General features: G+C 32.8%; 4 protein-coding genes across 5 annotated transcripts; 1 reads left to right on the top strand and 3 right to left on the bottom strand.

The window, feature by feature from the left end:
* Nucleotides 1–2,574: 2,574 nt before the first annotated feature.
* On the top strand, nt 2,575–24,524 carry LOC132736435 (methenyltetrahydrofolate synthase domain-containing protein-like). Of its 2 annotated transcripts, none has more exons than XM_060723563.1 (12): nt 2,575–2,699; nt 10,150–10,210; nt 10,824–10,930; nt 11,266–11,379; nt 13,140–13,253; nt 13,620–13,710; nt 15,545–15,657; nt 17,768–17,908; nt 18,535–18,713; nt 19,820–19,999; nt 20,615–20,758; nt 21,222–24,524. In XM_060723563.1, exons 2-12 carry the CDS (start codon nt 10,165–10,167, stop codon nt 21,541–21,543), a joined length of 1,551 nt encoding a protein of 516 aa, XP_060579546.1. In that variant the 5' UTR covers nt 2,575–2,699; nt 10,150–10,164; the 3' UTR covers nt 21,544–24,524. The 2 variants fall into 2 exon arrangements, with proteins under 2 accessions (XP_060579546.1, XP_060579545.1); XM_060723562.1 differs by lacking the exon at nt 2,575–2,699 and adding an exon at nt 2,877–2,955.
* Nucleotides 24,525–26,185: 1,661 nt separating this feature from the next.
* Nucleotides 26,186–98,889, bottom strand: LOC132736433 (glutamate-rich protein 3-like). The gene is made up of 24 exons (XM_060723561.1): nt 98,735–98,889; nt 94,414–94,507; nt 94,021–94,218; nt 86,595–86,780; nt 86,306–86,338; nt 82,897–83,019; nt 80,084–80,281; nt 79,116–79,160; nt 75,859–75,885; nt 73,106–73,310; nt 72,440–72,626; nt 71,542–71,699; nt 69,671–70,423; nt 66,668–66,706; nt 43,874–44,046; nt 43,026–43,116; nt 42,156–42,295; nt 39,682–40,077; nt 37,128–38,331; nt 36,683–36,805; nt 33,542–33,586; nt 32,510–32,670; nt 31,808–32,026; nt 26,186–31,402 (listed from the first exon to the last, which is right to left on the bottom strand). Exons 1-24 carry the CDS (start codon nt 98,758–98,760, stop codon nt 30,908–30,910), a joined length of 5,319 nt encoding a protein of 1,772 aa, XP_060579544.1. The 5' UTR covers nt 98,761–98,889; the 3' UTR covers nt 26,186–30,907.
* Nucleotides 45,271–55,491, bottom strand: LOC132736436 (trichohyalin-like). The gene is made up of 3 exons (XM_060723565.1): nt 55,164–55,491; nt 48,082–51,672; nt 45,271–47,831 (listed from the first exon to the last, which is right to left on the bottom strand). Exons 2-3 carry the CDS (start codon nt 51,545–51,547, stop codon nt 47,014–47,016), a joined length of 4,284 nt encoding a protein of 1,427 aa, XP_060579548.1. The 5' UTR covers nt 51,548–51,672; nt 55,164–55,491; the 3' UTR covers nt 45,271–47,013.
* Nucleotides 98,890–111,618: 12,729 nt separating the features above from the next.
* Nucleotides 111,619–119,497, bottom strand: LOC132736430 (uncharacterized). Its single transcript, XM_060723558.1, has 2 exons — nt 119,409–119,497; nt 111,619–113,337 (listed from the first exon to the last, which is right to left on the bottom strand). Exons 1-2 carry the CDS (start codon nt 119,455–119,457, stop codon nt 112,688–112,690), a joined length of 699 nt encoding a protein of 232 aa, XP_060579541.1. The 5' UTR covers nt 119,458–119,497; the 3' UTR covers nt 111,619–112,687.
* Nucleotides 119,498–122,393: the final 2,896 nt, after the last annotated feature.

Genomic DNA, 122,393 nt, shown 5'->3' on the forward strand with positions numbered 1-122,393 from the left:
AACATGATGGGACGTTGATCATCTACACAAAGATCACCCAAGAATAAGTCATTGACATTAATGTAATCATATTGCACTTTAAAACAAAGGTGAGTCGGATTCTTCGGTCTCATTCTCACGCATTGACGGTTGGCTGTTCTCTGGAGGCTGTTTGCTTAGGTAGTGTTTGAACGCTGACCTTTGTAACTCATACCTGCAAGTATGTCATGTGGTGAAGGTAAGATGTCAACATGATTGTGTTGCCTGGTATCTGACTTCACCTAATGGCGACAAGCTAGTTTATTAGGCTTATATTAGTCTCAGGTGCAATATGAAAAACCCTGTACGTCAATGCTCCAGAGTGGGTTATGTACAGTATTGGAAGAAGAAGAAGAAGATGAAAAAGATATAATAAAGAAATATGCTCAGAATTAAATTGAACGTCAATATTTATGTCATTGGTCTTTGTTAAATACTTTATACCTCGTACTTGTACATATTTCACGCCCATACCCCTATTTTCTTTAATTTATTTATTCATTACATTATTCAATCACGTACTTGTTACTGTACTTATCACGTAATCATTTTATCTGTAACACATTAACGGCCTAATTCACTTCATATTTGAATTCTGTCACGAGAAAAGAGAATCTTAGCGAGAGCTGCGTTTGAAATCTTCTCTGAATCCTTTTTTTTCAATAAGTGTGTTCAAATCATATTATTACATGTTCCTCTCCGAACGCCCAATCATTCTTAGAGGAAATTCACTTATATATCCATGACATTTTGTATGATGATTTCTAAAACTAATTATTCTGGAAAACCGAGGTGGGCGAATAATCTGAAATTTGCACACAAGTTATAAATGCTATATACCTTCATTAAATGGTATAAAAATCTCGAAAAATATCTATATTCCGATCATGACAAAAAACTTAGAGGAAATTTAAGTTGGAGTTCTAAGTGGGGGGTTAAACTTGCATTCCCTACGTGGATTAGTAGTCGTAAGGTCTATAATAATAATAATAATAAACTCTTTATTTAACGAGAGTAGTTTCTTCAGAAAATAGAGCTATATCATTTAAGCATCAAAGGTAATTCAGAAAATAGAGCTATATCATTTAAGCATCAAAGGTAATTGAAGGGGTCAGTGCAAGATGGTACCTAACGTTATTTAACATTATCTTGAGAAAAAGGTCATTTTATGAATTTTTAGTTTTAATTGAAATATATTAAAATTAATTCACTAATAAGTAATATGTTATTAATAAAAAACATTTGAAGATAAAGTTATATGTTTTACACAATTTTTAACCATTTTATTTAAAGAAAAGTTATATTTAGCAATTGTGCTTATACAAAAACGGTTCGAAATCCTATGGAGTTAGGACCTTTGTAACTTTTAAAACAATTGCATAAAGTATTTGAGCTTAAAGTTTACATATCTTTCAACTTTTCAATCAACTAAAATGATACCATATAACCCCTAATGTATTTGCAGATTAATATTAAGCTTAAAAAACTTAAGGCGTATCAAACAAATCATCAATTGTATAGTTTGTATTTGTTACACATTCTTCAGTTGATAAATTGATGAATATCTGATTGATAGATTAATTAATTAATTAATTAATTGATTAATTGACTGACTACAGGAAACAAAAACAAATGAGTTTAAAACATATATATTCTTTATAGAAAGAAACAAAACTTTAACATTCAAGCCAGTTCAAATATAAAGAAACCTACCTGACGAATAAATGTTTTGTTTTCAATAATTCAGAATATATATTTCAAAAAAATTGCGTAAAGGAACTGTCACAAACGTATTTTCACTAGACGACTGCATTAAAATAACCAAAGTTACAAATATTATAAAATACATCAGCTTTAGCTGTACTGAGTATAGTTTCAATATCTCGAAAAATCAAACAAAATGTACCAGAACATGCCTTTGTCGCTAAAATGTAAAATATTTATACAATTAACACAAACTACATATTAAAGCATCCTAAATGCTCAAATTTAAACATTTCCTCTTAAACAATGAATTTTATGGTGATATACATGTATAGAAAATATCTAAACAATATCTTTAAGACTTAAATGTCTTCATGCAAAATTTTAAAAAGGGATAAATATGGTATATGTGCAACAAAGGTTCTATCTCCATGAACACAAAATTCACATAATAATATTTGTAATAATTTTCACACAAATGAACATTTCTGCAAATTATTTTGACAAGACATAGAAAAAACATTGTTGTTGTAAATTTTCATGCACATATTGACATAAAATCAAAATATAATCACATTTTCATATAATTTCTTCGCCTCAAAACAAGAAAACATGGATAGAATTAATGTAACAAAGGTACCAACTCCACCTCTGGAGTTAGGACCTTTGTTAAGTTCCTCCAAGAACCATTTTCACCTTAAAAACAAAGATGTGAGTAACAAAGGGAGGTTATTCTAATTCCAAATAACGTTCTTTAAATCACAAAGGTCCTAACTCAATTTTACCCTAAATTGGAGTTAGGTACCTTGTTGCACTGACCCCTTTTCGTTGCTTCCTTTTCCAAATTTAACATTGGCCGTGTTGATAGCCGAAGTAGTGGTACTCTACCTTTATAGATACTCTCCTCAAAATAAAACACAAAGAGTCAAGACTGACACCTCGCCTTGCGCTAGCGATTTTCTAAAAACTTTAACTCAGTAAGTAAACTTTGTTGCACGATATATGTTATAAAAGAACAGCTATTTCTCTCTATAGATCATTTTCTTCTTATATTACGTTTGTTTTGTTTCGCATTTCTTCTTATATGTTATGAATTTTGACGTGACAAAAGTTCGAACGATGCCACGCGTTTCCATGCTTTCAGCCGTTGTGCAAACGGTGCAAGAGTTCGTTAGAGCATTTGGCATTTGTTTACAGTACAGACTTGTTTGATTCTCTTGTTGTCTACAAATGGTATTATTTTATAATGAGTTCAGGAGGACTTTAGTAATTTAGATGACATCCTATTAGAAAGTATTTCTAAGAAAGTGATGCATGTGACAAGTCCTGAATTTGGATGAAGTTTATTTCTTAGAAATTTGTTTGTTAAAGATTGTTTGCAATCCGTTCATTTGATTCGTGGGTTATAAGATAAGATTGGCTCATTAAGATTATTTTACATTGGCACCTACCATGCTAAATAATATGAAAAAGGCAAAGCCTCAAAGCGAGCTCGATGTACTTTTAACGTGAAATAGTATGAAATAATCGCTCATTTTTTATTTCAAATGCAGTGACGAGTGCGTGTGACGTCACACGTACATTGTTAAATATGGCTCCGCCCCTGTCGTTAAATGAATAACGAGTTTTGAAAACGTTGATAAAACTTTGTTTGTTTATTTTATTTTACTCTATAATTTTTCAAGCGAACTAAAGATTATTAAAAGTGAAATAAATGTAAAACTTAAATCGTTTGCGACATTTAAATAGCGTACTTGATTTGATTGTTTTGCACGTGCTGCTTGGCGCTACATTGTGACGTCCCGTAAACAATACTTTAAACGTCTGTACAGCATTAACGACTGAATAAAAGATAATGGTGTTCGGATTCATTTTCTTAGTTAGACCATTTTCTTTCATTCTAGATAGTTTTCACAACAAAATTCGACCAAAAAATGTTTTTATTTATCAGATTTTTCAAACAAAATGGCGCCTTCAATTTTCATTTTACATTTTCCGTTTTAAAACTGTCATTCGATATTTTATACACAGCTTCCGTTATTCTGGTTCCCTGTCCAATTATGGTTACCATAGACGTGAGCGGGTGACCAGTCTACACATCCGTTTTCAGTCAGAATTCCTCAGTTTTTATCCTTATCTTTAAATTCGAAAAGTTGCGATGTGTCCAATTCGGTACTTCGGACGAAAGTTTTCAAAACCATCACTTAGCAGGTACTCGTGTTACCGTAAAGCTCGCTTTGCGAGCAGGCCCTTCGGGCCAGCTCGTCGAGCTCGCTAATAAATGATTAATTAGGGTATCTTCACTGCTTTTTAAATGGGTCTAATATTTCGTGATTTTTATAGACCTGGCATCCATAAAAGTTGAGATTTTTTTTGAGAGATTTTTAATACTTAGGGATATAAAAGCGGATAGGGTATAATTTTGTTGTTGGTCAGGTCTAGGATTTCATGATATTTACGGACTGTCCGTAAATTCATAGATTGTCAAGAAATTTAAAGATTTTTCAATCCATAAATTTAAAGATATTCAATGTGAAATTTGCTGTTTTTAGTTTTAAACTAAAATCCGCAGCTTAAGACAAGTTGTTTTATTGATTGTTTATATTTACAAAGGTAATGGGGTGAGTTTCATCTTTGTATGATGATTTTGAAATTTTTGTTAAAAGTGAAAATTGAAAGTCATCAAATTGTTCTGAATCTTACCATACTGTTACATTTATTCATATATAATAAGTAACCTTATCCATTTTTACCTGCGGTTTTGAATTTTAATGCAACTTCTACTATTTTCTTATTTCATGTCTGTAAATGTACAGATTAAAAAATCTGTAAAATTATGGATCGTCCAAAAAATTACAGACTGTCCATAAATATCATGAAATCCTAGACCTGTTGGTAGCAGTGTAGATAAGAGAAATAAATCCTGCAGCTTAAAATAAGAATTGAACTGTCTTAAATGATGAATTTGTGGCTTCAGCTCAAATGACTTTAATAATAAATAATAAATGTCTGGTATAAATATCCTTGCAAGGACTCTACACAAGTTTTAACTGAAGCTCGATTGAAAAATTTTATTCAATCAAAAATGCGTAAATGAACAGGTGTAAATTTTCTTACCTACAATCCATTTGATGATAAAATTACTTTTTAATATTAAATGTTGATGTAATAAATTTATCAAACACTTACAATCAAGCAAAAAATATTCTTATTATGATGTATGACTTTACTCAAGATTTTGAAACATATGCCGATAAGATAGGACAGAAAATAACCATGGTAACATTTAGTGGTGTGAACACCGTCATATGATGAATTGAATTTCACAAATTGATGTGTTTACGTCCAGCTGAGAAAGACGGTCATGGTTGACATGTTCTGTTCAGATGCTCAGTTCTTTGAATGGTCGTTTTAAGAAGTAATTGAAAGTTTTTGAACTTTCAAATATTAAATTTATGAAACAAATGCTCAAATTGTATGTCCGAGATTATTTTTTGGCTTATTTCAGTGTTTTATCTAGAATTTCAAAATTATGGGGGATTGTCCCCCCACTCAACTGAAAAATGTGGGGGATTTGAAAAAAATGTGGGGGACTATTACCTTACAATATGATTTACCGAAAAGAATTCATTTAATTTACGCTCCGTCATTTTTAATAGCTATAGCCTGCTCAAAAACGGAAATACAAAAATAAAATATTGACGAATACTACAAAACACACGCGAGATGACCCAGTCAGCTGCTACACGCGATTTAGTACGTATTTTGGTCATAACCACTAGTGAAAACAAACATGTTCAAGATGCAAATTACAATGAAAATAAAATGAATTAAGTTGAAAAGATCGTCAGATGGGCGACTTGGCGCGCATTGACTTCATTATAATGCATGTTCTGCATAAAATATGCGCAAATAGCACAATCACGCGGCCTAGATGCAACACTATTATTTTATAACAGATATTCAGTCATATTCCCAATTGAAAATAGTATATTATTTTCCCAATCCACAGGAAAAGATTCCCTAAAGAAAGTTTCAAAATAAAAAAATATTGAATAAAAAATTCTGAAGTCAATGAGAATAAGGGCTTCTTCACTATTATAGCTTAGATGTTTGAAGATGCCATCCTAGACAGTGATTGCATTCATTTAATCACTGCAAAATTTCAGTATTGCATTTTTCCAAATTTTTAACAAAGCTTCACTGAAATTCCCAATTCATTGGGTATGGGTCATTTTCCCAAAACCCTGGGAAGAATCCTGTATGTGTGTTTGAGCAATATTTCAAAATAATAGTTAAGAATCAACAAGAATAAAAGTATTTATAACTGTTTTCAGCACTTATCTATATAAAAAAAGTCAAATCTGTTAAGTTTTCCAGAGATGTAGATAACGGAGATAAGTAGCTCCTGTATACTCCATTGAAATATCCTTCATGCCTATCAAAAAATGAAAAATTAGGCATTTTTGTAGCAAGTAAAACTTAATGGATGTACATTTTATCCCTTTATAATAAAGTATACGCCATTTTAGAGTTAAATCTTCTATCTATTGCTGCATGTTAAAATATTGGTAACTTTCTATGCCTTTCACTTAAAATTTTTTTAGCAGAGCATACCTAGTAACCTTCTGTCCTGAGCCAGTTTTTTCATCATATGCATAGTTATGTAACAAACGTTAAGTAGTTCTTTTCAAAAATTGATTAATCATTTAAATAAAAACTGTAAATGTTTTTACCTGCAGCCATAGACAAATGTATAAGCTTTCAAAAAATGTATTATTTTACTGATCAATAAGTTTTACTTGCTTTAGAAAGCATGCATGATATCTTTACTGGTTAGGAAGTTGCCTAGCTCTGTTATCTATGTCTCAGGGTTTTCACATATTGAAAAAAGTTTGATCTTTCTGGCAGCTATAGTATTCATAATTGGTAATTTTTTTGTGCCCCCACCTTAGTGGCAGGCATTTAGATTTACCCATGTCCGTCCTTCCGTTCGTCCGTTCTCTTTTGTGTCGCAAGTAACTGAAGAAGTATTTGACCTAGAGTCATGAAACTTACCAGGAATGTTGATCAGCATGTGTAGTTGTGCACCTGGGTATTTTCGCCTGGATTTATTTAGTATTCTTAGAGTTATTGCCCTTGACTTAGAAATATTTTGCAATTTTCAACTTGTGTCGCATGTAACTCAAAAAGGATTTGACATAGAGTCATTAAACCTTACGGGAAGGTTGCTCAGCATATGTAGTTGTGCACCTGGGGTTTCGCTTGTGGATTTATCGAGTATTTGTAGAGTTATTTTCCTTGACTTAGTAAAAACCGTTTCATTTCCTTGAGTGCTTGTGTTAGAATCACCAACTTTACAGGAATAATGATCAACATCACTGTGAAGCTAATTAGCTATGCACCTGGGACTTTGCATGTGGATTTTTTTAGTTTTGTTAGAGTTATTGCCCTTGACTTACAGTAGTATAAATTTGCAATTTCCAACTTGTTCATGCATATCTCTAAAAGTATTTGACTTGTAGGCCTGAAAGTTTACAAGAATGTTGGTCAGCATGTGTACTTATGCACCTTGGGGTTTGCTTGTGGATTTATTCAGTATTTGCAAAGTTCTTGCCCTTTACTTAGTAAAATTTTTAGTTTTCAACTTGTGGCACACATAGTCCAAAAAATATTTGACCTAGAGTCATAAGATTGACAGAACAGTGGCGTGTGGGGGCACCCGTGTCCTATGGACACATTTCTAGTTAAAAATGAGGTTATTTTGTATGGGAATTCAGTGTTTTTTTTTTTAAATTTTCAAAACAACCTGTGGCTTTCTGAAGGGGAAAATATAGCCCGATAAATCAGAAAAGGAAGAAATCAAATTATGGAATTTACCCACACATTTTTGTAAAATTTTCAATTTCAATTCAATTTAACATGCATCAGGACTCGAGCTAGTGGGCGATTCGGGCGAAATAGTCGCCGAATTCCGTCTGACTTCGCCGACATCCTACATGAAAGCGAAGATGAAGTCGCCTGATTTTATTGATCCATTATTGAAAATTACCAACAATAACAATAACTGTGAATAACATGTTGTGTGTGTTTGCTTTGTTTACCCTCGCCGCCGGAAAAAGGGACTGTCATGCATCTCAATCAACGCGAAATGTCATTAATCCGTTTGTTTACCAACATGTCATAAAAGTCTAATTAACAGACACTCGAAGAACAATTAGACTTCGCCCACGGCGAGATTACTGATACGTGCGAGAAACCAATCGTAATTCACGTTTTAATCGAGGCGACATTATTAAACCAATCGTTAAATCGCTAACATACAACTACCCGTAACAATTATTTATGATGGACGGATCAAACGTCAATTAAATTTTCATTATCGAATGATTGTCAGAATTAAGATGACCGCTCGACATATAACTGTAATGGTAATTTTAAATGAAAGTTATGATAACCTTTTTTGTCGACTAGTTAAATTTGATAAAATTGACGGCATATTACACTGTATTTATTACAAATGAAGTTAAATTAAAGATCGTTTCTTTCGTTATCTACTTTCATTTTCTTTACAACATAAGTGAATATGAATATAATGTCCGGCGCAAGCTTTTTAATAGTAAATCAGAAGGGAATAACTGTTAATCCACCCATGATATGATCCATGATAGGAATCAACTATGGCTTTTTTATCTTCATTTAATGCAATGATTGCATTACATGATACTCATTCTTATTACTTGTTTCAAACTACTTTTAAATTAAAATTGAATATTCTGTTGTAACACAAATCCAATTCATTTAACAAGATATGTACAGTGAGTCAACATAATTGCGATAACATACAACAAACATCGATAAATGAATCTCCTCACTTCTCCCTAAAGCAGCTGGAGGGAGAAGTGACTTCTCCCTAAATTTTGAACCTAGCTTGAGCCCTGTGCATTGTACATAGCCGAGGCTATCTATAGGGACAGCATTCTGTCTTTTAGCTGCTGTTAAAGTTGTTCTGGTGAAGAATGTGCACAAGGCATTTAAGGGGAAGATATTAGCATTTTTAGGGGGAAATATACCTATTTTAGGCTAGGGGAAACAGCCTTTATTCGGCTGTAAAATTAAGGAAAAAAAATCACTGGAATTAGGGTCTTATATCAACCCCATGTGATACTGAGAAAATGCCTTGGTTAATTATTATTGACAAGTTTTGTTTGAGTACTTCTCTAACTCAAGATCTAAGTATAGGTTAGAGTGCATATTGGGTGTTCTTCGTAAATAAGAAAGCTAAAAAGGAGCGGAGCTTGCGAAGCGACTGTAGCTTTCTTATTTACGAAGAACATCCAATATGCACTCTAACCGGCTTAGTGCTCCGCCCATTTTTTCCGCCCAACACACTGCGCGACGTCACACGATAGCCTAAATGTGTATAACCAAATTTGGAAGAGGTAGCGGTACACATGTTTTGCATAGCTTATTCCCGCATTCTGTCTAGGTAAATCAGACAATATCAAGGTGCATATCCATATCAGTACCCTCTTTGCTAAATATTCTCAAACGGTACCCTCTTTGAACATACACAGGTCATTCTCTGCTAAAAACAAACCAGCGATGGATAACAATGCAGTAAAAATTCATTGTACATTGTAATAAGGAAAGGAGGTATGACACGTAGAAAAGATGTATACCACGGAACACTAGAATGTTTTATTTATGTGCTGATTTGTCATGTGCCCGATTTTCATGTACTGCAACTTCACAATAAGCTACAACAATAAGCTACAAAAAGTCGACATGTCTTGCCTCGCTCGTCACCTAGACATATTTTTCGGGCTGAAATGATCCTGTAGCTTGATTATATATGCAGCATACATATTTATTATGTTTATATACACATCATCTTCGGACAAATGGCAGTATATTGTCAAAAATAAATGTAAAATTAATAAAAACACCCTTCTTTCGGTTTTGCAGCGGCACGGGCTGTAATATTTACATAAAAAGTAAGAAATATAACATACATACTTTGTTGGAATAAGTGAACTTTTTATTTGGAAATTATAAAATGATACTGGTTCGTAAGTAATAAAACATTTTAACTGTTATTTTGCCTGTTTTCATTTCAATGAACCTCTTTTTTTAATTCTATGCCGTAGTGACGATATACATGTGCGTGTACGGAAAAAACATGATGCATAAATATTGATTAGTAGGAGTAAACTTCAAGATCTCTGCACATGCGTATATTTCACTTTAGCGCTCTTCGAAACTTAGCTCCGCCCACTTGCGTTTTATAATATAAAACGTCCAGTTTATATAAAATCTGTTCTATTAAGATTTGAAACCTGAAAATTTGAAAAATCCTCGTCGGTGATTGGCTTAAAAAAATTGGCGAGCACTAATGTTCCTTTTCATCTTTTATTGTCATTTTAGGACAGAAATCCCACCATGTCACAGAAGTTGCCTGCAGATTCTGTGAAAGAAATGGGACCAGGTAAATATAAATATGCACCTTTAAAACCTTGGCAGCAATTATTAAATGAATAAGTATTGTTGGTAAACATTAAGATTTTAAAACCATGTAATCTATTGTTAATGATAAACAAGTCTAGCTTTACATTAAAAAAATTTCTTTATTTTATTCAGTTATGACGAATGGCAGTTCTATTTAGTGGTTTTAAGTTCAGATTTAAATAGGGTCTGCTCTTATTAAGCAAGGCAGGATAATCATTGCATTTAAACAACTAGCTATTAGTGGCCAGGTAAAATCTACAGTAACATCAGAGACATAGATAACGTTATGTTATCTATGTCTCTGGTAACATGTTATGACTCGCATCACTTTTTTGGTAAATTTCAATTACCTCAATTTCTTGTTAGTATTTATTTACCTGCCAATTTTAAGAATTAACCTAGCTGCTTTCAAGTACAAAAAACAACAAAAAACAAAACAAAAACGCCTGCCAATCAAAATAATTTGACAGTGTATTCACACTGGGGTTTGTGTTATGCCTAACATGTTTTCTTAGATTGCATAAAAAAATTACAATAATTTCTTTGAAGGAAACGGTTTATTTGCACTAAAAACATAAATTTTATCGTAACAGATGATGTCACCAAACCAGCCATCCGCAATGCGGTTTGGAAGTACATCGAAGAATGCGACCTAGCCGACTTTCCTCGGCCGGTCAATAGGAGGATACCCAATGTTAAGGTGAGTTATCTTTCCTGTTTCGATGTGAGTTGTCTGTACTGGTCTAAAGAGTTCTCGGACCTGTTTTTAGTAGAATTTAATGAAAATGCTAATCTTGTTTTCTGATTTGAGTGATCTTTCCTTTAATTTTTAGAGTTGTCTATCTTAGTTTACCTATAGCTACTGGTATGCTTGTCTGATAAAAGGTGTCTATCCTAAATTGGCTGACTTTCAATTTTCATATTTACCCCCAAAGTTAATAAGTTGATTCCAAAAATGGAAGCTGGACAAGTTTGTTTATTTAACAAGTGCAACAGGCTTTTAGCTAAATAGGAAGTGTTATATTATTGTTTCAGGGTGCTGCCACTGCGGCAGAACTTATACCTACAATGCAGGAATTCAAGAAAGCCCAGGTGATCAAGATTAATCCAGATAAGCCCCAGGAACAGGCTCGATTCTTGACCCTCGATGTAAGTAACATTTTTAGCTCGACTTTTCTATGAAAAGGGGAGCTATCCTACTCGCCCCGGCGTCGGCGTCACACCTTGGTTAAGTTTTTCGTACCACCCCACTTTATTTCAGAAGTATTACAAGTATGGCTTTGAAACTTACCATACTTGTTCACCATCATAACCTCCATCTACAGACAAGAGTACATAACTCTGTCAAGGTTTTTGACAGAATTATGGCCCTTTTTTGACTTAGAAAGTGTATTGAGCTTGGTTAAGTTTTTTGTACCACCTCACTTTATTTCAAAACCATTGGAGGTATTGCTTTGAAACTGACCATACTTGTTTACCATCACGACCTTCATCAACAGACAAGAGGACATAACTCTGTCAAGGTTTTTGACAGAATTATGCCCCTTTTTGACTTAGAAAATACATTGAATATGGGTAAAATCCACTTATTGCCTTAACCCTTTGAGATATTGCTTTGAAACTTTTAATGCTATTTCACATCATTACCCCCATCTGTACGCAAGAGAAGGTAACTCTGTCAAGGATTTGTTTTAAAATTAAGGCCTTTTATCGACTTAGAATCTTGGTTAAGTTTTTAGTACCAGTCCACTTTTTGACTGAACTGTTTGAGATATTAATTTGAAAGTTGGAATACTTGTTTACAATCATGATTCCCAAACATGTCCAGGAGAAGGTAATTCTGTCAAAGATTTTATTTGAATTATGGCCCTTAACTGTCAATGTTTTGTATTATAGGCAAGCACTAAAAAACTTAAAAAATCTATCAAATCTATATATTATGCTGATTGTACAAAAATATACTGCTTCCTTGGCATAGATTTCTTGAAAAATTATGTTATTATGTCATTTACCAAGGTGTTCTGAGTGACGTAAAAATACCTTATTCTCTCAAAGTGGGTTTAATACTATTAAATTTATTTAAGGCTCAACTCAGTTTTTTTTTTCTTTCTTACCAGCCCTCTTTTGACTTAAACATTTCAAACTTTGCTGCAGTGTTCAAGGGTATCACACAATTCAGTAAAATAATTCTTCACTAAATATCTTAATGCTCATGGCCATTGTTCACTTTAAAAATACAGAGATTCTTGTATTGCCTTTTACTGCAAAAACTTTTTTTATTGGCAAGCAATAAAAAAGTCGAGCGCGCTGTCTTACGGACAGCTCTTGTAAACCTGCTTCTAGTTTATAGTGCAAGTGGTAGGTGGTAGATTGTGCACTGATGGTAAATTTATACCAAAGGTTGTGTTGTGAATTGAAATATTGTAAACATGAAACTCTGAGACATGATTGTTAATTAACTTTAAGTTGTCTGGTGGCATCAACTGAATGAATCTATTCCACGAGTGCAGACCAAGATCAGCTGGTATATCTGTACAGTCTGATTATGACCCGCACTATTGGCTGTACTTATTTTGAAATTTTCCCTTTTTCCTAAAAATGATAAATGATTTTGTCCAGATTAAAAGATTGGCAAGTCCATTTAAAATATCTAGCATAGTAAGGATTCAGGAGGGATTTGTTTTATTGTAGCATACATTGAAATATTAAATAGTAACACAGTGTTTGTTTCTGTTTAAAGTCTCCTTTTTTTTGCCTCTGGGCATATAGTAATTTCTCCTATCTTTACTTTAAACCGACAGTGATTTTCCATAAAATCTGAGCATAGTGTGAATGTCTTGTAATAGATGAATAGATGAAACCAAACTAAATGATGTATATATGTTAACATAACCTCTGACCTTTTACAGGCTGGTAAGACCTTATTGGTTCCAACACCACGTCTCAGATCTGGGCTATTCAACAAGATTACCCCACCCACTGGGGCTACAAAGGACATCTTGAGGATATGCTCGACTTCTCAGGTATATATGTCTAATGTGTTTCTTATATGTTACAGATAACAGAATGTTCTATATTATATATATACAGGTGAAAAGCATTACATGTCACTGAAAATTTTATGGTCTCTTTGGTATATATTGTGTGTATGTTGAATAATTAAAAAAGGATTTCTAATCTGTGTGAAATGAATTCCAGGTTCATGATTGAAAATAAAGTAAATTTTCTGTATGTTTTTCTGCTAATTGATGGGGGATAAAAGGAAGCTTTAAAAATGTTCTTCCCTAGCTTGCTACTTGCCTAATAATATCACTTTGATATAGAATACTACAAAATACTATAATACTACATATGGTAACCATGGTAACGGTATAGCAATATATTAACAGGGTGTACGAGAGTACAGCTCTACCTTGAGTCTCGATGATAAAATGCAAGTGGATTTGGTCATCATAGGATCTGTTGCTGTCTCCAAGACAGGTATTCATTGTCATTTATGCACTAGTCACTTGTAACCCTAGAAACCCTCTCCCCATCTTAGGGAAGTGCAGTGAATAGTGGTGAAAATGAGCAGCGTTTTAAACATCGATTGTACACTATTTAGTTAGTGTGATGTTTTTTCAGGGCAAAAAAGTAGCCAGGAGATTTTATAACTGAAATTTTACAATTTGACAACATTGTAGGGAGGAACCTTTACCAAGGGTTGGAAACTTCAAACCTTGGGGCCAGCATTATTCCTCAAGGGATAGGGAGTGGGTGTCACATTTCAATTGACTAGTGTATAGTCTGTTTGACAATCACAACTGCAGCTTTACTTTCTATGCTTATAACTAGCTTGAAACTTCTCCTCGAGTGATACCAGAATTTATAGGGAACATTATTTGAATATATAGGGAATACTTAGGGGAAATTTCAAGCTGTTTTTCCTTTAATACACCTTTACAGGTTCAGCGGTATCTTTGCATAGCAAACCAGCCATTTTCATTTTTTCTTATGGAAAATCTGTGTAAATTGTGTACAATTTTTGTCATTCGCTCTTAGATAAGTTTAGATACGCTCCTAGAGAGTTTAGTGTACTGTATATAAACAGCAAAATTGAATGCTGATATATTTAATAGTATGAAAAAAGGAAAAGTTATGGTTTGAAATGCAAAGAACCCTGATACACGGTATACATGAGCAGTGTGTGATAAGTTATGATATAAAAACAGCTGGGTGTGATATGTTAACAGGGAGTTGGAGAGTATGGCCGACCAGTTGGTTTAGATGACAAACTTCATGTTGATATGGTGGTTGTTGGGTCTGTGGCTATGTCAAGATCAGGTACATAGATCCATCATGATTACTTTGCCGTTTTAATTCTGCCTATTATGGGGTAAAAGGTATGCCAGAAATATTTTGCGTGGCAAAATTTGTCGACTTACTGTTAAAGGTCACAGATAAAACAGATTTCGTGGAAACAGTTGTCTTGATATTTATTGGTGAAACTGTGAATGAAATATAGCTTTATGATACTTAATATTGGTGCTAGGGAAAATAAACAAGACATTTTGAAAGGTTACCTTTGCAATACATAATAGAAACATATAACCAGTTTCTAGCTTGTTTTAAAGAAAAGTGTGCAACTTTTCTGCTATAGATTTGTTAGTTTTTACTTTGTTTAGCAGAAAAATTATGGTAGGATTCTTTCATGTGAAGAATGCATAAATCTTTCTGTAACAGTATTGCTAGAAAGTCGCTGTTTGACCTTTACAACGTTCCAGTGCCTGAAAAATCAACAAAACAAATTTTAACTTGCAGTCCAGTATAAGGGTTTTTGTAAAGGCTCTTGTTAGCACCCTTGGCAGGCTAAGTGTTGGATTATTTTGCTAAAATGCTTTTCTGAAATGTTCCATATACTAATATGCTTTACTCACCTTCTTTGTAATCTTTTATTTTTGTTCTTTTTCCTTTGCTTCTTCATCATTTATATCTCTATAGTATCTTAAGTTCTTAACATTTGATTTTCATTATACTGAGTTTATTAAACAGGAAAAACATTGTTTTAGAAAAAAACAAAAAAAAACATTCATGAAGGATATTTTTATTCTACAATTGCTGCCTTTTCATTTTGATATTGGCATGTTTGCCTTCTACCTTTTATTTGGCTTGAAAATTATTATAAACTGTTTTAAGATGATCAAGTATTAAATGAAAATTTAGGTTGATAATTTTACTAGCATTTTTTTTTTAATGAAAAACTTTTACAACTTTTATGTCATGAAATGTTAAGATATTTATATAAAAGGGGTTTTCATAAGGTTTATTATTACAGGACTTCGTATTGGTAAGGGTGAAGGATTTGCCGACCTAGAGTGGGCTATGATGTCATCAATGGGAGCAGTTACCCAGGATACTGTCGTCATAACAACTGTGCATGAATGTCAGGTCAGTTATACATAGCATGAATGTCAGAAAAGTCTTATTTGAATGTAGTGTTAGACAGATCTTTCTATTTAAATGTCAGGAAAGTTATGCTATTGGGATGTAATGGAAACTTTTCTATTTAAATAACATGAAATTTTGTAATTTCAGGAAAGTCTTGCTTTATGAATGTCAGGAAAGTCTTGCTTTATGAATGTCAGGAAAGTCTTGCTAAAGTCTTGCTATTAAAATGTCATAAAAATCTTGCTATTAAAATGTCAGGAAAGCCCTGCATTTTGAATGTCAAGAAAGTTATATACTTATGAAAAGGAAGTCGTGCTACTAGAATGTCAGGAACTTCTTTAATTTGGAAAATTAAAAACGAAATTTTCTTGCAAGGCCATTTTTTCCAGTTTTGTGAAAGCAACACAGGGAACATCCATTAATATTACCAATATTGCCACAAGAAGCAGTAAAGATTTTTATGCCCCCGCCATGTAATGGCCGGGGCATATAGTGTTACCCTGTTCCGTCATTCCGTCCTTCTGTCCTTCCGTCCTTCCATCCTTCCGTCCTTCCGTCATTCTGTCATTCCGTCATCATCAGTTTCCGTTCATTATCTTAAGAACGGTTGCACACATTCAACTCAAATTTGACGTATGGATATGTCATGAGAAAATACAGGTCAAGTTCGAATTTGGTCATGGTTCGATGATTTTTGGCAGAGTTATGTCCCTTTTACTTTGAAAATAATATGAAATTTCAGTTTCCGTTCATTATCTCCCCAACGGTACAACACATTCAACTCAAACTTGACATATGGATATGTCATGAGAAAATACAGGTCAAGTTCGAATTTGGTCATGGTTCGATGATTTTTGGCAGAGTTATGCCCCTTTTACTTTGAAAATAATATAAAATTTTCAGTTTCTGTTCATTATCTCCCCAACCGTACAACACATTCAACTCAAACTTGACATATGGATATGTCATGAGAAAATACAGGTCAAGTTCGAATTTGGTCATGGTTCGATGATTTTTGGCAGAGTTATGCCCCTTTTACTTTGAAAATAATATGAAATTTTCAGTTTCCGTTCATTATCTCCCCAAAGGTACAACACATTCAACTCAAACTTGACATATGGATACGTCAAAGGAATGCGCAGGTTAGTTTAAATTTGGTCATGGTTCAATGATTTTTGGCAGAGTTATGCCCCTTTTACTTTGAAAATAATATAAAATTTTCAGTTTCTGTTCATTATCTCCCCAACCGTACAACACATTCAACTCAAACTTGACATATGGATATGTCATGAGAAAATACAGGTCAAGTTCCAATTTAGTCATGGTTCAATGATTTTTGGCAGAGTTATGCCCCTTTCACTTTGAAAATAATATGAAATTTTCAGTTTCCGTTCATTATCTCCCCAATGGTACAACACATTCAACTCAAATTTGACATATGGATATGTTTTTGGAATGCCCAGGCCAAGTTTGAGTTTGGTCATGGTTCAATGGTTTTTGGCAGAGTAATGCCCCTTTCACTTTGAAAATAATATGAAATTTACAGTTTCTGTTCATTACCTACCCAACAGTGTTACATATTCAACTTAAATTTGACATATGGATATGTCAAAGGAATGGGCAGGTCAAGTTGGAATATGGTCATGGTTTGATGATTTTTTGGCAGAGTTATGTCCCTTTCACTTTGAAAATAATATAGATACATCTTACGAATAAGCAGTTTAAGTTTGAATTTGGTTGTAGTTCAATGATTTAAGACAAACTTATCATTCCTGAATGTTGGAAAAATTTTGAACTTTCAGTTTCAGCACTCTTACTTTTAGCCATTATTTTGGCTACAAATATGCAATATGCTATTTTTAAAAGGTTTAGACTGAATAGTTTCAATGCCTTGAACATTTTATGAAAATGGTTTGTGTTAACATTGAAAAGTTTTAAGGACTTTAAACTTAAAATGAAAAAAATAATTAATGCACCATCTGAAATTTTGGCTGCATGCGGGGGCATCCGTGGCATGATGACACATTTCTAGTTTTTGTCATATTTTTCCATATTGTTGATATTTATTGTGTTGTATATAGATTGTTGATATTTATTGTGTTGTATATAGATTGTTGATATTCCGGAGAAGTTGATTGAGGATCATGACCTGACTGTAGACTACATCGTCACTCCACTAGAAATCATCAAGTGTAACACATCCGGGAAAAAGCCAGCTGGAATTATCTGGTCTAAACTGGAGCCTGGCAAGGTTAGTTCTGTAAACAAAATACTTACTGGTGAAAGTTGTTTTGTACAAGTCTCCACCACTGGGGATGTTGAAATGTCTTGTGTGAGGAAGTTGCTCAGCAAGCTTCCTAAAGGTCAGCGGTGGTCTACCAGGTGGCAGCTTGTGACTGACATACTAGAAATTAGAAATGCACAGAGGACCTCTTAGTGTCTTTCTTCACCTAGTCTTGATGTAAACTTGGTGAAAAATGAAAACAAAATAATAAATTGAACAGACAGTTATTTCTTTTGGTTATGCTGTTTTGATGTAGCGATAAAATCATATTCTTTTTACCCCTACTGCTTTAGGGTTGAGTTATTTACATTTACCCTTGTCTCATGCTGTGTGTTCATAGGCTGACAAAACAGTGCAATGTGAGGGCATCTTTGTCTTTTGGACATATTTCTAGTTATATTTTATATTATCATGATAAAAATACAATCATTGAGCACTTGTTATTGAAACACAATAATTTGAAAGTTTTTGTAAAGCATGTTGATAAAAAAAATACTTACTTTTTTTGTAGAATTCACAAATTTATATACCTAGATAATACAAAACAATAAAAACAAATATTTCAAATTATAAACTGTTGTGTATATGTTTAGCTAAAGAGAGTTCCAATCCTGCGTAAGTTATGGCAGGCCGAGAAAGATGCCGGTAAAGACGTGACACTGAAGGACGGTCAAGAGTTTGACATGGAGGCTGCGGAGAAAGAAGATGCAGAGCGCGAGGAGCGTAGACAGCAACGTGAGGGGGAAGAAGGTGGAGACGGCAGACGTAGAAGGTGCGATATAAATTTACCCTAGACAGGGCTGCCGATTTTCCGAGGATTCGCGGAAATCCGCGGATTTCGTGAGCTCCTGGGTCATTTTTGAGATCGATGTAAATTCGACAAAGACAATAAATTCATTCATATTTTATACAGTACCCAAAAACCGGCACGCTTCGGCTTTTATCGTTACGCTAGCCGCCTATGGTACGTCTGTAAGCGCTTTTCTCATTGGTCAAATCGAGTCTTTTTTGGCATTCTATTTTAGAATAACCAATCAAATTACAGTTTACATTGTCGCTCTTGCCTGTTGTCAAAATGCGTCAAAATGTCGGATATTTGTTTTGAGGGCTGATGAAAACCTGAAGTCCAACTAAAGTGTCTCTGAATGGCTTTAAAGGCAACCAAGGAAGTCAAATTTAGAGTCCAGGAACTTGATTTTAGGGCATACCAAATCATCAGAATCCAGGAGCTGCAAAGAGGGCTTGCGCAGCCCCCTTGACCCCCGGCGTATTTTCTTCTGATTTTGCAATTTGCTGTTGGCAGCCCTGCCTAGACCAGTTAGGTTTTAAAACAAAACGAAGATTGTAGTTGTTATCATATTTAGAGTAGAATGTCTTCATATTCTAATCTGCCCTATATACTCAATGGGGAGGGCATCAAATTAGTTCTCCAAGTGTCACTGTTTTGATCCTCGGGTGTGGTGAAATTTTTTCATGACAGTTCAGGCATTGAGTCAAGTGGTCATTTGTCTCTCACTGTTGATTAATAAATGTGAAATTTGTAAGTTATTAAGAAAAGCTGTAAGATGAACCTACCAATTAGATATGACCATAGATGTGTTAAAATAAGTCTTTAAAATGCCAAATCTGGCAGGCCTTCAATTTCATGTGAAATAATGAAAGTATTTTCAATTGTACAAGCAAAGGGATTTAGGCTAGTTGGAAAAAATCCAATTCTCATTGTGAAGATATGTATAATATGAATTATGCTGTTATAAAGTTTAGTAAAAGTGTAGTATATTGTTAAAATTTTGTGTAAAAGACTTATCAGTTTGTAAATGATTAATTAATTGTTTGGCTATATGTTTGTCTCAGACTCACTACTGTTTATGTTTAAAGATACCGCAGAAGGTTTGGTGGTGGCGGCAGGTTTAGTGGTCGTGGACGCGGTAGAGGTCGTGGACGTGGCCGACCAATTAGTCGGGAGAGGACCGAGTCTGAAGGTGGAGAGGGTACAGATGGTGAGAGACAAGAGAAAGGGGCAGGAGAGGGAAGTGGAGATAGACCTCAACGTAGAAGGTAAAGTGCCTCATTAAATGTATGCACAATCTGAAGTTTTATATACACTATGCACCACTTTGAGTCAATTGTAACCTCGTCCCTGAATGCTCTTGAGAGAAGAAGGGACAGTGACATAGGGATCAGCAGAACCCTGATAAAATCTCTGCCCTGCAAGGTACTATCAGATTGTTAAAGCACTACCAATTCGTGTAAAAAAGGGCATATGTCATGATTTTAAAGTCTCTACAACATACTGCAAAATAGCCACAACTAAGAGGGAAAAAACTGTTCAATCACAGCTCAGTACAACTGCTTAATTTGCTGTCATCAGGTGACACATGTGATAACTGAAGGCTCTTGTTTTACTGCATAACCATTATGCAGGTCAGTACTGTCAGTACAGTTCATGGATCTTTACCATTTGGCATTATTTTAGCTTGATTTGATCAAGATCACTAAAATAAGATGTTACTTCTTTTTTCATAGTATGGTCTTGCTTTTAGCATTGTTTTAGTGTATCCTGTTCACTGTAACCAATATTCTTGGTTTTAACATTATCAGTGAAGGCCCACAGGAAAGTATGTTGAAGCTATATATCTCAGTATAATGTATAATTTTATTTGGAACATTCAGGCAGCGTAGATTCAGGAGACGTCCCAACCCAAGACGTTCAAAGGAGTCTGAAGGTGAGGCTGATGGAAGTGGTGATGCTGCTGACAGGGATCGTACCGAGTCAGAGGGCGAGGGCAAAGAAAACAGGCGCCGCCCACAGAGGAGGTAAAGATATGCATTTGCACAAAATAAATTGACTAAAAATTGCAAATCTAATCACATTAAGTAAAATAAACATAATGTAATGACTCACTTAAGGGCTGACAATAATTTTTTATTACAGGCTGAGTAGGTAAATGAATGTTTTATAAAATATATGATCAAGTGCATTATTATGTTCTTAAATTTAATCTGAAAGGGATAAAGGTATATCATTTTCTACTAAACATGTTTACTAAACACTTATTTAAGAGCACAATAGGAGGTCACTGTCCAAGGCCCATAACATGTATTTTGACAGAATTATGGTCCTTTTGGAAATTTATTCATTATCCAACCTCTTGTTTTAACTATCAGAGACTGAGAATAGTGAAGCATGTTGTTCTCCCAACTGCTCTTATTAAATGTTTCTGTATGAATATATAATTGTTCAATGTTTCTATCTGAAGATATAAATGTATGCTTTAAGGTTCCGCCCACGACGTGGTCGCCAGCCTGCACTGTTTGTGGGAGGTTTACCAAGGTCCCTCAGAGTAAGCACTTTCAAGACAGAGGTGCGCGGACGCGATGTTGATCCACTCAGGGTGATCTGGCACGGCGGTAATGGTCACGCTTTCCTTCAGTTTGAAAACAGCGACCTGATGGAGACGGCCCTACAAGCTCTTGACGACCTGAACATCAACGGGAAGAAGTTACGCGTTGAAGAGGCTAAAGGTCGTCCTCCACGTGGAGGGGAACGAGAAAACCAGAGTGATGAAGTGAAGGCCGAGGCCGACACCAATGCCGAATAAGGCATTTCACCAAAGATTTAGTGCAGATTTACTCGGCATTTATATCTGTATTTTTTGGTTCCGGGATCTGCTGAAATATTATATGCTTGTGATTAATGTATGACAGTTCTGATTGTACTACCAATGTTTGCTGTTTTGATTTGTGTACAGACAATGAAAAACCCCCTTCCACACATGTAGTGACATTTTTCTTGAGTATACCATGTCGGCATCGGGCAGCTGTAGTATCGCTCTAGCTATGATCATAATTTTCTCCTCCAAAGTTAAATACTGCAGGCTGTCTTTTCTGCTCAGTTTGGCCAGAGTGCAGAAAAGACGTAGTTGTTTAAAATGAAAAGAGAAGATGTTTGTAAGTTAAAATACGTCAAAAATGAAGAAAGCCATGAGTTCGTTTTCTTACACAGTTGAAATGTTAATGGTTAAAGTTAAGAAGATTTTGTTGGACTTGTTAAAGATTGTTGATTTTAATTCTATTTTCTACGAACTTGTTGAAAAAAAAAAAATACAAAAAAAAAAATACCCAAAACACTACTGGTATAAAAAAAAAAAAATCCTTGAAAAACTGCTAAAGAAAAAATAATATGAGAACATTTTTTTTTCCCTTTGTTTATAATGATAATGATGGAGTCACAAACCATGAATATGTCTTAATTTGAAATGTAGTTTATTATATTTCTTTATTCAGTGTCAATCAGGGATATGGGTACAATGTCCTATTATATTTCAATATGAAGAATGTGTACAGAATGTTCACTATTATATTATTATAGCAAAAATAAATGCATATTTCCTGGAGCACATATTCTTTTTTTTTTTTTTTTTTTGGGTGAATTTAATTTATTTGACGATTTTAATTTGTCCTGAGGACTTTTTTTTATTATTATTTATTTTATTACTTTTTTTTATTATTTTTGAATTAAATGGAGCTCAAGAAGAGATTATGTGATTGTTTTATATATAAATTAAAAAAAGAAAGAAAGGGAATACAGATACAGGTCAAGGCTTTTCTATATATATATATTTGTTAATGGTAGAAAGAAAGAAAATATTTAACCTGGCTTATTTACCAGGCAAATAGTTATAACAGTGAGCAGATATAAGTATTTTCTACATAAAAAAAGCAGTGAATTGTATTTTCTACATCAAAAAAGAATTGCAGGAAAAACCTTGTTTATGAATTTTGTCTGTGTTCGATAGACGTTTTAATTTATGTGTTCAAATATTTTAATGTAGGAATATATTGCATTTATTTATTGATATTATAAAACAACTTTAGGTGTAAGCAATATTTGACAACTTTTCACTCAGATATATATAATTCTCTAACTATGCAAGTTGCGACACAAATTTTTTTTGTTTTTTTTTTTAAAACCCATGTTTCATACATACTTTAATGCTTCTATACTTCTGTTTTGAATGTCTTGTGTTTTTGGTTTTTTTTTAAACAGCCCTTGATGGTTTAGAAAAAAATTTTGAGCCATAGAGAAAAGGTCAAAGGTTTACACAGCGAAATAGGTTAAATTTTAGTTCAGAATATTTATTTGATTGTAGCTTTGTTAAATTTTGTCTGTCAAATTTGTTTTTTGGCATCATAACTTAAATTGCATCATACCATATATTCTGTAATAAATGCCCCTGTTATGTGTTCTTAAATGGGAAAAAAAAAGGGTTAGATATTGTGAAAGTGAAGATGATATTTGCTGTGTGGTATTTTCTGCTTGATTGGAAACACCAGCTTTGTTTAAATGTTTTCCTGGATTGATAACTAGATGTTATTGTAATGGTAACTCAGTTTTTGTTTTATGTCAAAATTTAGCAGAAGGGTTTATTAGAGATTATATGGTATTCATTTAAATGTGAACATTTTTTTTTCTGTAGGAGCTCCGATTTCTTATTATTTTCCATAAATTAGATATTTAAGCATAAATGGCAAATTCTTAAGACATTAAGTCATATAGAAAATAAATGTATTATTTTATCCTTTTGTCTGAGGATTGGCTAAAACTTACACTTTTTTTGCAATATGTTAAACATGGTATTTGTATTTATTTGTTTCTTGTGCATATCATTTTATCCCTCATTCATACTTAAACCTTGACTTTGCGAATCTGTACTTTTGTTTGAATGTTTGAATTTGTTTCCAATGATTAGGTATTTTTGTTGTTCTGTTTTTTTTGTTTTATATAAAGAATAAGGCCATTCCTTTGGTTGTAAGGTAATCTAAGTAAATCCAAGAAACAAACAAGTGTGCTTGAACAGGTGCTCTCTCAAAAGTTTTTGGACAAAAATTTCTTGCTGAATAACTAGTTACATAATTAAACTCCTTTTCAGTGATAAAGAGAAAGATGTGAAGGGGTTTTTTTTTTTTTGGGGGGGGGGGGGGGGGGGGTTTCATGCAATTTGTTCCTTAAACTCATTTTTAAAAGAAGTTTTCAGACAGAATATTTTGACTACAAACTTTTGAAGAACAACTTGTCAAAATTTCGTATTTATTATTTTATTTTTTATGCTTATTTTTTTTTCTTCGTACAGAAGTTAATACTTAATTTGAAGTCCATCCCATGAAAAGACTTTTTTTTTTTTAATTGTTTATGTTTGTGTTTCTATATGATTGATTTGATATTTATGTGTGAATGAAATGCTTCTTGGACTTGTCATCTGTTTATCCTCTTTTATGATGGTGATGAAATTATTTCTAAATTACAATATTTGTTGGCGTTTTTTTTTATGTTTTTTTTTTTTTCTTACTTGAATTGCAATATTTGAATTGTTGAAAATGTTGTGAATTCAGACTTTCCTTACAATGAAATTCAAGGAATTCATATTTTGAAGATGAAAGATTTGTCTGAAAAAAAAAAAAAAATTAGAATTGTACAGAAATTATTTCCGTCATCATAAAGTGTTTTTTTCATTATCTACATACGTTCGTATCTGTAATCACAAGTATTTTAGGTAAAAAAAATTAAAACATATTTTCATGACGTTGCCTTTGTTATTTGTTTAAAGACCAAAATTTTCTACAGGAGCAAATTTCAAGTTAAAGCTGGTTGATGCAATATTTCTGATTCAAATTAACTTGTGAGAAAAACAGTTCTCACAAACCATTTGTGGGAAATAATATCCCTTTATATAAAATGGCACTTCAAGAGGAGCAAACTGTTTATTAAACTAAAGTTATCCGACCCAAGATGTTTTTGGCGTGGAACTCCAAAGGGCTTTGTATAAACTCCAGAAAATTGTTTGTCAATCCCAGCACATGCACTTATTATGTTTATCAATCAAACAATGTACAATCCTGTTTTAAAAAAGACTTTCAATTTCTATAATATGGTAGGTGAAATATTTTTTCAAAGTTTATGTACCATTTGATATGAAAGTCTAGACCTGTAACTTGTGTGTAAAATTCAGATTACTAGTAATTACTCCTACTTACCCAGAATAAGCATTTTCACTGTGCAGAATGAAGAGTGATTGCTTTTATTTCTTTATTGGGGTGAACATCAAACAAACAAATTGAATTTCAATTTAATTTGTAGTATATTTCTTTATTATTTTTTAATAGTTTCCTGTGTGCGAGTTAATCTATAAGAATTTCAAATTTTATGTTTGTCTTTGTGACCTCGAACTAAAACACTTGATAACATATTTGATAATCAAAACAAGTGTAACAGTTCTTGCAAACTTATACAATTCAATGTGTATCATGTCTTGCGATAACAAGCGCACAATTCTTCAGTCTGGAGTTCCTTCCCCTTGCACTATGTTTCTGTAGTAAATGTAGGCAGGGAAGCAGACTATTATTTGTGATTACTGTACTCTCTTGGGAGCCAATAAATATACCCCTGTCACATTGTGGAAGGGGCTATACTGGAATCACCTTGTGTCAGTCAGTCAGTCCCTATGTCTCCAGTTTGTCAGCTCTATAAACCTTATACCCATATAAGCATTTTCTTCAAACTTGGCTCAGATGTTCACCTCAACAAGACTGTGTAGAACCAATGTTACTGCTGTTCCAGGTCAAGGTCACCCTTGGAGATCAAAGGTAAATATTCGGACAATTTCATGTTCGCTCTATAAATCCTTAAAGGGACTCCACTGAGGTAAAAGACTAAAACATAACATTTGAATTTCTTACATAAATGAGCTGGGGCACTTTAAACAGAAATATATATGCAAAGATAGTTAAGAAATATACTTTCAAATTAATTGAAAATCACATTTTTATGCTTTCCTTAGCCCGATTTGAGTGAAAAGTGTTGAAATGCTTTTCATTTTGGGTCATTCTTTTTACAATTTGAATAATTATTCTGAAACAAAGTGCACAAATGATCTGAAATTTTGCACAAAGATTAGTGTTCTAAACCTACATCAAATGGTACATTTATCTGGAAAAAATATTTTCAGTCCCATCATGTCAAAAAACCTCAGTGGAGTCCCTTTAAACCTCAAGGTTAAAGCCACCTATGAAGGTAAAATGTTTGACAATTTCTTGTCAGCTCTATAAATCCAGTACCAGTTCAAGAATTTTTTTTAAACTTGGCTGAAATGTTCACCTCAAGAAGGCAATGTGCAAGACCCTTACTGCCACTGTACAGACTCCTGACAAAGAGATCAGGTGGGGTTATTTAAAAACAGAACACTATTTCAAGAATTTTTATAGTTTATTTTCTAATGTAGATACAGAAAAATAAATCATACATTCAATGTGGAGAAATTTCTCGCAATCCTTTAATGCAATGATTGATATAATATCGTAGCAACAGCACATGATCATTTCCTAGCAACTGCATTTAATATCTTAGCAACAGGTACAGATATTTCTTAAAGCTACAGTGTTCGATCATATCCTAGAAACAGAGTATGATCACATTTTAGTAACAAAATTCAATCATATCCTTTCATATCATAGCAACAGAATTCAATCATATCCTACTTAACAGAATTAGATCATATCCTAGTAATAGAATGTGATCATATCCTAGTCATATGATAGTAACCGAAGATCAATTTTATTTTGTGCGACATTGTTCTAAAATGAAAATTTAAGATACCCTTTCTACCACTGATACATGTCAATGATTTAATAACCAAGTTTTTTCTTCTCAATTTGTATAGAATATCATTTATACTTTGGGACAATTATGCATTAAAGTCACCAGTAGATAAATGCTTTTTTTTTTTAATATTGGGAAAAAGTATGATACTCGGCAATGTAACCAAATTTATATGGCTGTCATGTTAAAGGATTTTGTATTGCAGTTTTCTACAGATTTTTGTAAGGTGACTTTCATACAGTTAATATCTTATTTCATGAAGTGCAATATCTTTGAATGACATGATTTCTATTTTGTTGTACACATTTATACAAAAATACAAGAAATCATGAGCAACCTTATCAGTATAAAATAAAATAATCTATAAAGTAAAAAAAAAAAAAATTTTTTTTTGTTTTTGGTCCAAACTGATTTTCAAATTTTGAAGGAAGAAACCAAAATTTTTTTTAACAATATTTTGATATATCCATACTAGAAAATCTTAGCCATTGGTTCTTTATAGGAACAATTTATTATATTTAGATATGCTGACAAAAATATGATTTAAAAAAATGCAAATATCATCTAGCAGACATTGAGCCAATTGTCAAAATGAAAACAAATAGCACATACATCCTCTTATAATGAAAACAGACATACAATATTTATCTCTATCAAGATATGAATATTTTGTATATATATCTACAGAATTGAACTTTTTAATATCTGTAACAGCATGCAAGTTTCACATACATGTACTTTCATAATATTTACTTTTTAATTTAATGGTTATTAACTGTATGTTTCTAAATCTGTTGGAATTTTAAGATGTCAATATTTAATTAAAGCTTGATCTTTAAACACAATTAAAATTTTCCTTTATCAAATCATTGATGATTTTCAAAATGCTTATTTTTAAAAATACATGTATAAAGGGATCAAAAATAAAAGTTGGTAATTTTCAAACAATAACTTAATTTACAAGTTGCAGTTTATATGCCTTGGGAAAGTTCATTTATAAACAACAGAAAACATAATTTATACCTTCAAATATCACAGAATTTATCACAATGGTATACAGTTCATGGAATGTTGTGAAACACAAACAAAGATTCACTTGCAAACATAAATTATAGATACAGTATTTACTCTATTAGACAGATTTGCCTATAAGTCAGGGGTATAAATTATACACTTGTGATGTGCCTTATGAAGTAAGGCTTATTAAGAAACCTTCAATAACAAACGGGGAAACAATGTGTCCTACAAGTGAATAAATACTGTACACAATCTTTCACTCTTCTCTCTTACACATAAAACTAATATCCTAATTTCAAATCAATACTGGAAATATATGTTTTTATTAAATTATTACTTTAAACAAATTAGCAACACATGTTTCAATTTGTTATGTCTAAATAATAAATACAGCTAAAATAAATCCTTTCATTTCCTAAGAATAATTATAAGTTTAAACCTTGGAAATTTTTCTACTCCATGAAAAATCCATTCATATATTCCAGCAAAATCAATTCAACAAGATTAACTAAAAACAAATCTTTATCACATAAAAATATAAGTGTAAACTTCTGTAAAAATATTAAATAATCTTTAGTGCATAGAAAATATTTCTTCAATTTAACTCAAGGCAATAGCTAGAGTAAGAAATGGTCAGTACCTCTAGAATATATCAATGACCACATAATATAAAACTTTGGTGTGTGTATATATAACTATATAAAGCATGTAACATCCCATAGTTCCAATAGCCAATAAAACATTTCTTTTCTATTAATTTCTACATAAAAAAGCAATTACTTCTATATCTCTTTATCATTATTTGAGAAATATGCTATTATCTTTTTAATAAAAATTGTTAAAAAAAGCAATAATCCATGTACAATCTAAATAAAAATAATATTTTCTATAAATTTCTACATAAAAAGCAACAATTATACTGTATTGAAATTTGAATGAATGGCTATCAACAGTATTGATATCTGTTTTAGCCAAAACATCTTATCTTGTGACGAGACAATATGTTATAATATCTATATTCTAAAGCAATTAAATGAATTTTACAAAAATCTTGGATATAAATGAAGCTGTATTAGGAAGTATTAGGATATCTATTAAGGTAGCCTACCAACTTACAGTAAATGTATGCACAACTAATTTTTCATGTGTATAATAATTGTATTACAGCCAATTGTCTCAGACTTCTGTTTTGATCCTGGTCACACACAAAAAAATGCTCAATTTTTACAGACACAGAACAGTTGGCAATATAGGCCAACACCTTAAATGTAGTTCATTCAAAATTTTCATTTCTTGTCAAAGTTTCATACAACACGTAAACAACAAATATCAAAATTAACAAACTACTTATAAAATTTCAGATGAAAGCAAAAAATTAGAATTCATGCAATTCAAATAATGGTTTTTGTTTGTGTAAAAATGTGAAAAGTTTAAGGTACATTGAATTTCATGAAACATGATAGTGGATATAGCAAACATTAAATAAGACAGCATGTAAATTATACAAATATGTAGACTAGGGGGTTCTAAAAACAAACTGTTTTGTAAATGATACAGTATATATAGTTCTAAATGGTACACAAATGTTCACTACCATACACAACAGCACTTGCTGTAGGGAACTTATAATGAATTTAAAACTTGCTTGTACAATTATTATCATGTGTAAATGATCTTTCATAAAAGGTACACAAATATTCACTCCAATATACCACCGGCACTTGCTGGAAAACTCAATTTAAAACCTGCATGTAGAATCGTACACAAATATTCATTACTTTATGGTTAAAACAAATCCTAAATGGTACAAAATTGTTCACTACCATAATTATTTAAATGATATTTGAGAACAACAATATTTTATCAGTGTAACACTGTTTCTTTGAAATCTTGAAGAGTTTTTCAACATACTACTTCTTAACATATAGACAAATTCAAGTCTTGTATAAACTAAGACTTAAATCCAATATAATTCCATGCTCTGACATTATTATAACACCAGCTTAGGAAAAAAACAACAGAATAATTAGCAGAATAATTATTAGCAATTGTTTTCCTGTTAAATTAAATGTTACAGGCCATATAATGTATACAGACACCACTTCTGTTATTGATAAAAAAAAATCAAGTCATTTATAGGATAAGATTCTTTTTTATCATTTTAAGATGATAAAATAAGACCCCTGTCTTATAAAAGTTCAGACTTATAGACAAGTTTATATGATAATGAAATATTTGAGTAACAAATTTGAGCAATCAATCTTTTAAACTAAAAAATAAAGTCTTTTGATATGAATAAGTCAAAATCAACAAAAATAAAATAGTAACTGGCAGGGTAGTATATGTTTTGACAAAATGAATAAATTCTTTTGCATTTTCTGGCTGTATTAAAATGTGGGGAAAATCAAAATGAAATTGTACACATGTAGGTCAACAATATTGACAAACATTACTTAAAAATATCAGATCAACTTCTACATGTAGCAAAATTCAGATCATAGTCTAGCAAATTATTCTGAAATCAAAACATTCACATTTAAAATACAAAGATCAAATCATTTTTTCCTAAATTTTAAATAATAAGGTTTTAATTCAAAAGCAGTTTCTGCATGGTGTAAACTGAGACAAAAATAACATCCCAGTTGTAAACTAGAATAAATGCAACACCTTTAAAAGATAAAGAAAAACAAGAAGTCATGGAAAATTGGCTTTTACCAGTCCATTAAATTTTGTAATATCTTAAACACCATAATACACCTTAATATACATTAAAACATCTTAATATACCATAAAACCTTTAAAAAGCATAGAGAGAACCTCTGGTAAAATATCAAAAACAGACAAGTTTCATAGAAACCTTTGTCACGATAATAATAAATCTGCTAAAGTAAACTAATTCAAGAAGATTCAAATTACACACTTTAATTCACTTTTTTTTCTTGTTTATCTATAAAAATAAAATCTGTTCCTCTCTAAACTACTCAATTTAAATATAAAATACTAAAACTATAAAAGTTAAAATTACCAAAACTTGGAAAGCAATATGAAATAAGCTTGTATTGGTTGTTGTGATAATTATCAGCATTTTAGGCATGAAACTGCTAAATTTATCTAAAGCAAAATCAAAACAAAACCCCATAGGACCCAAATAAACCTAACAGTTTTCTCCTTAATATGTTTGTAAAGATATTAACTATATAAACAATTCAACAAGTTAAACAAAATATGGTGTCATGACTTCATATTCCAGAACAAATAAATTAAAATACTAAAACATGGAGAGAGAATTCAGTCTAAGAAGTTGTAGCTGTGTTGTTCATAGCTAAATATCGTTTTAGTTCTTCAGCAGTGTCCTCCGAGATATCATTTCCTGGAACAACACTTAGTTCTATTATACTTGTGTTAGATTTTAACAGATCTCTCAGGACTCTTCCACCATTTTCTGTTAGACCGGCACTCTCTAATTCAAGAGAACGTAACCCTGTGTTGACCCTCAAACCTTTCGCCAAATTATCAATCCCGGCATCTCCAATATTTGTGAAATCTAAAGATAGTGTCTTTAATGTTTTGTTTTTCTTCAAAGCTTGCCCCAGCCTCTCCCAGCCTGATGGAGATATTTCACGATTTCCATTCAAATTGAGCGAAACCAACGTTTTGTTGGATTCTAAAAACCTTGAAATTTCAGCAATTCCAGCATCGCCAATTTTGCTGTCGCCAAGATCTAATTCTTTGATGTTACAGCCAGTATCATTAGCTTTATCTTCGAGGTCGACATCTTTACGCCTCCTCTACCTGTTTTCGAGCCTCGGATGGTGTCAAATAACCTGACCCTCGACGTAAAATGGAATGGGGTCCATTAAGGCATCCATGCAATACTTTACATCCCACATTGCCACAGGTTTTCCATTTAAAGGCAATAATAAAACAAAACTGGTTATTAAATTAAACAAATAATAAGACTCCGGTTTAGGTTTGTTGGCTTACTGATATAAACTTTTGAATAAAACTCCAGATGCTTTATTTATGTTTTGTTTATAACGTCGGAACAACACATTGAAGGATTATGCGACTTTGCAGCTTTATTGCAGCTGAAACCAGTAAATCACCAAAGTACTAGCTGGATAGCTTCTACAGGATAAGCCTTGGGAAGAAAAAAAAGAAAGTTTCATTCATGAACTGACCACTTACATAACGATTTCAATTGACGGTTTATTTTTTATCGCAACTGATAGTGGTTGTAGCGACTTTGCTCCTAGCTGATTCTGACTAAAATTGACAAGGTTCGGACTGGACTGTGTGACCTGTAGAGACAAGGCAATGTTCTGGAATGAGGAATCATCGAGGGAGCAGTTACGTAATGTTACAGACTTGATGTTCTCTACTTCAGCTAGGTAGTTGGTTATTTCTGTTATCTAAAATACAGAAATGAGCAGAATTAAAGTAAATGAAAAATACACAAATGTGAAGGATTCAATGTAATGGAAAAAACACAAATGTGCAGGATTCAATGTAATGGAAAATACACAAATGTGCAGTATTCAATGTAATGGAAAATACACAAATATGCAGCATACAATTTGATGTAAAATACACAAATGGGTGGAATTCACATAAGTATGAACTTTCAGAAATTAACATGATTCCATAAAATTTAATGTTAAATACATAATTGGACAAGTTTCCGAAAATTAAAACAAAATTACTGGACAAAATTTAATCAAATTTAAAACACACAAAATGAGTAGAATTCAATAAAATCTAAAATAACGATTAAATCTAAAACACAAACAAGCAGACTTGACATCCATGATTATGACCGCTTAGCCACTTAAATAAATGATAAGCAGGTGAAGATAAAATACATAATAAAATACACACTATAGCAATACACTCACCTGACTTTCATCTAATTTTACTCCATTCAAGTCGACAGCATTGGAACCTTTTATCATTGGTAGTATGCTGCCATAATGTACCATTGGTTGACGCACGACTGACTTGACAAGCTGGGACTCTACAGGTGTACCGGACTTTGCTACATTTTCTGGATCATTTCCTGCAATTTTTAAATAGTAAATTGAGTAATTCTCAGTTCTAAAATCCCCACATAGTTAAAAATGTAAAGAAAATCAACTTAGTCTATAACAAAAATCTGAAAATGAAAAAGGTATGTTTTGTTTTTCGTTATTTAACCTTTGTAAAATGTACGGTACTTGGTTAAGAAGATTTAATAGTGCTTAAAGGAACTCCACTGAGGTTTATAAGCCTAAAACATAAACATTTTAATTTTTCACATAGATTAACACGAGCACTTTAAACAAAAATATAAATAAAATATAACAAAGAAATATACAAGAAATGCATTGAAAATCATATGTTTGTGCTATTCTCAGTCTGATTTGAGTGAAAAGTGTTTAAACGCTTTTCAAATTTTGGTCATTTTTCACTATTTTAATAATTATTCTGGAAAAATGGAGCTAGCTAATGATCTGAAATTTTACACATAAGTTATTAGGATAGATCTACATCAAATGGAGTAATAATCTCAAAAAATTATTTCCAGTCCCCTCATTGTCAAAAAACCTCAGTGGAGTCCCTTTAATAATGATGTAGGAAAATAAACAATAGAGATAATTTTGAATTTTAAATTTTGACCCTCGGACTTGATTCTTAAATCTTAATGAACATTTGGCCATGTGGTAGAGAGGTGTGCATTATTTCTTTTAAATCACAATCAATTTTTAATTCTGCAATTTTCATCTACTTTTGTTTATTGTAAGTAAAGTATGTATAATTTAGGCTTTAAATTTATCGAGACTGCACAATTCATTGTCATTCAGCACTTCTACTGATTCTCCCTATAAAATGAAGGAAATTTATACAAAAAAAACAACAACATGAAAGAGAAGAATGTACTAGATATTTACCTCCATGCATATTTTCTGCCTCACTTTCACTGGTAGGCTTCGAACCTGAAAACAACAAGAAACAAAAGTTTAGCGAGAAATAAAAGAAAATGTGTGCTTATCAATAAATTATTACATTTTCACAGAAATTTTGTTATTTTTTTTTAGTTAATTCCATCGAATTTGAACAAGAAGTAAGACAGTTAGTATTGAATGTTTGGAAGCCAATTTGTATAACTAATAACAAAAATACAAATAAAACTGCAGATAAGCTCCAGATGCTTTCTTGACATTGCAAAATAAATTTAATATTCAACTGTTTGTGACCTTGACCCTTAATTGCCCTAAAACTCCACCCGTGGGTAAACATAAATTTTGTACTAAATTGTGTATAAAATATTTCAGTCAATAAAATTGCAGCTCTATTGAGGTTAAAGGTAAAAATCTATTTTTAACCTCCATGATGTTGGATAAAGGTAAAAATCTATTTTTAACCTCTATGTCCTTGACCCTAAATGAAGGACACACCAGCAAAAATCTTTTAAGGATGGTCAACATGAAACTAAATCAGGATATCTAAATAAACTAACTGATATAATCTGAGATGGTAGAAGTCTAAACAAATGAAAATTCCATTCCCAAATATAAACTAGAATTAATAATTATGTCCACAATTCTAATATTTTACAGCAAAATAACATTCCAGTCTTAGTTACGTTGAGAATTCATGTTCAATTAATTACCTAAAGCCACAAAAAAGCTCCTTTTTATCAATTTTTAGCAACACACATAAATACAAGTAATGACTAAATTATGTAAAAGCATTTCAGTATGGTTAAGTAACTTGTTAAATTAACACCCTTCTTATGACAAAACAAAATAGAAACCAGTCAAAAAAAAATCTGTAATCTGATTGGCTGAATTTGAACAGTGTTTCAATATTGACCAATGGGAAGGTTCATTTGGGAGACTGGTTTTTTCAATTAAAATTCTGTTAATCTTTTCCCTCAAGTTAACACAATACTTTGATTATTCACTGAGATATGAAAAAATCTGACAACATTAAATTTATATACCAAACTGTTTTTGATAAAGAAATTAAAAGATTGCTATATAGTTAAATAAATCTGTACAAAAAAAGCAAAACAAACAAAAAATCAAACACATCTTTCAGCAAATACGTTCAAAAGCTCTTTGCATTTTCTTTAAATCCAGTACTTAGCTACAGATATTGGAAGAAAATCAGATGAGGGAAATTGCAGAAATATTTTTTTCGTGTGTGTCTGGGAACAAAAAAGTAAGATACTAGTACACTTTATCTACATGCAAACTTACTTTACGACCAGTCCACTCCTGCCTCTTTTTAACCCTGAGATGTCAATGCTTCTAATTCAGGTATAATTATCTGTTACTATGGTAACATTTCATTATTTCCTGGTATAATCATACTATATAGGTAATATTTTATAATTTTCAGGTGTAATCATAATTCTAATCTAGGTAATATTTCAGGATTTTCAGGTACATTTTTCCATAGAGGTAATATTTCAAGAGATTCAGGAAAAAAATTAAATGCTTATGATTTTGTTCTTGCATAATTTATATGCTAGAATTTTTCTAGTGGTCGCAACTGTGACAGAGGAATCATATGCTTTAAAATGATGCCATCATTTTTGCATTATGAATTATGGTGTAAATTAATATGTAAATAAAATAAAAAAAATAGCAAAAAAAAATTGTTTTCCAGTTTCATATAATTTATGTAGTATGCAAGAAAAAGAAATACATACAAGCCATCATCAGACAAGAGGTTTCCTAATTTATGATTCAGAATAAAACAGAATTTCAAAGAAGGTTACTAACAGTTAAATTAGCAATTTACAGAATGTCAAGGGAGGTAATTTGAGACAAATTTGTGATTTATAGAATATGTGATTTAAAGAATATAAGGGGAGATAACTTGAGTAAAATGTATGATTTATAACATCTATGGGGAATAAAAATGTGATTTATATTGTTGTTACTAAGGTAGATACTGGAGCTGCATATGTATTAACTTGGTCTCTACATTCAAAGTGAGTTTTAACAATGCTGGATTCAATTATAAAGATAAATGTTTTTTTAACAAACTATTTGCTTCATAAGTAAACAATAAATAAATATATAAAAAAACATGAGAAGATGTCAAGTGAAATAAATAAATAAAAAAAAGAAAAGCACAAAATTTTTAGAGATATTCTGATGAAAATAAGAAGAGAAAATGTAATGAATATGCTATGTTAGTATAAATAGTAAAGACAGCTAAACCTAAAATATTGTTATGCAAGATCATATTTTTTATATATAGTTAAATATAGGAGGAACGTGACTGAACTATAATAAATCAACTACAGATAAATTGTAACCCAATTAAAATCAATTTTTAGATAATTGGAAATATATTGTAATCCAATTATAAATACATCATATTCATATTTAATGATTTTTTTTTTATACATTAAAAGCATTCTTTGACAATTTAAGGTAAAGAGGCAGGATTTTGGCTTCCAAACATTTCTGAAGAAAAAAAAAGCAACATGTGTGTTTTAACTTAGTGTTAAAACCAATAGAGTACAACTTACACAAATTGACTAACCTCTTTATTACAACAGTATCAATAGCAAAACATGTAATACTATTTTGTTTAAAATTTAGCAGGCAAAACTATCTCAGATGCCTCAAAGACATTGACAATGACAAGTCAACATGAAACCCTTCCAAAGTAGAAAGATTCATGAAAGGTGCCAACACATTAAATATTTAAAATATCAGTTCTTAATGAAGGTTCTATGAAAAATTATTAGTGTATGACAAGGGAAGAAAAAATAAAATTTCACACAGAAAAGCAAAAAAGCTTCACAAAAAGTTTTTGATGTCGGACTTAAAACTGCTCTTAGAGAGGATTTTTTAACCTGAAGGTGGTCTTTGTTACAGATTTAAATGGTATAAAGTTTTTCCTTCATCAAGTCTCGGAAATGATTGATAAGTAATTTATTCATTCGGTTTACTTAACAATGCATCATAATTATAGATAAATCAACTATTACATGGAATACTTGATATTATGCTCTAAAACAATAAATCAAACAGATCAATAGGTCATAATATTGAACATATTCTCACCTTTCTTTTCTTTAGTTTTATCATTTTCATCTTCACTATCTGAAGAGTCAGAATCGGAGTCGGAACTTGAACTATCAGAACTGCTGTCCTCACTCTCCACCTTCTTCTCCTCTTTTGCTGGCACTGAATTATGTAATTGTAAAAATATGATTTACTGAGATTGATTGCATGATGTTACTTGCTTTTCACTGTAATAATAAGAGTTTATCATACATTGTTGAGTACAATACTGAATTCAATTGGACAAGTACACAGCTGTCAAACCCATATCGGACAAGGCACTAGCAACTTCTGATATTGGTTTTGCAGGTGTGTACGAGTCCAATAGATCAGTATTGTTCTCAAAAATGTATAATGACCTCTTTATTTCATATTTTTTTGACATTTGACACAGGAAATTTAGAAAACATGAGCTGCTGTAAAATAGTATTTAGAAGACACTCACATGTGGATTGGGGAGAAGTCTCAGATTTCAGAATTTCTTTTTCTGGAATTATCGTCTCCTCGTGCTGTATCCCTCCAAATGGAGCTGGTGTCTCCGGTTTCTGGGCCGGTTTAACCTCCGACTCTGAAGAATCAGAAGATGAAGATTTCTTCTTTTCTTTAGCTTCTTTCGTTTTTCTTGGTGGTCTGAACTCAGCGTCTGACATAGATTCACTTCTAGAATAACTTGAAGAAGTAGAAGATGATGATGATGACTTTCTCTCTCTTTTAGCCTCTACCTTTGGTTCAATCACAATCGCCTCTTTTTCTTTTGTTTTTTCAGGTGGTCTGAACTCATCGTCTGAACTCGCGTAACTCGCTTGATATGATGATGGAGGGGACTTCCCAACTGCTTCTATTTTTTGTGGAACTTCTTTTGTTTCTTCTTCCTTTTTAACTGTCTCCTCTACTTTTTTGTTATCTTCATCAGATTCAGACTCAGAACTTGAACCTGAGCTTGAATCCGATGTTGAGCTGGCTCGTTTCTTTTCTGGTTGTGGCTCTTTAGCAGTTTCTGGAGATTCTTTCACAACAGGCGTTTCAACAGCAGTAGTAACTACCTTCTGTTGAAGTTCTGGCTCTTTATTTACTGTATGTTCACCTTCAGAGCTGCTAGATGAAGAAGAACTGGAAGCACTTGACGTTGACTCACGCCGTGCCTCTTTTGCTTTCTCTTCTTCTGTTATGGTTTTCATGGATGGTACAACTGGTGTTTGCTTACCTTTCTCAGTATCACTTCCAGATGTTGAACTAGTGTCAGTTGATGCCGAAGATGAAACCTCTCTAGGTTTTTTCTCTTCTGCTTCTGACCTTAATGAAGCCACAGCTTGCGAAAATGGAGATTTTTTGTCTTCATTTTCTGAATCACTCTCAGAGGAACTTGTTGATGATGATGCTTCTCTTCGTCTCTCCTCCTTAACTGGTGTAGCCTCAACTTTATCTTCCGTTTTAGTTTCACGAGGGGTAGTATCAACACTCAACGTAGATTCACTCTCTCTTTGACTCTGGATAAAGGACAACTGCCTCTCGTAATCTTTCTGTATGCGTTCCTCTTCCGCCATACGTCTTTGTCGTTCCTCTTCTTTGGCTTTGTTTTGTTCTGCAAGCTGCTGTTGACGCTCCATCTCCTGTTTCTTTCTCTGCTCTTCCATCATACGCAAGCGGTCCTGAAAATCACAAATTATATTTTATTTCATAATGACTCAACATTATAGACAAAGTTACAGACAAAAACATACATACATGAATTTTCATATTGCCAACTTATAATCAGTGACTCTAAGTCATATTCATATTCTGGGATATGAAAATTCATTGGAGATGTTACATAGACGGACCAATTTTAATGTTGTGATTTCATAAAATTTACTAACCCATTTTGTCTGCATTTAAAGATGAATGATTTTTTTTAACGCTCAAAACAATAATTTGCTTAAAATATATTTGTTCAATTAAATAAGGGAACTAATTCCTCCTGGTAACATAGTTGCAAAAAAACCTTACGGATGACTCAATGCATCGGAAAAAAAATATCAGCACAAGAAATGTTGCCATTAAGGTGATTTGTGGTTTTTGTTTGTTTGACGATAACATTTATGAAATCATTGCATGAAACAAGAGCACCAGATGCTTGTCTGTTAAAGGGATATTCAGGCAAATGATGACAAAAATATTAAAATGATCTTATGTACTCAAATCGTGCTTAAATGACATTTCTTAAAGTTCCAGCAGGTTTTCTGTTTAAATTCTATATATTTTGGGTTTGAAGCATAAATATATCTATATTATGTTGAACAAAATTTAGATGCCAATAGAATCACCGAATAGTTTTAAAACAAGTCATGTGGCTTGAACAAACCCTTGAAGTTACAATAATAGATTTTGTGGATATTGTATGATTGAAACAAATCTAAGTCATTCATTTGACATGTTCTTTTACATTTCCAGAGTTCAGTGTGACATATATTGTGAAATCCTAGCGCTCTAACCTGACCCATGCGGGTCAAGTTAGGAAACCACCATTTTATTCTTTATATGAAGAAAAGTTTTGTTCCTTTGACTGTCTAATGTATTCATTTTGATGGCATTTACAGAATAATGAATGAAAAATTTCAAAATTAAGAAATGAAAATTTTGCCTGTGTCTCATTATGGCCATGCAAGTGTAAATGGTAGGTGTATAGATTTTGCCACAATTGCACTCAGTTCTATAGTCTAATTCATGTGTACAATCAATAACCCAAGTGCCATACACAAAAAATCTATAAATAATCCATGGGAATGTATTGTTGACATTCAATTGATAAAAAGAGTATTGTTGACGTTCAATTGATAGAGTGGGGCAGTTGCAATACTTCTTAGTGGCAGTTATCAAATTTTTTTTAAAAAAAAATCAATTTTGAAAGTCCCATTTCATACGTGAAACTGACTTTAGAGGATTTCTTCAAATTGTGAGAGGGGTTTGGTACGGGGGACGGGGGAGGTTAATAAGTGTAAAAAAGTGCTGTTATTACATACCTGACTCTGCTGGCGCTGTAACTCAAATCTTTTCTTTCTCTCTTCTTCTGCCTCAGCTCTTCGTCTTTCATCTTCGTCTAATTGTTTCTTTCTCTCTACTTCCCTCTCTTCAGCCTCTTTCTTCCTCCTTTCTTGTTCTTCATTCCTTCTTCTCTCGTTCTCTTCTCTCTGTTTATTATTTCTCTTCTTTCTCTTATACTTCTCATCCTCGCTATCAGATGACAGAGTACTAGAAGAGGAACTTGAACTGCTGCGCCTTTCTTTAGGTTTCACTAATTCTTGACGGTTCGATTCCATCGTTGTTTCCGTCTCAGTTGTCAGGGAGCCACTGGTCGTACTGCGGTCTGAGCGGTCAGACCGGGGCGGGGCAGATTCCTCCGACCTTGCAGTATGTACCTAAAATATAAATACATATATCACAGATATCATTAAGATGCTTTAAAAGAAATTTGATAACAATTGTAAAACTCTTGTTACTAAGTTTTTTCTTTTGAAAGATTTGTATAAGACCTTAAACATCTTTGATTGACTCAATTTTAATTTTCTTATACTGAAATCCAAACAAGAGTGCCATGATGGCCCTGAGGTCGCTCACCTGTATATAGGCCCCCCCACCCCCCAACTTTGCAGGGCCAATTTTAACCCAAGGGCTTTTATTTGCACAAACTTGGTAGACACCCATAAGAAGATGTTTCATGCTAAACATCTAAGCTCTAGCTCATTGGGCTTTTTAAAAGAAGATTTTTTTTAAGTTTTTACTATTCACATATAGTTAAAATCAATGACACCCCTGGGGCTGGGCCAGTTTTGACCCCAGGGCTTTTATTTGAACAAACTTTGTAGACACTAACTAGAAGATGTTTCATGCTTAATATCTAAACTCTAGCTATTTGGGTTTTTTCAAAGAAAATTTCAGGTTTTTGCTATACACATATAAGGAAAAGCAATGATCCCCGGGGCGGGGCCAATTTTGACCCCAGGTCTTTTATTTGAACAAACTTTGTAGACACTCACTAAAAGATGTTTCATGCTTAATATCTTAACTCTAGCTATTTGGGTTTTTTCAAAGAAGATTTTTTAAGTTTTTGCTATACACATATAAGGAAAATCAATGACCCCCGGGGCAGTGCCAATTTTGACCCCAGGGCTTTTATTTGAACAAACTTGGTAGACACCTATTAGAACATGTTTGATGCTAAATATCTTAGCCATAGCTCTTTGAGTTCTTTAAAAGAAGATTTTTTAAGTTTTTACTATATGCATATAGGGAAAATCAATGACCCCCCGGGGCAGGGCCAATTTTGACCCCAGGGCTTTTATTTGAACAAACTTGGTAGACACTTATTAGAACATGTTACATGCTAAATATCTTAGCTCTATCTCTTTGGGCCTTTAAAAGAAGATTTTTAAAGTTTTTACTATATGCATATAGGGAAAATCAATGACCCCCTGGAGCGGGGCTAATTTTTACCCCAGGGCTTTTATTTGAACAAACTTGGTAGACACTCATTAGAAGATGTTTCATGCTAAATATCTTAGCTCTAGCTCTTTGGGTTCTTAAAAGAAATTTTTTAAAGTTTTTACTATATGCATATAGGGAAAATCAATGACTCCCCGGGGCGGGGCCAATTTTGACCCCAGGGCTTTTATTTGAACAAACTTGGTAGACACCCATTAGAACATGTTTCATGCTAAATATCTTAGCTCTAGCTCTTTGGGTTCTTTAAAAGAAGATTTTTTTAGTTTTTACTATATGCATATAGGGAAAATCAATGACCCCCTGGGGCGGGGCCAATTTTGACCCCAGGGCTTTTATTTGAACAAACTTGGTAGACACTCACTAGAAGATGTTTCATGCCAAATATCTAAGCTCTAGCTCTTATGGCTTTTTAAAAGAAGATATTTAAAGTTTTTTCTTTCGGTTGCCATGGCAACCAGAGTTCTGCATGGAATTAAATTCTTTGAACAATTTTTAAAGGTGACAACCAAAGGAACATTCCTGTGAAGTTTGGATGAAATTGGCTTAGTGGTTTATGAGGAGATGTCATTTAAAGTAAAAGTTTACGGATGACAAACGGATAGACGTCGGACGAAAAGCAATCACAAAAGCTCACCCTGTCACTTTGTGACAGGTGAGCTAAAAAGTACTAACTGACTAATCATCTACAGTAGGCCAAGCCAATAATTTAACAAAACCTGTCTGCAAACAGCATGCTTCACTTTTCTCTGTGCTAGACTGTATAAAGCAGTCAAATAAAAGAAGCATACACTTTACAAAACTAAATGTAAGAAATGTTTGCCCTTTTTATATGGTGTCCCACAGTTTTTTTGAAAAAGTAGACCCTAATTAAAAGGTTAACCAACACTGATGCAAAACAGTTGGTTATTACAACTTGATAATTTGAAACAATTTGAAAAGTGGAGATAAAACTAAACTGTGTAAAAGTTAAACTATAATCCAGATAATTATGTACCTGTACAACTGCAGTTTTCACTGGTTCCGGTGACCTTGTTTTCCTCTCGGGGGTCGTAGGTCGTGGTGTTCTCTCTCTGTCCGATGAACTTGACGATGAAGAAGATGAAGAGGATGATGACCTAGATCTTTTACGTTTTACTGTTGATTTGTAAAAAACACGACAATGTCATCATTATAATTATCATCATTGTAATAGGAAATATTATCAAGATTAATGACCTGCATGACATTATCAATCCATCATTATAAATACATTGCTCAATAGAGTAACACCTCTTGCCTGAGAACAAAGATCCTGTCCAACGCTGAGATGTTGCACTGTAGAGGTAATTGAAGGACTTGGACTTATTTGTGGTAAATAGTAGTTGAATTATTCTATACGGACCACGAAAAAAACTTTGACACATCAAAAAAGTCGACACATAAAATTTCAACTCATGTATATGTTTTTATTTGGAATATATTGGGGGAAATATCGGGGCATTCATTTTATTTCGACACATCTAGAAAATCAACTAATTGAAGTTTGACTTATAGAGGTTCTACTGTATCTTTTAGTAATATCAATTTCACTTTTAACAACCCTGATGCAGACTTGTGAGAGTCAAAATGTCAGTTATCATCATTAAATAAACCTTAAAACTTACTCTGTGTTAATTTTTTGTTCAATTTGTATCTTTTTTCTGAATAGTTTTACTTCATTATCATTACTGAATTCTTTATTTTATCATTATCATAAAGCATAGTTTTCATAATTTCATAATAATTTATATTTAAAAGATCATTTCACAGTGCTTTTACAAATAAAACAATTACAAACATTATCAAGATATTCATACTACAATGAGAACATAATTATAATTGGTACCTTTTTTCTCAGCATGGATATCAGCTGTGACCTCGATAGACTTTGACCTTGGACCCTCGACGTCCTCATCCTCGGAGGAATAACCCTCGACCTGTAACGATACATTCGACAGATATAAGTATAATCTTTATACCACTTTCAAGCTAACACCGTGATAAAAGAACAATTCCATTAGTCAAATGTTACCCAAGCCCCCACCCCATCCCCCGATTCCCAGGGCTGTGCCATGAGCAAATTTGTTTTACTTTCTGCTATTGCAAGGTCAATGTGGCAATTTTGTTTTCAAGTTTCAGAAAGTAGCAGGGAAGGTTGGAGGGATCCAACTTGGTAAGTGGGGAGCACTGAATCTACTCATGATCTGAACTGTTCACTATTCAAACAACTTTTTCATTTAATTTTCCTTAAAAAATAATGAATTTTTAGGCAAGATTGATTAAAGACAAGTCCATATTAGTTAATTAGCTTGTTATATTTTAGGGTTAGAAAGATTGTTCTATTTAAATGTTACAGTAAACCTATGCTTTTACTTGGGGATTTCATAACCTAACAGTCCAGTCACTACTATATCTCCATGTGTGTGCCAGAAGCCATGGTTACACTGGACAGATTCATTATCTCTTTAAAGCAGAAAAAATACAGTTTTACTCATGAGAAGCTGCTGCATTATACAATACTAAAATGTTATTAAAAATGCACTTTGCGAGTTGATTTTGTAAATGAAAATGAGCAAAAAATACTGTAATAAAACCATGGCAACTCCCGGGTACAAAACAAGGACTATGTCAAACCAAGTGCCATGTTTAAGGAAGCATAGTCAATTAATAACCATAAAAAGAAAATGTACGTACATCTCTGTTAGCAGGTACTACCCCTCTCTTCTCGTCCTCTTTCTCCTTCTCAGAAACATCGTTTGATACGGTTTTACCGTTTATACGGTTCTCGTCTTCTCGCAGACCAATGATGTGCCGTCGGTCCGATTTCTGTGCATCTTCTTCTTCAAAATCATCCTCGTATTTATTATCTGGAGGAAATAAAAAATTCTTGTTCCTGAACATGAATTATTGTCAACAGAAGATTATTATCAAATTTTGTTTTGTTCCTATTTTATTTTTTTAAGTATGATTAAAATAATCACAACTTTTTAAATCAAGATTGCCAAAATTACACTGCCAATTATGTATTTTTTGTTCACGTTTTGACCTTATGGCAGATACTTCGATATCTAGGTCATAAGGCAAAAATGTTAATGAAAATACAATGTACACAAGTGACAACAGAGTCCTATGGATAACATCTGTGACATAAAATTAAAATCGCAAAATAACAGTTTTTGTTACAAAGTTCATTTGTATTTCTTTTTTAACAGAATTAAAACGCAATTTCATTACAAACTAAAAATATATAAAATAGATGGAAAAGAAAAGAATATCCTTATTTCAAATTTACTCTTCATGGTGAATTTCATTGTTCACATACGCTTATTGATATAATCCATCAAACATAAGGAACATATAATTTAAATGCAGTGAATATCACACAGACAGACAAGAGATAAGAGAGAGACAAATGTGTAAATTTTACTTACCATAATAATAGAACTCTGTCCATTATCAAAGCATCAAAGAGGAACTTAAATTTTTGGGGGTTCAGTAACATAAAACAAGGGTCATGTCACTTAAACATGGAATCTTGTATAAACTTAAACATGACAGTCATTCTGAATCAGTTTCTTAAAACTTAAACATGGGGTTATGTCCATTTTGTCACTTAAACATGATATCTGTCAATAAAACATGGAATCCTGTCATTTAAAAATGACATTCAGTTTTGTTAAACTTAAAACATCGGGTAATGTCCTTTTAACATGATGTCCTGTCACTTAAACATGGTGTCCTGTCACTTAAACATGGTGTCCTGTCACTTAAACATGATGTCTTATCACTTAAACATGATGTCTTGTCACTTAAACATGATGTCCTGTCACTTAAACATGATGTCTTGTCACTTAAACATGATGTCCTGTCACTTAAACATGATGTCCTGTCTCTTAACACATAATATGTTCATATATACATGTATATATAACCAATTTATGTCACCTAAAATAATCTGTCAGTTAGTTTCCCTATGGAAGATTTTATTCAGTTATATACTTTTAATTTTTAAGGCAATATTTCTCAAAAACAATCAATAGTAGCACTCTGAAACCTCTATTTTAAAATATAAAACAATTCAAGTCTGTAAAAATTATTTAACAATTTATTCACAGAATTTCTAACACTAGGATATATATTGATATAGATATATGTTTATTATGCATTCACATTAAAAAAACATTTGCCACAATTTAGGTTAATATATATCATAAACAAAACAAAAGACTATAATCAATATTAATAAAATATAGTGAAATAAATTACCATGCTTACAGTTGAACAGTCTAAGACAAGAATAAAACAAAGATAGTAAACCAGTCTTGAAATGGAGCTCTGTGATTGGTAAATTCAAAATCTATATTCAGATTCGATCAATCAGATTGTCCAGTTTTTGACTGGTTGCCAATCATAAGTTTTATAAGCTTATTGTCACATTTTGTGAAAAAAGTAACAAAGATATTCAACCTGGGTGAAGTCAGTGCTCCAGTGAATGAAAGCTTGATCTAAATCATGTCAAAACTTTACCAACAAAAATTTACAGTGACTGGTTTTAATTATTTCATAACATTCACGATTTTAGACTTAAAGAGGCACATAAAAATTGTGCATGCTCAACAACAACTACCAGTGGGTTTGAATATTCACCAAAATTGTTAAATGAACTTGAATGTCTTAATTTAACATTTAAAACTAGAGCTGTCTTTGATTCAGCCTAAAGGATATCAACAATATATCAATATCAGATGACAAATTATAGTGTATGACTTTTTAAACAATCAAAGTGTAAAACTTTTAAAAAAATTCCAATCAACAGAATATGCTGTGCTTAATTTTCCATGTGATGATAAGTTAAAAATGGTGAACGGATATATAACTGATCACAATTATTAGCACTTCAAAATTTAGCATCCATAGATAAGTTGAAAAACAAAACAAAATATGTACAAGACTTATAATACAATTAAATGCATGCACATCTCAGATTTTAGAGTCTTTCTTCATAAGTCTATAACTCACATCATGAATCAACAACCTCTTATTCTACCAAATTTGTACATTAAAACTGTCTTATATTGGCTTTGGAACCATCTAAAATATTTGCTTATCTTAGAGGTCTTTATAACAAAGTGATAAAATTCATGGCCATTAATATAGAATCTGGTCAGAATGCACAGATGTCCTGACTCCTTGCTATCTATTAATGCTCAAAGGCAATTCTTTATCAATAATAGCAATAATTTTGTTTACGTTTACTTGGGATTTTTGTAACCTAAATTCAAGATCATCTAAATGCATCTTTAACATAGCTGTATACAACGTAACATAAAATGTACAATTACATAGCAAATTCAAGTATATTTTGATTATAAAAAACAATCACTACTGTGTATATTACTGATATTCAAACATTTAAATTTAAAGTTCAAAGTCAAAGGCATATCAATGTTACAGACTCCCGTACATTTGGATGATCAAACATTTAAGCATCTAAACATATCACTACAAAAATCCAAACACATCCGAAATCAACCAAAATGTTTAGATTTTGAAAGTTTCAGGAATTTTAAAGGTCAGGAACTTAAGTTACATATTATTCAATAATATGATCAGATAAAATAATTAGCTGATTTACAATTTTTCTGATAAATAAAATTAGTGATATTTGAATTTTTTTTCTCTTACAATACCATCTGGAAAAAACTGAAATGTTTAAACTAACAATTTTTTTGATGTTTACACTATAACATTTATTTTTCAACATTTTTTTTTAAAATCAGTTACAATTAATGCAATGATAATTTTCAATGGATATCATGTTTATAAATTTATTGTTAAGAACTAGCCAATAACTGCCCAACTGACTCTTGAGACTTTCTTTTCTTTGCTTTATGGTCATCCCCCAAATCAAACCCAACAGACTTTCCATCTTTCTTACTAACTTCATCTCTCACACTTTCAATCCCTGAATCAATTGTATCTCTCTCAATTTTAACAGCATTTGTGTTTACTGTTGTTTTTGGTCTCGCCCCATTATCCATTCCCATGTTTTCCAGATCTCGCAAAAACTCAGCTTTCATACTCTCCTTGTCACGTACACTGTGTCTCACATCTTCTTTTTCAACTTCTACAACAGGTTTAACATTCTCCCTTGCTCTCCCCTCTTCAACAGTCTCACTAAAACTCTGCTCCATTCCAGACTCACTCTCAGAATCATTTGGTAACTGCAGAGATAACCCTGTCATCTTTTTCTCCAGTTTTAATTTCAACTTGTCCATGTTCTTTTCTACTTTTCTACATTCATTAGCTCTACTTTTATCTCTTTCATCCTCACTCCTCTCTGACTGAAAGCTTTCTGATTGGTCAAACCCGCTATCTGAAACTGTGTTACCATTTCTAGATAGATCACCATCGAAACCTTCAAACAGACTCTCAAAACTTTCATTATCATCAACATCGTCTTGGTTACAAAAGTACATCATATCATCATCAACAATCTTTCTAGGTTTCTCAATCAACTCCATTTTCTGATCATTTTTCATATACACGACTTCTGGCATTCTGTATGTGTACTCCTTTACAGGGGGCTTTCTAGAAAATCGTGGGGATGCTACAGGTGATTCCTTCACAATTCTAGGTGATGGCCTGGCTCCTAGTAAAATATAACAAAAGACATTTAAAATAGTATATAGCTGAATACTGGTCACTTTAATTACGCCAATTTCATGAAGTGCAATATCTTTGAATGACATGATTTCTACATTTTGTTGATGCACAAAAATACAAGAATCATGAGCAACTTCTCAGTATAAAATGAAATTATGTACAAAGTAAAAAAAAATAATTTATTAATCAAACAGTATGTCTTATGAATTATTTACAAACAAATAAACATTACATACCATCTCTCTGATCAAGCTGGTTCTTTTTCATCATTTCTCTCAGTCTTTGTTCTTCTAGTGCCCTTTGTTTCTCTAACATTGCCCTCTTTTCTTCTTCCATTGCTCTTTGTTTGGCTTCCCTGGCATTCTGTTTCTCTTCAATTGCTTTCTGTTGCTCATCCATTGCCTTTTGTTTATTTTCCAAGTCCTTTTGTAAGCTTTGTTTGGCCATAGCTTCTTGTTCAGCCAGTTTCTTTACAGTACTGTCTGCCTCTTTTTGCATTTCTTGTCTGGCTTTTTGTTCTTGTTCAGCAAGTCTCCTTGCAGAGCTCTCCCCTTCCTTAAGTAGATTCTCTTTAGCTGAAGCCTCTTGTTCAGCTAACCTTTTTGCAGACTCCTCGGTTTCCTTTTGCATCATTTCTCTTGTTTTCTCTTCTTGTTCAACCAACCTTTTTTGAGTTTCTTCACTTTCCTTCTGAAGCTTTTGTCTTGCTTCTTCTTCTTGCTCTGCTAATCTTCGTGCAGTTTCTTCACTCTCTTTTTTCATTTGCTCTTTAGCCTGCTCCTCTTGCTCCTTCAGTCTCCTTGCTGTTTCATCTCCCTCTTTTCTCATATTTTCTCTTGCTGCTGCTTCTTGCTCTGCAAGACGTTTAGCCGCTTCATCTCTATCTTTCTCCATTTCTTCTCTTGCTTTTTTCTCTTGCTCAGCCAGTTTCTTCTGTGTTTCCTCACTTTGAGCTGCCAACTTCTTTTGTGTTTCTTCACCTTGCTCTGCAAGTTTCTTTGTAGTTTCCTCGCTTTGCTCAGCAAGTTTCTTTGCTGACTCCTCACTTTGCTCAGCTAGTTTCTTCTGGCTTTCTTCACTCTGTTCGGCCAATTTTTTACGAGTTTCTTCTCCTTCTTTCAATAATTTTTCTTTAGCTTGAGCTTCTTGCTCTGCAATTCTTTTCTGTGTTTCCTCACTTTCCTTCTGCATCTGTTCCCTAGCCTTGGTTTCCTGTTCCTCAAGTCTTCTTTGTGTCTCAGCTCTTTCTTTCTCCATCTGTTCCTTTGCCTGAGCTTCTTGTTCAGCCAGTCTCTTCTGAGTCTCTTCCGATTCTTGCTTGAGCTTTTCTCTGGCAGCTTCTTCTTGTTCAGCAAGTTTTTTCTGACTTGCCTCACTTTCTTCTTGCATTCTTTGCTTAGCACTTTCTTCCTGCTCTTGAATCTTTCTCTGTGATTCTTCACTTTCTTTCAACAATCTTTCTGTAGCACTCTGCTCTTGCTGATCAATTTTGTCCAAAGTTTCAGTCAAGGTGTTGTCGATCTGCTTCTGACTGTCTTCAAGCTGTTCATTTATCTTTGCCTGTGTTTCATGTAACTGTTTGTCAATTGTGTCCTTTGATGTCTCTAGCTGCTCTGACATAATCTTCTGGTTGTCAGTCAGTTGCTTAGATAAAACATTCTGAGAGTTTGTAAGATCAGAAGCAATAACTTGCTGAGATGTGGCCAATTGTTCTGACATTTTACTCTGGGACTCTTCAAACTGAGTAGTCAAAGCATCTTTTGATTCTGTATACTGCTGAGAAAAGCTAGTTTTAGCAGCTTTGAGTTGCTCAGCTATTGTTTGTTGTGAATCCTTAAGTTGCTCTGCAATAAGTTGTTGAGAATCCTTCACTTGATCAGCTATCATAGTTTGGGACTCTTTCAGCTGATTGGTTAAAGTGATCTGTGAATCTTTCATTTGAGTAGTCAGCGTATTCTGTGATTCAGTCAACTGATCAGACAATAGTTTCTGTGAATCCTGAACTTGATCACTGAATACTTTTTGTGAATCTTTAAGCTGATCTGCAAGAACATTTTGTGAATCTTTTACAAGTTCTCCGAAATTATTTTGTGACTCTTGTAACTGACTGGCTAAAATTTTCTGAGAATCTTCTAACTGGCTTGACAAAGCTTTCTGTGAAACATCTAAACTGTCTCTCAGAGCTGTCTGTGAATCTTTAAGCTGTTCTGTTATTGTGTTTGTTGCTGCAACCAACTGTGTTGACAGATCTCCTTTAACAGTTTCACCATGGGATGATAATGCAGCCTGTGCTTCACTTAGATCTTCAGCAAACTGACCATGGGCTTTCTGCATCTGTTCTGCAAACATTTCTTGCTGCTCTTTAAGCTTTGTTCCAAATATTTCCAAACATTCTTGTAATAACTTGTCAATTTGTTGTTTTCCATCTTCTACTTTAGCATCTATGTCCTTCCTAGCATTATTTAATTCATTCTTTAGAAGATTTCGTTTAGGAGAGGGTGACCTTCCTCTTCCTCCTTTCTTAGGAGATCTGGACCGGCTTCTTGATTTAGTATTTGCCTTGTTTTTCTTCCCTTTCAGAGGGACTTTTAATATATGGACAGCATATGCTTCTGAGACTCCAGGACCTATTGGTTCTTCTATAATCTGCTGTAGTATTGGCTTTTCCTTCACAGGTGGTTTTCTCTTCACTTTTTGAGGAGTCTTTGCTGGTTTCACTTCCTTCTTTTTTATAGCTTTTTCCACATCTGTTTTCTCATTCATATTCACATTAATGTCTACTTTAATTGGTCTTGGGGGAGCTTGATCTACTTCTAAATCAGACACTTCATCTGCAGTTTCTTGTTGATCAGCCCCTGGTATCCTGATATTTATGTTTCCCCTGTTTCCTTTACCCACAGTTACATCTTCGTTTGTCATACCATGAATAACTGCATCAATTTTATGAGGCAATTTCTTTGTACCAGAGTCTATGTTAATATTGATATCTCTCTTTCTAGAATTTGCTCTATTTAGTGCATTCCTTTGAACAGTGTTAGTAACATGTCCAAGCCCACGGTCATGCATACTAACACAGTCATGAACTGGAGGATAATATTTTGCTCTCATGAACTCAAAGTCCTCTCTTTCTTTCATTGACATAGTTCTACGTGCAGACACGGGTCTTAAACCTTGTGAATCATACTCATTATCTCTGTTATCTTTCTTCCAAGCAGTTCTGGGTCTATTGTACTCTCTGAATTCCCTATGACTAAGACTACCATTCTGGGATCGAGATGGCAACCATTCAGGAGCTGACAAATTGAATGAGTCCCTGCTCCTTGTAGCAGATGACACAGATCTAGAGGACATGGAGCCATCTGATTGGTAATTAGGACGACTCTTAACCTCCGAGTATGATCTTCTTAACCTTGACTTTGGTCTAGCAAATCTTTCCTCAGATTCAGATTGGGATGGTGATGAAGTGACAGCATCTTGCTTCTGTAGTCTTGGGTGTGCTTTCATTCTATGTGGGTGACTCTCAGTCATTGATGTCTCATCTACAGATGAACCATAATCCAAATATTCTACTGTGTCTGTGCCTTCACCTTCTGTTTCACCTTCTTCTTCTTCAATACCTGGCAAGTCTATTTCAGGTAGGACAGTCCTTTGGAATTTCTTTACATGAACAACATCAGGGTCTTCCTCCTTGTTGAACTCCATCTCTGCAGAGATATTTCCAGGACAATCTTCTGAGATTTCCAACACAACACGTTTACCTAGTTCATTAACTTGATTAAGAAGTTCTCTGTCACTTTCATCTTGGATATCTACTTTTAGAGGCACACCTGTTTAAATTAAAGACATTTAACATGCTTACTATCCATATTATCTAGATTTTCATGTTTCAAACCTCAGTTCAAAATCAAAGTAAATTAGATCAATTTAATAGAAATAAAAATCAAAGTTACTTTACGTGAACAATTTTCAAGAAATAAAATTGCAAAAATGTTATTTTATATCAATATTAATATCGAAATCAAATGAATTGGAATCAAAATATTGATGTAACAAGTACTTTAAATTCTTTTTTTTGTTTAATAATTAAAATCTGAACTTTAAGAACTTGAAATTGGGTTATGTAACATTATCTAAACAAGATATGTTTGTAAAACATGTATGCCCCCTATCAGCAGCCAATTAGTCAAGTGAAAAGGTTATTATGCATGACTTCTGACCCAGTGATCAAACAATTAATAAGGGTTATCAAGTATCTACTGGTCATGACCTTAACCTTTGACCCCTTGACCCAAAACTCAACATCTGCTGGTCACGACCAATCATCATACAAAGTTTGAAGTTCCTAGGCCTAAGCGTTTTTAGTTAATTGATCGGAAACCGTTTTAACATACAAGGTCAATGTGACCTTGACCTTTGACCCCTTGACCCCAAAATCAATAGGTCATCTGCTGGTCATGACCAATCACCATACCATGTTTGAAGTTCCTAGGCCAAAGGGTTCTTAAGTTATTGATTTGAAACCGTTTTTTCCTAAGAGGTAAATGTGACCTTGACCTTTGACCCCTTGACCCCAAAATCAATAGGGGTCATCTACTGATCATGACCAATCACCATATCAAGTTTGAAGTCCCTAGGCCTAAGGGTTCTTTCGTTATTGATCAGAAACCGTTTTTACCTACAAAGTCAATGTGACCTTGACCTTTCACCCCTTAACCCCAAAATCAATAGGGGTCATCTGCTGGTCATGACCAATCACCATACCAAGTTTGAAGTTCCTAGGCCTAAGGGTTCTTTCGTTATTGATCGGAAATCGTTTTTACCTACAAGGTCAATGTGACCTTGACCTTTGACCCCTTAACTCCAAAATCAATAGGGGTCATCTGCTGGTCATGACCAATCACCATACCAAGTTTGAAGTTCCTAGGCCTAAGGGCTCTTTTGTTAATGATCAGAAACCGTTTTTACCCATGAGGTCAATGTGACCTTGACCTTTGACCCCTTGACCCCAAAATCAATAGGGGTCATCTACTGATCATGACCAATCACCATACCAAGTTTGAAGTTCCTAGGCCTTAAAGTTCTTTAGTTATTGATCGGAAACCGTTTTTGCTTACAAGGTCAATGTGACCTTGCCCTTTGACCCCTTAACCCCAATATCAATAGGGATCATCTACTGGTCATGACCAATCACCATACCAAGTTTGAAGTTCCTAGGCCTAAGGGTTCTTTAGTTATTGATCGGAAACCGTTTTTACCTAAGAGGTAAATGTGACCTTGACCTTTGACCCCTTAACTCCAAAATCAATAGGGGTCATCTGCTGGTCATGACCAATCACCATACCAAGTTTGAAGTTCCTAGGCCTAAGGGCTCTTTTGTTAATGATCAGAAACCGTTTTTACCCATGAGGTCAATGTGACCTTGACCTTTGACCCCTTGACCCCAAAATCAATAGGGGTCATCTACTGATCATGACCAATCACCATACCAAGTTTGAAGTTCCTAGGCCTTAAAGTTCTTTAGTTATTGATCAGAAAACCGTTTTTGCTTACAAGGTCAATGTGACCTTGCCCTTTTGACCCTTAACCCCAATATCAATAGGGATCATCTACTGGTCATGACCAATCACCATACCAAGTTTGAAGTTCCTAGGCCTAAGGGTTCTTTAGTTATTGATCGGAAACCGTTTTTACCTAAGAGGTAAATGTGACCTTGACCTTTGACCCCAAAATCAATAGGGGTCATCTACTGATCATGACCAATCACCATATCAAGTTTGAAGTCCCTAGGCCTAAGGGTTCTTTCGTTATTGATCGGAAACCGTTTTTACCTACAAAGTCAATGTGACCTTGACCTTTGACCCCTTAACCCCAAAATCAATAGGGGTCATCTGCTGGTCATGAACAATCACCATACCAAGTTTGAAGTCCCTAGGCCTAAGGGTTCTTTCGTTATTGATCGGAAATCGTTTTTACCTACAAGGTCAATGTGACCTTGACCTTTGACCCCTTAACCCCAAAATCAATAGGGGTCATCTGCTGGTCATGACCAATCACCATACCAAGTTTGAAGTTCCTAGGCCTAAGGGTTCTTTTGTTAATGATCAGAAACCGTTTTTACCCAAGAGGTCAATGTGACCTTGACCTTTGACCCCTTGACCCCAAAATCAATAGGGGTCATCTACTGATCATGACCAATCACCATACCAAGTTTGAAGTTCCTAGGCCTTAAAGTTCTTTAGTTATTGATCGGAAACCGTTTTTGCTTACAAGGTCAATGTGACCTTGACCTTTGACCCCTTGACCCCAAAATCAATAGGGGTCATCTACTGGCCATGACCAATCATCATACCAAGTTTGAAGTTCCTAGGCCTTAAGGTTCTTAAGTTATTGATCGGAAACCGTTTTTACCTAAGAGGTAAATGTGACCTTGACCTTTGACCCCTTGACCCCAAAATCAATAAGGGTCATCTACTGGTCATGACCAATCACCATACCAAGTTTGAAGTTCCTAGGCCTTAAGGTTCTTTAGTTATTGATCGGAAACCGTTTTTGCTTACAAGGTCAATGTGACCTTGACCTTTGACCCCTTGACCCCAAAATCAATAGGGGTCATCTACTGGTCATGACCAATCACCATACCAAGTTTGAAGTTCCTAGGCCTAAGGGTTCTTTAGTTATCACTCGGAAACCATTTGGTCTACGGACCGACGGACCGACAAGTGCAAAGCAATATACCCCCTTTTCTTCGAAATGGGGGCATAATAAAAATAAAAAATAACATTCTGACCAGTCTTAACAAAGGATTTAGTCATTCCACCATAACATCCCAGTTTTATTTTCCTTTTAAACTTTAAACGAGATTTTTCTTATAAATATGCTTGTACGTCATCAATTTTAACACAAGTCAATTCAAAATTTTTATCAAAGTTTTCAGACAGCTATTAATTGACCAAAAATATTATGGTGGAATTTTATCTTTATAAAAAGATAGATCAGAATGTTGTTTTTCTTTTCTTTTCTTTTTTTAAGTTTACAAAGTGTATATTAGAGTGACTTAATTCTGGCAAAGTTATAAACAACTGCACTCAGTTATGGGGTACAAAACCAATGACTGATGGAATGACTATACCTTCTGTAAAAAGAACCATTCATTTATTTTAAATATTGCTTTTAATTGCTTTCAAATTAACTTTCAAAAACACAATATTTTTTTTCAAGAAAAACATCAGCTTTTTAGACACTGGTGCTAATAACAAATATTGGTCTTGAAATTGGAAAATCATTCTTTATTATATATCTGTAAATATAACACAATTACCTGTACATCAACATATTATTCCTTGTTTGCATTGTCTTTGTTCTTGTTGTTGTTGTTGATGATGACGATGATGATGATGAGAAAACCTGCTGAAAACATCTCTTTAACACATTGCCAAAAAAGAATTCCAAATCAAAGTTGTTGCCATTCACAGCAAAGTTTATGAAGATGTTTTTATCTTTATGTTCTGTGATGTCTGTTGGAAAATTCAATTTCATTTGTGCTATGAATTTCTCTGATATATACATTTTCAACACTCTAACCCACTAATACTTTACACAATCTTAATTTTTCTTCATGAATATCCAATCCAAAATCATATGCATCAATTCAATTTAATCTGCCATGGATCTTTTTACTATTATAATACTTCTTAAATTTCTTTCCTTCATTTTGCTCTTGTTCTATCCTATATCTCAAGTAATTCTAATTCTTCTATCATATAGTTTAACATCTATCTCCTCTCCCCCACATCTATCTCTCTATTTGACCTCTCATTATATCTCCACCCTTTTTACCTCCCTTTTTTATCTCTTTCTATCTCATCCTCTACCTATATGTCCCATTTCTGTTCCCACCTTATGATTCACCATACAATTTCACTTATTCTTTATATCATGTATCAAGATGATTTTCTGTTCATTATCTTTTAACATAGTGAAAAAACACATTACTCAAAGCTTAGCTACAATACAAGAAATATCTACTACTGGTTAAATTCATTTTCACAAAAACAATTCACATTCAAAGCATGCATTATAACTAAACATGTATTTTACAATCATCATTAAATAGTTCAATTTCCAGAAAAAGAAAAAAAATTGATACACCATAATAAGGACATAGTAATGTTCATAGTAATGAAATTAAAACATTTCATTATCATTATTGTTATCCAGAACTAGGTAAAATGTGGGATATTTTTTGCCCCATCTAATACAGTGGTACAAACAAACTGTTCCCTGTGCACTACTGTTCACAAAAAAAGTGATTGCACTTATAATTGATATACATGTATGGTGTGTAACAAGTTGAAAAGTTTGTTTAAGATAGGAAAACCCACATCTGCTAAGTTCTGGAGTAAAACATTACCTAGAAATTGTTAACAATTCACTTATAAAGCTACATAATACTTTATATGCACATATAATTAAAAATAGTTATTTAACTTTTCCAGGAAATTCTGATCGACCAAAGTTCATAAAAATTAATAACAACAAGCAATTATCATAGTATTGCAAGCAATCCATAAGTCCCCTACCGGATAGAACCCCATCAGCATTCTGAAGGGCCATTGGCCATTCACTAATGTGTAAATTTTTCTCTATTTTAGGTAAATTTGTTGGAAATGTTCTTTAAAAGTGATCACAGGAAAAAGTTTTTATGAACAGACAGACAGAAGAACTGAAGGACACTCTAAAGTTAATATTTGAAACATCCCTGTTATGAAAATATAACATTTTAAAAAACAAAATTCTTAAAGAGAAGATAACTCTGGAATTAAAGATGCAATTTCATAAAAAGTTTCAGCTCTTTTTGACTAATCACAAATATTGTTATATTTGCCATGTTTTAAGCCTATTTGTTGCCAAGGCAACCAATATTTTTTCAAAATAGGGAGAACTGATAAGACCTGCTTAATCTCAAGATTGCCATCTACCCATATGTCAAGTTTCATAAAAATATTTCCAGTACTTTTTGAGTTATCACTGGGTGTAGTTTATGTGTAAAATTTGCCATATTTTCAGTCTATGTGTTGCCATAGCAACCAGAATTTTCAACATAGGAAGAAAAGAAAAAGACGTGCATAATCTCCATACTGCCATCTATCCATATATCAAGTTTCATAAAAATATTTACAGTACTTTTTGCGTTATCACTGGATCCAGTTTATGTGTAAAATTTGCCATATTTTCAGCCTATTTGTTGCCATAGCAACCAGAATTTTCAACATAGGAAGAAAAGAAAAAGACGTGCATAATCTCCATACTGCCATCTATCCATATATCAAGTTTCATAAAAATATTTTCAGTACTTTTTGCGTTATCACTGGATGCAGTTTATGTGTAAAATTTGACATATTTTCAGCCTATTTGTTGCCATAGCAACCAGAATGTTCAACATAGGAAGAAAATAAAAAGATGTGCATAATCTCTATACTGCCATCTATCCATATATCAAGTTTCATAAAAATATTTTCAGTACTTTTCAAGTTATCGCGGGATCCAGTTTTGTGGACGGACGGACTGACAGACAGACGGACGGACGGACGGACAGACGGACAGACGGACGGAGGGTAAACCTAAAGTCCCCTCCGGTAAACCGGTAGGGGACTAATAATTTCATATCGTAAAATCTAAGTTCAGTACACACACAAAAGAAGACAGATGGATCAATAGATCATAGTTTACAATAAAAAATCAACATGCAGACATTGCTTTAGACATAACATGTTTAGAAATTTGATTATGAGCAATAAAACTTGAAAAACACATCAGAATCAAAATAAGCAAAAACTTTATATATCAAGCTACCTGAAAAGGGGAATCATCTGAGCAAAGGCTGGACATGTTATTAATTGATTGAGCATGCTGAATTTGGATAATGAACTTAATTGCTATGGTTTGAATTTTTTAACTGCCTGTTGTTCTTTTGAATTAGTTCATATTTATTGTACTGATATGTATGGATATGTAGGCTGCAGACTGACCTGACTGTAAGGTTATGAAGGCTGACTTGACAGTATGGATATGTAAGCTGGCCTAAATATATGGGTATCTTAAGCTGGCCTGACTGTATGGGTATCTTAAGCTGGCCTGACTGTATGGGTATCTTAAGCTGGCCTGACTGTATGGGTATCTAAGGCTGACCTGACTGTATGTATATATAAAGGCTGGCCTGACTGTATGGATATATAAAGGCTAGCCTGACTGTATGGATATATAAAGGCTGGCCTGACTGTATTGATATGTAAAGGCTGACCTGACTGTATTGATTTGTAAAGGCTGGCCTGACTTAATGTAAAGGCTAGCCTGACTGTATTGATATATAAAGGCTGGCCTGACTGTACTAATATGTAAAGGCTGGCCTGACTGTATGGATATGTAAAGGCTGGTGTGACTGTATTTATATGTAAAAGCAGGCCTGACTGTATTTATATGTAAAAGCAGGCCTGACTGTATGAATATGCTGGCCTTACTATATGTATATGTAAAGGCTGGCCTGACTGTACAGATATGAAAAGGCAGGCCTGACTGTATTTATATGTAAAAGCAGGCCTGACTGTATGAATATGCTGGCCTTACTATATGTATATGTAAAGGCTGGCCTGACTGTATTGATATGTAAAGGCTGGCCTGACTGTATTGATATATAAAGGCTGCCCTGACTGTATTGATATATAAAGGCTGCCCTGACTGTATTGATATATAAAGGGTGGCATGACTGTATTGCAATGTAAAGGCTAGCCTGACTATATGGATATATAAAGGCTGGCATGACTGTATGGATATATAAAGGCTGGCCTGACTGTGTGGATATATAAAGGCTGGCCTGACTTTATTTATATGTACAGGCTGGCCTGACTGTATGGATATATAAAGGCTGGCCTGACTGTGTGGATATATAAAGACTGGCCTGACTTTATTTATATGTAAAGACTGGCCCTGACTGTATGGATATCTAAAGGCTGGCCTGACTGTGTGGATATATAAAGGCTGGCCTGACTGTGAGGATATATAAAGACTGGCCTGACTTTATTTATATGTAAAGACTGGCCTGACTGTATGGATATGTAAAGGCTGGCCTGACTGTGTGGATATATAAAGGCTGGCCTGACTGTAAGGATGTGTAGGCTAGCCTGATTATATTTATATGTAAAGGCTGGCCTGACTGTATGGATATATAAAGGCTGGCCTGACTGTATGTATATGTAAAGGCTGGCCTGACTTTATTTATATGTAAAGGCTGGCCTGACTGTATGGATATGTAAAGGCTGGCCTGACTGTGTGGATATATAAAGGCTGGCCTGACTGTAAGGATGTGTAGGCTAGCCTGATTATATTTATATGTAAAGGCTGGCCTGACTGTACAGATATGTAAAGGCTGACCTGACTGTACAGATATGTAAAGGCTGGCCTGACTGTACAGATATGTAAAGGCTGACCTGACTGTATGGATATGTAAAGGCTGACCTGACTGTACAGATATGTAAAGGCTGACCTGACTGTATGGATATGTGTAGGCTAGCCTGACTGTATGGATATATAAAGGCTGGCCTGACTTTATTTATATGTAAAGGCTGGCCTGACTGTATGGATATGTAAAGGCTGACCTGACTGTATGGATATTAAAAGGCTGGCCTGACTGTATTTATATGTAAAGGCTGACCTGACTGTATGGATATGTAAAGGCTGACCTGACTGTATGGATATGTAAAGGCTGACCTGACTGTAGGGATATGTAAAGGCTGGCCTGACTGTACGGATATGTAAAGACTGGCCTGACTTTATTTATATGTAAAGGCTGGCCTGACTGTATGGATATATAAAGACTGGCCTGACTTTATTTATATGTAAAAGACTGGCCTGACTGTATGGATATGTAAAGGCTGGCCTGACTGTACGGATATGTAAAGACTGGCCTGACTTTATTTATATGTAAAGACTGGCCTGACTGTATGGATATGTAAAGGCTGGCCTGACTGTATGGATATATAAAGACTGGCCTGACTTTATATGTAAAGACTGGCCTGACTGTATGGATATGTAAAGGCTGGCCTGACTGTATGGATATGTAAAGGCTGACCTGACTGTATGGATATATAAAGGCTGACCTGACTGTATGGATATATAAAGGCTGGCCTGACTGTATGGATATGTAAAGGCTGACCTGACTGTATTTATATGTAAAGGCTGGCGTGACTGTATTTATATGTAAAAGCAGGCCTGACTGTATTTATATGTAAAAGCAGGCCTGACTGTATTTATATGTAAAAGCAGGCCTGACTGTATTTATATGTAAAAGCAGGCCTGACTGTATTTATATGTAAAAGCAGGCCTGACTGTATGAATATGCTGACCTTACTATATGGATATGTAAAGGCTGGCCTGACTGTATGGATATGTAAATGCTGGCCTGGGTCAATATGGAAGGCAAAGGCAAGATATTACCATTAACAGCATTAAATAGCTAAAGCTGGAAAACAATAATTATTTACAATTTTCAATCATACACAACAGCAATATCAAGTGTGTTGAAGAAGCATGTGGCCAAATATTATCTATATCAAAGAAAACACCAAATGATGTCACAATATATTTACAGAAAACAAAGTTAAACATAGCCAATAATGCCAGAAAGAATGTCATTTTCCCCAAATTTGAAGTGTGTTAATTTTTCCAATTTTGAAGACAGTACTTTCCCCAATTTTGAAGTTTAAAAGTACAACAAAAATTCTGTTGCCACCTCTTCTGAACATTACTTTCTTTTGTCAACATATTTTCTAACTAAATGTTTTTTGCTGGAAAGAAATGTATGTATAAAGAACATAACTGTTCTTTTGCACATTATTTCTTTCTTCATATAAAAAATATCCCAGACATCAAGTTTGTGATTTTTTCCTTTTAACTTTTTTCCTATACCTTTTGATCAACAGATGCTTGTGTTATTTTACATGTTATAAAACAATTCTTGGTCACATGATTCTACACACTGATAAATTATATATAACATGTGTGTATTCACCTCAGACTGTGACTTAATGAACTTTTCAGGCATCAAAATGCTACTCCATAATAGAATTCTTAGGTAATTATATCATGATCTTCAAACTCCCTACAGCAGTTACTTCCCCTGATCAGTACCGAAACCAGTCTGCCACCTCAACTAAAATAAGGCCATCACTAATTTGTATAAAACTTGATATTGAATTTTCATACTTTCTATCACTTAAAGTTTCTTTGATCTGTTTATTTTATGATTAATGTACAAAAAAAGTAAAAAGAATTAATAAATGTAAAAATAAAGAAATTGGTAACATGATATCTATACCTAATGTCATGCAAGTTAAAATGGTGGCCGTGCAGGAGTTTGAATAATCTTGTCACTGCGAACATAAACAAAAGTCAAGAAAAAATGGCACTCAATTGCCATTTTATTTCCATTACCAAAATGATATTTCGTCACCTTAGTGCAATAACTCAATAACTGTTATTAAATATAGAAGCACTTATTACGTTATTGCACTAAGGTGATTTCTGAATTCTTTATTTTAAAGTAAATAAAACTAAAAACTTATGATAAGTAATTATAAATAAAATTTATTATTCCAAGAGAGAAATGGTTACGCTTGAATAGGGTAAATAGTACATACAATAAAATAGAAAAGAGGATAATTACTATAGTTAGCAATCACAAGACTGGTGCAAGATGTAATATTTCATGTTATTATTATTAACTTAATATTTTATGAAATTATTACCAGCTTATTATATTTTACAAAAATATTATTGCCAGCTTAAAGTTTTAAATATAATCTATTTAATTATGATTTTGCATTATGATCATACAATTTAAATTATATACAATCACATTATATTAAATAGAATATTGAAAAGACTGAAGCATAAGGGAACTAACCATAAGTAAGACATATATATAAAGGGAACTAACTTTGTAATTTTACATAAATTAAGCTTTCCCAAGGGACCTAACTGTGTCTGATTTACACAATTACAGCATTTGCAAGGGAACTAACTCTATCAATTAATGCACTTGCAAGGGAACTAACTCTGTCAGTAGTACACAAGTTAAAGGTGAATACAGCACATGTAAAATAGCATTTAATGGGAAAATAAGTTACAAAATCTTGCATTTCATGGGTTATTAATTCCTGCAAAGTTAAAATAGCAACTTCCTACAGTTTCTTTTCATTATAAATAATCATAATTAAAAAAAACGACACATATTGAAATTAAATAACACAAATTATATCACAAAAGCAAACATTTAAGAATATCTTTTAAAATAAATACTAAGTATGTACTTTTTAAAAGTACAAACTTGAAATTCATTCTATTGAATAATTCATATTCAGGTAAAATACCTTTAAATCATTAACAAAATTTTATATTCTATACAACAGAACAGATTTATTTTCTATTCTGACTTATGTTAAAGAAAATCATTAAACGGCATTTAAATACCAATTCAATAAATCTTCTTCTATACCTTAGAAAAGCCCATGCTTGAAGAATAAAATTTGCTTTAAATATATAAGGTCTTGCACATAAATATGGGTGTGCTTGTGTAATAAGTTTATTATTTTTAAAGAAGAATTACATAATACGAGAGTTTTGTGACAAAAAAAAAAAAAATGCAGTAATAAGATTCAATTTAATGGTTCAATATGAATGCATGCTCATTTTATTTTTTTGAAGTTTGTAATCAAAAGAAAACAATTTATACAAAAGGTGAACAATATAGCTATGTGGTTTGAAAACAAAAAAGAAAGCAAGAAAAAAGATTACATTAAATGCACAAAATATAGTCATGTTACACAAAAAGTACAAAATACACAAATAAAAATACACTGACTGCTAAAAACGAAACTTACATTGGTTGCCATGACAAATAGACAAGATTACATAACCATAGAAACTGTAGGAAAACATGCTGTGTTGTTACCCAGGTGACCAGTTCAAAAGTACCTCTAATAAAGAACTCCACCCATCAACCCATTTTTATTTCGAAAATATTTGATACAACCACGAAAATTAAATGTCCAAAATTTACCCATGAAATGTTTGAATCTATCATACATATTATTTTCTAACTATTTCTAAAATTTTATATATACATACACTGTCTTAAATTCTAAAGTCCCAATTTTTATTGTCTTTTTTTTTTTTAAAAGTTCCATCAAACCTCAAAACAGTTCGATTAACTTTTGAGAGACTGTAAAAAATGTTCTGACACATAGAGAGGTTTTATTCTAATCAATACACCCTCTTGGTTCAATGTAAGGAAGTTTCAAATTTACAGTAAATTACTTTTGATAGATGATAAATTGTGCACCCGTTGGGACTTTAAAATAATCAAGTGTGATCATTTTTATCGGCCTAATTACCCTATTGTTATGATAATTTTTCATATATTGTAAAAGTTTTACCCTATTATCGTAACAAAATGTGTCAGACAGTCAACAATTTAAAGAAGCCAAAAGTTGATTATATTAAGCTATAATGGTTGTCAAAGGGATATAGTTTCCATTCCTTAAGGACAAAATATTAAAAAAACAAAACAAACAAGACCATTAAGGTGCCAATAGTACAGTCTCGTCAGCCTACACAGATTGACGTTAGACTCTATACTGCTGGTAATGGCATGTCCTGTTTGCTGCGAGCATGCTCAGACAACTCTTATTTAACACATATTTTAGCCATTTACAGTCACGTATTTTACCAAATTAAACATTTTTGGCCATTACCTACTGCAGATTTTACCCATGAAAATTTTTTACCCTTTATATAATTTCTATAAATTGCACAAAGTCATTAAATGCGAGTTTTGTATTCATAAACGAATAACATTTGATACCTGTTTACAGTTACCAGTTCCTATAATTCCTGTTCCACTTTTCATTTATTTAATTGTTTTCTCTTTATTTCTATATAAAATAATTATTATCAATAATCATAAAGCATCAAAAAAATATATAAAATAAAAAGTTTAAAAGTTTTGAAATGGTCTCCTGAGAGATTTAATCGTCATGACAACACTTTCGTCATGACAATGCACAAACCACGACAAACTCAGAGTGTTTTATTTTTATCACCATTTTTCTCATCGTTGTCATCCTCGAAATCGTCGTCGTAGTTTTCATCTGTTCATGTTTTTTTCACAAAATAAAAGTAATTTTTAAATACAATTCCACACTTATGCCAAAAAAAAAGAATACTTTTTGTTTTTGGTCTCCAGTCCCACCAAAAAAGAGAGATGGTATGAGGTATTTTTATATATATATACTTTTTACATATACATATTAACAGACTGTGACTGCTTATTAATTTCTTTAATATTTTATAAAATATACTTTTAACAAAACACTTGCCCGATTGAGCAATATGTTTTACCCATACTATGCTAAATCAATGCGCTACTAGCAGGCTCAGTAAGGGTTAAGAAACATGTGGTAATAACAAGTGGGATACAGGAAGGAGACCAAAAACGATGAACCCTTTTTTAATCGCCTTAATCATAATCAAACATATTGTCAAGGAAGCAAATGTTTCTACATGCAAAGAGTGCTTTTACTTTTAAGTTACAAAGCTTGCTGTGAAAAGAGCATTCAATACCATACATTTCATCAAATTAAAATGTAATAAAACAAACACAACTAATACAGATATTTGAATTTTAAGTTAATATGGATTTATTTTGTACTTTAATCAAAATTTTCATATTACATTACTATACATAAATATTGTGTATATAAAAGATTTTTCAAAGTTTTTTTTCTTCAAAATGTTATTATACCAAATAGTTGATTAAGTCTATACTATGTATAAGTTAATTTAGTGCCATCTGACTAAAATGTTTGTTGTTAAGGTGTAGTAAACTGTTCAAACAGCATCAGCCCACTCTAATAATAGAAGCAGTTTTGCAAGTAAAATCATTGGCTTCCATAATTTGTTGACTCAGCAAAAGACTTCTGTACCTGCAATCTTTTACCTCCTAATTTTGTATACAATGGATTTGCCCAGCTTTAAGTATTTAGAAGTCCATTTTAAAGTTCAAAGGATTTCAGTATCAAAACACAAATATCATCACCTTTAGTGCAGTAACAGGTTATCTCCTATTATAATTTAAAAGGGAGTTAACTCGTAACTACAGTGACAATGCTACCAATATAAGAGAGTCTAGTCAGACTGTACTAATGTATAGGTAAGACTGGTTCTATACTGTTGGCAAAGACTTAAATCATTTTCCATTCCCGCAGGTTAATTGTTACACCTTTAAAACACCAACTGCTGTAACAATTAACTTGCTAGTGCAGCCAATGTAAAGTCTGAGCCATGTCAACACATTTGTTCTGTCCACTCAAATAATCCCCTAACAATGACAATTGAAAAATTCAAAGGTGGGTCCATTATTCAAATTTAACTTTTTGACAGTTTCACCCCTTAAAATAATAAATGGAAATTTCTAAAACTAAAGCAATGCCAGATTTAACAGTGTTGTATTTTGGTTAATTCGCAGCTACAATGGTCTGTGCTGAGGCAACAATTTAATAACATAGCTCAATGCATAAAGAAAAGTATACAAGCATTACATTATAACCAAAGTACACAGTCTGAACATCTTGAAAAAGAAGTCCCAAAATTACAATCAATAATACATGTATCTCAATTTTTTTTCCATTATTACCAAAGAATAATTTTACTAGCATATTTTACCTGTTCTGGTTTAATTCATAATTGCATAATTTTTTGATAAAAAATTACAATGTACAAATTGAATAAATAATAAAACCTGAGTTAAACTTTAGTATGACTTTGTTAATACTGCCTTAAAATACTATTTAGGGTTTAATTTAATACTGACATTTTTTTTATAGCATTTACTTAAAATAACTAAATGAAAAGCAATCACATTTGGCTAATATCAATAATAATTAAAAGAAAGCAAGCTTTTTTTTGTTTTTAATATTCTTTAAAAATTATATTTCATTATGGCTGTGACATTTGGGGTTTTTCTTAATTACCTTCATTTATATATTTACTATGGCTGTGAAATCTGGGGTTTTGTAAATCTTCTTTTTTTTCTTATATATTCACTATGGTTATGAAGATTGGGGCTTTAAAGCATAGTGTGTTATATAACACGCAAGTGATTGAGACCTATGAACGGTGCAAAATTAGGCCTACGTTTGAAGCTAAGAGTAAAACCATTTAACATTGCTATATATCTTGTAATACTCAGTTTGAACTGGAAGACGAGGAGGAGGAAGAGCTACTAGTAGATTCAGAACCTGAATGCTTCCCACCTGAAAATCACCAATTCATTTATGATCACACTTTTTTTTTTTATCGCAATATCAAACTGACAATTATTTGGTATTTTATTTGAAGTCAGTAAGTCTAAATGTCTTTAGAATACTTTGTATGTCTGCAAACTGATGGATGAAAGAATGAGATTAGATTATATCGAGTGTTCGTCTAGTGCGTCTGAAGTCATGTCAAATTCAACTGTAAGTCTGTAGTGGGTGGGGTAATAAAATCTCATATAAGAAGTGTACAGATTCCATGGTTATAAACAAAAGTTAAGAGACACTTTCGAATATATAATATTCATCTTTGACAACCTATCATTCAAAATGATAAAATAACCAATGAAAAGTAAGGGACAGAGCTAAAATCGGGTCGTGTCTAATAAATGATGTTCATAACCATAGGTTATTTTAGGATAGTCACATCAAAACTGGAATAAAATAAAACACTAACCTTTTGAATCTTCCTCCTCGAAATCGTCATCATAATTATCTGAAAATAGACAAAAGTGAAATCAATCTAAATAAGTAAAAAAGTAAAGTTTAAAAAAAATTTGATAGCTCTACAATCTCAACTGAAAAAATCTTAAAATATAATAGAAGGAATTTTTTTAATATAGTGTGGTTTACTCTAAAAACAGACCCTTTTTAAGAGATGGTATATCTTAATATAGAATTTTAAATAAATTTTAAAAGTGGCCCTATTAGCAGTTTTCTATTCTAGTATTTAACAAGCAAATTCGTTGAATTTATATCCCCCGCCGAGTACTGGTTATTATTAACACAACAACTGAAGACATAAGGCTTTATTTATATATTAATCATGGCATAAACTGTAATATTCTTTGAACTTGAAGCCTTGTACCTTCAAACAAGAAGAGTTTTTAAGTTTTCACTATATACATATAAGGAAAATCTATGACCCCCTTGAGTGGGGCCAATTTTGACCCCAGGGCTAAAATTTGAACAATTTTGGCAGAGGACCTATATGTTATATCATATACCAAATATCAAAGCTCTAGGCCTTGTACTGTCAGAATAGATTTTTTAATTTTGCATTTTTGAAACTCCTTTTCTGGCACCGTGTGACTGATGATTGTGATTGAAAATTACAAAATTTTACTAAGTCAAGGGCAATAACTCTAAAAATATCCAGACGAAAATACCCAGGTGCACAACTACACATACTGATCAACATTCCTGTAAAGTTTCATGACTCTAGGTAAAATACTTTTTGAGTTACATGCGACACAAGTTGAAAATTACAAAATTTTACTAAGTCAAGGGCAATAACTCTAAAAATACTTAAAATATCCAGACGAAAATACCCAGGTGCACAACTGCACATGCTGATCAACATTCCCATAAAGTTTTGTTGAATTCCAGCCATTAGTTGCAGAGAACTACTCCGGAAACGAAATTCGGACAAAATTTTACTGAGTCAAGGGCAATAACTCTAAAAATGCTAAAAATATCCTGACGAAAATACCCAGGTGCACAACTACACATACTGATCAACATTCCTGTAAAGTTTCATGACTCTAGGTCAAATACTTTTTGAGTTACATGCGACACAAGTTGAAAATTACAAAATTTTACTAAGTCCAGGGCAATAACTCTAAAAATACTAAAAATATCCAGACGAAAATACCCAGGTGCACAACTACACATACTGATCAACATTCCTGTAAAGTTTCATGACTCTAGGTCAAATACTTTTTGAGTTACATGCGACACAAGTTGAAAATTACAAAATTTTACTAAGTCAAGGGCAATAACTCTAAAAATACTAAAAATATCCAGACGAAAATACCCAGGTGCACAACTTCACATGCTGATCAACATTCCCATAAACTTTCGTTGAATTCCAGCCATTAGTTGCAGAGAACTTCTCCGGAAACGAAATTCAGACAAAATTTTAATGAGTCAAGGGCAATAACTCTAAAAATACTAAAAATATCCTGACGAAAATACCCAGGTGCACAACTTCACATGCTGATCAACATTCCCATAAACTTTCGTTGAATTCCAGCCATTAGTTGCAGAGAACTACTCCGGAAACGAAATTCGGACGGACGGATGGACGAACGGACGGACGGACAGACGGACGGACGGAAGGACGGACGGACAACGCCAAAACTATATCCCCCTCCCGATTCCATCGGCGGGGGATAACAAAGACATCAACTACTACAAAATAATCATTTAAATTGTTATTTTTTGACACATTTCATCTTTGACAGAAGATCATTCTGGAGTTTTCCAAAAAAAACCAAACACTTATAGTAAAGGATAACAGGATAACATATGGAAAATGCATGCTAGACAAAGAATAACACAATACAATAATGAACAAAATTGCATTTGTGAAAAAATGCTATGCCACTGCATTAATAGTTACAACACTAGGAACAGAAGAAGATTTTTTTGTTTCTATACAACTGATCTTTGCCATAATGTAGGGCAGGTGTGTCTAGTGAATGATTTTTTTAATGAATAAAACTTTCTCTAACCTACATAACATGTCAATACAATATATCTGTAATTACTAATAGTCATTTGTATAAATACACATGTATTTGACATGCGATGTATTATTTAATTGACTAATACTTGAAACGCAAGGATGACATCGGGTAGCAGTTTCAGTACTTGAGTATTTACGTTCATTTTTTCAAGTGAGTATAGTGTCAAATTAATAACATAAACCTGATATCTTTTAAAGCAGTTAGTCCTTAAGCAGTTTATATATCAAGTACCTTGAATATAAATTGTAATAAGTGGGTGAGGCGCAGTCAAAAATGATCCTTAAAGCGACAGATTTGTTGTTTATAATGCAAACACCTGTCAAACTATTGACTCAACTTGGTGGCCTGAATATCAAACATGAGGAAAAAGACAAAGTTTGTCAAATTTATGCTCACTATTGATAAGTGTATTACGTTAGAAACATTCTTTGTCTGTTTAAAAGTTCTAGCATGCATTTATCCAAGATGGTACAAAACATAGGTGCTAGTGAAAATCTAAACAAAAAAGAAAAGAAATATCACATATTAACTAACTGTAGTAGTGGTAACTAAGAATCATGCAAAGCTTAATTCAAAGAACACATATTGGAATCTGAAATATGCAACTAAAAATCCACATCCATACATGCATAAAATGAAAATCAAAAACTTAAAAAAAATCTGGAAAAAAATCAGATAATACCTTATAAGGCACAAAAAAAATGAAAGGAAAAGAACAACATAAATGGACTTTATAAACTAAAAGGGAAAATAAAACACAATGAACTAAAAATAAAATTAATAAATAAACTAAATGGGAATGTGAAACACAAACAACTAAAAAAAATGCCATCAATGAACTGAATAGACTTCAAAATGGAAAGTAAAACACAGAAAACTGAAATAAAATACATTTTGGTGAAGACAACATCATTCTGTTTTATAATCACCATTAGGCTGACCAGACTCCTTTCTGTGATTTTGGTAAACATTGTCAGACACTGTCTTTATTTCGCTTTCACTCTTTTCTGCTGTATCTATTTCTTCAACTATCTGTTCATCACTTTCCCGCTGAATATCAGCTGACTTGTTGCCAAGGTTACTATTTTCTGCTATATCTTCTTCAATGCTTACACTTTTCTGTTTTTGGATTTTATTACCTCCCTTCATTTCATTCTTCTCTGAGATGAAATCTCCACCTATCTCTTCTTCGATGATATCATCAGCTCTAGTTTTATCATTGTACTCACTAAATATTTCCTCTCCTATCTCATTATAGGTATCTTGGTTACAGGAATCATGTTCTACATGGTTGCCTACACTGTGTCCCGAGGTTCTTCTTTCTTTTGTGCCATTAACATAAACTGTATCATCATAGTTGGTCTGTTCTGCACCTTTTACATCTACCACATTGTCACTTAGAGAACTCTCTTCAGTTTTCTTGTCTTTATAATCATCAGTAACTTTCTCAACATTTTTGTCCATTTCCTCCTTTGACTTTCTTCTATTATTAACACCTGCACTTTTAACTCTGTTGGACTTGTGAGGTACAAACTTGTCACCCCTGAAATTACTCTTCATAGAGTTACCTCCCTTTGATGTATCATCATCTTCTACAGAAACTACAACGTTTCTAGCAGATTCGACATGTTCCTCGTCCTCAGAATCATCAATTTCATGTCTTTCTATTCTAACTGTTTCCTCTGATAGCATTTAGAAGAAGAAGAAACCAAAGTCAAAATGAGACCAAATAAAACATTATAAACAATTGTAGACAGAATCAAGACTTAGGTTTATAGCTTTGTTTTCATTAGTATGGGTGGGTTGAAAGTCACACATTTCCAGAAGGGGTCATTGGCAACACTCAAGCTTTACTGATGAAGAAACACCTCACATGCCCATTTGTGCATTATTTTAGGTAAGAGTGGGCACCTGAGTAGAACCACCAATGTTCACTAAGCTCATCGGATAGCTTCCTCTCTTGAAAATATCCAAAACTCCTGGCAGGATTCAAACCTAGAGTGCAAGGAGGTTTTAAGCTTTATGTCAAAAGTATATATGCATCCTAGCCTGACTCTACACTGGTGGTTTAAATTACTTCCACTTCCAGCAGGATGAGGGTTAAATACTTTCAATTACATAGCTTAGTCTAATCCATTTGTAAAATATATGTTTCCAAACAAACTATTCTTATCCACTACAAACCTACAACTATCTGCTGAGTATTACATTACATGAATTTACTATCAGTACTAAGTTAATATAAATATGCTTAAAAGGACTCCACTCTTGTTTTCCAATAAAGTTGTTAACTCTTGTTTTCCAATAAAGTTGTCAACTCTTGCTTTCCAATAAAGTTGTCAACTCTTGTTTTCCAATAAAGTTGTCAACTCTTGTTTTCCAATAAAGTTGTCTTAAATTTTTAAAAAATTTGCCATGTTGACAGCAACAGATTCTACCCATAAAAGAAAAGTAGGAAAATTTATTTTAAGCTTCAATGGCCTTCACAATATAGACATGACACCATAATTAAATGGTTAAAAAGTCAATGGAAAGAGCCAACAGACCAAATATCTCAAGAAATTGGTTGAGTAAAAGTTGCTTTCAGAAAAGGTTAGTGTGATGGAGGAAGAACAAACTGGAAAAGAGTTACACTCTTTTAAAAATTTTGAAAAAGCATAAAAAACAGTACATATGATTTTAATAGGGCAAAAGCTTGTCAAAAATATACAAGAAGTAACAAAGCATTTAATTAGAAAAGAATTGTTTCAATATCACCTCTATTCAAGTGAACATAACAGATAGTCTCTTAGAATCTTACCATCATCACTTTTCTCCTCCTTTGGGGTACTTGGGGTAATTGCCCTTCTTGGGGTTCCTTCAACTGTAACAACCTCGTCCGTCTGCTGAGTCTTCTTTTTCCTGTAGCCTTTCTTCAACTTCAGACTTCTAGGTGGTGCCTGTACGCTCAACTTACACCTTAAATAATCATGTATGATAATTATATATTATGTACATTAACCCTATACCACCCTACATATCATAAATGGACCTGTCCATCTTTCAATCTGGACAAAACCATTCATTAATTTTATTCATTTTTTATGGAAATTTTCTGTACTGTATAATTATAAACAGCAAGCAGTTAAGACTAGCTAACAGTTAAGGCCAAGATCAGATGGCAGGAATGTGCTGGCTGATCTAGGCCTGCACTAGAGGTATAGAAAAGTTCAGATCAAGTGTAAACATCATATCAAATCATGTGACCTCCATGGCCAAAATGTTAAAGTTCCCAGCTTCAGAACATATGTCTGTCTCCACTGTGGGCTCAAAACATATGTAGAAGCTTTCTAGCCAAATCATAAGTCAGTGGTTATATTCAAGTGCCAATACTTAAATCAGGGCTAGACCATAATATATACACCCCTTATAATCACAACAGAATGTTCAACATTCAAAGTGAGGCAACTCCCATCATATAAAACCTAGCTTTTTAATTTAATATAAACACTCTTTCGAATGACAATAGGAATTGCAAAATTCAAAGCAGGACCAAGTCAATTTTACAATTTTAGTTATTTTAATAAATCAGCAATCCTCAATTTAACAATGGATGATTTCAGAGGCAAAAACTGCCAACACCATTTAACAATTTTAGTTATGTGCAAGTTATATTCTTATATAATGATTACAGTAACTGTTTATATAAGTAAGCTTACTTGTAGCATGGTGTTGCCCCAGTGATTCCTGTGAGACTGAAATGTCCCATTTTACCTCCAAGCTTCACGCCAATCCCGTGCTTGTACTCGCAACACGTGCTTACACGACAGTCTACACGTCCGTCAATGTACAATGTCAAACTAAATGGATATCCTCGATGACGACGAGATATGAACGAGAATGTACCTGAAAATCAAATATAATTAATACATGATATAACAATAATATAGATACTAAATTTTTGTTTGTTTGTTTTCTGTTTTTCTTTGTTAAATCCTCAATTTCAACACATTTGTTATCATATCTAACCACCTACCCTACTTTCCTTGATAACTCACCAATAATATTAAATCTATTCCACTAATTATTGCACATGATTTTTAAATCATCACTGTGAAGACTCAATGTCAAAGATTAATTGTCACAGAGAAATTTCACCTGTGCAAAGGATTAAACCTGTGATCGAGTGAGCTACACCTTGATTTCTTAACCAATGCTCTCCATACTTTATCACTAGTGTGTCCATATGAATATATTAAGTGGAATGTGTTTGGCAACTTATGTGACAATCAAATCGACAATTACTCTTGTAAAGTATCAATGCATTGTATTTATTATTAAGGCAATTTGCAGATTATAAAACAAAGATATATTCTTGTACATACTGCCAGCCTGTAGTCTCTCTTTAAACACAGGTAGAGTGTTGCCCCCACAGTGCTGCTGCTCAATGCTGACCTCCTGGGTTGGGTCAAACTGGTCCCGGGGCAAGGTCAAGTTGGGACCGTGATACTTCATAGTGATTTCACACAGTGTTTGTACCTCGCCCTGGTGCATCATGGCCGGCTCCTGTCTGTGGAGCATCAAGTTACCCTGAAATAATACAATATAAAATATCAATATATACATAAGATGCATATATGACTTCAATCTGAGGTCCTTATTTAGTTATATAAATATCCTTTACAAAAATATTGATAATTCTACCCGGAGGAAATTATTTGCTTAGTTTAACACTGTAATACAAAGTGTGTCAGAAAATGTATTTTTTCCCCCTACAAAATAAATTTGAAATTTCTCATGACCAGGCATTGTGTAGTGTTATTTCAATCTTATCCATCTCGAAACAATTTTATTACCAGCAAAGTTGATGAGCCCCTAAATCACAATGAGACTAGTAAAAAGCTCCACGCCATTTTAATATCTGACTCTAACTTACCATCTTAACACTACATATATTAAACTTACTCACTTTAATATAATACCAGTATTAAACCTTCTAAAGTTTCTGCAAATTCCTTATAAAATAATTTTGTTACATTAAAATAAGTGTAAAGAAAGAAAACTGAAAATTAATCAAATCTGTTTCCACTTCACAACCATGCATATTAAAATCTCATTGCAAAAGATGATTTGTTATATAAATGTATGAAAATTATGATAACTTCAGGCAAATACAAAAAAAACAGTTCATTTATTAACCCTAATTAACTGCTGTTTTCTTAAAATGACTTGTTCAGCTTCAATTTTGTAACTATATATTATTAGTCAAGATGAATAAAAAAATAAAGTTGGTCCGCCAACAGACTATAAGCCTGGTCAGATTGGACAGGCCTAAACTACTGGCAAAGGCTCAAAGGTCAATTTTCATTCAAGCACTGGTGAAGGATTGCATATATTATTGGAAAATTTTGGAATATCAAATATTTTCTTCACTGTAGTCCAGTCTGGAAATAAAAATTTACTACCAGTCTATTTTCAAATTTTCTTCTAAAAATGAACCAATCAGATGACAGAGCATCATTATGATTTTTTCTTAACCAGACTATAATAAAAATAATACTTCAATAAATTTTCATTACAAGCTCTTTAAAATACTGTTCAATAAAACAAAAATTGGTATGACAAAACAATTATTTCAAGCTGATGAGGAAAGTTAAAGCCATGTCAAGTTATCTTCATCATAGTTCTGAAAAGCTTTGGTAACTTTTTTGTGTGCCATGTATAATCTTTCATGAGCAGAGCTATAACAGCCCGAAATATGATAAACAAGATAAATTCCTCAATTATTAAGATAATTTTACCTTCTGACCATTTAATCTCATGTGATATATTCTCGACACAAAGTCATGAATATAAAGATAATTGAAATTTGTGGTTTCTTTTGACCTTTGATTTTTGACCCTTTACACTAACACAGACATGAAAGTATGCAAAAATGTAAAATAAAGAATTTTTTCCCCAATATTCCTGTTGAGCCACATGAAAAAAGGCACAACTGGCACATAACAGCTTCTAGAAAAGAGCAGCTGTAAAACAATAAATGTTAATGGTAAGGTATTTGTTAAGGTAAACACTCTACAATATGATAATGGAAAAGTATTCAAATTTAGCACTATGAATTGATTTTTTTTGAAAATGCACTCATAATGGCAATGAGTTGTTTCTAATAATGCAGTATACAACATAACATTGCATTTCATTCAAAACTATTTTTAACGCACAATAAAAAAAATAAAAAATTCAATCACCCAAAAAGGCAAAGAATGGATATACATGTACCTGGTTCTCAAATTCTATTTGGAACCATTATGTTAAGGGAAATGTATTTTTCAATATAAAATCAATGTTAAAGATGTTTTTATAAAACATTCTATTGTGCAAAAAATGACCATAAAGTGCAATTATATAAATGACAGTGTATCATTTCCTCTAACAAGCTTATTATTTCATGTGCTAAATTGTGTAACATAATTAAAGCTGCACGCCTCCAAATGAGCAAAAATATTCCTGAGAAAAATGTACTAAGATTTTAGGAAAAGTATAAAGAGTCATTATTCTAGAAATAATTTACATGTTGTGTGCGATTAATTACCGATTTTTCAGTATTTATAACTTTATTTCTACTGCGTTACTAACGCAGGAAGGGCTATTTTTGCATATTTTGACCTCTTTATGGTTATTCACATGGGTTGTAAGTGCCATTGATAATGTGTAAATTGCATTATTCCGGTAACTTCACAATATTATACTGTTTAAATACATTTTCAAATTTTCATGAAAATTAGCAAGAATCTGGAGGCGTGCTGCTTTAAATGTGAAATATAAAATGATTCTGAAGAGGCAAACAATGCTGTAAAACACGGAGACATTTGGGCCTATTTTTCTATGTGATGTTTTACTTGAAAACAAGTTGCCTGTTGATTTAGATTAATTTAATTTTAAATTAAAACAAATTACATTTTTTCATATAGTAACATACAATTTTTTTTTCTTTCACTATATCTGATAAAAAGACTTTTTTAAAAATCTGTGAAAATACATAAATCAAGGGAAACAACTGTCTTCAAGCAGAACACACACAAAAAGATAAAATAATGTTGTGCAAATGGTGTCAAAACCAACAGGGGAGGTAACTCACTTCACTATGTGGACTCTCTACTTCATGCTGTGCAAGTGATAAAACAACAAATTAAATTGGTAACATGTTAATGATGACAATAAAAGGTATAGAAATACTACTGTATTGTCAAAAGGAAACAATAACCTTAATTCTTGCATAAAAACTGCGCACACAGGTGTACCAAGCTTGCGCCATTGTTTCATTTTTTTATTTTTGACTCAAGACAATGTATAAAGTAAGCTGATTGCAATGACCCGATAGTTTCGTCATCTAAACATAACTATCAAATTGCATCACACTGGTGAAAAGCAGTTTCTTTATAATTATGATGTATAAATAATGAAAAGTATGTCGAATAACCAAATCAGGCTTATACTTTTATGCAAGAATAGGGCTAATGCACCTTTTTTGCATGCATTAACATTCTGCAGAAGCCCTTGGACTAATTCAATCCCTCGCCCTCTGGGCTGACAGGCTTTAAATGTACATCCTCATGCTTCTGCAGATCTCAATGCATGGCAAAAAGGAAAATTAACCCTCTAATTAGGTATAGAAATATGTGGTGAAACATTATCCTTAAAGTACAAACTAACTATCATAATGATTAAAAGGAAATCATTGTCCTAAAGTAGCACATGCTTCAATGGTGTCTCTGACAAAGGTACAGCTGCTTTAATATAAGGTAGATATCACCATTGCAGTATGTGGTTGAGTAATAATAATAGGGCCAAGAAAAATTTCTGTTTCTGGTTCTACGCCCACCAAAACATGACAGTAGGTAGAAGAAATTTTTCTTTTGTTATGTACTTTTTAAATATAATAATAGGCAAATGAATCGTGTAAGCGCAATAGTTATAAAAAAGAGGACATGACACTAGGTGGCGATACCAGTAACAGAACTATTTTTCTGGACTATCTACGTCAGACAGAACAATTAACTGTCATACAACTACAACCATGTTTAATAATAATAAGTTATTAATATAGAAATTAATAGGAGGTGTAGGTAAAAATAAGTAAAAATTCTTAAATGTATGAATATCGATAAGAGAATAAATGTTATAACTGATAACTATTTCTGGCATTTTCTGATATAACAACGTACAATATTGAGGAATTTCTGACCATAAATCTATGAAATAAAGTATAAATTTAAATTCATTGAACTAAAACTGCAAAATAATCACTATTTGTGTGGCACTTATTTTCATGGTTTTCTTGCAAAAGTCAACCGACAAAATTAAGAAGTAACAAAATTTTATTTTGTTTGCTGTAAAAATTATTTTTTCATATTTTCTGCATTTATTTTTTTTCCGCAAAAACAGACAATCTATGAACTTAATATCCCATGAAATGAAAAAAACACAAAAATTTAATGCCCACAAAATTAAGTGAATTTACAGTAACACAATGACTTTTCAGTGATTTACACTATTTTTTACTTTTTAGAATTAAATTTACATGCTTTTTGGGTTATATTGAAAAGCAGTGTCAAAATACTGAAAACTAATGACTGGTCAATATCATTAAACAAGAGGGCCATGATGGCCCTGAGGTCGCTCACCTGTATATAGCCCCCCCCCCCCCCCGGCCCAATTTTTACCCAAGGGCTTTTATTTGTTTATTTGCACAAACTTGGTAGACACCCATAAGAAGATGTTTCATGCAAAACATCTAAGTTCTAGCTCATTGGGTTTTTTAAAAGAAGATTTTTTAAGTTTTTACTATACACATATAGTTAAAAACAATGACACCCCTCGGGCAGGGCCAGTTTTGACCCCTGGGCTTTTATTTGAACAAACTTTGTAGATATTTACTTAAAGATGTTTCATGCTTAATATCTAAACTATAGTTATTTGGGTTTTTTTCAAAGAAGATTTTTAAGTTTTTGCTATGTATATAAGGAAAATCAATGACCCCCGGGCGGGGCCAGTTTTTGACCCCAGGGCTTTTATTTGAACATACTTGGTAGACACCCATTAGAACATGTCTCATGCTAAATATCTTAGCTCTAGCTCTTTGGGTTCTTTAAAAGAAGATTTTTTTATAAGTTTACTATATGCATATAAGGAAAATCAATGACCCCCTGGGGCGGGGCCAATTTTGACCCCAGGGCTTTTATTTGAACAAACTTGGTAGACATTCACTAGAAGATGTTTTATGCCAAATATCTAAGCTCTAGCTCTTACGGTTCTTTAAAAGAAGATTTTTTAAGTTTTTACTATATGCATATAGGGAAAATCAATTACCCCCTGGGGCGGGGCCAATTTTGACCCCAGGGCTTTTATTTGAACAAACTTGGTAGACATTCACTAGAAGATGTTTCATGCCAAATATCTAAGCTCTAGCTCTTTGGGTTCTTTAAAAGAAGATTTTTTAAGTTTTTACTTTATGCATATAGGGAAAATCAATGACCCCCTGGGGCGGGGCCAATTTTGACCCCAGGGCTTTTATTTGAACAAACTTGGTAGACATTCACTAGAAGATGTTTCATGCCAAATATCTAAGCTCTAGCTCTTACAGTTCTTTTAAAGAAGATTTTTTAAGTGTTTACTATATGCTATATGCATATAGGGAAAATCTATGACCCCCCGGGGCGGGGCCAATTTTGACCCCAGGGCTTTTATTTGAACAAACTTGGTAGACACTCACTTGAAGATGTCCATGCCAAATATCTTAGCTCTAGCTCTTACAGTTCTTTAAAAGAAGATTTTTTAAGTTTTTACTATATGCATATAGGGAAAATCAATGACCCCCCGGGGCGGGGCCAATTTTGACCCCAGGGCTTTTATTTGAACAAACTTGGTAGACACTCATTAGAAGATGTTTCATGCCAAATATCTAAGCTCTAGCTCTTAGGGTTGTTTAAAAGAAGATATTTAAAGATTTTTCTTTCGGTTGCCATGGCAACCAGAGTTCTGCATGGAATTAAATTCTTTGAACAATTTTTAAAAGTGACCACCAAAGGAACATTCCTGTGAAGTTTGGATGAAATTGGCTCAGTGGTTTATGAGGAGATGTCATTTAAAGCAAAAGTTTACGGACGGACGACGGACGACGAACGGACGGACGCCGGACGAAAAGCGATCACAAAAGCTCACCCTGTCACTTTGTGACAGGTGAGCTAAAAAAATAAGATTTCATTTTTTACAGTAAATCAGTAAATATATACATATACAAAACACAAAAAGGAAAATGCCAGAAAAAAATATATTATTGTAACAGTGAATGAGTGAGAGATGTGAACAATTGGGGTTTTTTTATATACAACATACTTCAACTGTAGAGGAATCTTTCTGGGATCGCTCGATGCTATCATTCTGTAAACCAAGGGGTAAAAAAAGGTCCATACATGAGTATTGTGCACAATGGGTCAATATAAGTTTCATTCCATGACAAGTGTGATATTTGTTTACCAGTATATAATTATGTATTAGTCTCTAAACCAAATTAAATTAATCTCAATACCAAAGTTCTTAACTCTCAAAATCAAAGCCCTTAATTAAGACCCTCAAAGCCAAAGGTGAAAATAATTAAATAAAATGCCTACAAAGCAAACATTTTAGATGGAAATGAAATAGTCAGTTATAACTGATAGAGATCAGAGATTTCACATAGATTTGAACTTCAACTAAAATACGTTTTAAATTAATCTAAAAAAAGAAGCAATTTTTCAATTTGGTTTAAAGACTATTCATATCACATAATAAGATAATGCCTTGATGAACCAGATCACATGCATGTATTTGCATAGAGAATAAAGATTTGAAGTATAAAACAGATATACTTATATATGTATAATGCTTTGAGGGTATATTTGGAAAATCTTAAATCAATAATCTTTGAAGGTATATTTGAAAAAAATTAACAATTAAAATATATTTGATTTAAGGGTATATTAAAAAATTTTGGAAACAATACAGATATATTTGCATATATGAGTATAATTATGAATTAATATATGGATTATTACACATAAATATATCAATATTTACAAATTCATTCTTACAGAAATATCTCAAAGAAATACATGTTCAAACACAGGGTGATAAAAGATTTGCCTAAGATGAAAGGGAATGAGTGCCATTTGAAGACATTACCAAACACATAATTTAAATGAAATGAAATGCTTGTAGTAGACCAAATTTTGTATGCATGATTCTACTCAAGATCAAATTGGGCATTATATCCTGCAATATAGATGTGGAATATACAGCATGATCAACATATAAATAAAACTTACACTGACTCCCTGCCGTCTGCTGCTGTCCGGACGAGCAGACATTCGTCCTGATCTACGCGGAGATTTTGCCGACCTTGCACGCTCGTGTCTTGGTGGTTGAGGAATCTGGGATATAAGATACGGTGAAGAGGCCCCATCTCTCCCTTTGTCTGCCTTTGATAATTTGAGAGCATACTGCTGCAGGGCTTCGGAGTCAAGCTGCAACAAAAATGACATTGTAATAACAAAATAACATTCTTCTTCACCATGACAATTGAATTCATTAATATGTATACATGTACATGGTTTTCTTATCTTAAAGATATATGGCTCACTTAAAATGTTTGTACTGTAACATAATATCCAAATTATATATAATAGTGTATGTTTGTCAATTTTCCTGGGACAATCATAAATTCATTTTTCGTTTCCACAATCAATTCATGGCTATCTACAATTCTATTAATATTATTTTGATTTTAATTTTTAAGAATTTAAAAAAAGGTCTCTGAAACGTTATATAGCCATGTGCTATATAAGCCCCACCTGGCTGCTCAGGTTATATAAGCTAACAAGAGGGCCATGATGGCCCTGAGGTCGCTCACCTGTATATAGCCCCCCCCCCAACCCACAACCCCCCAAAGTTGCAGGGCCAATTTAACCCAAGGGCTTTATTTGCACAAACTTGGTAGACACCCATAAGAAGATGTTTCATGCTAAACATCTAAGCTCTAGCTCGTTGGGCTTTTTAAAAGAAGATTTTTTTAAAGTTTTTACTATACACATATTGTTAAAATCAATGACCCCCGGGCGGGGCCAATTTTGACCCCAGGGCTTTTATTTGAACAAACTTTGTAGACACTCACTAAAAGATGTTTCATGCTTAATACCCGTCCCTAGATTTGCCACTTAAATGCCACCCTTTTCAATGGTGGAGTATTTAGACAATTTTCCACCAATAATGCCACCAAAATGCCACCCAAATCATGAAAATGGTGAAAAATTTGAGCAGGACTGATGGTATATAATTTTCCAGTTAATTCCACCTTTTTTATACTTAATGCCACCATTGAGTGGAAAGTTGGTGGAGTATTTAGACAAACTTTCACCATTATGCCACCTTAGGGTGGCAAACTCATTTTCCACTGCATGCCACTTGTTTCCACTAATTGCCACCATCATGGTGGAAAGATGGTGGAGTATTTAGACAAATTTCCACCATTATGCCACCATTGAGTGGCAAACTCATTTTCCACCAAATGCCACTTATTTCCACCTTTTGCCACCATTAGGGTGGAAAGTTGGTGGAGTATTTAGACACTTTTCCACCATTTTTCCACCACAAAGTGGCAAATTCAGTTTCCACTAAATGCCACCTATTTTCACCCTTTCAGAAATTTTCCACCTTATATTCTTAACTCAAGCTATTTGGGTTTTTTCAAAGAAGATTTTAAGTTTTTGCTATACACATATAAAGAAAATCAATGACCCCCGGGGCGGGGCCAATTTTGACCCCAGGTCTTTTATTTGAACAAACTTTGTAGACACTCACTAAAAGATGTTTCATGCTTAATATCTTAACTCAAGCTATTTGGGTTTTTTCAAAGAAGAATTTTTAAGTTTTTGCTATACACATATAAGGAAAATCAATGACCCCCAGGGCGGTGCCAATTTTGACCCCAGGGCTTTTATTTGAACAAACTTGGTAGACACCTATTAGAACATGTTTGATGCTAAATATCTTAGCCATAGCTCTTTGAGTTCTTTAAAAGAAGATTTTTTAAGTTTTTACTATATGCATATAGAGAAAATCAATGACCCCCCGGGGCGGGGCCAATTTTAACCCCAGGGCTTTTATTTGAACTTGGTAGACACTTATTAGAACATGTTTCATGCTAAATATCTTAGCTCTAACTCTTTTGGTTCTTTAAAAGAAGATTTTTTAAGTTTTTACTATATGCATATAGGGAAAATCAATGACCCCCTGGGGCGGGGCCAATTTTGACCCCAGGGCTTTTATTTGAACAAACTTGGTAGACACCTATTAGAACATGTTTGATGCTCAATATCTTAGCCATAACTCTTTGAGTTCTTTAAAAGAAGATTTTTTAAGTTTTTACTATATGCATATAGGGAAAATCAATGACCCCTCTGGGCGGGGCCAATTTTGACCCCAGGGCTTTTATTTGAACAAACTTGGTAGACACCCATTAGAACATGTTTCATGCTAAATATCTAAGCTCTAGCTCTTTTGGTTCTTTAAAAGAAGATTTTTTAAGTTTTTACTATATGCATATAGGGAAAATTAATGACCCCCCTCCCCGGGCGGGGCCAATTTTGACCCCAGGGCTTTTATTTGAACAAACTTGGTAGACACTCACTAGAAGATGTTTCATGCCAATTATCTAAGCCTTAGCTCTTATGGTTTTTTAAAAGAAGATATTTATTTTTTTTTTCTTTCGGTTGCCTTGGCAACCAGAGTTCTGCATGGAATTAAATTCTTTGAACAATTTTCAAAGGTGACCACCAAAGGAACATTCCTGTTAAGTTTGGATAAATTGGCTTAGTGGTTTATGAGGAGATGTTATTTAAAGTAAAAGTTTACGGACGGACGGACGCCGGCCGGACGTCGGACGAAAAGCGATCACAAAAGCCTGTCACTTTGTGACAGGTGAGCTAAAAAAGGTCTCTGAAACGTTATATAGCCATGTGCTATATAACCCCCACCTGGCTGCTCAGGTTATATAAGCTAAAAATACAACCATCTATACTGGTATACTTGGTAATACAACCTGTCGAAAAAAAATTTTATAGATCATAAAATTATAACTCACAGCATATAAATGTCTGGTGTCAATATTTTCTTGCCGGACGTCTCGTAGAGAGCTATTATAGGAGTGTCTGTCTGACGGTGGCGGAGGTGACACCGGTCGGCCATCCTCGTTTATATAAACAACCTACAAAATAAATTACTTAAATCATAAAAATAATTACGCAAATCATAAAAATAATTACTCAGACATAAAAGTTATTCTCTATTTGACCAAAAAAAAAAAATAGAAACCTTACAAAATTTGGATATGAGCCAGTAAAATAATAAATGTGAAATGTCATAATTATAAGTAAAGAATGCTAAATACTTCTTACCTAATTATATTGTTACATGAATTTAAGTACACATCTACAGAGAATGCTTTGTAAAATCATGTTTACTTATCATTATGAGTCATTGAAGCCTTTCGTTTAAAAGTTAACACTAATAACCTGCTGAAATTCTTTAAAATGGACTTGCCCCTGAGTTTTAACTTTTGAACAGTCAATTAGAATTATAAGGGATTTTACTATCAAAGCTAGCAACAGTATAGAGCCTGGTCTGACTTCACAGATGTACAGGCTGACCTGGCTCTATACTGATGGCAAAGGCCGACCACTTTCAGTTCCAGCAGGTTAAGGGTAACTGTTAATTAATATAAAATGAAAAACTTTAAAAACATTTAAGCCGCGCCATGACAAAACCAACATAATGCATTTGCAACCAGCATGGATCCAGACCAGCCTGTGCATCCCCACAGTCTGATCAGGATCCATGCTGTTCACTATCAGTTTCTCTACTTGTAATAAGGTTTGTAAGTGTACAGCATGGATCCTGATCAGATTGCGCAGATGCGCAGGCTGGTCTGGATCCATGCTGGTTGCAAACGCACTATGTTGGTTTTGTCATGGCGCGGCTCATAAGTAATAATGTCCTTTTTTTTCCTTAATTTCTATGACAAACAGTTAATTTGTTGTGAAGGGTTAATTCTGAATAAATTCAACATTAACTTTTTTTTCAATTTATCTTTGAATAGCTTTTAAGAGTGACTGTGCCAGGTTGTATTTCTCTTCAAATTTATAAATAACATTAACATTATCTGTAAAATCTGTTTGAAGTTCACATAGTGTGTACTGATCTGTTTAAAAGTTCAAAAACTTAATGTCAATATTTGATTTACATACTTAACGACCCTATATTCCATTGGGAGTTTTGTAAATCAATGCTTAAACTTTAGGGTGTAGTAAATTATGAGATTCAAGATTTGGTTGATTTCCTTACTTGACCTAACTTCCCTTTTTTTCACTCTGCAGACTGCAATAATTATTTAAAAAAAAAAAATTTGCTTTAAAATTGAAAGATTTTTCAAGTTTTTAACTGACTTTATAATTTAAATTGAAAATATTATTGTACATATTAACAGTAGGTGGTAGTAGATAGGAATAGAGTGTGGATTTTTTTCTGTTAAACCTTGTGGCTTTTTTTTTATTTTAAATCTACAAATTTTCATTTCTTTTTGCTGTTAAATTGAATGATTGTATATTTATAACAGTTTAAATTGTTGTAAATTACACTGGATTTACAGTAGATAGACAAAGACAGGGTGAATCATGTTTTCAGACAAACCTAAAAAAATGAATGTGTTTTTTTTTTCATTATGACTCTGCAATTTGCAAACCTGTTTACACAATAGACTTTATAGTTGTAAATATTAAACACTAGATTTACAGTAGGCAGATAGATACAGGCAGGGTGTGGCATGTTGGGTTTTTTTTTAATTAAACAAACATGAGATCAAACTTTGAAAACTTTTTTTTTCTTCTAAAAATCATGAAATATTCACCAAATATTGATTTGTGTGTATGAATATATAACGGTGGTTGTTTTTATGTACAGAACCTTTGGAGACAATTTTCCAGTTTTCTTCTATTTCGATGTGTAATTTATGACAACAATGTTTATACACATTAACTTACCAGAAAGCAACAACTTTACCTGCTGGAACTAAAAGTAACAAGCCTTTTCCACCAGTATAGTGGGAGGCTAACAAAAAAAAATGTGAATTTTCTTTTTCTTTCTTTTTTTTTACATTTTTTTTCCACATTATTAACTTAATTTATTTCTAATCTTTAATGTTTATTTAGTTTAAAACTTTATTATTGACTTTATTTTTGTTTGTTTGTAATCTTCTAATGTTTAATTATCTTGCTTACAAAAACCAATGACACCTTTCTTCCCAATACCAACTAAGAAAATATAAATAAAATACAATTCAAGAGTGTTTTTTAATATAAAAGGGCTTAAAGGTTTCAATATTCAGTAACCATAAAAAACCAGTTTAATCGACCTTTAAGCTGATCTTTGACTATAAGGATTAATTCAAATAACCAGATTAAAATGCTATCAAAAATTCATTTAGCCGTTAACATGCTAATCTAAATGGAAGATTTATTCACAATTTGCCAAGGGCTGAGGGTTTAATTTGAGATTTTTATTTAGAAGGAATACAACATTGATATTTATTATCTGTTACAGCTGAATTAAAATGTTTTACAACTCAAGGGAGATAATTCTACCTATCAACTCAAAATGGGGAGACAATTTCTAAGTTAAATACTCAAAGAAAGACAATTTCTAGTTAACAGCTCAAAGGGAGAGAATTCTAGTTAACTGCTCAAAGAGAGATAATGCTAATTAACACCTGAAAGGGAGACAATTCCAGTTAACACTTCACAGGAAAACAATAAAAAAAAGATTAATTCAGATATGACACACATGTTAGTTCATTGCAGAATTTATTCATCAACAATTTAACCCCCTTATAAGATTTTACGGTAATGTTAATACCCTGTCTTATGAATGTTCTGTCTTATATGTAAGTAGATTTGTCAATCAAAGATTATTAAAAGATAAAAAAAAGAACAGCAATGTGTGAATCATGCAAGCAATATAAATACATGCAGCAGCAATGTTTATGAACATGCATTAAAATATAGACACATTTACAAGTCAAAGAGATGTTTCCTTGAAATAAAACATGGTCTCTATAACAAAACTTTTTTTATGGGATTAACTGATGGTTTAATGGTACCTTTCATAAAAAGAGTTGCTTCTCTTGGAAAAAAAATCTTGATGAATGCAGAAAAAAAGGAGAGTTGCTCCCCTTGGGATAAAAACTGCTAGTTGTTAGGTTAAATACATATAAATGGAACATCAATATTCTCATTTAAACAAATGTTCACACCACCTGTAGAACTGGGAATAACATTATTAATAAATCATATACACATCTGCTCTGCATGAATTAGTAAAGGAATGTGCATCATAAATTATGAATGTGTTATTATCAAGAGATTTTGGGATCAATAAAGGGAGTTAATTATCAAGAAACATTAGATCAATAAAGGGAGATAATTTAATTATTGTTTTACCATTCTTCTAAAATTATCATTGTCATCATAAAGCTGAAATTATTGCATTTCTAAACTTACAAATAAGTTACAAATAATGCTAAAAACATATAAATCTAGATAAAATAATATCATAATTATGTTCAAGAATAAAAAGGAAATCATTAAAGATATACAAAAAAATGTTACAGAATCATTTTTATAATAAAAATTGTTAGAACAAATAGCAAGGATTTTTTCCCCCTAAAAAGTAGGTTCACAAGTATATCTAGCAGATTTTCCCTGTATACAGGTAATATTTCTCACTTACATCATCATAAGGATCTGTATACCCTGATTTAGTGGTCTGATGCCTATTTCGTGGTGGAGCAGGTGCACTCTTTGGTCGGCGGTGACCTGAGGAACTCTCTGAGGGTTTTCCTGACTGAGGGCGACTGTGAGATCGGGGTGATAAATAGGGCAACACTTCCTCGTCTCCCTTACGACCCCGAGTGGCCTAAATTTAGTAACAAGACACACACATAATAATCTGTTTTGCTTTATAACAAGAGAAAATAAAAATATATTGTGCCAGGAGCCTTTCAGAAATGCCTTATGCTGCAAAATAAATGAAATATTGGTTAGTTTCAACAGCACTCAATTTGCATGCTTGATTATATTAGTAAACATAATCTCTATAAATTTATCATTAATTCAGCTTTCGTTACAGTCTTCTCGCACATAACGTAAAATAAAATTGATATCAACATATCAGCTTGTCTTATAAAGAATGTACTTTTATAATTAAATCCTTGAAGGCTTATTGATTTTAAGCCAGTCTTTTGTAACAATTTATATACTTTTGGGTTTTTGCTTATCTAAAAAAAACAAATCCTTTCAAATAACATAAATCAAAAGGAATAAATCTTTAAATCATAGATAAAAATGACAATTAAATATCAGGTACTTCTCAATATATTTGCTTTTTACAATTTGATTTTTCTGGATTTTTAATGAGGCTTTAAATTAACTGTTTGATTGTATATTTTATTACCCTTCCAGATTTTTTCCGCCTTTTTGATTGGATGTTGATCACCCGAAAGAAATTGATATTACCGAGCCAGACGGGTAATATACACATTAAATTTCCCCGATGGGTACCCCACGTTGTAAACAACATGCGCCGTGCGATGCGCGTACGGTTTGATTTTACGCGATATAAATTCCAATTTACAAGCAATTTTAAACTGTCAAATGATAAATATTTACAAAAATAGAGTAATGATACATATTCTCGTCAGTATAGGAAACAAATATGACCTTGTGAAAGCTTGATATTAATTCCAAAAAAGTGCGTTCAACATACTACTCCTTTTCTCTTGTTTACATCCGTTATGTTCGAAAGATAATACGTCATGTATTTGTGACGTCATGTTATGGTGAAGGGGTATCCTAAAGGGAATCTTATTCCGACGTTTCATTTGAAGTAGCAATTATTTATTTTAAAATCGTCTTAACTCGGCACTGGAAGGGTAATAAAATTATTATTTTGGTTTTGGAGTGATATATGTGGATATATTACCTGCCAAGATAAAATATCACCCTCGCCTAACGGCTCGGGTGATATAAAATCTTAACAGGTAATATATCCACATATATCACTCCAAAACCAAAATAACATATATTATTACCATTCCAGATTTTTTCCGCCTTTTTGATTGGATATTGATCACCCGAAAGAAATTGATATAACCGAGCCAGACGGGTAATATACACACTAAATTTCCCCGATGGGTACCCCACGTTGTAAACAACATGCGCCGTGCGATGCGCGTACGGTTTGATTTTTACGCGATATAAATTCCAATTTACAAGCAATTTTAAACTGTCAAGTGATAAATATTTACAAAAATAGAGTAATGATACATATTCTCGTCAGTATAGGAAACAAATATGACCTTGTGAAAGCTTGATATTAATTCCAAAAAAGTGCGTTCAACATACTACTCCTTTTCTCTTGTTTACATCCGTTATGTTCGAAAGATAATACGTCATGTATTTGTGACGTCATGTTATGGTGAAGGGGTATCCTAAAGGGAATCTTATTTCGACGTTTCATTTGAAGTAGCAATTATTTATTTTAAAATCGTCTTAACTCGGCACGGGAAGGGTAATAAAATTATTATTTTGGTTTTGGAGTGATATATGTGGATATATTACCTGTTAAGATTTTATATCACCCGAGCCGTTGCGTTTCAAGATTAAAGACATGACATGATAAAAACTTTTGGAAATTTATTTCTTAATTTTTTAAAAACCATTTGATGTAGGTGTATACCAGTTACTTGTGTGCAAAATTTCCGATCATTCCTTCACTCTGTTTTACTAGAATCATCATTGTTATTTTTTATCTAGGGTCTTTACATTTACATCAGGCTTGAAAATCATACTGAATATAAAAGTTGATCTATGTAAGACTTTCAAATTTTATGTTTTTAGGATTTTGAGCCTGAGACTGGCAAGCTCAGTGTTGGGAGCTCTTTCAGAATAGATAATCACTGGCATCTGAATGGACAAAGAATGGGTTTAAGCCCTTCTGGATGTGTTGACCATGTTTTAGCCTATGACACCAGTAAGAATTATGAAGCACCAGAAAGAAAACTTCAAATGACCTCAAATTGTTTCTTCTTAATTGAGCTGAAATTAAACTACCTAAGTTGAGTCTAAAACTTTTGTTCACTTTAACAACAAATTAACTTAAATGTCGTTAAATTTTAACAATTCATTAGGAAACTAAATCTTGTCATTGTACCTTAAAACTTCTAAATACGGAAGGAACCAAGGCTAACTTATGTAGACATGTATAACAATTTAAGTTTTAATAAACTACTTATGGTCTATGTACTAGAAACATTTCCATCAACATTACTGATTTAATACATTCCTTTGTGAATAATTGATGAAAACAATACCAATTTACCTTTGTTTACAACAGAATTAATCAATAAACAGAATAGCATGGCTTGAACAAAAAATGACTTAACTCTTTCCAGTGTTTTTACAATGATTTTCATTATAGAACAACACTTTTTTAACTCTAGTACACCATTATTTAATTTAAGGACTTTTTTATGCTCTTTAGGACACTTTTCTTTCAATTTATCAAAGATTTCCACTAATACCCTTTCACACTGGAACAGCCCTATAAATCTCTTTTCTTAGCAAACATTATTCTATCTTGAAAAGTGGAATACTTATTTTCAAAAATTGAAATATAATCTCAAAGTTATTATTGTTAGGCAGCAGGCATGCAAGCTTTAATTATTGTTCAAGACAAACCAATCAAAATACAAAATAACAAGTCACATGATCAGTAACAACCAATCAAAATACAGCATGTGTTATTATTTCAGCATGCAGGGAAACAAGACCAGGCAATACTGTGTGTCATGACCAACCGTATCTCGCATGACCGATGACGGACGTAAATTATCTTTCATTTCTGATCGTTCCATGTCTATAAGATTTTGCGAGGTCTTACGCGGCACCACAGATCTATTTATAGGTTTTCTCTTTGGTGGTTTTGGCGAAAGGAGTGGCATCAAACATTCGTCCTGTTTCTTCTTACGGTCCAACTAACAATAAAATCATTATTAAAACAAAGAAGTACTTTGAAAAATATTTATTGTTGCCTCAGCCGCAAACAAAGATATATTCTATTTCTGTATTGCGCATTTCAGTACCATAAAATATAGTTTGTTTCAAAAAACAACTTATCTTTAACCCTTAAAGCTGCATGCCTCCAGATGAGCCAAAATATTTCAAGAAAATAAAACTTGAGTAAAACACTTTAAGATTTTATGAAAAGTAAAAATATTCAAAATTTAAGAAATAGTTTACATGTCTTCATGACTTAAAAAATGACTGACTTTGTAGTATTTATCATCATATTCCTACTGATATTTAGCATGAATCTGGAGCCATGCTTCTTTAATCTGGAGGAACTAAAGTGTCTAACCTTTGCCACCTCATTTCATCACCTTAGTGCAATAACATTATAACAGGTTAAAGATGTCACTGCACTAAGGTAATGATCACTGTATTCTAACTGTATGTAGGGTCTATATTGTCGGTAGCTCATTTTTTATATTCTGATACTTTAAAACACTTAAACTTCATAAGGAATATTCAAAGCAGGGCAAAACCATTATACAAATCCAAATAAGGGTTTAAGGTAAGTTAATAAACTAAATTTTAGCTGAGACAACAATTTATGAGACTTACTCCAGAATTAAAAATATTTTGGGGTTTTCCCAGCTAATTCAGGGGTACATGCAAACTTTTACAGTTACAGCCTCAAAAATGAGCAATCTATTGTGACAGTAAGTGCACCTTAAAGCTATAACTGTAAAAAATTGTTTGTACTGGGGGATTAGCTTTGAAAAACATTGTATTTGCTAGTTCTGGATAACATTTAATATTGGTCTGAATTTCATGGAGATCATGTTAATCTATGCAAACAATAGTTTTTAAAAATGCTGCTTCTAGACCATTTTCCAGTGCTTACTGTTTCAAATCTGAACTACAATATTTTCAAAATTATTAAGATCTTTGTTTTATAATTCTAAATTTATCATTTAGTCATAAAGAGGCTACATTTTTACTCTGAAGTTTTGAAACTCTTTACAACAATGTACAATTTAATGAAATCCTTATAGTTGTCATACATGCACATACATGTATACTGTAAGATGAAATACGACCATATTGTAAAATGTTAACCAAAATACAAATATTTTAATTTATATATTCATTTATTTTGGTTAATCCTGTAAAGAACTTTAAATTTGTTAAATAAAAAGTCTGAATATGATGGTGTCTTTCTCCTGAAATTAATAAGAAAAAAAACCAATCATTATTCCTACATGTAACTTCTCCTCTAATAACCTCATCTCTGCCTTCTTGTATTATATGATAAAAATCCCAGTGTTTCCATGTTTGTATACCTGTAACAAATCCTAAAGGAAAGAAAATTAAATCGAGATAAAATACAATGTTGCCATGGCAGCCAAATTTCTATTACAATCTCTCACTCATATATCTTCCTACTATGCTGATCCAACCTGAGACAAAATTGTTTCATCCAGAAGCACTGATTACTTTACAACAAGACCGTATTATGTTCCAGATACAATACAGGACAATTTTTACGAAATCAGACTTAAAATATATGGCAATAACCTGTAAATGTGTCAAATATATATTAAACTTATATTTGTATTCCTCATGCATAACTAATATTCATACATGATGGTGTAGATCAATTAAAGTGTAACATACATGACAGTGTAACATAGATGACTACAATTCATACATGACAGTATAAATTAAATTACAGTGTAACATACATTAAATTGTAACATACATAACATTGTAGCATACATCACATCGTAACAATGTTATATACGTTTCATTGTAACATTTGTAACAGTGTAACATACATTACATTGTAACATACATAACAGTGTAACATACATAACAGTGTAACATACATTACATTGTAACATACATTACATTGTAACATACATTACATTGTAATATACATTACATTGCAACACAAAGTTCCCTGTTACAAATATTAAAATGTAACAGACATGACAGTATATCATTATATTACAATGTAACATACATTACAGTATTATACTGTAACACCTATACAATACAGACATTTTACAAACACATATCATGCTTCATAAATCACTGTGATGACAATAAATAAATGTAATATCAAATTGTGACCATAAAAACCTTTGGAAAGTTGAAACAAAACCCATCATAATTATTTATAGATATTGTAAAGCAACTGATACTTCAACAACATTTTTATTTGACCTATAGCTACAGATATGATTGTACAGTCAAACTTGTGTTGTGAAGACCAGTCAATAAAGGTTATCTTTAAACTTGCTGAATTTGTATATTGAACTTATACTGCTTTGAATTTGAATCTTTGTTTCTTTATTTTGCTGAACCTTTAGTCACACTGACATTGTTGAGGTCTCACAGAGATTTACACGGGAATAGGTCAATTTGCGCATTATTATAGGCACGATCAGGCGCTTGAGTAGAACCGCTAACCTTCCATTAGCTTAAGTGGAAATTTCCTTAATAAAAGATTATCTAAAATCCCTGTCGGCACTCAAAAACACAGCATGAGGGGCATGTGATTTAAAGTCAGCAACATTATCCACTCGGACACAGTTCCTAGGTTTGGAAGGGTCCATTCATAGTGAATAGGAATTCAGTATCAAAATATCAAAACTGAATAGCTTTCAGTGTAAACTGTTCAGACTCCCTTGATGAGACTAGACTGGCCTGACTCAAAACTGCAAGCATAAGTCAGTATGCTTTCAAGTTTTATTTTCAACAATGTTCCAAACAATTAAATAAATCAAGTAACTTTAAAAAAAATCAGAATGCAAAATTTTAAACTTATATTTGCCTCTTTTGTAGTTATACTGGTCTGAATAGCTAAGTTTGACTGTACAAGTATGAGCATTTAAAACAAGCAATGTCATGAAATACAAATGAAAAAATATATAGGTATTTTTCAAAACATAAGTCAAAGATCGCCTGTACATAAAATGATAACAGATTGGTGTAGGCGTTCTGTTATGTTGCCTTAATAAACTTTCCTGTGGTAGCATCACTAAATGAGCCGTGTCACGACAAAACCAACATAATGGCTTTGCGACCAGCATGGATCCAGACCAGCCTGCGCATCCGCGCAGTCTGATCAGGATCCATGCTGTTCACTATCAGTTTCTCTACTTGTAATAGAGTTAGTAAGCGAACAGCATGGATCCTGATCAGACTGCGCGGATGCGCAGGCTGGTCTGGATCCATGCTGGTCGCAAACCCACTATGTTGGTTTTGTCATGACACGCCTCAAATGTTTTGCATGTTTACTCAATCAAAACATTTTTTGTTTTATCAGTACATAAATATAGATGAAATAAATCGATCTATACATTCAGGTAGAAAGATTTAAGGCCTTGTCTGACCAAATGTCAGAATTGTAAGTACAAGTAGTTTTCGCATCTACTATATATGCCTGCCCTTGCACAATTTTATCTTAATATCCATCAGTAAAATTTGGATGCTTGCAATTTTCCAACAGTTTCAGATTTACTTAACGAAATAAGGATATTATTCCATAGTTTGGGGCCCCGAGTAAGTCAAATATTTTCCAAAGATTTCTTTATTTTAGTCTGGTTATAATGGCAACGCATCACTTTTGAAAAATACCCATTTTATGCTACAATAAAAATAAAATAAACAGTGAGTGTTGCTATGGAGATCTCACCTGACCATAACGATAATCTAGATCATAAGGTCGTCTTATAGTGTCTGTCTAAAATGGTACCAAAATTAGTATAAAATGACAAATACTTATACATGTATATATCGTAATAGGTCAATATAACAAACCTGGGTTACAAGTTATATTTATCAAAATCGTGTAAAATCTATGGTCACTACATTTTAAGATAAACACAATCGAAATACATGTATATCAACACCCAATAGTTGAGAGACGTAACATATACCATCTCATCGACTGCTTTTTTATATTTTGATGTTTTAAGGCCAAGGTCCTTTTGACCTCATTTCCCGCCAAAATCTAACCAAACAACGTTTAATGATCACAAATTCTTTCTATCGCCACATTTACAATGTCAATAAAAAATGCTTACCCGGACTCTGCGGACCAGCTCAATCTTTGATATTTCCTCAAGTTTCTTCTTTATCTCGACCTGACGGTATCGTTCAAGATCAAGGGTTTTGTGTACAATGGCCTGAGCAAGCAGATCTTTGACGTGTTTCTTGTGTTCTCTACGCGCCATGTTGAGACGATACTGATTCTCAGAGATTATCTCACCTCTTCTGCTAACCTGTAGAAAATTATGTTAGATACTGCAGGTTTGTAAAGGCACTTTTCTTTGGATAATCAAAAACTTTATATTGGGGTCCTATGAATTTACGAAATGATTTTGGTTTTTGAAAAAAAGTAACTACATTAATTATTAATATAAATAACATTACAGTGACATCTATGTGACAACATGAATTATGTAGCTTCAACTTACCAGTCCCGATTTCTTTAGATGTCGCCGCATTCTTGTGTTGCCAAAATATCCCGCCAGATTTGGATCGGTCAGGGAGTTGTAGGTGGCCAAAGGGCTGAAACAAACAAACAAAAGCATAAATGAGCTATTTTAAGTAAATCACTTACTCAAAGTCTATCATCTACTTCCATAATAATAAATGGGCATTACAATGTTTTATATCAAATTCACACAAAATTCTCGCAAAAGTTATAATTATGTATACAACATTGTCAAGAATAAAAAAACTAATTGGCTGAATAGCTATTACATTTTTCATCTTTTTTTTTCTTTTTTTAAATATTTTCATACTTTTCCTGACAATCCTTAAAGAAGCATGTACTGTAAAACACATCTGTTTTTTTTTCTATCCATTGAAGAGAAATAATTTCAAAGACTTAAGTGGAAAACCCCTACATAAGGAGGCAATAGAAGTCTCTCTTTTATTGCAAATTTTTTCAAAACTTATTAAAATTACATAAATTGTATGCTACTTTTTGAATATTTTGAATTAAAATCAGAATTTATGCTAGCAAACTTTTTTTTTTTCAATTTCCTTCATATCATTAGCTTTTGATTTTATTTATATTCAAAATTCCTTAATAAAAAAGATTAACTTGTGTCACTTTTTTCCCAATTTCATTAGAATTGATGATAAATCCCAAATGGGAAAAAAGAAAGCAGTAAAAAAACACACCCAAGTGAATCTTTCTTCCTCCATGGGCTAACAAGGTCATGCTGAACTCTTGGATTAAACCTTACAGTTCTCACATCCAGTTTTCTATCCTTTCTTAACATTGCTCAAATGTTTTCCCAATTTTCCTCTAAAATCTTTATTTTCCCAATTTCCTTTACAAATCTTTATTTTCCTTTAAAATCTTTACTTTCCCAATTTTCCTTTAAAATCCTTTTTTTGCAATTTTCCTCAAACTTTTTTCTCCAAATTAAAAAAAAAGCACATTCACTTTTGTGTGAGAAAGGTGAAGTAATTTTATTTTGTAATATATATCATATATTTGTAAGTAAATCCAAATTGGTCTCCTTTTTTTGTCACATAATTATCACATTTGAACAGCTTTTAGAAATTGACACAAGTATTAGTATTTGCCTGTGTGAATGAGATACTAAATAAGGCAGTTTTTTCTTCAATAAATACTATTACATGTTGCTTAGATACGATTGTAATAAAAATGCTAGAATACTCTTTGCATATTTTCCATCATTTTCAACTAGTTATCATCCAATTTAAAGCATTCAACATAATTCAATAACATATTACTGCATGATTATTAAGTGTGTGGCACTCTAAACCTAAACATTTCTGTTATTCTTCACAAAATAATAAACTTCGAGGAAAACCTACATACAAAAAAAAAATACTGATAAAATCACTGGACTTTGATTGAAATAACGAGAATAAAAATAAAACCACTAAAATTTTATTCTTTTAATTAAACACCATATTGTTCCACTGAAATATCTGTATAATGTATAACTAAGTTTGAAAATAAATCCAACTTCTGATCAAAATTTGTATTTTGTTCTTTTTTTTTTTAAGAAATAAATTTTTCTTCTTTTTCACAACATTACTTCTCTAATACTATGTTGTTTTAACTGGAACTATTTTATTTTCATGGGTATCCTTCCACTAGGAACTCTATGTTACTAAGACCTGTTCTATAATGACTATGCGACTCTTAAGTTCACATTCAGTGTCAACATTTGTCAAAGATTTACAAATAATTTCCATAAAAATTCGTTTTCAAACAATGTTTGACAAGATCAACAAATATTGACATTTTATGAAAATGATGCTTTTATGACAGTATAACGTCTGACTATTATGTGTTAAATTATCATAAAAGATTTATTCATGATTATGTTAAAAATTTAATTGTCACATACAAATAAAAAATTTGCTATTCAAAATGTTTGAGATTTTTTTCTCTTTTGGATAAAGTTTATCCCATATAGACAATGTTCTTAATTAATTACAAGGTGACATTCCAGTTTTCCTATTAAAAGGATTAAAAGGAGACTTTAATGTCCCCAAACTGACAATTAGACTATACGGACTTGCCCAGTCTTGAAAATGAAACAGTTCATTTCTACTTAAAGGCACATTAGGCCTCAGAAACTAATAATTTTTTGTATTCCTTAGAAATGCAAATGTGAGTTAAAGGAAGAAGTGTGTATCAGAAATTATTTGTCATAAAAGTAGCAAAATGTAAACAAAGTAGTATTTTGACATTCATAAAAAATACTAAACCAAACAATAGAAGCAAAAGATGGCTCAGGTAATTGGCTAATAAGTAAATGACAAGACACCAAAAATGAAAACCTTTTTGGAACACAATGGGCCTTTAAAATGTTGTTGGTTTTTTTTGTATATCAAAGTGCTTCAAATTAAGTAGATATCACAGTTTCCGGTCATATCACAGCAGACACTACAGTATAGGGACAGATGACACTTAATGCAATTACAGATTCCAACCCGGTACAATTCCTGTGCCTGCCACAGGAGGTACATTTTATATAGGCAACTCATGTTTGCTATGAAAAATTCATCTTTCTATTTTGTATCAACTAGAGGCAGACAGCAACATGAAAATATATGTATCGCTGATCATCAAATCATATTAGATAATAGAAATTACCAATGAATCAATAAACAATGTTGTAACAGTGTCGCCTAGTGATTGTTTGATAAACAAAGTCGAGTTGCAATATTTTTCATATGTCGGCTGCATGATTCACGGTTGACACGGCCCGTCTGCTTCAGGCAGGGTTTGTATGGATTGGTAAATAAACCGTACAAACATATCATAACAGCAAAGTAAATATGGCGGAATCTTCAAATATGTCAACGCAGGTCAATATGAACAAATATAATACTAAAGGCAATACCTATTTTAATCACTGTATACAAAAATATCTTTATTTATTTATTATTATGAAAAACATCAATTTCATGTCAAAACTTAAGTATGAATAAACAATACATATTTTGATTCAATTATAGCTGTGACTCTGACATTTAGCATTTTAATATCAAAATCCCTAATTTTAACAATGGACCACACCAAAATCAAAGGAAGACAAGTTCATTTTACAAATTTAGCATGATCAGCGTCAATGATACAAAATTTATTATAATAATTTCCAGCAGATCATCAAAAATCGAACAATCCATGCACAGCTAAATTTACATAAATTAATTAGACTTGCCCAGCCGGCTTAAAACTAAAAAATGTCCACTAGTATATTTTAGATTCAACACTGAAAACTTAATTCTAGCATCTAACAATATAATGTTTGGTCCGCAGATGTACTGCAACCATTCGATATTGGCGGCATTATTCCCATATTGTTCATTAAAATAGTCATGAAAATAAAACCACAGTAAAATTTAAGATAATTTCAATGGTAAATTAATCTTGCAAGCTATCATATGAGGGACCACCTTAGCTTATCTATTATCCAGCTAGCATTATATGGAAGGTCAGTGGTTCTATTCTCAGGTGTCTGCTGGTGCCTGACATATTGCAACAAGCCGGGCACCAGATGTCTTCTTTTCTATAGTTATACCAATTGCCCCCACCCCCCCAATTGCCCTGAGGAACAGAAGCAAAATATATTTCATCTCTTTGTGGCCAATGAGTTAATTTTTTTAAAAACTGTAAAAAAAAAAAATTAACAGGTTTTGAGAAAAAATATGAGAGCATTTACAGGGTTTAATTTCATTAAACGTTTGGTTGAGTTTGTGATGGCAGGGGATTAATGTGGCAGTTAAAGGAATACACCAAGAAACTTTTAACAATTATACTTTCTAAATTGACTTTCTATGTATAAGGACAAAAACATTAATTTTGAAACAAAATTTAAAAAATATATACAAGTAAATAAAAAATCAAAATAACCACTTTTAGATTCATTTTCAAATATAACAATTTTGTGTTTCAATACAAAAAAAATTAATGTCTTTAAAAAATGTTTTAGATATTCTGGCTGTTTCTTAAATAATTAACATGCAATCAATTTTATTTGTGGAGTACTAATTTTTTCGGTTTTCATGGACAGGGCCTTAGAAATAAAAGACCTACATGTAACAAAATTTCATTTTGTTTGCAGCAAGATGTAATTTTGCATTACATAAATTGCATTTTTGAATCATTTTTTTTGTGCACATGAAGACAATTTATCCATGAATTTAAGAACCAACGAAAATACAATAATGAAAAAAATAACATAATCTAGATTAAAAATAAAATAGCTAAATATAGCAGTAAAATAAAATGATTACCTGTTGTTAAACTTATCACGTGACATTCTTTTGACAGATCTTTATTTTTAAATAATGAATAAAAAACAAAGTTTGATGACACTGTCAAACTCTCTCAGAACTGTCTGTTAACATAATTATAATGCTACATAGTTATCACCATTCACCTGTGATCATACTGTCTGATATATACTCTAACTAATTACAAAACTGAAGTAGAAAATTGTCACGAGTTCTCTCCAATAATGAAGTCAAGTAAGAATCAATATTCTTCACAGCCTAATGGTTTCTATTTTGATTATATTAATAACAGTGGAAAATAACACAGTCAATGTGTCAACTGTTTCCTAACATGAAAGGCAAAACACTGATACTTTGATAATCACTTATCTAGTCACTCTCAGACAACGCTGACAGGTGTGTCTCAGAGTATGATATGGTGCCTAAAACAAGGCAGAAACCCTCAGATTATTTGATATAAGCAGTGTGTTTTTTCTCTCTCTCTCATTTAATTGGGAAGAGGCCTTAGTCTCTCGAGTTTTGGAAAATATTATCTCTAAAATTGCGAATTTGGGAATTAAAAAAGCTGGTCAGAGTTTTTTCCCAGGATTTTGTGAACTTGACCCATACCCATGGAACTGGGAATTTCAGCAATATTTTGTTAAAAATTGGGAAAAAATGCATGATCAAAATTTGCAGTGATTAAATTAATGCAAACAGCACTGTCTAGGATATGGCATCTTCAAAAATTTAAGCACTATAACACTGTGAAGAAGTAGTTATTTTCAAAGATTTTAGAGTTTTTTTACTCAAAATTTTTATTTGTAACTTTCAATTGGGAATTTTTTTCTGTAGATTGGGAAAATAATATACTATTTTCAATTGGGAATATGACCAAATATCAGCTTTAAAACAAGCCAAAAAAAATCCCTGCTTAGATGTTTGGGAAAACTGATGATGATAAATTTCGGAAAACTTTGTTTGAGAAGAGGCCTTGTATAGGCTTCTGTTATATGAGGTGAAAAATCACTAACTAATCAGTTATATACACCTGTGGTATGATGTTGCCTATCAAAAGCCAGGTACCTATGGATTGAGTTACTATAGAGAAAGGTTTAAAATAACTTTTGACAGCACCAACTAAAATCTTGTTAACAATCTGTAATTAACTGGATAAAAACGAAGAATTCAAAGAAACCACACGTCAACACCGAATAAATGTTAACAAAATCTGTAATTAAGATTACATGTAACATGTAATTAAGGTATATTTCTGGAGTGAAGCTAAAATGGTTTGAAATAATTAAATAAGCTTATTTTCTAGGCTCTGGGAAAAGAGGAAAGGTAGGTAAGAATTTTGATGTATTTCTAAACAATTACACTATACAGTGTTTTCTCAAACAATGAGCTAGTAATTTCTGATGATAAAAGATCATTTAATTTATCAGTCACTGGCTCTAGAGATGACTGACTGTCAAGTTTAATAATGTATAATTAATTTCTTGTCACAGTATCACACAGCAGGGATTTTTTTTGGAATGGGTCCGGGTCTGCACCAGTTGGTATGATGCCAAATGAGGGCAAGGCACTGTCTACTGGTCTGAAAGAAGTCCATATTTTTACAGGGAAGTCAAAGGCAGGGACTCCGAAGTGGGCCTGAGGCTTTGGCTTGGCCGTATAAATAGACTACATGTGTATGCATATATTTAAAAGGAAATCAAACAAAAAAAAAACAATTAAAGAATATATAGAATTCTATACCTATCAATCAAACTTTCAGTGTCATTTCTAGTAGAGTGCCGCCACTTTCAGTGTAACTAAATGATAATAGGCGGGGTATCCCTATAACGGAACAATCACAACTTTTTGGATTAATTATAATTGTTGAGTGTTCCAAGTGAAAAAGGAAGCGGTGCATGTAAAACCAAATGACATCTTTAAAATGAATAAATAAATAAAATAAACTGATTTTTTAACCTGCTTCCCCGTTCATAGGCTTTGCCTAATTTCATATTAATTAATTAACTTAGAAAGAAGAGTAGGCCTATGTCAAATCTTAATGCAGCTTGCATTGACAAAACACAAGCGCTCATGCAAATTGACATAAACAAGTAACATGTGTTTATATAAAGTAAGACTAAAGTAATGTACTTTAATGGGTTTTTTTATCATCAAAAAGAAAACAATTAGTTGTTTAATTAGATCTAATTGATTTTTAATTAGTCCATCTTACCCCTCGTGTACGTGGCTCATCCTGCCTAACTTTCCTTTCAACCTTCAACACACTAAACTTTCCGAAGTAAACAGTTAAAGATAAAAAGTGTTGTTATTCCATGCTTCAGAGTGATAATTAGGTCAATTTCCTGGTAATTGCACCAAAACACAACGAATTATTTGTCTTCTACACAGCTTCGTTGTCTGGGTGCGTCACGTGATCAAACAATGTCGTCACGGCAGGTGCGCGAATCAAATTCGAATATTTTCTCTTGGCCAAGAAACAAAATTGAATATCTACAGTATTCATTTAAATTATTTACAAATCAATAATTTTCTTGTCGAAGCAAGAATTAAAGCATTAAAATACACGCAACTACATATGAAATTTTATAATAAATTTTATCGTAGCTCTGCTTGTCCGGTTATGACTAAAACGGTAACCAACTTCTGTTAATTTCATCCATCGAAATTATTATTATCGCAGAAAGTTTTTGAATTTATGAAATTTAAACTGAATATATCTTATTTGAATAAAAGAATGTACAAACTATGCATGGATGTGAAGCTGCACTCCCTATTGCGTGCCAGGTAATGTTAGGCATTTTTTTTCCAATCAAAGCACTGAAAGCGTTGAATTTGTTTGGGTAACTAAATACATGTACTAATATCCATTTTATCTTAATCAACCGGCGCCATAAGTCCAAATCAGTTCAGAATCGGGGAAATATTCCAAATCAGCCCGAAACGATTACGCACCGTGAATACAGTGTTACAAAATAAATTACAAGACACCTTTTTGAATAAAGCTGTCCCGTGTCAACTTTATACTAGTTTGAAATTTAAGACGCATACCTAGATAACTCGTGCACAATACAAATTCTTTTCAATCTAATAGAGATGTGTTACATAGATTCCCTTGTTTTCTATGTTATATTATACCATTACGCATTTCTTAATAACATGCACGTGTGACTTAGCGGCATTTTTGTTTTATGTTAAGAATGAAAATTCAAGTTTTGAGTAGGTCTAAATTTAGTACATCATATATGACAAAAAGAATCCTGACCCCTGAGTTACTTCACATTCATACAGACCAGATACCTTGTCATATACTCCCGCCTCATTTGTGTTAAATCAATGTGAGCCAGAATAACTCTAAAATAAATTATTCCTCTGTTATACAGTGTGGCCATACCACGTGACATTTACGTCATTTTTGGCATCATTTCCAAGACAAATATTGCTCGATTCGGAAAAGAAAATAGCCGTAAATATTTTATTTCTGTACCAATATCTTTGGGATATGCACCAGTCTACGGGGAAAATTATAAGCTTTCCACAGAATATTAGATCTTCGTCAGTTTATAAGCCGTTTTATCAAACACTTTGCATAACCTTGGAAGTTGCTTGTATTAGAGCGGGCTTCGGTTGCAAGCTATTTCGTTTTCTGGCCGTTATTTGGTCTACGCCATGATTAATAGGTCAGGTTTACATCAACCGGGGGTACAGACAGCAAAATCCACCTTAATATGTTTATAGTTTATTATTTTATGGCGTAAATCTTGCCATTTTCTTCAATTTTCAATTCTGGCAACCAGTTCCAAGTCGAAAAAAGGGCTACAGTTTAAAAGCAGATTTTAGAATCTGTTGCAAATGCGAAGCAACATGACTTCCGTTTTCTTTCTACAATTTCCTGTTTTTTCATTGTTGATCTTACACAAAGAGATTTGTGAAAAAAAAAAAACTGATTGTTCCATAAAACAATAACACTTACTTGTTATCGCAATAGTGCAAACCGAAAAATAATAGTTTGGTTTCGTTTTGAAGATGTTTAAAGTATTGCTCATCTTATCCTATGTAGTAAAATGTGATTTATTCTATTTTCACAATGGCGAAATTGAAAGAAATAAAATGTTGCCTCATGTGAGAGAAAGAGTTAAAATAAAATAATGCTACTGAAAGGGTTACACTATAACGCGAGTGTTGTAAAAAGGCTTAAGGTAATGTTTTCAGTCTATTTTTGTAGAAGAGTAACTGACAAACACTGACACTCGTGAAGGTGACGAATAGTTCTTCTGTCCTCAAAAGAGAGACTTTGAAAAGGTATATATTTTTCTGGAATTGCCGTGTAATAAATTTCTATAAAGTTTGATAAACAAAATCACAATTTAAAATTAAAGTCCTGAATCTAATTGTCTCGCGCATTAACATGACGTTTACATTTTATGCTAATTTAACTATAAGCATATTCATCATCAGTCAGATTTTGTTCTTTGTGTAGAACAATTTTAAATAGCATTACATATAACTTGGAACTTTGCGTGTAAACCTGATAGTATTGTTACTTAGTTGCGTTACTTATGATTCTCTATTTATCAAAAAGGCCCAAAATAGCCATGAGTCGCCAATAAAAAAAACGAGAATGGACGCCATGTGGTGTAAACAAAGTAGAAAATAGTAAACAGATAAATGATTTTACAAACCAACAGCCATCGATCACAGTCAAATTATTTGAAACAAAACATTCTAAAAGTCGGAAATAACAATGATTATCAATAATTATATAAATATTTACATTAACATATATGTAATAGCAACACGACTGAGGTCCATATATGACACTGATGCGTCCATTGAATTATTGATAGATAACATAAGCTTAGTAAAATTACGATTACATTTGAAGAGTATATTCAATTTTATTCTTCAACTGTCAAATTACTTCTTTATTCACATATCAGATAATTCATTTATTTGGCATATGCATTATGTTTATCATGTTTAAGTTTTAATATGTGGTCCCTTCTTTAAATCTTAAAATGCAACAAAAAATCCTGTTAAGGACATCTGCAGGTCATTCCGCGTGCAATAATCCATGCATTTACATCCAATGACCACATCGATAAGAAATAGTCCAAATAGCCCTATCGTTTTTATTTCAGTTGGAAGAGACATTATTGTTAAAAATTCTACTCGATTTAAATGTTTTCAAACCATAAATTTATATTCCGTTCCCTTCCTCTCTTTACAATGTGTATTGGTAAGCTCGATTGACTGATATAATTAACTAAATTTGTCAGATATGTAGTTTATCAACAGAAATAAATGCAATAATAAAAATAAATAGTGTTTAGTGTCTTAAGTGAACGAAGGTATATCCAGTTCACGAAAAACGGTTACCGTGGGTATGAAAACAGGATGTAAAATATTTTTTATCAACGAGTGCCACTGTATTAAAAAGCTGAATCTATTATACTTAAACATTGCTACAGGTTTATAACATTATGGTTGTACGTATAATTAACTCTTTACAAAAGAATAGATCTACCCTTTGACTTTGAAATTGCAGCGTTGAGGCATAACGCTTTACAGCATAAAATGGAAGTGATCCTGAATGTGCACGTTCATTGGACATTCTAGCTAAGTCAATTTTGCCGTTTTGGGTTTCTGTTTTCTCTCTTTTTTGAATACGTTAAGTATTGCTACATGACACATTTCTTTTCATAATCATTACCGTGAAAGAACAATGATAAAGAGCAAATCAATTTCTTTACAATTACACATGCACAGACAACAATTTTACGACTTTTAAAATCACTTATAGCGCAGCAAGTAAAAATCATTTAAATATTCATTTGTGTTTATGTAAATCGTACAGTAAATAACAAATGTTTTTATGGTTAACATAATTATAGAGAGAGAACGGTAGGCATGTTGCTTCGCATTTGCAACAGATTCATAAATCTGCTTTAAACTGAAGTCCTTTTTTTCGACTTGGAACTGGTGCCAGAATTGACAATTGAAGAAAATGGCAAGATTTACGCCATAAATAATAAACATATAAACATATTAAGGTAGGATTTTGCTGTCTGTACACCCGGTTGATGTAAACCTGACCTATTTATCATGGCGTGGACCAAATAACGCCAGAAAACGAAATAGCTTGCAACTGAAGCCCGCTCTAATACAAGCAACTTCCAAGGTTATGCAAAGTGTTTGATAAAACGGCTTATAAACTGACGAAGATCCAATATTCTGTGGAAAGCTTATAATTTTCCCCGTAGACTGGTGCATATCCCAAAGATATTGATACAGAAATAAAATATTTACGGCTATTTTCTTTTCTGAATCGAGCAATATTTGTCTTGGAAATGATGCCAAAAATGACGTCAATGTCACGTGGTATTGCCACACTGTTATAGAAATTCAATAAAAGTTGGTCCGTACAATACCAAAATGCGCAGGTGCAGAAATAATATTAGACGAGACATTAAAAACATCGGGGACCAAATTAATATGGTTCACCGAAATGTGCCAAGGTTAGGAAGAAACCTGTTGGTTTCCAGTAAAACATATGATTGTTAAACTCCGATATGATAACGCCGTTTCCAGGAACGTGAACGGTAACTTTGACCAATAAATGATGCGGAAACTGCGCGTGTCGAAATAATCCCCTGACATATTGACGGAACAATGCAAAATATATCATGGGCGTTACATGGACAGAGACAGTGTTCTGTACCAGTCGCAAATTTCTATTCAAAATTTGAAACGGTTGAATAAAAGAACATGATTAAAGGCCCATTAAGCGTAAAAATACGTCTATTATTTTTAACTAATTAGAGGAAGATAACTACTTTACCTTAGAAAAGAATATTTTTTCCTATTAGAAAGAGCAAACATGAACTTTATAATGTTTAAATAATAGTAAAAAAAACATGTTAGATGTTTATTATTTAATAAGTAGCGCTTAATGTAAAATTGTTTGTAATTAAAGTAGTAAAATGTAAACAATTTCCAACTACTTTAGATCTCTACTCATTGCCAACATGCGACAGATGCACAAAATACATGAAGATAGTTGACGAAATTGGCCAATGGCCAATTGGTAACCTTTTGGAAACTCTAGAAAACAACAAAAACAATTTTTTTTGGAGGAATGAAATGAAAAACATTTCTGGTGTATAATGGGCCTTTAAATTAATGAAAAATTAAATTTGTTAAATAATGTATATTCATTATTGTTATGCTAATTCATGTTGATTTGATTTTCTCGTGCATTTAAATCAATGCTGAGAAAGTTCTGAATAGAGTAAAAAAATCTCGAGTTTTTCCTCGATGTTCGACGGGTTCTGGAAGTCAGGAAATATATGGACGCAATGCATGAGTAAAGTCCGTTCCAATGTTAGCAATCCTAGTGATATATGGATAAAATAAAGAATTCTGTATTTCAGCTAGAAATCGCTACATATCTTAAATTGACTTGATCATAGTTTTTTTTTAATTAGAACAAAACCGTTTTAAAAATTATTTTAGAGAAACAATCAAAACCTGTATTGACTAAATAGTGAACAGTGCAATCCATGAACAGACGGTGACCTGCTTACAGGTCAAAACACGTGGTATAGCCATCTGACACTTGATTCTTTCCATGTGGCACTCCGTCATTGCCATCTTTCTGAACATAACACATTAAAGGTATTTTCAAATATTAGCTTTCGAAAGGTTTGGGCTTTTCTTTTATGTATGTAATCATGTTGACAACTTAAGTCGGGTATATTTCTCGAAGTTTGATATATAAGTCGCCCAGTATATACAATACGCCATTTTATATTTCCGTGTGCTTGAAGACACGATATAATTGTTGTGTTTGTGGTACTTTTACTATTTCTATTTGGCTTTTTCTAGTTGGGTGGTTCTAGCTAGTATAATTAAAGTCCTTACTTTCACCCTAAGAATATGTTGCCTACTTTATCAAATTTGACTTTTGACAGCTTGTCTGTAATATACAACCCCATTTCAAAATTCCATTTTATTTAGTATCGCTCATTGTTTATTTGTTTTTTTTTTTCGTTTCTTGTACTGGCGGACTATACTCCGCTTTTCATGGAACACATTGAAGGTTCCATGAAAACCGCCGGATGAACATATCTACGGATGTTTCCATATTCAAAATTTTACGATTTAATGTTAAATGTTAACTTCTGCTGGGGCTTGGACGGTAGCTTGCACTTTCCAGTACAGTCAATTGATAATTAAAAGGCTTATTCAAACCGAGTCTGCAACATTTTAATTGTTTCCGTTTTGCAACGTTCTTTAAACATCAGTTTCAGAGTGACCATCCTCTATTTGCATGTTATCATTTATTTATTATTATAAAGCATATCGGAGCATGTAAATCATATGTATACTTTATTCAACATAATATTCGAGCGCATTTGAGTAAGAGATATATTTAAACATTAAGAATAACATTATTTATTAGATAACTTTGACATAATTCTGGCTAATGTACCAAAACAACTAATAATTTGGCATGTTAGTTGTATATGTATTAAGAAATGACTTGATTTATTAGTTAATATTTCGCTAGTACTATACCCATGCAGGTCAGGGTATCGCATTGTAACACGGCCAGCGATTGGCTGAAAAAAAGTGCAGGGAAAACCGTATGATTCAGTTTATACATGAGGCGATTGGATGAAAGTGGGGTTTTTTAAGTATAAAAACTAATTTAAAAAGTAACACTACAATGTTTTCTGAAGAAAAGAAATATTTCATGAGTCTCTGTGATAATTTTGACTTGGATATTTGCATTTATAAAAAGTGTATGTCAGTCCTGTGATCAGCAGAAAATTTCAATGAAATGGGGGGTAATCCTCTTTGAAGTCATTTTGCAAAAAATTTGGTTGGCTACCCCTATATAACAGGAACATTTTTATGTGTCACGCATTTCATTCTGCTAGAAAAAATACCTCTTAAGCATGAAAACTGAATTCTAAGGTGGGATAAGGGACCATTTCTTATAATGTAAGTCTATGGAAATATCAATGTGAGTGTCTGACCTAAAGAGAGGGAAATTGGAACTGTCATAATTCACAGTAGTACTTTGTCTTCATTGATTACACCATGAAAAGCTGATATTTTGGAAGAATGGATGTATACAGCCTGTCTAGGTATGAAATTTCATTATTTCAGTGCAACTGTTGGTGTTTACAGCAGATAATGTGTCAAAGGGGTCAATCTACAAGCATTGTTTACATATGAACAAGAGTATTAGTGTTACATAAGAGTTAATAATGGTTTATATTTTCTTTGAACAGTGAATTTGAGTGATAATCAATTGGTGACATGTTGATGATGAATAATGTAGACCTTGGTCATTAAAAATATTTTTTCAGATTTCAAAGAAATGCTGTACATTGGCTACACACATGCCAGGTTTGAAGACTTCATGTATAACTTGACAGGACTTGATGTAAGCACATTGGCCACTTTTGATGGGTGTTGCAGGTATATCATTACAAATGCATTTTGTCAGGTTCAAAACTGATATATAATAATTAAAAAAGTTTAGGGTGCTGTTTCGATTAACTTTTCGACTTTATTTAGGGGCGGAAATTTCTTCGCTCGGCACTAATTTTTACCATTTTGCTCAAATATTTAAAATAGAATGTCACAAATAATTGCTTCTTTGTCTGTTTTCCTATATAAGAATGTTTTGTGTTTCACTTCCAGGCATAGATAGCATTAAAGCTTCAAATAAAATAGCATTTTAAGGCTTCTGTCATAAAATTTACTTGGTTTCAGGGCATGAATATCAACACATACTTAGAAATTGAAATCCATTGAAAAAATGTAGCATAATTCAGTTAGGTTGCCTCTGAATAGCCTCCTTATTATGTGGTTAAGATGCAAAATAGTGATAAGAATTTATTGTTTTCTATTTGGTAATACATATTTACACACTCACAATTGTATAATGCCATAGTTTTTAGACTTTATGTCTGTTTAATGCATAATTGAATGTGCATCATAATGGCCAAGGGTAGAATTATTTTGTAGAAAAGTTTTATTGATAAGTAAAAGTTGATCTACTTTTTCAAAATCATATCAGGGGCACAATTATAACACAGCTTTAGTGTCTGTGATGTGTCTATAAACAGAAAAAGCACTTATTCTGGTAGATAAATGTATAAAAAGGGTGTGATTATGCACAACTTCAGTGAATTACCTCCCTTTATTTATTGAGAAACTTAGATAAGTGCATAAATTCTAGTTTCTGGTTACCTAAATGAGAAAAAAATGCACATTACTGTCCATTCCAAGTACAATTTGGTCTGAAGAGGTGATTTACATGTTAAAACACCTGAAAGAAGGTTTCAATTGTCATATTTGACTCCAAATGAATGCAAAAATGACCAAAAAATTGGTGTAGAAGTCAAATTTTAGGCTTTTACTGTGCTGTTAAATCCAGAGGAACTTGGTTTTTCCATATATTGCATTTATTTATATCCATGTAAGAGAGAGACAAAAATATATAAAGAATTTTGGCATTTTATTGACATTTAGGCTTGTTTTTAAGACTATATATGCAAATATTTGGAGTAGAAAAATATAGCAGGGCAGTTTTGAAATACCTAGTTACACCAAAAATGTTGCTATGTGTGTACAAATAATGTGTTATCCATAATCAGGTCATTATACAGTAATTATTAAGTATGTTTGCTAAGCTAAATCTTCATTCAGGAAGTCTATTGGTAATAAAATGTTGAAATTTGGGTGAAAAATCACTTATTTTGTTATGGGTGGGGTGATAAAATTGCTCCCTGCTGCATCCTTTTGTTACAAAATTAGTATTTTGAAGCACTTCTGTAATGAGAACAGTGTAGTTTTGCTATCTGTGTGATTTTATGGAAGTTGTTACAAAATTGGCTTCAGAATAATGAGTTAAGTATAAAAATCACATGCTAAAATTCATTTTCAGAATATCCGGAATGAGGCATAACGGCGCTTGTTACAAAAAAGGGAACTTCAAAGTTTTAAATGACTTAAGAGTGGTGAAAATGCATCCACATTATTGTAATTGTATATGCAACTTCATTTATTATTAGATTTTAGAATACTAAACATTTAATATTCCCTTTAGGTCAGGGTATCGCATTGTAACACGGCCAGCGACTTGGCCTGAAAAAAAGTGCAGGGAAAACCGTATGATTCAGTTTATACATGAGGCGATTGGATGAAAGTGGGGTATTTTTAAGTATAAAAACTAATTTAAAAAGTAACACTACAATGTTTTCTGAAGAAAATGAAATATTTCATGAGTCTCTGTGATAATTTTGACTTGGATATTTGCATTTATAAAAAGTGTATGTCAGTCCTGTGATCAGCAGAAAATTTCAATGAAATGGGGGGTAATCCTCTTTGAAGTCATTTTGCAAAAAATTTGGTTGGCTACCCCTATATAACAGGAACATTGTTATGTGTCAGGCATTTCATTCTGCTAGAAAAAATACCTCTTAAGCATGAAAACTGAATTTTAAGGTGGGATAAGGGACCATTTCTTATCATGTAAGTCTATGGAAATATCAATGTGAGTGTCTGACCTGCAGCCAGTGTCGTCTGATCATTGTCTGCACTTTTCGCTATTCCGTCAGTACATGTATAGCTACATTTGACATGCGTATCGGTAAATGGGAGATAACCCCTATAAAATATGTGCATAGTACGTACACTGGTTATGCTATCTTGATAATGTTTATGTTAGATTATCATGTATAAATAATACATACATGTGCTAAGGTAAGGGGGTTAAAGGATGTTGAACTTTTTCATTACTCCTCATGTACAGACTCAATCAAACCGAGTCTGCAATGTTCATATTATTTTGTTGTGATTAATGCTTCCGAGTGATCACTTTTAAACTTCACAACCACAGGGGTCGAGTGTTGTGTGGCAAGCTGTAAAATATTGCCCCTTACTTCACTTCAGTGTTGTTATATTTTTTTCTGATCACACTTCTTCAGATTTTTACACTATTAAGTATAGATTTTATGTGATTAATAAAATATGTTATGTTTTGTAAAATATTGTGAGGTGAATTAACAAATAAAGTAATATAACATATTGCAATCGGTAATTACAATCCAAGAAAATGACTAAAAAGTGGTCAAATATGCAAAATAAGCCCTTACTGCGTTAGTAACGCTGTAGAAATATGGTGATAAAATACTGCAAATCAGTCTTAAACCGCACATAACATGTAAAATTTAACTTGGATCTTGAATGTTTTTATTTTCATAAAATGTTAGTACATTTTTCCTAATATTAATTTTCTTGAAATATTTTGGCTCATCTGGAGGCGTGCAGCTTTAAGTTACGTTATGTAAGGTTGTGTTGTTTCGTATCTTGTTACGTTATTTTATTAACGCGTAATTATGCTATAAATGTTCATCAAAATACTGTGTGCCGGAATATACATGTACTCGTAACTAAATTTGTAATTTAATAAAGCGAAACTTGAAAGTTAAAAACTATTATTCTACTGAACATACATAAATTAATTAATTAATTATTATATGCTAGTTTATACCTTCTTCAACCATTCTTTTTTCATTCAGCGTATACATTGTTGGTGTACCCGAGACAAACGGTAAGTAGATGTCAAAAGAGCTTTATTTTCTTGTTGTGTTTAAATCAAAACTAAACACAATTTTATAACGTCGCCATTTTTTACGATACCTATGTATATGTGTGTACGCAAATTAAGTCAATTGACGTTATTACCTTGATATTTTGTTCACTTGCCCTGTTGATATGGGAAGCAATCGACATCTTTTTAAAATGAGAAATGTTGGTCATATTAAGTGAAATTTTCTGGTTTCGGCACTTTTAATTTTATGCATATACTTTTAAGTTAAATATGCCAAATCTAAAAATGCTTGTTTTTTGCTAAATCAAAGGCCAAAACTCAAATAACCACAGTACGTAAAATCACATGATTACAAATATTTAAATAAAACTTCATGACTCAAGGGGTTTGGTTGTTATACATGATATGCTTTTTATAGACTTGTGTCCACAGGACACCGATTCCCACCACATTCTAGTGTTTTGTCAGTCGATGGAAGTACATCATGTCGTGTTGAATGCCCTTTGCAGTCCAGGGGAAACATTGATATCCACGTTTTATATCAAACGAGCACAGGGTGATCATCTTTATGAAACAAAACAACCTCGACACATGCTTAGATAAGCATTAAGCAGAAGAGATATTCCAGAAATCCGATAATTTTCCCATCTATTTAGGAGGTTATAGTTACAGCTTAGTATATACATGTATATCAGTAACAAGCTCGACGCATTGGTCACTTTTACGTGCACAGGGAAGCTGTAAGTAGATGTACAGTCCTGACACACATTCGTTAACTGTATCATTTCTTTCTTTCTCGACAGTCTAAATCAATTATAATAATGATTTGAACGATTTGAGGAAGAAACAATCGTAATGAAAACTATTTTAAATGCATCAACAACATAAAGAAAATTGCTAATTAAAGGTCATTTTCAAACTCCACTTTTGAAGTTAGACCACACACGCTAACATTTACTTATACCTTATTATTTCATAAAGTCAATTTCTGTAAAATTATAAATGAAAATATGTCTGATTATTATTATGAAATTAGAAACGTCCACTGATGTACAATGATAACAAATCTGAATTAATGTCAACAGATAGGCATTTTTTTCTTTGGGTTTCTATAGTCATAAAAATAGGTATAAAATGATGTATTGTTTACTTTTATATCTATTAATTAACTCAATTTAGGACTGATATATTGACATATGATATATTGGAATAACCTTAGACAACAACTCCCAGCATAATTATGTATCTTTTATTATCCGTTATTTGGTCGACTGAGCCATCTCTCTTTCAGTTAGATAGTCGACGTGGACCATCTCTTTCCGTTAGATAGACAGTCGAAATTGACCATCTTTTTTGCTGTTTGGTCCGACTGGGCCATTTCTCTCCCGATTATTTGGTCCGGCTGCGCCATTTCTCTCCCAATTATTTGGTCCGACTGGGCCATTTCTCTCCCAATTATTTGGTCCGACTGGACCATTTCTCTCCCGATTATTTGGTCCGACTGCGCCATTTCTCTCCCAATTATTTGGTCCGACTGGGCCATTTCTCTCCCAATTATTTGGTCCGACTGGGCCATTTCTCTCCCAATTATTTGGTCCGACTGCGCCATTTCTCTCCCAATTATTTGGTCCGACTGGGCCATTTCTCTCCCAATTATTTGGTCCGACTGCGCCATTTCTCTCCCAATTATTTGATACGACAGGGCTATCTCTGCGCACATTGTACGGTTCATATGGGCTATCTTCTTTACCATAAAACATACTTGGATGTATGTCCCATCCAGAATTTGTTGGAATGATGCGTTTGGTCCATGTTTTATATGCATATGGATCTACACCTTTTCCACCCCTTCGTCCAAGTAAACCATCGTTTTTCTTACCAGACGGTCCAGTTATAAAGGCGTTGATCGGTTTAGGCGTTCCGCTGTGTAATGATCTGATCTCAAAACGACCTTCCGCTCCGCTTCTGTAATCTGAAAAAGTCATTTAAAATGCGTTTAATGAACAAATCGTGTGTGTGTCTGTGTGTCTGTGTGTTTGTGTGTGGGGGGGGGGGGGGGGGGGGCGTTAAGCACGCATTCTAAACCATGTCACAGCTTAAATTGTGATTTTCATTCTGAATATATGTTCAAATGTTAAAATTTTAATTTGTGTGTGGGAATGAACCATTTGACAAAAGAAAAATGTAGAAGAAATAGTTCTGTGAGGTTCTAGTTGTAAAACACTCACAGACCATCTAAACGTATAGGTCAATAAATGCTCTGAATAAATTTAGATCGTTCGATCACTCCCGTTTTTCCAAAAAAGTCATTTTAATTGTGGAAAATAACCAAAATTGAAGAGCTTTACTATCTTTTTCATATATTTCTTTTTATGTGTCCAGCTGATCTATGTAAAATTTTAAATCATATTTTATGTTTTAAAACCTTCGGAACTCGGTGGAATTCCTTTAAATATAAAAGATTACCCGTGATTCAAACGATATTTTATTTGTTCACAAAAATATTACAAATGAGTACTGTAAATACTTGAAATCGCCGTCACACATATGAACCAATTAATAATATGTTAATACAGTTATGATATTTCAATTAGGTATTTGTACTTTAATTTTGACAGTTGTACACCACTGGTATTTAGTAGATTGCAGACAAGTTTGGTATTACTTAATACCATTTGACTAAAAAAACTCTGGACTGTAAAATACAGAGTGTTAACACTCGTTATATTCAAAATGGTTTAGATTGAAAAATAACTCTTTAAGTGTTGATGTGTCGTATACAAATTAATCCCCCATAGAACCTTTTTACTTTTGACAACGTAGCTTTGAAAAGTTTATTTCAACCTTTTTTCCACATTTCAAATAAGTCAATCAACAATATAGTACAAGTCATTTATTACAGCGTGTATTATTTCAGATCTGTGCAGACGTTCCGTAACCTATCTCGATAACTTCCCCCAAATGACAGAATTAAAATGTCCCTGACGGAATACGAATCTGCAGCGGTGAAGGGCACGTGGTTTAAAGTCGAAAATCTTAACCACTCGGCCAGGGACCCCACCCTGACTAAATGTATTTAAACGTTGTTTTGTTACCGAATTCATATTATGTAAATGGGAGAATTAAATTGTTTTCTTAAACTATATCATATTTATTATTATTTTATTGTTATTTTAGATAAAGAGTCATTGATTTTTCAATTTATCAAAGTCTGTACAATGCATATTTTATTATAAATATACATTTTGATACATACATCAGTAATAAAATTACAAAATAAAAACGAGGGAATAAAATTATTTTCTCTTTTTTTCAATCAAGTTTTCCTTAAAAACTACAAAGATAATTTTGGTCTCCGTTCGCATTTTAACTTCCGTATGGGTTTAAACTTTAAAGCAGCATGCCTCCATGCATGCAGATCCAACATTGCAGTCATTTAAAAATAAAAATGTATTCAAAAGTAAAACATTGTGAAGTGAACAAAGCAAGTAATTTACAAAATACAAACGGCACTTGAACACCATCAAAATTACTTTTAATAAGCAAAGTCAGATAATAATTAAATAGTAAAATAATAAGTCAGAATAAGCAAAAATAACCCATACTGCGTTAGTCGCGATAAATACTGCAAAACCAGTCATAAATCGCACATAATATGTAAACCTTAACTTAAAGCTTGGATCTTTTTTACTTTTCTTAAAATTTAGTACATTTTTCTCATGTTTGACTTTCTTGAAATATTTTGGCTTAAACTCGCATCGATCATAAAGCGACTTCCTGTCTTTACTGGTGTAGGAAACATCAGGTTAGTCTGGGATTCCTAACCAGGCTAAACAGCAGGTGACCTACTGTGCATTATATCCAGGCCTGCTTAATGCACACCTTTAGCACATTGATTTGTGCTTCGCTTCAAATTAGGTGTGCTATTTCCATTGCCGACATTGTTCACGCAGATTTTAAAACTAATCAAGGTAGGTGCATGGTGCTGTTTAGGTGGTGATTTCTAAAATGTTTGTAAATCATTTTCCAAAATCAAAACAGTAGTTCGGTCTGGCTTCTGTTATAGCATGTGTGTGGTGGCTGATTTGTGCCATTCGTGTTTTTTTTTGCCCCGCGACCCCGCCAAGCGAATAGTCGAAAATTAACAAGTAAAAATGGCGGGGGCGCGGAGCAAAAACACGCTAATAAGCGAGGGCGCGAGGCGAAGGATAATTAATAAAATTTCGACCCGCGTGGCGCGGAGCGAGATTTAAGAAATAAAACGGGAAGAAAACACCCTAATTAGCGGGTGCGCGGAACGAAGTTTAAAGGGAAAGACAAGGTTAGAATAAAAACTTGATTTCAGAAAAAGAATACTATAAATAATAAGTCTGCAAATTTTCTGCCGCCAAATAATAATATTAAACGAATAATAACAAAATTTAAATCGCTAAATCACCGATTTCTACAAATCAGTAAGCGCGGCCATGTTTGTGTATTGACCGTATAAAAACAGGTGCGCGTGATGTCATTTCCCCACATCTTTAGATTCATGATAAATCTAGTTGAATCGTAAGGAAATATTAATTAATGACCAGACAATTTAATTTTCACAGGAGGTGTAGAGAAGATTTTTATGGTTCAAAATACGTAACAATATCAAAAAAAATAAAAAAAATAAAGAAACGTACGGCTAGCCAAAAGTTCTAGTACGTGAGTCACGAACGACTAGCCAGGACGCACTGTACGTATTGTCTAGCCGTACGGCACTTTTCAAAATTATATGGAAGTCAAACGTTATAAAATTGTTGATTTTCATGCTTATCATTTGTTGTTTTATTTGTATGAATTATTAAATCATTTTTGTTAATTTTAAGCACATGGATCGAATAAAAAATGATCGGAGTGGAATAAATAAATAAAAAGAACATTGAATGAAAAAAAACGGTGAAATGCAAAATAATTATATAATTTTCAAAACAGTAGATAAATATCGAACATAAAAGCACAGTCAATCAATTAATTAGCCTTGATTAAAACCTATCCAGGGACTGACAATAGAATTTTAGAATGCCTTTCACGGAACATGCAAACTTTCCTTGATGGACAAACTTCTATACAGTACCGTCGGTAATTGTCGCAATTATCAAGAGCCTAACAACAATCATTTTCAGTGTTTGTTGTTTTTTTTTTAATATAAAATGTGTCGAAAATTAAACTTAATGAAACAAAAAAGGGTTATTATCAAAATTTTGTAAACTATTTCAATTGGTGTAATTGCAAGCAAAGGCTATTTTTTTTTCTCGACATCTTGCGATGACAAAGATCGATATATATAACGATCAAGGCGATTAATCTCTAAAAAGTTAACATCCAAAGACAATTAATGCTGTTTCTTGGTTAAAATCCTCGCTTAAAGTCATAAAATAACATATGCATTTTCGACTTAAATAAAATTTTGAAAAGTGCCGTTCGGCTAGCCAATACAGCGTGTCCTTGCTAGTCGTACGTGACTCACGTACGGCTAAAACTTTTGGCTAGCCGTACGGGCCCGTACGCTAGCCACTTCCATTATAAAAACCCTACTAAAACGTGTTCTTAATAGTACATATAATTAAATTTTTGCAGTTTGATTCTGACTTTCAAATTTAAAGGTGTGAACATATGTTATAATTGATGTACACATTTCAAAAATATAAGCAACTCTTTTGAAAAGTAAATTGTTAACATGTCTTTCAACGTATGATGCTGCGCATCGTAATCGTAGACTAATATTAACTGCAGGCAAATCATTTTTATTGGCTGCTCAAAAGTCTAATTTGCATAATTTATTCACACAATTGCTGGTTCTTACTACTTATGTCTATTACTGCGCATTGTCCATTTTAATTGTTCCTAATTTGCACCAAATGCTCCTGTCACACTGTGTACTGACGATTTTTATTGCTCCTTGTATGCCTCTGTGCCGACATACCTTTTGATCATGCACAATGTTGCCCTGATTGGTTAATCACCCTTGTCAAATATTCTAATGACGAAATAGACATCTATTTTTTTACGCTTCATCAGTGAACTGAATGACCTTAGGGGGAATTAGGTTCCACACCTGTCAAATTATACTGTAGTAAATTACAGCACGTCATAAAATAGCAACACATTTTTTTCAGTTACCAATAATCATTTTAAATATTAAGTAGATTTATGATTTTTTGTTTTATTGGATTAAATTTACGGTAGTAGAAATGCGTATCTGTCGGGGAAAGGAATTTGGTATGTAGATATATATTGGATTTAGTTGATATTTTACCTGGAAAAAAGATACATGACCGGCGATGTACCCTATTTGGACAGCTTGTCTAGCGAAAATTAAGTACAAAATAAAAGGATATATCGTCAATTTGAAGAAGTTTCTCATAGTACCCAAATTAAATTTATGGTTTATCTTTGAAAATTAAGCAGTCATTGCTTAAATCATGTGGTGGGATCATCAGCAAGATTGAATATAATAATTAATGTCGCGGCGTCTTCAATTAATTAATTAAAGCAATTCAGTTCCATATGATGTTTTCATAAATAATATGTACGCAATAAAATTAATAAGTTCTTCATCAAGATATATTTCAGTTGTACCAGCGTGTACACCTATACCGGAAGTGGGTATTACACGTCACAATCTCGGTCTCGTCTGTCTCGCGAGAATGACAGAACGCCAAAATGGCGGCGCCCATGAACTTATTTCTCAAGTAAAAAATAGTGTCTTAAAACACGAATTTCTCTCTTATAGGGTTGATGTCAATAGGAAAACTGTCATGGTTCCTCTTTTTAAATGATGAATATTTATATTAGACAGACATCAATCCATCCATTCCTATTCCTTTAATAAATAAAGTTTCGCCGCGCGCCCTCGCTAATTAGCGTGATTTCGTCCCGCGATCCCGCCAAGCGAAAAGTCGATAATTAACAAGTTAAATTGGCGGGGACGCGGAGCGAAAACACGGACCACGGACATGTCACCAATCATGTTGAGAGTGGGACCCAAGTCAATTTCTAGTTGAAGCGATTGCCGAGTGGCAAAGATAGGGTCGTGGGTGCAAGCCTCATTTAGGTCACGACTATGTTTCTTTAAATTTCACCAGTGTAATGGACTTTAGAGTGGTTCTAATAGAATAGATATGTTTCAACAAAATCAGTATTTTATGGTGATGGGACATGTTTCTTTTTAAATTCTTACAGGTGTCAATATTATAAACGTTTCAAATAAGGTGAAGTCACATCATGTCTTAACTCGAGCTACTGAGGCTGGTTAATGATTTTTCAGCAGGAGTAAGAAAATGGGCCATTTTAAAGAGTAATATCAGACGCGTCAGTATACTATTTTTACACCCAAATTCCTTACGAACGGACAAAGCTATTACGTGTAGCACACCTTAATTCGTAATAAACAACTTTTTCAATAGTTTAAAACTGTTTAATTTCTATTATCTGTGGTTAAGTTAACATTTTGCTCACAGAATTCTCAGAATAGGGTCATTAATTGTGCAAAATAAATATATATGATCGGAGAGTCCATACTCTTTAATGAAAATGACCCTCGATCACTATGGTTTATAATATTAAGAATATTGTCTCTCTCCTTCACATTCATATATGAAAAAAGAGCACTCTGAGTATTAGCACGCACTAGCAATAGCAAAACATCTCACTCAAACTTAGATATAAATATTCACCAATCATTGATCAATTACTGTTCAAATTTATGGAGAACGTTTTACATACATGTTTTAGGTGCTTACTTTAAAAGATACAGTTAGAATATTGTATTCCGAGGACACAAAAGCTCATATCAATATTAATAATGATAAATATAAAATGTAAACAGAAAAAAAAACATTTCTCCATTTGATTTTAACACACTGCAAAGTGCTTATCGTCATAACCCGAGTAGAACTTCTTTTCGTATTTATATGAGTTTCGTAGCATTTTTTTTCGCTTATCAGCTAATTAAGAACACTAATAGAAATCAAAACATGTTTTAATACTGGGAAACTATGAATAAGAACTTACCAAGAATAGTGAAGACAAATAAAACAAAGGACCACTCTTTCATGTTCATCCTGAACCAATCGGCTATTTAGTGTACGTCTCCAACTGAGCTTAGCTTTATCACGGGGGAGGAAGTGTTACACGAAGGATGAAGTTCTTATGATAACTTGTTTGGAGTTCTTATGATAACTGTCACGGAGTTCCTGGAAAACGTTACGGATTTCTGTGGAAAACTTTTCTATTTACTTGGAGAACTCACGTGAAAAATGGTCATTTTTACCTTTAAATGGGGAGTTTGAGGTGCTAAATTAAACTTTGATAATTAAGCTTGCCCTACATATTGTATAATGTTTCAGAAAAACCTTTTATTCCATTTTTCATCGCCTATTTATAAAAGAATTTAGTAGTTTAGAGTAAAATTTCCAAATTACTTGCTCATTCGTACATATTGACCTTTTCATTTGTGATCTTCTTCGTTGCTATACATAATTACATAATTATAATGCAGAGTTGCAAACATAAAGCCCAGGCTAATAAATTTATACCCGATTTTTCAAATGTCACGGAGTTCTTGTGATAACTCAAAATATGTCCTGGAGTTCTTATTATAACTTTTGTTACTGCCAGGGTGTTTCTTGTGCTAAATTACGGCTTGTTTAAGCGTATTTTATTAGTCAATAAGTGTGTAAATCATTATGAAGCATAGTACGCGTATCATTTGCACACACATTTGGTTATAAAACGGTGGTTTAGAGTGTATTTCAGTTCAAGAGATATTTTTCTTACCTCCGTTTCTTGTGTTTTTTTTGTGTTTGTTTGGGTTTTTGGGTTTGTTTGATTGTTTTTTTTGACTGAAAACATACTTTATGTAGTCAAGAGCATTTACTTACAGGATAAAAATACGCTTTGAATTTAATATCTAAGCATGATTTCTTCAGTATACATTATTCCTGGCAGTTCTAGAGAACATATAAAGTAATTATGCTATCGGTCTGCCGAAACAAATTACATGTAAATGGTTGCAGCAAAATAGGAAGTAGTATGCATTACCTTTATCTAAATTTAATGAGGTGGGTGTCATCTTTAGATATTCAATGGATATCTTAATTTCTAAAAGGTATAAATTTTGTCATAGAAACGTATAAAGTTCTATGACAATGATATGACAATAGAAAGTAAGCCTTTAATGGTGACTCACATATATTATTAAATTCTTACTTTCTATTGTCATATCATTGTCATAGTACTTTATACGTTTCTATGACAAAATTGATACGTTTTAGAAATTAAGATATCTATTGAATATCTAAAGATGACACCCACCTCATTAAATTTAGATAAAGGTAGTGCATACTACTTCCTTTTTTTTGCTGCAAACCAACCATTTACATGTAATTTGTTTCGGCAGACCGATAGCATAATTACTAATATGTTTTCTAGAACTGCCAGGAATAATGTATACATGAAGAAATCATGCTTAAATATTAAATTCAAAGCGTATTTTTATCCTGTAAGTAAATGCTCTACATCAAGTATGTTTTCAGTCATTCCAATAAAATGAAAAAAAAAACAACAATCAAACAAACCCAAAAACCCAAACAAACACAAAAAAAACCACAAGAAACGGAGGTAAGAAAAATATCTCTTGACCACCGTTATATAACCAAATGTGTGTGCAAATGATACGCGTACTATGCTTCATAATGATTTACACACTTATTGACTAATAAAATATGCTTAAACGGGCCGTAATTTAGCACAAGAAACACACTGGCAGTAACAAAAGTTATCATAAGAACTCCAGGACATATTTTGAGTTATCACAAGAACTCCGTGACATTTGAAAAATCGGGTATAAATTTATTAGCCTGGGCTTTATGTTTGCAACTCTGCATTATAATTATGTAATTATGTATATCAACGAAGAAGATCACAAATGAAAAGGTCAATATGTACGAATGAGCAAGTAATTTGGAAATTTTACTCAAAACTACCAAATTTTTTTATAAATAGGCGATGAAAAATGGAATAAAAGGTTTTTCTGAAACGTTATACAATATGTAGGGCAAGCTTAATTATCAAAGTTTAATTTAGCACCTCAAACTCCCCATTTAAAGGTAAAAATGACCATTTTTCACGCGAGTTCTCCAAGTAAATAGAAAAGTTTTCCACAGAAATCCGTAACGTTTTTCAAGAACTCCGTGACAGTTATCATAAGAACTCCAAACAAGTTATCATAAGAACTCCATCCTTCGTGTAACACTTCCTCCCCCGTGTTTATAGTACATTTTTAAACAGACGTACGTTTTACATGATGATATTCCACACCGTATTACCGGCGGCAGTGATGGCAGATCACTGCAGTGATGGCAGATATCTGAAAATTACCGATCGGTACAGGTAGGTTATAAATTTGGTTGGTTTAATTATATTACACAAATACGGCCCATATCATTGCTATAAAACTATTGTCCATTGAATGGAGATAATGTAAGGTAATTTTGGACTCGTTTTTTTTCCTGTTTTAAGACTATTTTGAGCAGGTTTTAAAAGTGAAAGCCTTGGAAAAAAATCCGTGGAAAATGTCTGTTTTCTGTTCAAAATATCTCAAGTTTTAAGTAAATGGCAGGATTTCCTGTTATCAATATAGACGTTCATCCATTGGGGTCACGCAAGCCAAATATCTACCCCCGTGAGTCTTTTCTTGAAAGTTTTACAGACGCTCAATCTTGTCCGTCGAAGAAAAAAATGCTGCCGTTGTAGGCAGATACATATTATAAATGCTGCCGTCGATGGCAGAAATACCACGAAAGTGGCTAACATTCTGACAGAAAATCAAGTTCAATTCTTTTATCAATTCCTCTTTTCTTTGCGTCCTTTTAGTCAGAATTGAGACGTTAAACTATCATTTCTAATATCTTCTCAAGATAGAAAAGTTATTAATGCGGTGTGTGCATCGAAAAAAGCTTTTTAGCAACATGCAGTTACAATACAAAAAATGATTTA

The sequence above is a fragment of the Ruditapes philippinarum genome, unplaced genomic scaffold (assembly GCF_026571515.1).
Source record: "Ruditapes philippinarum isolate M1 unplaced genomic scaffold, ASM2657151v2 ctg2383_1_1_1_1, whole genome shotgun sequence".
NCBI classification, from domain to species: Eukaryota; Metazoa; Mollusca; class Bivalvia; order Venerida; family Veneridae; genus Ruditapes; species Ruditapes philippinarum.

Coding starts and splice junctions, on each gene's coding strand:
- LOC132736435 (XM_060723562.1), top strand. Junction 10,211..10,823: donor TGTGAAAGAAATGGGACCAG/GTAAATATAAAT, acceptor TTATCGTAACAG/ATGATGTCACCAAACCAGCC. Junction 13,254..13,619: donor GGATATGCTCGACTTCTCAG/GTATATATGTCT, acceptor ATATATTAACAG/GGTGTACGAGAGTACAGCTC.
- LOC132736436 (XM_060723565.1), bottom strand. CDS start 51,547: ATGGAGTTCAACAAGGAGGAAGACCCTGATGTTGTTCATGTAAAGAAA. Junction 47,832..48,081: donor CCAGCTTGATCAGAGAGATG/GTATGTAATGTT, acceptor ATATTTTACTAG/GAGCCAGGCCATCACCTAGA.
- LOC132736433 (XM_060723561.1), bottom strand. CDS start 98,760: ATGTCACGTGATAAGTTTAACAACAG. Junction 44,047..66,667: donor CGAGGAGGAAGATTCAAAAG/GTTAGTGTTTTA, acceptor TATTTCCTCCAG/ATAATAAATACGAGGATGAT. Junction 32,671..33,541: donor GGCAGAAAATATGCATGGAG/GTAAATATCTAG, acceptor TAAAAATTGCAG/GAAATGATCCAGAAAATGTA.
- LOC132736430 (XM_060723558.1), bottom strand. CDS start 119,457: ATGAACATGAAAGAGTGGTCCTTTGTTTTATTTGTCTTCACTATTCTT. Junction 113,338..119,408: donor ATTTGTCTTCACTATTCTTG/GTAAGTTCTTAT, acceptor TGACTTTTTCAG/ATTACAGAAGCGGAGCGGAA.